General features: G+C 36.2%; 4 protein-coding genes, 1 long non-coding RNA gene and 1 other non-coding gene across 13 annotated transcripts in view; 1 reads left to right on the top strand and 5 right to left on the bottom strand.

The window, feature by feature from the left end:
* Nucleotides 1–40420: 40420 nt before the first annotated feature.
* Nucleotides 40421–40584, bottom strand: LOC129923225 (U1 spliceosomal RNA). The gene has a single exon (XR_008775152.1). It is a non-coding gene; the product is annotated as a U1 spliceosomal RNA (small nuclear RNA).
* An 8825-nt stretch (nucleotides 40585–49409) lies between these two features.
* Nucleotides 49410–52849, bottom strand: LOC106051380 (mid1-interacting protein 1-B-like). The gene has a single exon (XM_013206558.2). It carries the CDS (start codon nucleotides 52528–52530, stop codon nucleotides 52003–52005), a length of 528 nt encoding a protein of 175 aa, XP_013062012.1. The 5' UTR covers nucleotides 52531–52849; the 3' UTR covers nucleotides 49410–52002.
* A 9076-nt stretch (nucleotides 52850–61925) lies between these two features.
* LOC106051373 (LIM and senescent cell antigen-like-containing domain protein 1) lies at nucleotides 61926–99067 on the bottom strand. 8 transcript variants are annotated; one of them, XM_056012003.1, is made up of 13 exons: nucleotides 87408–87599; nucleotides 77350–77748; nucleotides 74050–74157; nucleotides 73463–73508; nucleotides 72200–72266; nucleotides 71847–71967; nucleotides 70616–70687; nucleotides 69506–69583; nucleotides 68922–69072; nucleotides 67418–67510; nucleotides 67188–67236; nucleotides 66983–67058; nucleotides 61926–65571 (listed from the first exon to the last, which is right to left on the bottom strand). In XM_056012003.1, the coding sequence occupies exons 2-13, from the start codon at nucleotides 77499–77501 to the stop codon at nucleotides 65448–65450; spliced, it is 1137 nt and encodes a 378-aa protein (XP_055867978.1). In that variant the 5' UTR covers nucleotides 77502–77748; nucleotides 87408–87599; the 3' UTR covers nucleotides 61926–65447. The 8 variants fall into 8 exon arrangements, with proteins under 8 accessions (XP_055867978.1, XP_055867984.1, XP_055867980.1 ...); XM_056012009.1 differs by having other exon boundaries at nucleotides 77350–77768; XM_056012005.1 differs by having other exon boundaries at nucleotides 87379–87599.
* A 1243-nt stretch (nucleotides 99068–100310) lies between these two features.
* On the top strand, nucleotides 100311–103064 carry LOC129923060 (uncharacterized). Its single transcript, XR_008774980.1, has 2 exons — nucleotides 100311–100606; nucleotides 102303–103064. It is a non-coding gene; the product is annotated as an uncharacterized LOC129923060 (long non-coding RNA).
* A 1102-nt stretch (nucleotides 103065–104166) lies between these two features.
* Nucleotides 104167–113658, bottom strand: LOC106051372 (alpha-L-fucosidase-like). Its single transcript, XM_013206548.2, has 9 exons — nucleotides 113448–113658; nucleotides 110830–111022; nucleotides 110331–110437; nucleotides 109627–109757; nucleotides 108758–108888; nucleotides 108092–108189; nucleotides 106510–106642; nucleotides 105987–106157; nucleotides 104167–104842 (listed from the first exon to the last, which is right to left on the bottom strand). Exons 1-9 carry the CDS (start codon nucleotides 113632–113634, stop codon nucleotides 104596–104598), a joined length of 1398 nt encoding a protein of 465 aa, XP_013062002.2. The 5' UTR covers nucleotides 113635–113658; the 3' UTR covers nucleotides 104167–104595.
* Nucleotides 113659–122077: 8419 nt separating this feature from the next.
* LOC106051381 (autophagy-related protein 16-1-like) overlaps nucleotides 122078–144179 on the bottom strand; it is a 24217-nt gene continuing 2115 nt past the window's right edge. Inside the window, exons 2-18 of the mRNA XM_056012818.1 lie at nucleotides 144163–144179; nucleotides 143234–143321; nucleotides 141681–141754; nucleotides 140627–140747; nucleotides 140152–140282; nucleotides 139893–139961; nucleotides 138564–138639; nucleotides 138226–138331; nucleotides 137270–137340; nucleotides 135112–135183; nucleotides 134014–134131; nucleotides 131793–131972; nucleotides 130248–130332; nucleotides 129513–129560; nucleotides 129208–129306; nucleotides 126972–127069; nucleotides 122078–125972 (exon numbers count right to left, since the gene is read on the bottom strand). The exon at nucleotides 144163–144179 is cut by the window's right edge and continues 98 nt beyond it. Coding sequence (XP_055868793.1) covers nucleotides 126976–127069; nucleotides 129208–129306; nucleotides 129513–129560; nucleotides 130248–130332; nucleotides 131793–131972; nucleotides 134014–134131; nucleotides 135112–135183; nucleotides 137270–137340; nucleotides 138226–138331; nucleotides 138564–138639; nucleotides 139893–139961; nucleotides 140152–140282; nucleotides 140627–140747; nucleotides 141681–141754; nucleotides 143234–143321; nucleotides 144163–144179 — 1449 coding nt within the window. The 3' untranslated portion in view covers nucleotides 122078–125972; nucleotides 126972–126975. The remainder of the gene's footprint in view (nucleotides 125973–126971; nucleotides 127070–129207; nucleotides 129307–129512; nucleotides 129561–130247; nucleotides 130333–131792; nucleotides 131973–134013; nucleotides 134132–135111; nucleotides 135184–137269; nucleotides 137341–138225; nucleotides 138332–138563; nucleotides 138640–139892; nucleotides 139962–140151; nucleotides 140283–140626; nucleotides 140748–141680; nucleotides 141755–143233; nucleotides 143322–144162) is intronic.

Genomic DNA, 144179 nt, shown 5'->3' on the forward strand with positions numbered 1-144179 from the left:
TGTGGTCTACGGTTTACTGGTTTCATCTGGCCAGCACAACGACCAACCATCTTTACTTTTCCACAACTAATGTCAGGTACTCTTTAAAGTTGGGTGGACTCAGGGGCGACCAAAGATCTCGAAATTAAAAATCCCAGTCGTCACTAGGATTCGAACCCGAAAGCCAAGTGCATTACCGCCCAGCCACCGCACCTCGGTCTCATAATAAATGGATGTGTTTAAATGATCATCTAGTTGATGAGAGACCTCCGGACAGACATCCGGACAGAATAGTCGATGAAAAGTCAGTCTCTCATTCCGTGCATATGGGTAAAATCATTCCCTTCGGTCAAGGGTCATAAACTCGACACCTTTGGACATTATACACAGGACTAACGCTCCCACCCTTAAGGTCAGCTATTCCATTGACTCACATGTATATAGACAGATATAGATATAGATATATACATCTATTGAAAATATGTGTAAAAGCTTATCCTTTATTAAAATGCATAAGTTTTGTAACTGAAAACAATTCAGTGAATCTCTTTTCTTTTAAAATCAAGAAAATTACAAGAAACTATAGGTAACTGCTTTAAGGTGCATCTAATGTTTACTGTACTAATACTATATCTACATGTTGTAAAGGATTTTTTTAAAAATACAAACGGATCCGGACTTGGTCGAGTTGGTATGCAACATATCTTTTTTCACCTCGACCCCTATCACGTGTATGGAGTCTAGCACGAGAGAAGGACCGCACCGGGTGCAACGCCGCTGTCTGACACCCTTAGTTTTTGCAAGCCTTAAAAAAAAAAAGCAAAACAAAACATTGTGTTCCGTTGAAGTCAAGATATGGAACTTCTAACATAGTGTCGCTATTTATAGCCTACACACTATTGTTAGGATTGGGCCTTAGTTGAAACAAATCAATAACATTGTCAGGGGAGAAGGTAAAAAAAAAAAAGGTAAAGGTACCCCTTTCAGACTTTGCAATCAATGGGGAAAGTTGATCTTTGACCGATGGTTAACGAGGTTGCTATGTGGCCAGCACAACGATCAACCGCCTTTACTTCCTCAACATACGCCAGGTACCCATTAAAATGTCAGGGGCGTCCTCAAAATTCCGAAGTTTTAATCACAGTCCTCAGCGAGTTTAGTACTCGAGACCCCACCGTTGGGAAGTCAAGCGTTTTACCACTAGGCCACCACGACCTCTTGTCAGGGGAGTAGCTTTTGGGGTGGAGGGATTGTTAAGTTAATTAGTGTGTAACATCTCCTTTCCCCTTTTTTCCATCTTTTTCGTTGTCTTTAAGAAGCTGGATACTTCAGATAACACTAGTCTTATTAACTGTATGGTGTTCGTCAGAAAAGCTTACTGTCAGGGGGAGGTTTGGCGAGAGTGAATATGTTACTTTGATATTTTAGTATGATAGTTATATCTTTTTTTTTAGGTACCCCCAGGCCCAGGTTATGAATGTGAATAGTCTTGCAAGTGTTATGAACTGAATGATTTAGTCTTCCTTGAATGTGCGAGAGAGTGTGTTAGTTAGTGAGGACTTGTCCCCGGTCCAGGAAGGTTGGAAGGTTGCTTCTTGGACTGGTGGTTGATTACTAATATTAATATTTATTGTGTATTATTTGTGCTCTATTGGATATTAAAGTATCATTCATGGAGATCTTGAGTTGGAGTTGAAGCGTGTTTAGTAATAATTGTTATTAATAGTAGTATTTAATTGTAACCCCTAACGAGTCAAGCATAGCAATACAAAGGAACCCGACACTTACCGAATGGTTTTTCTTCTACGGATGAAGGGGTTCATTATCTTGTTCAGGCCACTAAATAAACTATGCAGATTTGAAAGACATATTCATCTTTCCCTGGTGACACTGCAAAAAGGGTTGTGCTTTTAGTTCACAACAACTTGAACATTAAAAACTGTATATAGTGTTTGCGTAACCTCACATGCCTAAATAAATTATACGGATAATAAAAAAAACATGATTGACTCGGGCAGGACAAGGTGTATTTTCAGTTCCGGAACATCTGTTATCTCATTCTGCCGAGTCCTGTTCGAAGGGAAATAACTTCTGGTGTAAATGTTGTTATGAGTAATCTCGTTGTTTTTTCGCCTCCTGCCCCCGCTTTTTTCGTTTCCTGACAATCGCTGACCAGTTTGGTTTTTAAGAGTGGACAAGATCCAGACAATGCCAAGCTTAGCTGCGTGGGGTAGGGGGTAGATGTCCTGGTGACACACCATCTCTTTATCCTTTTTTTTTCATTTTTTTTCATTTCTCTGATAGACTTGCCGGCTTTTAAATATCTCATATTTGCAAAAGCTTCATATCCCTATAATCATCCTCATTATCCAATGCCGGCATTAAGATATCCCTGCTATCCCTATAAAGCGGTGTAACTATATAACACTTTTTAAAATCTTGAAATAAAAAGTATAAGTTTTGTAAAAAGAAACAGTTTTCCTAATTCATATTAAAAATTATATTTTTAAAAAATTGTCTTGGCTTTATGAAGATCAAATTAAGCCGTTGAAATAAGATTTTCAATAGCGCTTTCAGTTTCTGAGTTCAGTACGCGACGGACAGACAGAAAACACAAGACCATTAGAGGCAGACATCTTATTCTTCTTCCTACCCTCCACATTTTTTTTTCCAAGGGCCGCCACCGTCTAATGAGAGATAATACAATTGTAAAGGCCTACATTTCCATAACATGAATCAAGACAGGTAAGCGAGTTGAGAAAATCTTGTCAAGAGCTATCTTTGATAACCAAACCGATTAGCGCAACTGAACATATGCACCGAGGGTCAATGTTCTGCAACTATGGGGAAAAAATAATAAAAAGGAAAAAAAAAAATCTGAAGATATGAACTTCAAAATGTACTATCACCCAGTACCTAGATGACCTTGACATTAACACTTTCTCGTAATGTCGTGAGTTTTGAGGAAAAAAAAAACGTGATTCCTAACAAAAGCATTAAGTCGGCTCTTTTATATGTTGTTTTTTTATGACAATGGACATTGGAAGGTGTGGTGTATGCTAAATGTTGATCAGGAGTTGAAAACTGGAGGGCGTTCACAAGGGAGTCAACACAACTGATACAAAAATACGCTCAATATCGAATCTCTATCCCCCCCCCACACACACACACCATCACACACAATTTTCTCTGAAATTTGGTAACTGTAGTTTTGCTTTAGTTTTTCTTCAAGCCTGAAGTCTTGAAGATTTACTGTTTAAATGGAGTCTAACTAGAGGTAGGAAAAACAGATCAGTGTGTAATTTTTTTTTCTGAGTGGGGAAATTTTTATTTCGGCAGGTTGAATTGGAACCCCCACCTCCTTGGCTTACCCCATGCACTGAAAAGATAATTTTCTAATCATATATTATCTTCTTTTTCATCTAGCCAACATTTTGCCGCTAAGCTTCTTTGCAGTCTGTGGGATGGAAGATGGAATAGTAGCGTGCTGTTTTTCTCAAGCTGTTCCATTCTATCATACAGGATGTAACGTAAAGTACGCGTCAAGGTCACATGGTTTGAATACATACGTTTTTACATTAAATTACTTTCGAGAAATTTCTCACAACACTGTAATATATATGTCATGGTCTCGTAATGTATATAAATATGTTGTTTACAAAAAAACTAACTTTGAGCATTGGGCCTAAATTGCTAAAATTAGACACTGGAATTTCCATATTTCCATTTATTTAAAAATAAATTTCTAGCTAGTTCGATCAATGGGAGAAACGACGATGAGAAAAAGAGTATTTAGGAAAGGGGAGACAATAAGCGGGGGTCGTTGAGTTATTTAAATAAATTTATTGTGTCTACTTCCGTGATTCTACTAGTGAAATCAAACTTTATTGTGTAGTTGTAAATTGTGTTCAATATTTTTGTGATTTCACGTTGAGGAATAAAAATGTTTTATTTTGTATAGAGGATTTCTGCTCTGGTTATTCACTTATATCAGTATCACCAGCAAAACTGTGAAGTGTGGCTCATCAAACATATCAGATAGTGCCACATGATGTGCAGCACCACTATTGGCCATCGTATACCAGCTTACAGCTTATGCTGGGTTGTGGTAATAACAAAAAATGAAGTTTTCCCTTTCAGACCTTTCCATTTCCATCTATAGGGCAAATAATGTTACAGTCATCCGTTTCTTTCGCCAACGGTTAACAAGCAGGATGTCATGTGACCGGCACAAAGACCAATCGCGTTTACTTTTCCCAACTTAAGTCAGGCACCCGATAGAGCTGGGTGGACTCCGGGACGCCCTAAAATTTCCCGAAATTCAAAAATCGCAGTCTTCACCGAGGTTCGAGCCCAGACAAACGCCCAACCACTCAGCCACCGCGCCCCTGTTGTTGTAATACGTTCGAGAAGATTCTCAAACCACTCTAATATATGCGTCAAGGTATCGTTGTCTACAGAAATATGTTGTTTACAAAAATGTACATTTTGTTTTTTCTAGTTACAATGTTTTGTTTGGTGTAATGCACAAATTGTAAGACAAATTTCCATACGGACAATAAAGATTATTATTATTATCAAAGGCTGCAGATATCTCTATAACATTGATAACAGAAAAAAAAGAGTGTTGTAGAGTTTGCCTTACAATATAACAGTAATGGAAATGTAACAATACCGTAACTGAAACTTTAGTACAAAAGAAGAAAAAAGATTATGTACTTTCCTATTTGGATAATTATAAGAATCTTACGCAGGAATTTATAGGCTATTGCAACAGTTGTAGTGATACTGAGTTACGAAACCTAACCAACAGACAACCAGGAGTCAATTGTTTAGATAGGCGCTAGAGGGAGCTCTTGTTCGTTAAGCAGGCCTGGAGTTACAAAGCTATCGGCTTAGCTCTTCCAGAATATTTCAATTGAAATTTAAATTGAACTGTCGTTGCTTCCCTGTTTAAGCTTTTAATTCATCGAAAGAAATAAACTTTGTGTCAGATAAGTCCAAGCAACATAAAATGGAGTCTGGACAATGCACTGCATCTAGTGATTTCATCGGTATAGACTATAGACTATCGAGCATTCAGCTTCAACTGCGAAAATCAATTTGTACTGAGTTATTTTCTTTATGCCAGTGATTCTCAAAACCAAGGCCAGCATGTTACATTCAGCTTGTGATGCGGTGCTATCCAGCTTTTGGAAACTTCTGCGCAACGATTCGTAATGAAGCAGATTTTCGGCTCCATAGAACGCGACAACATTTCTTTGCGCTCATGCTGCCAAAGAAATAAAATATTTTAGCCCCCGCATTGCAAAGGGGTTGGGCAACACCGAGGTAATTCATGATGATTAATAGATCAAAATATGAAAAACATTTTGGCTTCAAGTTTTGTTCCTGAAATGTTCTTTTTTAAAAAAAGATTCTTATTTAAAACAAGATTACAAGAGAGTTTGAGCTAGAAACAAACTCTGAGACGGCCCCGGCGAGTCCCGCGCTTGACGAGGGCCTCGAAATGCGTTGTGGGTATGATAACAGATGAAAAGTTTGTGTGTGTATGTGTTTTTGCTTTCAATCTTTTGTACTCAGATAGCCAATAGGCCCATTCTTTAAATATTAAAGCTATAATGAATCAGCTGCATTATAACGTCTTAGCAACAGCTGGTTTATTGTGAAGTCTAATAGCTTGGTGTGCACATAATGACTTTGGTTAATGCTGTACAATAGTTAGTAGACTTCAAACTATAATGTCGATTGGATCTCAAATCATGTACTGCAAACATTTAAAGCCAAGGGGGCTGTATACATTTCCGATACAAGGGCCGCGTCGAATCCAATGGAACTGGATCTGGACATCTGCGGCTTTATAGCGCACTGTGGCAGTGCGGTTTTAAATATGAAAGGGCCCTTATTCTTCAACTTCACCTATCCCATTGTCTGTTGGACCATTGGGGGCATCACAAAAGATCTGTTAAAGTCTTTCTCCCATTTCTCTCTGTCTATCCAAGACCTTAATACAGCAAACATAGAGCGCGAAGTTCTCTCAAAGGGGGGGGGGGGCTTGACGTCCTGGCATAAAGAGATCCATGTGAGGCGAAACTAGTCTGTTTCAAGGGGCCAAATACAAAGTTGTATTTTCATTGAAGTTATAATAATTATAATAAAAATAATGATAATAATAATAGTAATCTTTATTATCCGTGAGGAAATTTGTTTTACAATTGTGCAATCCTTGAAACACAGCTGGGGTCACAGGTTGGGCATCTGTAATCACCATTTGTAAGCCTCCATGCACTAAGGTTCCCTTACAGCACCGTCCAGGTATCTGGCAGTGTTCTTTCCGTACAGAGTGAGACCCCCGCATGCACCAGTTACAGACGCCGTTGCAGTTTCACCATTTTTTTCTACTTCTGTTGTGTATGGCATCTGCAATCCGGGACTCTTCATTTATGCTCGCTCCCCATGCCACTTTTTCCCAGCTGTTAGTGTCGATTATAAAGAGCTTCACGTCGCGTTTGCATACATCAGTCTACTTTAGAAGTGGACGACCTCCGACTCTCCTGCCTTCTGTTAGATCGCCATACAGAATTTCTTGTGGATGTCGACCTTGTGGCATTCTATTAACGTGGCCAAGCCAGCCAATGCGTATGCTACTGATACAGCGGATGCTTAAGACCTAACAATACATGATTAGAGCTAACAATTTATACGATAGCACACAAAATCTACTTTCACATAGTCTCACTGAAAGTTTGAATGCGAAATTAAGAAAGCAAATTACATTTTGTCCAATGATCTTATTACCAAAAGATACAAAACAAAAGAGTTCTTGTGTTGTTGTTGTTTTCTGGCCAGTGTCTTATATCTCCTTTGTTCTGGTAAAATGTAAAATCCTGAACCAGAGCGTTTTTTGTATACTTAAAATCTTAATAGCTTTTTCGGCAATATGTTTCTCGAATATCTGTTTCAAGAGCGGTTTGTTAGTAAATCCAGGCATCCATCAATACCTATCTCATACACATTCTTATCAGTGGCGTAACTAAGGGGGGGGGGGAGGGGGGGAGAAATTTAAAATCCCCCCGGGCCCCCACCTAGGGGGGGCCTCCAAATGGGTGTCCGAAATTTATTTGTAAATACATAAATTAATATATTTGATTGACAAATAGTGTCAACGGGTGTCTTTTTTTTTCAACATTTATGGATTAAAAATTTATCACAAAGACTAAACCTAGATCTAGGTCTATCAGTACGTTGACTTTGTTGACATTTTAAAAATATTTTTTCCCACAGAGATTAAAGTTTTTTTTAAAGTTAGTTTTACATTTTAAACTTTGTTGCCACGAAATAAAACTGCATGATATACAGCGAATTCCAGGTATCTTGTTACTTTACTAATAATAGATCTAAATGGCGAGTATTTTATGGCTACACTAATTAACCTTGAAGCAAAATGTACAGAATCGAGTATAACAGATCCAAAAGTTATTCTTAATAGTGCAAGAATAGTCCATTATTCGGGTTTGGCGTCTATAATTTCAGAATTAAACTTCACACTCGAGTTATTACCCCTCAATTCATCTTTCATCAATCCAATGGAAACTCTATTTTTATTTCCATCTAATCCTTTTGCTTTCGCACAAAACATGAACAACAAACAATAACGTAATATCATATAATATTAGCACATCCTTCCTTTTGAAGTTATTATCACACCCTTCCTTTTAAAGTTCTTAAGAGTGATATCTACCATTTGGGGGCCCTATGCAAAACTGATCGCGCGGGGCCTAGTCTGGGTAGGGATGAGCATAATGTCAATATTATTTTTTTTGAATTAGAAAATAGGCCTACTTTCGTCTTTGCAATACATTTTTATCAAATGAAAGCTCGAAATGCCACTTTTTATTTATTGGCACCCCAAAATGTCAATTTCGTCTATTCTTAAGGAGATTTGAATAAATAAAAAAAAAAGTTCAGGACTTTATCGTATATTTTGCCTTTTCATGAGATTTCCTGGAGGCCCTGGAAAATCAGGAGGTCACGAAAACCCTGTTATTTTATATACGTTATAATGGTTTAATTTAATAATGTACACTTAGAATTAGCGCGTGTCCTATGAAAGCGCGGGGCCCACTGAGACCGCATAGGCTGCAGTGGCCTAAGGCCGGCCCTGTCTACTAGGAACTTTAACAATTCGTCCACTTCTGGTTGTCTTGACTGGCACAACAAGTTCTCTAGACGTTGGTCTATAACTGTCTGTTTCGTTTGTTCCAACAGTTTGCAGTTCATTGTCTCCATCGGTATCATAGTACCCAGAGATGTCTTCATCGAAACTCTTATTCAAAAAGCGTTGATTTCTTCTGTATGTTTTTCCGTTTGTCTTTAGGATGTAAGATCTGGGTGCTGAATGTTTTTTATGACAACTGCTTTCTGCCATGTTTGACCTAGACGAACTCTCCGACAGAATAATCTTTAGGTAGTCTTGCTTTTGCATTGTATTTCACTTTGCTTTTCATCTGTCGTTCGTTGAGTAATGTCTCTGCATTTTCAGCTACCGATGGTTTCAATAGTTTGGGATCAGTTGGAATGATTCCCTGAGTCTTCTACTCGTCAGCAGTTGTGATGGTGAATACGGCAGTCCACTTATCGGAGTATTTCTATACTCGAGCATAACGAGATATGGATCTTAAGAAATTAGTACCCTTTCATGCTTTCTGCAAAATGATGAGAAACTGACAAAAACCCAATCCATCAAAAAAGCAAAAGAAGGTAGTGAATACTATGGATTTCCTGTAATCCCTGTGGGAAGCGTGGTCGAGATGCTAAGTGCGCTTGAACTTGGCTTGTCTTGGCTACCTAGAAGGGGACTCGAGGTTCGACACCCGACTCGGGCAGAGTTGTGTTTACTGAGCGCCTAAAGGCAGAACGGAAAACCAACTCCTAGATTGGACCAAAGCGCTCTGAGCATGCTATAAGCATGAAAGTAACGCTATATAAAAGCTATAGAAGAAAGAAAAGACTTGATGGGAAGTTGAGTTCTAATGTAGGACTGTCAATAGAACTGCAATTCAAATGTGTTGCGACAGAAGTGCTGGACAGATTTCATATGGAGATGAAGGGCAGATTCCAAAGGCTGGAAAGAAAATGGATACCTTTGGGTTTCTTCTTGAACCAAGACACCTGTTAGATGAAGACCCGCTTATGACAAACTGTGCTACTTTTCCTGTTTGTATGATGTCATTGATGCACGAGCACTTTTCATCAACAAACCAGTAATACAATCACATATTGAGGAAACAGGCTTCATATGGTAATTACGTGTGCTCAAACTTTGCAACCTCCTCCGAATACTGCTAACTCAGGCCACTTACATTACGTCATGTGAGAGATCATTCTCAAAGCTCAAGTTCATCAAAAGCTATCTCAGGAGCACAATGACACAAGAAAGGCTTATTATGGCTTTAATGTCAGTGAAGTCACAAATACTAGAAAGTATCGATGTAGTTGATGTTATAGATGTCTTTGATGCACAGAATGCACGACGTGAAGCGATATCAATTGAGATTTGTCACTTGTGCATTATTTAACTAATAAACAAAGCTTTTATTCATTAAAATAGTCTTGATTACTTTTTGTTAAGTTTACTGATATACTGAACCAATTTGATTTGGGGCTTATATATTTTTGCGTACATTATTCCATGTCATATGTCGAATGTCAAAATGCAAGGTCAATCCCCCCGGGTCCCCAAATCCCTAGTTACGCCCCTGATTCTTTTGAACCACTGGCCAGACAAAGATCTCGAATGAAGAACTGTGGCAATGAACAAAGCAGAAGACTATTGAAGAAGATATCCTTCAGAGACGCTGGAAATGAATAGCCACACCTTTTGCAAGCCTGCTTCCAACATTACAAGACAAGCCCTCACCTGGAACACCAAAGGAAAAAGAGGATGGGCCAGAAAATACAAGGCCCCGCGATTTGGGAAGCAGACGTCAAGCGATAGGAAAGGCGCGGGAACAGTTGGAGAGACTCGGCCAGAACCAAGACGTTTGGAGGAAGGTGAACGTTGGACTATGCCCCAGGCAGAGATAAGATGATGATGATGTTACTAGTAGCATTTGGAATTTTATAAATCCATGTTTGAATTTAACCAAGTCAAATAACAACATTTAACGAAGTTTAACATTTAAATGTTTTAACCATTAGACGTCGTTTCGTTTGTTTTTTTTAAGGACGTAAAATGTATACCGTTTTCCCCGCGTCTTCATCACTATAGACTCTAAAATTTGTTGAAAAAGACATTTCAAAACGTCTCCGCTAACGTGATTCTTCTCGTCTTTTGTGTAACAGAATGGTCGAAAATTTCACAACCAAATGTTGTACATCGTTATGTTGACGACTTTTTAGAGACGACGATCACGCAGACGTGCTATATGTAACTCGAACTGGTCGAAATGCCCTCGTGTAGCAGTACTGGCTTGAGCTCCTTCCTTCAATAGTAGACATAATTTGCTAGGATGAATACGATCCAATGTGGTTACTTACAGCGCTCCACTTGCCCTGTTGCTGCATGAAAACGAAACCTGCTGGATCCTAAATTGAGTTTAATTATTGATGCAAAATAAAACTGGAAAATCGTGTTATAATTATATTCTTTAACATTATTTTTTCACATTCTTTTTACCCTCCAGATCACACTGTTGGAGCCAACAGCACTCCTTCAAGTACCCAGCTGGCTTAAAGCGGCGTGAACAAACATTTTGTTATTTGGGTGAGGGGCACCACCGGTAAAACTTTGAGAAACACTGCCCTTATGTACTTGAGACATGGAGCCTTTAGTAGATCTTTTGAAGTCCAGAAAATATATGTCAGTGCTACATTTTTCTTGGGGGCCGCCAATTATAGCTTGTGTTCCCGTTAAATTCGACCCTTCACTGTGGGCATAAAGGCATAAAGCACCGTATCAAGGGTCGGAAATGGCCCGCGGACCGAAAGTTGTTTTTGTTTTACTCTTCACTTGAAGTCAGCACACCCTTATTAATAAACGTGTATTCCAAACGCGCACACACAGATACACTACAAGGAATTCTCAAACGTTCTTCTGTGTGCATTTTTGTTTGTTTCTAGTCAGTCCAAGTCAATGCAAATAAACACATTCAAGTAATATCAGCAGAAGTAACCTAGAAACAATCATAGCAGAAGTAACATAGAAACAATCATAGCAGAAGTGACCTAGAAACAATCATAGCAGAAGATAGTTTTTGTCCAGACAATTCTCAATGCTGACACACAGTCTTCGGACTGAGCTTTCAAGTTTACTGTTTACTTAAGTGTAATAAATATAGACTGTTGAAGATTATTAATTATTACGCATTCATCAACATAGAAACCTTTTTAATAATTACAAAATAACATATATATTCTAAGGTAACTTAATGTTTTGGTTAGCTAGAGCAGAAGTGACTTTTCTTAAGAAATTTACCACCAAACAAATTTTACGTGATGTATGTACTTCTACTAGATTAACTAAATACATTGATATTATTGATAAATGTCAAATTTCTGTATCCAGTAGAGACAACCAGTACGTGCTGCACTTTGATCTCTATAGCTAGTGTGTAGGTCTAGCTGCGTACAGAAAGTAATTATGTCCCTCAAACATGAAAATGTAAGCCCAGCTCTTGTGTAACACGGAGATTTTTTACAGCACATATAGCTAAAGCTGCAGTTCCCAAATGCCATGTCAGACATGTTTTTGTTTTTATTTAAAAAAACAACAACAAACAATGACTTATCATTTTAATTATTTTGTTTAAAATGATTTATTGGGACATTAAATACTGTTCCAGTCTACCTATGACTCTTAAAATGGAAGATATATTCATGGCTTTATGTGTTGTTTTGAATTGTAAAATTGTGTAAAGATGTGACTAAGAAAAAAAAGTATTAAACCATAGAGGACAGATTTGAATATATAAATATATATGATTTATTCGTCCTGTTAAAATAAATCATGGATCTATTAAACATGTTTTGAGTGATATTTGTTGTAAGTGTAAGTATAGTCTTAGGGAAAAGTAGCAGTTAGATGTTACAGTTTTCACTCTACAACAGTGATTCCCAAAGTGGTCTATATAGACCCCCAGGGGTCTACGAAGACCTCCAGGGGGTCCATGAAAATGAAAAAGTAAATTGTGGTGAATTTCAATTAAAGAAAGTTATAATTTTCACACTCCGTTAATGTAACTATTTCAAGCACGTATAAATAATTGGTAAATTAGTTATAAATATTTGTCCTGCTATTGAAATGTAAAATTGTTGTATTTAATTTCAATACTTATGTAAATAGTTACTTTTGTCTACATGTAACTAATGTTTAACAAAAAGAAATCTAGATTTTACATCATAGATTATTTATTTCCTTGGTTAAATAAGCGGTTGTCTAAGTGCCTTTTTATGACCATATGAAACCAATTACACTGGAGGATTATTTGAGACGATGCTACCCTCGTAAAAAAAATAAACGTGATACAAAATTTCAAAAACTCAAAAATAAAGTTCAGAATAAACCCACACAATCTTTCTTCAACATCATATAGAAAAGATGGTGATTTGTGAGTGTCTTATAAGATCTCTTTACCGATAGCCAAATATGGAAAACACTATAGATAAAACATTGATTTTACCAGCCATTGAAGTAGTTTTAAAAACTGTTTTACATAAACGTAAATCTGTTATTATGCAACAAATTTCTTTAAGAAACACTATAGTTCAAGGGCACATCGGTGGGATGAGCATTAAAGCTGCAAACTGCCTAATGGTCTTCTACTCCATATTTATCCCCAGGGCTGACCCACGAAACCTTTCCCATGTTTGGGTATAGCTGCAAAGCAGCAGATTACTGAATTCAATTTTCCTTTGGCTTGGTGGGCTGCAAGCCAAGGCTAATGAGTCCCTCCTGCCAAAGCTTACTGATTTAGGCACCAGTAACTCATCTTTGACCCTTCTCATGTAAGTGAAAACAGCTCCGCGGGCCCAATATTTGAGCCAGATGTGAAAAATCACACTAGAAACTGCTCTTTTCGAAAACTTTTAAAATGATATTTAAGACAAATTGATTAATTAATTAATATTTAATGTTTGAAGGACTACTTCATAGAACAAAAACGTTTCTATATGAAACATAATAACCGTAATATCAAATGATGAACATGCAAAATAAAATTTAAAAAAATTCTAGTGTGTAAGGTGATTCCAGCAATACATATTTTTTTTTTTTTTTGGTTTAAATTGTATCAGTCAAAAATGAACTCTCTATGTAGCTTTAAATTACTTTTTCACTCTTCGACTCACTGCAGCTAGAAATTAGTTTTAAAAATGAGTTTATGAATCTGCAAAAATTGCAATACAAGTTAAGCAGGGGGTCTACCGAAAACCAGAAAACATGGCAAGGGGTCTACGAGACAAAAAAGTTTGGGAACCACTGCTCTACAATATAAATCTCAATTATGACGACTGCGCCCTTAGAAGTCTTGGTCACATTGTTTTGTTTTGTTTTGTGTATTGATGAAACTACAATATAAACAAGAAATTTTTTTTTTTTAAATCCTTTATTTTATTTTATTTTTTTAAAAGCTTATCTATGGGAAAGAACTCCGCACTTACAGTAATATATCTCAATAATGTAGAAGTTATTTCCCTTATTCGATCTCGCACACAACAATTAATTACCAATAATTTATTGACGAACTGGTGAATTTTGTAACTGACTCATGTTTCGTTAGGCACAATAAATAAATGTTTGAAGTTTCAACTTGACCCGAGAATGAGTGAGGGAGAAATAACGTGTACAGTTGTCTAAGGGGACAAAACCCTGCATATTTAGCATATTTGATGCTCAATGAAAATTCCTTGACGAGGACAAGCGCAGACGACAAAAAAGAGGACTTGGGAACGTGGCTTCGTCTACATCAGTTATACAAAAATATGTAGGTGGAATTTGGGTTTGCGTGATCACATGAAATAAATCTTAAGCTTCGAAATTGAAGACAATGTCTTGCCAGATATCTAGAAGTGAGATCTTATGTATGCACAAGTCTCCAAATAAGTTTTTGTGAATAAAACATTTTTTGAGTATGCATTTGTGAATTTTAAATAAATAAAATAAATAATAAAACTGAAGAAGACACTAAATTAAATTTCAATGTCGCCAACTAACTTCTAGCTACAAACTTCAATATTGTCAGCTAACTTCTAGCTACAAACTTCAATATTGCCAAATAACATCTAGTTACAAACTTCAATGTTGCCAAATAACTTCTAGCTACACACTTCAATGTTGCCAACTAACTTCTAGCTACACACTTCAATGTCGCCAACTAACTTCTAGCTACACACTTCAATGTCGCCAACTAACTTCTAGCTACACACTTCAATGTTGCCAACTAACTTTTAGCTACACACTTCAATGTTGCCAATTAACTTCTAGCTACATACTTCAATGTTGCCAACTAACTTCTAGCTACACACTTCAATGTTGCCAACTTACTTCTAGTCACACACTTCAATGTTGCCAACTAACATCTAGCTACACACTTCAATGTTGCCAACTAACTTCTAGCTACAAACTTCAATATTGCCAACTAACTTTTAGCTACATACTTCAATGTCGCCAACTAACTTTTAGCTACACACTTCAATGTTGCCAACTAACATCTAGCTACACACTTCAATGTTGCCAACTAACTTCTAGCTACAAACTTCAATATTGCCAACTAACTTTTAGCTACACACTTCAATGTCGCCAACTAACTTTTAGCTACACACTTCAATGTTGCCAACTAACTTCTAGCTACACACTTCAATGTTGCCAACTAACTTCTAGCTACACACTTCAATGTTGCCAACTAACTTCTAGCTACACACTTCAATGTTGCCAACTTACATCTAGCTACAAACTTCAATGTTGCCAACTAACTTCTAGTTACACACTTCAATGTTGCCAACTAACATCTAGCTACACACTTCAATGTTGCCAACTAACTTCTAGCTACAAACTTCAATGTCGCCAACTAACATCTAGCTACAAACTTCAATGTCGCCAACTAACATCTAGCTACACACTTCAATGTCGCCAACTAACATCTAGCTACACACTTCGATGTCGCCAACTAACATCTAGCTACAAACTTCAATGTCGCCAACTAACATCTAGCTACACACTTCAATGTCGCCAACTAACATCTAGCTACAAACTTCAATGTCGCCAACTAACATCTAGCTACAAACTTCAATGTCGCCAACTAACATCTAGCTACAAACTTCAATGTCGCCAACTAACATCTAGCTACACACTTCAATGTCGCCAACTAACATCTAGCTACACACTTCAATGTCGCCAACTAACATCTAGCTACACACTTCGATGTCGCCAACTAACATCTAGCTACAAACTTCAATGTCGCCAACTAACATCTAGCTACACACTTCAATGTCGCCAACTAACATCTAGCTACACACGTCAATGTCGCCAACTAACATCTAGCTACACACGTCAATGTCGCCAACTAACATCTAGCTACACACGTCAATGTCGCCAACTAACAACCGGAAGAGGTTAAAAATTATATTCTGCAGTTTCAAAACGTGCACAGAAATATGACTTTAAAAAACACCTAGCTTTACAAAGCTTCCTTTATTCTGTACACCGGATACACCCAAAAGTTTTCTATTTATAGTAGTACCTTCATGTATGAAAATCTGCAATTAAATTAAAGTATTCCATATGATACAAACACTGCGTGGCTGAAAGTTGAATGGTCTATATGTCGGATTTAACTAGTCCCTCACATATGTGCCCATGGCCTACGGTTAACGAGCGTGTCGTGTGGCTAGCACTGCTCTCCCAACCTTTTAAAATTGGTTGAAGTCCTGAAGTCCAAATGACGTCACTGGTATTCGAACGCACGCCCTTGAAAGTCGAGAGACAAGCGTTCTAGAAGAAGGGAAACAAAATGAATCGTAGTCTCCCTTTAACAGTTTGCTTTGAGGAATTCTCTGGTGATGTGGCAGGTCTGCAGCAGTACAGCAGGCAACGAGAATGTGCCTAGGAATGTTACAGGCCTTGAATTTATCTGTGAGGTCAGTTGTCATTACAAAGGGTTATATTGTTAATTTTAGGATAACTTCCATGAATGCTTAATCTCCAAGACTAGGTTCCCATATTTTGTCTGTTTTTCCTTTTCAGTTCTTTTCTTAAATTATAAGACAGTGGTAGCGTTTTTTTTTCTTTGTTATCAATGAACAGCAGATCAGGTCGATTTATTTAAAATCTACCATTTTGTTGGTCAAAATAGGCCTATCCCAGTACAACAGATGATCTTTAGACTCGAGAACATCTTGTGGCGAGTATCTGTAATAAGGAGGAGTATCCTTATTAATCAAAGTATGTGTCAAAGCCCAAGCGCTGTCAGAAGAAAAGCACCAGAGATGAAAAGCAAGGCCAATGACACTAGCTCCAGCTGGAATAACCTGCTCAGTGCGAAGCCGAACATTCCGGGCTCACATAGGCCTCGCCAGCCACACGAGGAGGCACAAAACCCCCATGGCAAATCCCTCAGCCCCCTGAATGACAAAAGTGGTCACCATCAAACCACGATGGACTGGGGGATTTTTAATTTCGGGATCTTCGGGCGCCTCTGAGTCCACCCAGCTCTAATGGGTACCTGACATTAGTTGGGGAAAAGTAAAGGCGGTTGGTCGTTGTGCTGGCCACATGTCACCCTCGTTAACCGTAGGCCAAAGAAACAGATGACCTTTACATCATCTGCCCTATAGACCACAAGGTCTGAAAGGGGAACTTAAATTAATAATTACATCAATACACATTGGGATTTTTACTACATTGTATACTTAAATGTGTTGGGGGGGGGGGGCGCCTTTGTGTTGCGCCCTACTGGGGGGGGGGGGGCGCCATGACAGTAAATGTATTAGTAACATTGCTGCTTTAAGGCCTAGGGCCCTAGGTGATTATGTCATGGTGGTCACGTAAGAGACGGATTCTGTCCTTGTTAACATGTGTACTCAGGGGGCGGTGGGGAGAAGCACTTTCCCATGTTGCAAAAGATAACAATTGGGGTCAAAAGTCAAGGCCAACATTTTAAAGTACACTATTTAGCAGACGGGGTCATGCTTTGTAAATTTATTTTTTTTTTGAACTTTTATTCCACGCTGTCCAAGGGAAGAGATACAGGCGTGGAGAGTACGTGGAAAGTCTAGAAGGTCAAGGTCGGATGAAGTTTTAAAAAGTTGTGCGCGGGTTCAAAGTTTTTATTCGTTTTGCACAGACGACAGTTTCTCCATCACGTGATAGAGGTGTGAAAGCTGAACAACGCTAAAAATCTACTCTGTTTAGTGTTGTAGTATTTTTAAATAATATTTTTAGAATTTCACACCAAATAATTATTGTGGTTATGTTTTTTTTTAATTGCGTGCTTGTCGTTAGCACTTTTTTAGCGGCCCCCGAAAGGGGAAAAGACGCTATTGGTTTTGTATGAAATGTCTGTCTGTCTGTCCGTCCGTCCCGTTTATATCTCGTAAACTTGAAAAGATAGTGAAAATTCGACATCACAATATTTTAGATTTTAGACCATTCAAAGTTCTGATGCAACGGCTACTTTTTTTTTCTGAAAGCGAAAAATCTATTTTTTAAAATCACTTATGCAAGCATTTTTTTAAAAGAGAAAAAGCTATTTAGTATGCATTATAAGTTAGACCTAATTTAAAACTAATAGTAATCTTCTAAATTGCATTTTCTTGTAATTAAAATATAGCGGCAATACCTAGATCTCTGTTTATGAAAATTCGAATAAAAACATAAAAAAAAGCCCACAAAAGAGGCAAAGAAAAGAGGCCCAAGGATTCCTATGATGATAAAGCTAAAACTGAATAGCGCAAATTCTTAGGTTTCCTTTTAAAAAAAAAAAAAATCGAATAAAAATTGAACCTTTTCAAACTAATTACATGAATTATTAGACTTAAGTTAGTTTAGGGGAGGCGCGGTAGCTGAACGGTAAAGCGCTTGGCTTCGAACCGGGGGTCCCGGGTTCGAAGACTGGGATTTTCAACTTCGGAATCTTTGGGCGCCTCCGAGTCCACCCAGCTCTAATGGGTACCTGACATTAGTTAGGGAAAAGTAAAAGCGGTTGGTCGTTGTGCTGGCTAAATGACACCTGTGATGTTGCTTGTTCAGGCTGTCTTGAGGTCAACTATGGATGACTGTTGAATTTCAACCAATTACTCTGCAAGCGTTTGGGTGTTATTGTTCGGGTGTATTCCGTGTAGTTGATCAACAATCCAGACAAAACAAACACATCGATTTTAACTAGTAAAGAGATGTAGTCAACGCTGAAGAACAATGTTACATGTATTTATTCTAAGAAAAGGCCACAGTAAAAGTCTCTGTCACTAAATACGTCGTTACCCTGGAGGATTATATCGCTAACTGATTTTCCGGTCTCTAACCCAACATATCCCAAACGTCACTAGTCCCGTTCAATATGCGGATCTATGGTGCGTCGCTAAATAACTAATCTATAAATAAGGTGTCTAACACACCCTCGTTAATCGTAGGCCACAAAAACAGATGAACTTAACATCATCTGCCTTATAGATCACAAGGTCTGAAAGGGAGCTAGTTAGGCCAGGTTCACATCTAAATTTGCGTTCACTTGCACCTATCCTTTGATCTGCTGGACCGTTGGGGCACTACATAAGATCTGTTAACCTTTTTTCTCCATTCTTCTCTCTCATTTGTCTTTAATATAATTTCATTCGGATGTTCTTTCTGAAAATATTGAAGCCTGCCTGGTGGACCACTTCGGGGGCCAATTTTGAGTTTGTGTTTCCACACAAACTGTCTTTGTAACCTTTTTCTTTTTTAAACAAACGAAGAAAATTCGCATTCTCAATGAAGAGTGGCGGACCAAAAAAAAACAAAAATACATGGCGCCGAGATTTGGAAGCATGGTGCAAGACATGGAAACAGTTTTGGGGACTCGCCCAGAAACGAGAAGCCTGGATGCAGTGGCGTAGCAAGGTACCCGTGGGCCCGGGTTCAAGAATATATTGGTGGGCCCCCTACCCCAATAAGACGAATGTAATGTGTGACAAAATCATCGAGTAATCTGAATGTATCGGTATATTTACCCAAAGACATTCCAATACAACTAGAGTAGAATAATCTTATTACGTTTGAAGCAGAACTCCAACACAATGTTTGAACAGAATGAAACGAATTAATGGTGTTTCAAATGTATACAGAAATGTTTGATGAGATCTAGTTCCCAGTCTAAACATTTAAATTCCTAAAAAACACTGCTAGGTGTAAAACTTTGAAACATTGATACAAACTAGTATCGAGTTCTACGTCCATTATTTAACTGTAAATATATGGAATGTACACCTTCTCAACACAATTGTCATCCCAACTGCAACATAAGCATGTGAGACATGGAAGTCATTTGTCAAAATTGAGAAAAGATTAAATGTGGCTCAACAAAAATGGCTGAGACGGATTTTGGGAGTCAGTTACACAGATCGGGTCTCAAACAAGGAAATTCTTTACCGAACTGGGAGTCGAACACTTAGTGAGGTTGTGACAGAGCGTCGCATGAGGTTTGCGGGACATGTTCTACGACAAAATGAATTACGCACACCAAGAGTTGCGATAACATGGAGGCCAATACGAGGAAAGCGCAAACAGGGACGTCCTCGTATAACTTGGCGCCACACTTTCATGGAGGACCTCAGAACAGTGGACACCAGGTGGGAAAAGGCTTCAGACATTGCCAACGACAGATCTTTATGGAGACAGCTTGCTGCCCAATGCGACGAACGGTGCGGGAGGACCTAAGTCTAAGTAAGATGGAATATTTATTTACTAACATTTTTCTGGCCTTTTAAGTAGCAAAATAAAAAACCAGTGCATCTATTTCTAAATGTCCGAGCTGCTTTTTTTGATGAAACAGTGCCCAAAGGCCATTCTAATATTCTAATATTAGCCTCGAAGTTTATTTAAGAATAAATGGGGATTTTTTATTTACTTGGAACATTTGTTCAGCCAATTATGCAGAGGTCTGGTTCTCACAAATATGGAAACCTAGAAATGACAATCTAATTGCAATTTCTTAAATTTTCTTTGGATGTTCCGTTATCGGAGATCACTAAACAGTATATAAACAAAATAAAACTAATTAGATCAATTTATTTGTCTGAGGGCTGTCATCAATGAAAGAGAAAAATGTTGCAGAATGGATGTCCTATAGTACCGGTATTTTGCCATAACTGCATTGTCCAACGGGTCTATTATTTCATTTTGAATCTGTGGGGTTTTGAGTTCCTGCCAAATGTCAATATTCATAACAATTTTCTGAGGTTTTTGTATAAATATAATTAACTTACTTTAGAGCTATGAACCAAGATTCAACCAAATAGCATGCATTGGTCAGTGAAAGACACGATTCCATTCATTGAGTCCTCTCTCTATCTTCTAGATCTAAATAGAGTTAACTTTCTTTAGAGCTATGAACCAAGTTTCAACCAAATAGCATGCATTGGTTAGTGAAAGACACGATTCCATTCATTTAGTCATCTCTCTATCTTCTAGATCTTTGTTATAAACTTTCGCCCCAAATCAGTATCCTCATTAATTGCAATAGCAGAAACATTTAATTTTAAAGTTTCCTATGTAACACTCTGATGTTTCTCTGGCTTGAGAAATATTTAATGTTATTTTCATTTGTTTTTTTGTTTAGATTTTACCTACTTTTTAGCGGCCCCCGAAAGGGGAAAAGACGCTATTAGTTTTTTTTTTATTTTTTAAATCACTTATGCAAGCAGTTTTTGAAAGAGAAAAATCTATTTAGTATGCATTATAAGTTGGACCTAATTTAAAACAAATAGTAATCTTGTAAACTGCATTATCTTACACATTTTCGTTGATGCCAAAGGGTCATGCATATTATTTTAGAGTATTCGGATAAGGGATAGAACCTTTTCAAAACAATTACATCAATTATAACACTTTACTTAGGCCAGGGGAGGCGCGGCAGCTGAGCGGTATAGCGCTTGGCTTCCGAACCGGGGGTCCCGGGTTCGAATCCTGGTGAAGACTGGGATTTTCAACTTAGGAATCATTGGGCGCCCCTGAGTACACCCAGCTCTCATGGGTACCTGACATTAGTTGGGGAAAAGTAAAGGCGGTTGGTCGTTGTGCTGGCTACATGACACCCTCGTTAACCGTAGGCCATAAAAACAGATGAACTTACATCATCTGCCCTATAGACCACAAGGTCCGAAAGGGGAACTAGTTATGCCAGGTTGACATCTAACCTTGCATTCACTTGCACCTATCCTTTGATCTGCTGGACCAAGATCTGTCAACCTTTTTTCTCCATTCTTATCTCTCATTTGTCTTTGATATAATTTCATTCGGATGTTCTTTCTGAAAATATTGAGGCCTGCCTGGGTGGACCACTTCGAGGGCCGATTTTGTATTTGTGTTTCCACACAAACTGTCTTTGTAAACTTGTTTATTCTGTTCTAATTGCATAAATTTTTTTTACACAATACGGAAGGCAACAATTACAACAAAACAATGTGATGAAGACATCCGCGGACACAGTCGTTCTGCTAGAATGTTCTACACTCTTTTACAGTGTCAACTTGTCGGATTTAATAGTAATGGAAACATTACCATCGTGACAATTCAATGTCTATTGAACATTTTAGTAATACTGTTAAGATCTTTTTTTTTTTTTTTTACTTTTAGAACAAACATTATTTTTATTTTATTTAAATATATGATTTTTTTTTATTTAAAAAAATATATCTAATGGTTTTATATATATAACAAAAAAATCTTATAAACATGTATTTACACACACAGATATAAAAATCAGTGTTGGGATAACATAGACCCAGTATTCTGAAGAGGGGGATTATCGTAAATGTTGGATGGGGTTTTAAAATCAAAATCTTCCTTAACTGTGCTGTTGGAATTTGGGGATTGTTGTTTGCATTTTTTTTTGTTTTGTTTTATAGAAGAGGGGGATTTAACTTCAAAAACCTCTGGTAGGGCGTTTAAAACTCAAAACCCCCTATAGGGGGTTTAAAACTCAAAGCCCCTGGTAGAGGGATTTGTATCTCAAAACCCCCTGATAGGAGATTTTTAAATCTCAAAACCTCTGGTAGGGGGTTTTAAACTCAAAACCCCCTGGTAGAGGGTATTTAACTCAAAACCCCCTCGGCTTTGCTGTGGTAAGTGATGATTTAGTATTAAAATCTCACCTAAAATAAACAAAATGAAAGCAAAAATCAGTCGAATTTCATTTCGGGGGGGTTAGAACCCCAAACCCTCACCCCCTGGCTACGCCCATGTATATATGTATGTATGTATGTATGTATGTATAGACTATATATATAGTTCGTCCATCGTGGTTCGATGATGACCACTTTGTCATCCAGGGGTTGAGGGCTTTGCACTGGGGTTTTATGCCTCCTCATGTGGATGGTGGGACCTATGTGAGCCCGGAATGTTCGGCCGCACATGGGCAGGTTATTCCAGCTGGAGCAAGTGTCGTTTGCCTTGCTTTTCTTCTCTGGCGTTTTTCTTCTGCCAGCGTTGTTCTTCTTTCCTCAGCAACCTGTGCGCCAGTTTTCACAGCGCGACGCCTTGATGCTCTGTCATGCGCCTCTGTCTCCCATGTGCCTGGGTCTATGCTGAACGGAACGCCTTTCAGAAAAGCTTTGAGGGTGTCCCTGAAGCGCTTTCTTTGACCACCTTGTGAGCGCTTTCCTTCTCTTAGTTGGCCATACAAGAGTCGGTTAGGGATGCGGTGGTCTTCCATTCTGCAGACATGCTTACTAATTCTGATGTGTAGACTATATATATTGCAACAGATGCATGTAATATAAAACAAAAATTAAATATAAATCAATGCATTAAAAACTATATTTACATTCCAAACGAAAAATAGTCACAAATGAAACGAAATGAGCCAATAAAAAACAACACAGTAAGACAATCAATGAAACAATGATTGCAGTCTCTGAGAGTTCCTCACCTGTATAGAATTTAAAAAAGCTCTAGCATACAATACAACATGCTTACTAATTCTGATGCTTGGACAAAAAAAAAAGCAAAATCTAAAATAAAATTCAACATAAAAAAAAAATTATTTTAAATATGGCACATACAACAAAAACAAATGTGTGTTCTATGTGTCTTGCATTGTTTCTGACTGTTCCATACCAAAATATCACATGAAAATAAATAAAAGTTTTAAAAATTAGATATAACTATAAAGCATTGCAAATAAAGCGTTGAAAAAAGAAAGAAACCTGATACATAACGTGGGGATGGCCACTCTTGAGGCTGGACAAAGTATTATAAGGAAACATGTGAGAGCATCCATGACTTATAGAGCTTGACTTGTCTTGGAAAAGTATGGAAACAATTTCAGTGGAAACTATTTCACGTTAGAGTAGTTCCCTGGACTACACAATAACACCTCACTTTGAAAATGGTTTGACACAAAGTGTACTTTGATTAGGATTTAAAAACCAGGTTTTAACATTTTAACAAATTTATGACAAGACATACTATTGTATTTTTATTTCCTTTCAAAATGTTTAAATTGATACATTTTTCTTTATTTATTGCGATTTGATTAATTTTTTTTTATTTATTTTTTTTTTTTTTAATGGAAACCTCAGAATTTGCGCTATTCAATTTTAGCTTTATCATCATAGGAATCCTTGGGCCTTAGGCCTCTTTTCTTTGCCTCTTTTTGGGGCTCTATGTGCCTCTTTTATGGGCCATCTTGCCTCTTTTGTGGGCTTTTTTTTTTTTTATTTATTTATTTTATTTTTTTTATGTTTTTATTTGTAAGTTCTCATAATTCACAAGTATTAAATCATAAACAATTGAAAAGTGATTAACCTAAAAATATAATAATAGTAGCAGAAATATTATTTAATATCAAAGACATAGTACCTAACCATCCTAACCATTGAACCCACTAAGATAGAAAAATGATACAAGTATCCTCTACTCCAGAACAATCAACACAATGGCAGATATCCCTGACCCCCAACACCCCATTTCTGGAAAACTACCTGAGCATTGTACAGGTATATGAAAGTCAAACTAGATAATTCTCTACCCTAAAATCCATTATGTTTCTAAATGTCAATTCTAAGTGATTAGGATCAAACACCTTATTATTATGTAGACATTTGAGCCAGCTAGCCCAAACAAGATTCCTGTATTCGGAAACAATAATCAAGTTAAAGTTATGTATCCTTTTATTTTTTAGTTTTGCTTCTAATAAGTCCCTTACAGTACTTCTAACTTGAAGGAATAATGGACATTCCAAATACATGTGTTTCTCATTATCAGCATTTTCAAGATGGCATAACATACATTCACGGTCATTTGCCCGTTTTGTAACCATAGGGGGTCATCCCAAGGATAAGTCTATTCGATTAAAGTTACTTCAACAGAAACAATGTGTGCATTTAAACGACTTGATTCACAATATTTTAAATACAAAACAAAAATAAAAACAGATTAAGTTTGAGAAAATTGAATAATTAGCAGCTGTTTCAAAATTTTAATTCGTGCCTATCAGGACTATCCCTAAAGACCTAAATGTTATTGTCGTCCCCCTCACCCCTTTTTTTTCCATGTACAACACAGTAATATTTTCTTAACCAAACTCTCCCCATCCCCTCTACCCCCCCCCCCCCACCACCACCATACTTGTAAATACTAACAATGTTTTAATGAACATACAGGGAAAAACAAAGAATGTGACGATATGGAAACGCTTATCACTTCAAACGCACTATTAGTGCTAGCCACCATGACAATCAACCTGATGGAAAGTGGTTCCTTACATTAAAGCTTAAAACACTAGTTAATGTTTTATTGACAATAGGATGGCTGCCTGGTCGTGCGGTTTGCCCGCGGGACTGTCGTTCGGATTTATCGACGGTCGAGGGTTCAAACCCTGCCGCTCCCGTCCCCCGTCGTCCTGCGAGAGGTTTGGACTAGGAAGTAAACTATCTTCAACTCTGAAGGAAAATCCGAAACATGTAAAACATTTTACAAACAAACATTTTATTGAAGTTAATATAAATGTTGGTACACCATGCAGAATATTTTGAGGGGGGGGGGGGACACCTCTTTATCGTCGTCCTCTTTGAAGCTCACAAAAGAAGATCGCCTTCGGCATGCGGTCGCCTCCCATGCGGGATAGGTGTCCGAAGAAGCGAAGCTGTCGATTGGTAATTAGTGCTTTAATTAATAATGTTGTATTCGCCTTCGACATTATCATGATGCAATCTGAGCTCAATTTTTGTTGATTGAATTCATGAAAGCAAAGAAACCAGACAACAGCAAAAAATTTTGTTTTTCATATTTTGTTCGGTGCATTGGACAGAAAGCAGTCTCCACAAAGATCTGTCACTTCGCAACGTAGCAAGCCTCTTCCCACCTGGTGTCCACTGCTTTAATGTCCTCCATGAAAGTGTGGCGCCAAATTATACATCCCTGTTTGCGCTTTCCACATAATGGCGTACACGTCATCGCAACTCTTGGTACGCTTACTTCATTTGGTCGTAAGACACGTCCCATAATCCTCAAGCGACGCTCGCACACAATCTCATGAAGAAGTCGAGTCCCAGTTCGGCATTGTATTTACTTTTGTTTGAGGCCCGATCTTTGTGACTGACTCTTAAAATCCGTCTTAGCCATTTTCGCATCATGTATTATTCTACACTTCCAAAATCCTAGATTCTAAATGTAAATCTGAACCAGTTATTGTTCGTGATTGCATAAACTTTTAAATGTCTTTAAATTTTTGTATCCATGGAAATGAGTGAACGACTCCTCTCGGCAGTAGTTACAAAGCTTATATCAACTCTTTTTCTCTGTCTGCCTGTCTGTCTGTCTGTCTGGCCAAACGTTTGTGCATGTTATTTCTACGGCACCCGATTTTGGATCAAGCTAAAATTTTGCACAATTATTTATTTTACCTGACAACACAAGAATCAATAAATAAAAAATTAACCAATTAGTTAATTAATTATTGGTAATAAATAACTTTGTTTTGGTATCTCAAATAAGGGAAAGAAATGCTACTTAACTGAATTTGCGGTATAAGCTGAATTAATCCTTTTCCAAGAGAAAGAAATAGTGCTTGAATGAAGTGTTGGTATAAGCTGAATTAGTCCCCTTTAAAGATTGTCGTCTGAGGCTTATTACCAATTTAATTACATGACTGACACAAACTAATTGATACACTTAATATAAGCTTTGTTTGTTTTTATTAAAGTTTTTTTTTTAATTTTGATTCTTGTTTGTTTCTTTCAGAAGTTTCATACGCTCCTTCAGAATAGAGGCGCAGTGGCTGAATAGTAAAGCATTTGGTTTCCGTCCCGGGTTCAAATCCTGGTAAAGACGTATGGTTTTAAATTTCGGGATCTTTAGGACGCATCTGAGTCCATACAGCTCTAATGGGTACCTGACATTAGCTGTGAAAAGTAAAGGAGGTGGGTTGCTGTGCTGACCACATGACACCATCGATAACCACGGGTCAAGGAAACAGATGACCACTACATCATCGGCCCTGCAGACGGAAAAGTCTGAAGGGAAAAACTTCATTTTACTTCAGATTAATACATCCAAGCCAAAACCTTCTGCAGGACGGCAATGGATGGCAGCTTGCAGACCTCCAACTCAGAACAGACGTGACGACAGTCCAGAGCACATGCCACACAAGTTATCAGGACAATTTATACGGGTGGATTTTTTTAAATATTAATTTGAAAGTGACTCTCGTTAATATCGGGGGCGAGGTTTCGGGTTCTAATCCCGGGAAAAACTGGGATTCTAAATGTCGGGATTTTCAAAGCGCTTCTGAGTTCTCCCAACTCTAAAATGGGTACATGACAATAGATGGAGAAAAGTAAAGGTGGATGGTCGTTGTGCTGGCCACATGACACCCTCGTTAACCGTTACCCAAAGAAACAGATGATCTTTACATCATCTGCCCTATAGATCGCATCATCGCAAGGTCTGAAAGGGGAACTTATTTTTTTGTACTAGTCAATATTATCAATCACTGATCAATGTAGATCATTCCCTTTGTACCTGTAGATTACAGAAGAGTGAAAAAATCCCTGACAAGCGTACTGACACGCATTCATAAGGCCTCAAACAGAAGTAGAGCACTTTGATATCCCGAGTGATGACTTCATGGTGGTACGTGCCACATTCTATTTATAGACTTTGTATCAATACGCCACCCTTATCACAAAGTAGTGACGCACAGTTCCAACAACCTGTGGCCTAGAATTATTTTTTTTATGTCGATTTGTTTCTTTTGAATTATGAAATCGATAAATCTTCGTGTCTAATACGCTGACGCATATAATTGTACTGAATTCGGCCCTTATTTAAAATCTAGGACTTTATGCTTATAAAAGTGTGGAGATCGATATCTCTTTACATTGGACAATCAATATGGTTGTAAGGTGAAGAGCTATATGCATACAACAAAAAAGAGGATAACATAATATAATCCGTGTTCACTGTTTCTTCACTATGACAACTAATAATCACTAAGCCGTTTTAGCTCATTCAGTAGAAATAATTCATTTCGATGTAATGGATGAGGCATCTCTAAGTATTTAGGAGGTGGGATAAAGGAGAGGGAAAGAAAGAGAAATAGAGACGGAAAGAAAGCACATTTTAATCCAGTGGAATATTCAACGACATAAAAACTATGAAGTTTCAAATGCATAATTAAAATAAATGATGGCCTGGCCGACGCAACAAATGTTAACCACCCAAAGCAATACTTGTAATTCCCTGGTTTTTTAGTGGCCCCCGAAAGGGGAAAAGAAGCTATTAGTTTAATGTGGAATGTCTGTCCGTCCGTCCGTCCCGTTTAGATCTCGTAAACTAGAAAAGATAGTAAAAATCCGACATCATAATATTTTAGTCCATTCAAAGTTGTGCAAAGGCTACTTTTTTCTTTTCTAAGAGGGAAAAATCTATTTTTTAAAATCACCTATGCAAGCAGTTTTTTTTCATAAAATTACACCACTTTTACAACTATTTACTATTAATAGTAACAAGCATTAGAGTCTCTTTAGAAGGGGGCTAATCTTTTGTCATATTTATAACACTTTTATGCAAATGGTTTTAGATTTTTGTCAAAAAAATATTTATTTTTTTTACATTTGTATTGCTACGTTATGTAAGTTCTGTCCTACTAACTACCACAATTACCCAAAAATAAATGTTTACTTTTTTTTTTGAAAGAAAAAATCTTTTTAGTATGCATATAAGATGGATGTAATTTAAAACAACAATTTATAAGTAGTTTTTCATAGTATCGCGTGAACTGTCTAGCGGCTAGAAGGTACAAAATACTTAGCTAAAGGAATTATCTTTTTTTACGGAAATTTTTTTTTTCTTTTTTTGAGGATTTGAATAGCAGATTGACCCTTTACAAAACAATTAGATCCATTATAAGACGTCAGTTAGGCCACGTTCACATCTAATTGAACATTCACTTTCACCTATCCTTTGGTTTGTTGGACCGCTGGGACACCACACAAGATCTGTTAACCTTCTTTCTCCATTCTTCTCTGTTATTTGTCTTTGATCGAATTTAATTCTTATTTACTTTCTGAAAATATTGAAACCTGCCTTTTTTGCCTGCCTGGGTGGACCACTTAGGGGGCCGATTTTGAGTTTGTGTTTCCACACAAACTGTCTTTGTAACCTTGGTTGTTGTTTTTTATTTTAGTGATTTATTTCTTACAAAGCTTATATCAACTCACTCTCTCTGTCTGTCTGGAAAAAAAGTTTGTGCGCACTATTTCTCCCACACCCAATCTCGGAACAGCTGAAATTTCGCAGTTATTTTGTTCCACCTAAAAACATACATCAATTTTAATAAACACACTCAATTGGTTAATCAACTATTGATAAATAAATAATTTGTTTGCTATTAAATAAGGGAAAACAACTGTACTTGACTGATGTGTTGGTATAAATTGAATTAGTCCCCTTTGTAGTTTGTCGAAAGCTTTAGAGTTTGAAATTAACAACAGATAATTACAAAACCTTCTATTTTCTATTTTATAAGCTCTTCACTGACACAGTGGTTAGCGCGTTGGGTATTTGGTATTTTCGAATTCTCCCCCCCCTCCCCCCCCCCCATTCTAGCTACTCCACTGCACGTATCGTTTAAGACAGACTTAACATTGCATCACAGTGCAAAACAAAAAGTCTCTTGGAACCGATGAAACAGAGTCGCAGAGCTTTATTATGCCTAGATCCCCGGGTAGCACCGCGTTACGGGCCGGTTATGACCCACAGGTCTTAGGTTGGATATCAAAGCATTGAGTAGAACAGTAGATAAGTAAAATGAACTTATAGATTAAATGTCCTGCAGATTATGGCCTTGAGACGATAGCTACAACACAATAAAAGTATTGAAGTGTCCTTGTAAAAGTAAAACATCAGTAAAATCTTGATCTGTTGGAGTTTTATCAACGGGCGTGACCTTGAATGGGGAGATTACATCACACAACCCTGACTTTTACAAACAAATGCACATTCTAAATACTTTCCTTAAAGTACATTAGTTCCGTTTAAGAAATCTGTAAGGTGTCATTCAGTTGTGACGTCTGTTCAGAGACCTGATCATAAATTGAAAATACTGTATTCAAACATTTTCATGATCTACTTAATATCTGTGCTGCACCTTTTCTAAATCCAATATTGAGATTATATAGTATGGTTTACAGAACACTGATTAATAGGAAATTAACCACATATTAATACAAAATTCACATACACGATGGTGGTGGGGGAATGAGTAGCAAAACGCCTGGCGTCCATTACGAGTGACCCCGGGCTCGCATCCTGGTCAAGACAGGGGTTTCGAATTTTCATGATCGCAAAGGCCCCCCTAGCGCACCCAACCGTAAAGGGCACGTGGGTACGTGACATTAGTTAGGGAAAAGCAAAGGCAGTTGGTCGTTTCCTTTGTAACGCGATACCATAGCCAATAGTGGGCCACAGAAACAGATGACCTTTACATAATCTGCCTTATAGATTGCAAGGTCGGAAAGGGGCACTTTTTTTTTACACATGAACACCCACACAAACTTTAATATCCTTTCATGGTATCCCAACATTCAACTTCCCGTTCTAGTCTCTTACACACTTACGGTCATTTTTTTTTATTCATTGTAACAAACGTATATAGATGTGATGTTGTGGAGACATTCATGGTGAAAGCTAATCTTATCTTATAAACTTCAGATTAGCCTTTACAATAAATAATTACGCCTATCCATCCTTTCTAGTTAATTAGACTTAAACTCTGCTTAATCATCGATTCGTCATTCAGGCAACCCTTCCCGTGATGTAATGGCAACAGGGAAGAGGGATCACTTATAGGAACTTGTCTTAGCATGTGGAGCAAGAAATGTGCCTTTATCTTAATGTCCTTCTGAGTATTTAATTACGTTTTGCTATTGTATTTAATTTTTAAGTTAGGATTCAGTGCTTCATGTATTTTTTGCTACCTGGATCTGCTCTTTCCTTTCACGTTGGTTTTATGTTAATAATAATCTTTATTGTCCTTAAGGAAATTTGTCTTACAATTTGTGCATTACTGATTACACCAAACAAAACATTATAACTATAAATAACCAAACAGTAGACCTACATCCACACCAGACTCACTCATAATTCACACGTGAGACGTTTATATTAGATTTCTATTTAATGAATAAGGTGATTTTTTATTTCTAGAATCTTTTTAGCTTTTTTATGGATGTTTGTCTCAAACAGGTTTGTTAGTTGCCAATGACGCTAACTTTAACAGTAGCATTTAGGATTCTATGAAGTTTATTTTTATTTTTAATGTTCAGAGTGCCAGACAGCAGGGGCGTAGCTAGGGTTGGAGGAGGAGGGACCAAATTCCAAAGTACTACTAGTTTTAAGGGGGACCTCAAACGAGTGTCAAAATTTTTTCTTACGTTCAATATTAAATATAACGCCACAGCTATGTAATCTTGCTATTCATGTTGTTATATAAGTTAGTGACCCTGGTGTGTGTATTCCAAACAGATTAACTCTTTCCGGCGGTGTTACTCTCAGGTAGTAACCTGAGTTCTATATTATTAAGTTATATTCTCATTAAGTACATTATCTCATGTCATGATGTCGAATGTCAAAGTGCAGGGACCCCTAAAGAGGCCAAACCCCCGGGCACACAAATCCCTACCTAAGCCACTGCCAGACAGAGAGACAGAGTGGGTTGTTAAAAGCTTTGTTAAAATGACTTCATGTTCGTCTCGAATCAGACTTTATATTTCGATGTGAAGTCCAAACCTAGAGATCTATTACGTAAATAAAATATTAAAGAAATTATTAATTAATTACTGTCGACAATGGGAAGCGCGGTGGCTGAGCGGTAAAGCGCTTGACTTCCAGGGTCAGGGGTTCAAATCCTGATGAAGACTTGGATTTTTTAATTTCAGGATCTTCGGGCGCCTCTGAGTCCACCCAGCTCTAATGGGTACCTGACATTAGCTGGGGAAAAGTAAAGGCGGTTGGTCGTTGTGCTGGCCACATCACACCCCCGTTAATGGATCAGATGACCTTTACATCATCTGCCATATAAACCACAAGGTCTGAATGGGGAACTTTACTTTTACTGTCGACAAAAGCAACAGATGGCCTTTCAATCATCTGCGCTATAGATCGTGAGCCGAAAGGTCTGAAGGGGAACTTTATTATTTATAAGTTAAAATGTGTGCATTACAAATTATAATCTAACACGCTTGACACATATAACACAATGCATCACAATATCAGCGCTATCATTATATAGTAGCCTAAAGTATTGGCCTTTCTACTTTGGTTTTTATTATTGTAAAAGTGCATTTGATGTAAATTCATTTTTCTTGAGTTTCCGCATGAGAACCGCGTGACATTAGCACGAGGCAGACTTTCTAACCTGACCGTGACCTTCATGTATCTGTTTCTAAACCTGAGATTGTGTAATGCAGTCTGTTAGCACCGCAGCGTGCCTGTGGCTAACCTCAAGCTTGAGATAGTAAAGTATAGATCTATATAGCAATCTTCAGAGGCACGTTTCGGCTGTGGTATGTGGAGGCCAAACTCTAACCCAAACATTCAAAATAACATTTTTAAAATACTTTTTAAAAAAAAACATATAAGGAAAGCACCGCACAATCACTGCCAAATAGCTCATTACTGCAAGGTTCATCTCCCCTTAATTAATTAATTAACACTTCATTAACTAATTGGTGTTAATTATTTTATTAGTTTACGTGTTGTCTATAAACTATTGTGCATAATTTCAACTTGATTAGAATGGGAAATGGAAGAGGGGGAACCCACACAGACAGACAGACAGAATAAGTTGATATAAACTTTGTGGGTATCATGCTAAGAGCTTCACGGTAGTTGACATGGCGTGTCTGAGGTTTTTTTTTAACTCTTGTGTTATGTGGCAGCCTATTTAAGTGTCGGTGTCTGAATGACTTTAAAAATATTGTGTAACAAATCCTTGGTTTGGAGAATTTTTTTCCAATAAATCCAACATTCTATTTTATTTATGGAGAGAGTGGTGGATGAGTGCAGAGCGCCTGGCTTCCGAATCGATGGGTCTCGAGTTTGAATCTCGATGAAGATTGTCATTTTTCATTTCGGGAGTTTTGGGCGCCCCCTGAGTACTTGAGATTAGTTGGGGAAAGTAAAGCGGTTGGTCGTTGTGCTGGCCACGTGACGTCCTAGTTCACCGTCGGCCATAAAAACAGATGACCTTTAGATCATCTGTCCTATAAATTTCATAGATGTTGACCCAACTCTAAAGGGTACTTTACATTAGTTGGGGAAAAGTAAAGGCGGTTGGCCTTTGTGCTGGCCAATGACACCCTAGTTTTCCGTAGGCCATAAAAACAGATTATGTGTCCTATAGGTCTCAAGGTCTGAAAGGAGTTTTTTTTTTGTTTTTTTTTTTATCTTCAACGTATTGGTAGGATACCTTACAGTGCGTAGAGAAGCCGCGAATATTTGTTTACCGAAGAGATGTCTGTTGGTAACAAAAGAATTTTCCAATCGTGTAGTTTCCTGTCCCCCATATTCGAAACTCTCGAAGACAACTTCTGCTACATTTCAACAGTTAACTTTGTCCAACTCAATGGAAAGTCTTCCTAACGCATATCTCTTTTAGGTACAGAAGAATAATTTAACTATTTTACAAAGCTTGTATCAATTCACTCCTTCTGTCTGTTTGTCTGGTAAAAATTGTATACACGTTATTTATCCAACGCCCATTCTCGGATCAAGAAACTTTGAACAATTCTTTATTGACACAGACAAGACACGAATTTTTCAGTAATAAAAAGAAACCAATAAGACAATTAATTACTGGTAATTCATTATTTTGTTTAATAGCAACAAAGGAAACTAATACTTCAGTATTCACAGATGTGGCTAAATTTGTTGGGTTTAGTCCCTTGAAATAATTGTTTACGCTATTTCTGCTTCCCGCATTCTCTGATCCACTTGATACGTTAAACATTTATTGATGGTACCTAATAAAACATGACTCAATAAACAGAAAATACTCAATTAGTCAATTAATTATTGGTTATTATTTTGTTTGATATTGAATAAGGGAAATAACTTGTACATTATTGGTAGATATAGTTTTAAGGACGGAGTTCTTCCCCTTTAGATAAGCTTTGTTGTTTTGTTGTTTTTTTTCAAAATGGAATAGCCTCAGAGTAGTAGGCCTAAGCAGGGAATGAAGTCATACATATTTCTCCTAGTGCATCCAGTCATTGATTTTGCTAAAAAAATGTCATATCTGAAACAGTTGGTCGACAGATCATAAAATCAAGACACTAGGATCAGCTAAGCCTCTACTGCCCTTCTCTGCACCCAAGGACCGATCAAACTTTCGCTTACATCAACAGAATCTATGTCAATGACCTCAACCTTTGATCCAGTTCAGCGACGACAACGTTTGATGTTAAGATCAATTTTATTTTTTAATCCAAAAATCTTTCCGCATTGAGACTATATTCCTAATCTAAAGATAATACGCTTTTTACCAGTGTCTGTTAAGCTATTAAATGCGAAAACATTTTTTTTCAGCGCTATTGAGTATATGCAAACTAGACGAACCATTTTTTTACTTTCAAAAAGTGAAATATATTATCCCCACTTTCAAATATATTTGTTACCAGGTCGCAAAAATGGCAGATAAATTTCACAGCATTCATCCTATACTTTAAAAAATGCTGTACAATTCTCATGTAGTTTTTCAGAAATAGGGTGTTGGGGGTCAGGGATATCTGACATTGTGTTGATTGTTCTGAAGTAGAGTATACTTGTATCATTTTTCTGTCTTTAGGGGGTTCATTTGATATTAAATAATATTTCTATTACTGTTATTATATTTTTAGGTTAATCACTTTTCAATTGTTTATGATTTAATACTTGTGAATTATGATAACTTACAATTAAAACATATTAAAAAAAAAAAAAAAAGCCCACAAAAGAGGCAAGATGGCCCATAAAAGAGGCACATAAAGCCCAAAAAAAGAGGCAAAGAAAAGAGGCCCAAGGCCCAAGGATTCCTATGATGATAAAGCTAAAACTGAATAGCGCAAATTCTGAGGTTTCCTTTTAAAAAAAAAAAATTAAAAAAAATATGCAACAAAATAACTACGCCACCAAGTCTATAACGCTTTGTCATGTTGTCCTTTGTGTTGAGTACAAGAGATCGATGTAACTAAAGACATACTGAATAAAATAAATCATTATGTAATTTCGCAGACACGAATGTATTACGTAGTAGTGGGAACATGGTGATAAGGTTGTAATAAATAAGTTATCCTTTTATTATTATAAATTTAAAAAAATACCGGTGTGTGTTAATTGTGTCTTGCAGGTTGGTATTTAATATAGGCTATAGATGCCCATAGACACAGAATCCCAACTTAGTGAGTCCCAAATACATCCACGAACTACTGTAGAAAATCAATTAACACCTCATTCACACTTCACGATAAACAATACACATAAAAGGCTCGTTCTTGAAAACCAAAGACGTAATTGCCGAAAGGCAGAGCGCTAGGCTTCCAAACTGAGGGACCTCATCCAGGCCAAACTGGGATTTGATCCGGAGCCTCACTTACGTTGGGGAAGCATAGGCGGGTGGCAGTTGTGCTTGCAACACAACACCCTCGTTCACTGTCGGCCATAAAAACAGATTAGCTTTACATCATTTACGGAGGCGCGTTGGCTGAGTGGCAAAGCGCTTGGATTCCGAACCGGGATAGAATCCTGGTGAAGACTGGGGATTTTAACTTTCGGGATCCCTAGGGCGCCTCTAGGTCCACCCAACTCTAATGGGTACCTGACATTAGTTGGGGAAAGTAAATGCGGTTGGTCGTTAATACTGGCCACGAGACATCCTCGTTAACTGTTTGGCCACAGAAACAGATGACATCCATATCATATGCCCCATAGACCGCAGGGTCTGAAAGGGGAACCTTTATACTATTTGCCCCATTGGAAGGATCCAGAGCTTTACAAATAAAGAGAGACTGGAAATTTCTTTGAAAAACCTCACCCCATAAAACTAGGCGTATATATAACACACACCCATACACATATACACTGGTTTTCGGTTCTCGGCGAACCCGATTTTTATCGCGAACCCGATTTTCCAGTGAAAAGTATTGCTATACTTACAATACGCTTCATGTACAGTTTTTTTTTATCGAATAAGGGAAATAGCTTCTACATGATTAATATATATATATATATATATATATATATATATATATATATATATATATACAAAAGAGATACAAGACACCGATAGCATATATATATATCGTTATTGTCCGTATGGAAATTTGTCTTAAAATTTGTGCATTACACCAAACAAAAAACATTATAACTATAAGAAACCAAAGTGTACATTCACACCAGACTCACTCATAATTTACATGTGACAAAGTTTATACCAGATTGTTCTTATTTAATGATTTGATTGCCAGGGGAACAAAAGAGTGTTTGTGTCTGTTTGTCTTTGCTATCGGTGTCTTGTATCTCTTTTGTGATGGTAAAATCACAAAATCCTGACACAAAGGGTGATTTTTTATTAAGTGGATCTTGTTAGCTTTTTATAGATGTTTGTCTCAAACAACTGCCCAAATGGGGTTTGTTTTTTGCCAATGATTTTGCCAGCAGCATTTAGGATTCTATAAAGTTTATTTTATATTTAATGCTCAGATTGCCATACCAGGCAGTGATATTGACACTTAAAGTATTGCAGATATGACAAAACATAGCCAAGGCCTTTTCGCTAACATTAAACGAGGACAGTTTTCTCAGTAATCGTAATCTTTGTTGCCCTTTCTTGCTGATATAATCAGTATTTGCAGCAAAATTTAGTTTATTGTCTAGGATAGTAGCAAGGTATTTAAATGTTTTCACTATTTCAATAGTCTCTCCAGCTACAGAAACAATATCATTCTCCTTTTCCCTACGAAAATCGATTTTCATTTCTTTGGGTTTTTTACATTTAATAATAAAAAATTATCTTTACAGTATTTTTCAATGTGTTCTATTTCTCTGAAATACTCATTTACGTCTGAGCTCTCTGAGCTATACATATAGGCAATGTCTTCGATTCTGGAGATTAAGGGTGCGTGCAGAGCTTCACATGATTACGCAAACCCAGTGAACTATAGATACATTGTAATCAACAATTGATAAACTATATGTATTACAGCGCAACAAACAAACGGGGGGAAAAATAATTTTTTAAATGGGGGGGGGGGTGACACCCTGAGATGACCGCACCGGGTGACACCCACCCTAGTGACGCCACTGTAATCCAATGCTTAGGATATTCACTAAAAACATCTCATAAATCAAGATTGCGAAAAGTGAGTATAGGGCGATTTAACCAGGGGAGATGATGCTAGGGATAGTAATTCTTCCAGAAGAGACAGCTCCGAGACCAAACAACTGCTGCAATGCAAATGATCTTGAATGATCAAAGTTTAACGAGAAAGGAAAGCAGGCTGGCGTTGGGCTCAATGGGCCTCCGTGGTGCATAATACAATGAACACAACCTCGTTCAATGACCATTCTAATAGATGTGGCGTCCTGCCTGTGAAATCCTGCCACGCAGGGAACGGGGCGAAACTCTTTGAGCGAGCTTGTGAAGCCAGAAGCAGTGATCAGAAAGTTCAAACTTCTGGCCAACACTTTACAACTAAAAGTCTAAAAAAAGTCCTTAAATGGAATGCAGATAGGATATCCAAACGAATAATAATAATAGTAATAATAATAATAATAATAACTGAAGGCTTTGTCACAGCAATACAGGACAGAGTAATTAGGACAAAAATTACGAGAAACATATCCTAAAGCTCAATAATGTCGACAAATGCCGAAAATGTGGAAATGTGGGTGAGTCAATTGAACACATAATGGCGGGATGTTCAGTCCTATCGGAATCTGCCTACCTAGGTCGCCATAACCAAATTGCAAAGCTAATACACCAGCACCTGGCTTTGACACACAATTTGATTGGTAAGGAACGCACCCAAAGTGTCGTTGTTAGCGGGACGGAATCAACAAGCTTACTTTTGAAGTACGGAGTACCCCAAGGATCAGTTCTAGGCCCAGTACTGTTCACTATGTACACATATCCACTCAGCGGTGTCATACGGCCAACCGGCATCTTATACCATTTCTTTGCCGATGACTCACAGTTATACGATTCATCAGTACCCTCAGAGGTGTCGCATCTGGCCGAGAAAATCAGTAGTACCGTTGCAAGGGTGAGCGATTGGATGGTTGAAAATAAACTCAAGATGAACGAAGACAAGACAGAAATAATTAAGATTGGCACTAGGAACAATGTCTCAAAAGTTGAAAGCACAGATTCTCTCTTTATCACGAACTGCCATGTTCCTTTTGTCCATGTAGTGCGGAATCTTGGAGTTTTCTTCGACTCAACACTATCTTTCGACCCACACATAAGTCAGCTCTGCAAAGGTCTTTATCTGCAGCTGCGCAGATTAGGCCAGATCCGACCATATTTAACAACGGAGTCAACAAAAACGCTAGCTGTGGCATTTATACTCTCCCGCCTTGACTACTGCAACGCCAAGCTAGCAGGTATACCTGATGACAAAATAGCCAAGCTGCAACGTATACAGAACAACGCCGCTCGAATAGTTCTTAAAAAAACTAGACAAGATTCTGCTACTACGCTCTTGCGCACGCTCCATTGGCTTCCCGTGAAAGCGAGAATCGATTACAAGGTCGCCACACTTTGTCATCAGTGTATATATAACAATGAGATGCCCTTGTACCTTAGCGAACTGATTACTCCATATGTCCCCCAGAGAGCCCTGCGCTCAATGGACTCAACGCTTTTAGTGGTGCCACGTTTCTCCCTCAAAAGCTATGATCTGCAGGCTTTTTCATTGCACGGCCCAAAGGTTTGGAACTCACCAGACAGACATGCTACACCACTTTTAAGAAGAACATTAAGACATATCTGTTTAAAACTTTTTTAGATTAATTGTCCTTTTTAGCACTCGTGTTTGTGTTTGTAATGTTGTTACAGCGCCTTGAGCCTACATTTTGTTTGTTAACAGCGCTTTATAAATAAAATTATTATTATTATTATTATTAAGGATACTCCTCCATATTACGAATACTCACCACAAAAGGTTCTCGAGTCTACGGATCATCTACTGTACTGGGATAGGCCTATTTTGACTGACAAAACGGTAGATTTCAATCGCCCTGATTTGCTGCTCATCGATAAAAAAGAAATGACCGCTTATTGACATCGCCGTACCACTAAATCATAATTAAAAAAAAAAAGTGAACTGGAAAAACAATGAAAATATGGGAACCTTGGCTTGGAGATTAAGCGTTTATGGAAATTATCTAAAATAACAATATACCCCTTTGCCATATCAACCGAGGGAATAATAACAACTGACCTCACAGATACCTTCAAGGCCTTTGGCATTCCTAGGAACATTCTCGATGCCTGTCAGAGGGCGGTACTTCTGCAGACCTGCCACATCACCAGAAAATTCCTCGGAGGAAACTGATAAAGGGACTACGATGAATTTTGTTTCCCTTTAACGAAACTCGACCCTGTCTTCGCCAGAGAATGACTACTCGTTCTTTTATAATAGTAAGGAAGCTCTAAAAATATTTCCACATGAGAAAGAAATAAACGTGCCTAGCTTGTATTTTAGAAACTCAACTGATTAGTGTACAATGTATCAGACAAGACAAAGTACGCAGTCCCAAAGGAGGAATCCTCACTTTTATAAAGAATGACTATCACAAACCGCCTTTATATAGGGTTGCCCTGGCTGGTTGTGAAGGTCGTTGTCTAGTTGTTTGAATTACTGGGGAGCAACTCCAAGCCATTTGATCCATCTTTTGACGACATCGTCTAGCAGTGGAGCATTAACATCATCTCCCAAAGAGACACAACTCAGATTTATAGCTAATAAAATACTTTTCTTAGCTATATAACATATATACACACTAGTCTTCTGAGAGAGACGAACTCCAATTGGTGGCAAGGCTGGAAGGATCAGTTAGGCGTAGTGCCTTTAAGCTCACATACAGGTAACACACTTGTCATCAGATTACTTCAACACAAATACATCGTCCAACATGGACTATCGTTGATAGGGAGAAAAAATTCCTACACTCACAACTCTCGGCTAACTCTAACTATAGTCTCCGACTCTGAAACTATCCTCACTCTCACAGAGTCCAGTCACCAACTAACCTCAAAGTCACACATCTCATCTACCCCTACATACATTCACGTGGACCTGTTGACCAGAATCTCAGCATCTCGTGCAAGCCATGGTAGAGTAAAACTATTTAATACATTTTAGCCCTACCATTACAATCACAAACACAGTTTATAACAATGACACGCAACAGAAAAAATGGGCACAAAGCTCAGTCTTTCAGAAGAAAATCTAAATATCTTGAACTGCTACTGCACACCAGACAAGAAACTTGATCGTACACAAATTATTAACCATGGAAAAATGTCTGGTTATTGGGGATATGAGTAGTCTCTCTCAGAGTTGGAACTACCCAGATCTCTATGCCAGTGGGGAAAAAAACAACAATAGACATTTGTTGACAGGCGCTGAAGAGGAAAATATGACAATCTGCATGTTATTTTCCTCAAGATTATCCCAAGTTCAAACCTTTTATAATTTTATTTCTTTTCAGGGATTTGCGCGAACGCAGATCCCCATACGCAAAAATTACGCACCCGAGTCACCCACATTTGGGGTGATCGCAGGCTTCAGCCCACCCGATGTGCAATGAGTGAGTCTCGACCTGGGGGAACGGCCGCAGTGATCACCGTTTCTCCTATGCCAGGTAAGTATGAAAATGTGTGGGGTGCATCCGGTCGTCTCTAAAAATTTAATGTAACAACCTTAAGCTTTGCAATATTACAAGAGAATACAGGCTGTTTAATAGTAAATATATATTTCTTTTATGCGCAAATATGCTACAGATGGTTAAAATATTTTTTGTGCAGTTACACATTATTTTTCTTATTTAATTGAAACATAATGTTAAATATATTGTTTTTCAAACATATAATAGGGAAAATTAAAAATCTTCAAATAATTGTGTAAAGAGATAGCTAGTTACCTCCCCTAAGCATATTGACATAATATTGTAGTTTAAAAAAAATACACGCTTATGCCACTTGTCTGTTGTCTTTGGCTGCTTCGAAGCGTAGTTGATTTCTCTTGAGAAATAGTTCACTATATTATACAGTTACTCCGATAGCATAATAGACAAAGAAAAATAATTCATTATTTGTCGGAACCTCTGCATCAGTCGTGTAGAGATTTATAGAAAAAAAATCTTCTGCCCAGCACGTCTCCTGGTGGCTGATAGGGGAAGGAACCTTAGATGTAAGGTTTTAGTTGTGAATAAACAGCCGCGGACCAACTGGTTTGCAGTCATGGAGGATGACGTGGGGTATTCCAATGCAGTCGCGTCACTAGGGGGGGGGGGGGTCGGGGGTGCGGTCCGCACCGGGTGACACCTGTTAGGGAGGTGACAATCAAGTAAAAAAATGCACTTTGTGAATAACTGACAATTTTTAAAAAAATGACACTGGCTAAATATTGGAACGTGGTATTCACAATTAATAAGCAAATCAGTCTACTTTTTTTGTTTCATTTCGACTAAACACATTTTAATTTTTTAATGAAATTCTATCAAAAAAGTTTAAAATGCTATATCATACTTAACGTCACAAGGAAAACGCGAAGCCATTTTTTTTTTCAGCTGTATACCAGCTGCATTTATGTCTATGAATACTGCTTTGATTTTAAAAAAAATGTTTTAATCGAATAGATTAAATTTCTAGCTAGCACCGTAATATCAGGATGCCAATCAATAGCCATTGAGATTTCGTATGTTGATGATTTCATTTTTCTGTACAAGAAGCTATAGAATAACGAAATGTTACAAATGTTACACTTGTTATACTTGAATATTTTAGGAAGAATGGTTCTGATTGCTTCCCAATGGGACGATGTAGCCACTAAATAGCAAAATAAACAAACTGTATTCTGTTGTTGTCGACTACTTTCAACTAATTGTAATGAAATGAAAGTAGAAATTTGTAACTGAATTTATTGAGTGGCTAAAATTAGGTCCGACATTGGAATATTAAAAGACGTATGAAGAATTCATCTGGGTTGAAAAATTGGAAAACAAGAACATCCGGCTACAGATACATTTGACAAGGAAGTCGTTGCTATGATTGATATAAAGAAAAAAAAAAAACAATGGAAAGATATATTGAAAGGACTGTTTCTATAAAAAGCAGAATATTTGACATTTCGTGACCACATTAACAACGAGTATTTATTGAATAAAGAATTTCAATGAGATGATGGAAATGATGCAATCATGAAACCCATAGCTGAAAGCACATTGGTAATGTTAAAAAGTTTAGACATGTTTTAGCAAACGACGTAAAGATATTAGTGTCAGAATGACTGTAAGCACCTTTGTATTTTTTTTTGACAACACACCTGACATATCACACCTGACATAGCACACACATATATGAGATTCAGAAGTTATACGATTTTATGGGAGACGAAAAAACAACTGATGAGATCAACTTACTTTCTTATAGTGTCTAGAAAAGGTTGGAGCTCAAAGAAAAGGTTGAAGCTCAAAGAAAAGGTTGGAGCTCAAAGATGAGGTTGGAGCTCAAAGATAAGGTTGGAGCTCAAAGATGAGGTTGGAGCTCAAAGATAAGGTTGGAGCTCAAAGATGAGGTTGGAGCTCAAAGATAAGGTTGGAGCTCAAAGATGAGGTTGGAGCTCAAAGATAAGGTTGGAGCTCAAAGATGAGGTTGGAGCTCAAAGATAAGGTTGGAGCTCAAAGATGAGGTTGAAGCTCAAAGATAAGGTTGGAGCTCAAAGATGAGGTTGAAGCTCAAAGATAAGGTTGGAGCTCAAAGATGAGGTTAGAGCTCAAAGATGAGGTTGGAGCTCAAAGATAAGGTTGGAGCTCAAAGATGAGGTTGGAGCTCAAAGATAAGGTTGGAGCTCAAAGATGAGGTTAGAGCTCAAAGATGAGGTTGGAGCTCAAAGATGAAAAAGCAGCTTCAATGTCTGGAACCTTGGAGGAGTTCAGGAAATGTATTATAAACCAACAGAATAGCTATTTAATAGATGTGTATAACATTCACTTAATTTATGTGGTCAACTTTCTTTTTCAGAAATTAGCGTTTTGCCTAGCATATGTTGATACTATTGAAGTACTTTTTTCGTTCTGAAATTATTACCACTAGAGGAGTAAAGTTAAGATCTTTTATTTTACCTATCTTTTTTTTTTTTTTTTTTTTGGAAGGGAGGTGGAAGATGTACTAGAAGGCCAAAGATACTCAAGACTAGGCCTATCCTTAAACTATTGACAATGTGATGACTAATTAAACCTTTTCTTCAAAATAAGCTTTAAACGTTAGCGCAAAATGTTATAACAAAAAAAAATGCACTTCTAAAAAAAAAAAAGGCACTGTGATTCAGAAGAAAAAAAAATAAAAACAAGAAGAAAATGTCAAGCGAGCAAGATGCCGGACTTACTATTTAAGAAGAGAAAAAGAGGTTCATTCTTATGTGCATTGATCGTTTTTTAACTCTGAGCTTCAAGTCCTGGAAACAATCATTGATGTAGCAGATAAATTTGGAGCAATCCAACCGAAAAATTCTTTAGTTTAAAAACCAGCAAAGTATTGTAGATGTCAATTTCAAAATATTGGCGTATATGATGATTTTCTAAAAGGCGACATTTAAACAGAAATACCATGACCGAGAATGGATCTTCTAAAGCAGGGGTTCTCAACCTGTGGGTCGCGACCCCCTTGGGGGTCGATTGTCCTTTTGCCAGGGGTCGCTTAAGACCATCGAAAATATGGATTGTTATTGCCTACTCTTCTATTGCTGTATGTGTGTGTCGGGGGGGGGGGGTCGCGGCAGAGTGGTGGGGGTTGTAAAAAGGGATCGCCGAGCTTAAAAGGTTGAGAACCGCTGTTCTATAGGCAACAAAAGTTATTCTTAAAGAACATAAACGTTGACAGTGTATGATTCATAGGCCACTAAGACCTTAAAAAATATCTCTAAATCATTAACAAAGCCTTTAACTGTTTCTTACCATCTGCTTATCAGTGGCGTCATGGGAAAAAGGATTTTTACATTAAGAACCGTTTTGAGACAAAGGAACAAACGACACTTTCACAGAAGTGGAATTTTATTAAAAATGAAACCGTTAAAGACATTAACTTTGATAAAGTTTAAAGTTTTTCAAGTTTGAAATCCAGAAAAAAAAGTGTAATTCGCTAATGGTTGCATTGTTGTAAAATTGAACTATAGATTAATGGCAATGTCTTCGATTCTGAAGATTAAGGGTGCGTGCAGAGTTTCACATGACTACGCAAACCCAGTGAACTATAGATACATTGAAATCAACAATTGATAAACTATATGTATTACAGCGCAACAAACAAACGGGGAAAAAAATGATTTTTTAAAAGGGGGGGGGGGCACCCTGAGATGACCGCACCGGGTGACACCCACCCTAGTGACGCCACTGACTCTAGGCACTAGGTACTCGTTCTGAGTTGTCGTTTCATGGTCTCGATGGGATGGTCCAGGGTTCGAACCTTTCCCGCCGTCGTTCCCCGCCGGGAGAGTTGGGCATCACTTGGGATAAGGAGTAATTAACTTCAAATCTAAAGGAATCTCCGAAACTTGTAAAGCTTAGGCCTACTCTAGATTCTAATGACATCAAAGATGTTCAATAATATCCAGATTTTCAATTCAAGTAATGAAGACTTTATAGAAGAATCTTGCATTGTGAGAATGCGCCATTTGTCTTCACTGTCAGTTCTTAATTGCATCATCGCATTAATTAATAATCCCCACGTGATATGGCCACGTGAAGATCTATTTATATATGCCCGCGTGTCATCGTTGGCAACACACTAGAATGTAAGGCCAAGGTTTGGTAACAGCCGACAAGCAGATAAGCTTGTAGTTTTTAAACTGCTTCAACTGTTGTTCACTATAGCTTATACAAAAGCATTAGAAAAAAAAAACATCTCCAAACATACAATCACGCATTCCCTTTTTTTTACATTTGCCTTCATACCGGTACATAAGACCAGGGCCGGTTTTAGGCCGATGTGACCGATTGCTCCAATGGGACCCACGTCTGGCAGGGGCCTCGTACTTTACATGAAGTCATAGGCCTATTAATATCAGTTATGTCTCTTGTCACAGACTTGTAAAGATGCAAGACTTATAGGATTAACATATTTTGTGTAGGTGACGTAACTTTAATTAACCCACAGTGTCCCACAGGCATCTATTGCGCTTGAGTTGCCTTTTATGCCTGTGTTATAACAAATGTTGGTATAATGATCTGATTAATAGTAATAGTTGGTATTGTACAAAAGAAAGAGGGTGGAGCCTAGCAAGTATCCATTAAGTTGGGCCCCACATTTCGTCCAGCCATGCATAGAACATGTTAGCACAGTGCAAATACTGGGTTTAAAGAGCTTTTATTAACTCACTCTGTCTGTCTGTCTGGTAAAAAGTTTGAACATGTTTTTTTTTTCCCCCATTTCCCTTACACGGATCAATTTAAAACTTTAGACAATTATTCATTGAACCAGACAAGACATTAACCAATCAAAAATATTAACCAATTAGTCAATTATTTTTTGGTGATTAAGTTTTATGTTTGAGATCGAAATAAGGGGAATAAATGCTTTTTAATGAGAGATGCGGATGTAAATATAGATTTAATCCCCTAATTACGCTTTCAGAAGTGTTTCCTCCCACTTCTCATTCTCGGATCAAGTTGAAATTTTGCATAATGATTCATAGTCGATGACAATACACGAATCTATCCAAAAATTAACTAATTGGTCAATTATTTAGTAGTAATTAATTAATTGTGTTTTATATAGCAGAAAGGGAGATAAACCTCTTAATTTTCATATAAGTGGCAGTAATTAGCGGTTCTTTTTAAAACCTCGCTTGTATTTATGGAGATTGTATCAATCAATTTGAGTAAATCTTTCTTTCACCGGCTGTTCTGCGTGGCAAGACTCCCGTCTCTAAACCTCTCTGCATTACCATGTCATAAGCCACCCTAAAGAGCTATATGCTTTACAAAGGATATTACATAACGGCTAATTGGGTGTGGGGGCAGTAGGGGGGTGGTAAAATATGTTACAATTTGTTACAAGGGAGGAAGGGGGATCTGAACATTTGTTACGTAACAAAACACACAAAAAATCAAATGAAATAACAGGTGCAGTAGTAGCTAGACTTTCGCGGATGGACAGCGTTTTTAAAAACCTAACCCTATACACTAGCGAATCAAAAATAGAAATAGAAAAATAGAAAGTAAAAAAAGTGGATGACAGTTCCTTCGTTGATGACAACCAGAAATCATAACTCATGTGAAGGTCAAGGTGACCATGGCTCAGTACTGGAGCAACTACTGACCTAGATTCAGAAATTGTTAGCTGCTTAACGATGAGCAATGAGAATAAATGTACAGTACATATAATACACTGGTATCTAAATTTTACGTACCGTAACGAATGTTGTTACAGTAAGTCTGGAGTGGAAATACATTGATGACCAGGGTTGTCCATGGGACATATTTTTCTATCCCATCCCATCCCATCCCATAGTCCCATGGGATGCCAATTACAATATCAATATGAATACAGTTCAAATAAAAACATTAAATTCATGAAAGCTTAGGTATAGTGTGCAACCACAGTTTTAGTTAGATCCTAGAACTCATATTTTTGGTCGGCCATTTTGTTGCACTTACGCAACTGCAAATTGCAACCTAAATTTATTTTTACAATATCAAGTAGGCCTATCGACTACCTTGGGAAATACAAATCTATGCTGCCCCATCCCATGGGACGTTTCCCATGGGATTCCCATGGTAATAACATTCCTATGGACATCACTGTTGATGCCCCTTCCTAGCTAGCTAGAGGGGTTTGGAAATGACGCTTGGCTTTTTTTTTTTCTGAAGCGTCAGGGCGATATCCTGCTTTTTGTTCAAACAAAATTAAATGCAGGTCAAAAATCAAATTTTTATTGATGAATCCCAGCGAGTTCGAGGAAAGCAGATCGACGTATGAAATATTTTATTCAAGGGAAGGGAGTGTTAAACTAAACCATTACCATCGGGGAACGCCCATGAAAAATTGGCTGTAGTTTGCTTTAGTTTGTTTTTTCTCATGCTTTAGCCTGATTTATAAATGGAGACCAGTGACTGTTAGAAAAACAGATTATTGCGTGAAATAATTTATTACTGAGAGAGTTCGCTACAATTTAAGAACAGCCTGAAATACGACTATGCTGCTAGCGTAATTTCGTGTTGGTAACTAAATTAAACTAATTTTTACATAAATAAATTCTTCTCAAAAATTCGATCGGTCAAATGGATCCGCCAGTGAGATAAATAATATGGTCGCCTTCAGTCCAGAAACGACTATGGATCGCCTCGAAGAAATGTTTGGAATTGGCTATGGTTGGTAAGATGTCGCCCACACTGCAATTCCTCCCTGCATCTGATATTTCCGAAGAAACGGCATGTTCCGATAAACTTTAGGAATTTAGCGGCGTCGCAAACGGTACCCCAGGGTGTAGCACTGTGCTGCAAACTACCTAAAGGTCTTATGCTCCTCCAGAGTGAGATAAATAGACAACCGATTTTATCTTATATAAATTACAGACGTTGCTTTAATAAAGAAGATAATTACGTCCTGCGCGTATCCATTGGATAATTTAGTAATGCAAATTAATATGTGAATTTCACTGTGCTGATCCAGACAACCAGTTCCTTGATCTAATGGCACTATGGAAGGAGCAATGGTTTGAATTTTTCCTAAAGTATATGAAATAAGAGATGTGCCTCTTTTTTCTTTGTCACAGTATTTTACGGTTGTTTTTGTAAGTTATTGTTCAGAGTTACGTTTATTAATTTTACTCTAGTTTTTAGCCTCTGTCCTGAAGTGCCTTTTAAGACACCTTAAGGTTATAGATGGACGGACTTACTTTTTTTTATTTTCAGTAGTTGCCCCTTCATGAAAGGTGTTGCCCAGCCCCAGATTGACAGCCTGTATACATATTTAGACGGATTGATTTATTTGGCAGCATCTCTTGGCAGTGCTGTTGGTTCTTGGTAGAAATCTGGCCACAACTTAACAGCTGCTTGAATGGAAGTGTATTTCCTGATACATGTATTCGGTTGTTTGTCGATTAAATCATTCTATGAACGAAGTGCATGGGAGAGCCACTGATTTACTGTTAATAATTTTGTTTTTTTCTTTACTTACATTATCAGCCCTAGAGATCTTTAATTAAACAAGGGGAAGTTTACAAAGTTCAAGTGATGTCCTAAACCTTCATGCTTATATCTTCGTATTGCCAGATTTTTAACAAGACTATTATGAGACCCATTTATTAAATTTAATATGCATAGAACGTACGACCCCCCAAAACATAGAAACATTTTAAAATGACACATTATAGTATCCATAGAAATTGTTGAATTGGAATGTATTTTTAAAACAACGCCACAGGGTAGCTTAAATGTATAGATAATAAAGAACATGTTTAAAACAATATCTAGGATTCAATTGGTCCATGTATTATCCAGTGACGAAACGGTTTCTCCCCACCCAAGAATACATTTGAAGCCACATAAATTAATACAAGAATCAGGGAGGTAAACCAAATCTGCTTTAAGATCCAGCCCAAAACATTTCATCCAATTGATTTCCCAATAAACAAGGGCATTTATTTTAATGTGTGCAGGTTAGAGTAATTGCTCTTGTTGCCCCCCCCCCCTCTCCCCGGTTTTTTGTCTATAACTAGGACAGAGAAAGGTAAAGGTGTGATTTCTTGTATTTCCACTGCTGTCTGTCTAAAATGTTCCATTATAATTCCTAAATGACTGTCAAATGTATGCCATATGTATATATTTAAAACATCATACTGTAATTTGAGTAATCTATTTTTAAGCATCATGAATGACTAAGATACATTTCCTTTACAACAATAGAACTGACCATTATTATTTGCTCCTTGAATTATTTTGATTAATGTATATATATATATATATATAAATATATATATATATAAATATAAATATATATATATATATATATATATATATATATATATATATATAAAACAAGTTTTTAAAAGTTGATTGTTACATTTTCTGTTACCCAGTTTTTTAAAGTTGATTGTTAGACTTAAATAATTTTTTAAAGGTTATCGCTCGATTTTACTTTTTTTTTTAATGTTTTCTAATATATATTATTATTAGTTTAATTAATATATATTAAATTCTAATAAGTTTAATGTTAGATTTTATTTTATCTAAAAGTATTAACCTAACAGAGAAAATGAATCATTCTAATTTTTTTTTCTTCATTTAATTATTGTTTTGCATGTTCTAGCTTTTTTTAATTAATTGTATTATATTTATTTCATATTTTGATTTTTTTTTTAATCAATGAAAATCTTTTTTTTAAACATTTAAATTATATTAAAATAATGTCTAAAAAGTCTGTAATTAATAGATAATGTTCACATTTATAAACAAATATTATATATAGGCTACAACATTTTGACCAAAAAAAATATTTTATTTTACAGATCAATTAGCTCAATACATGTAATATCATACATACAAAACAAAAAAAATGCCATAATCGCTAAACAAAAGTAGAAAACATACATAACTTTTGCATTGTTTAACTTGAAATAACGTAAGATCTTAACATTAGAAATCTGGTCAAGTGCACAATGAATATCTTACCAAGCATTCTGTAACCATTCACTATCTCTTTAATAACCATTCAATAGCATTTAACACTTTTCACAGTTTTATCCCAAGTTTTCAGGTGGTCTTAAATACACTATGAGAGAGTATGAACTGAAATGAAACACACCCAATTAAGTGTGGTACTCGACAGCCAAAACATACCAGGCATACTTCAATAATACTAAGTTCAGACAGCAGCACAGGCATTCTTAATGATTGAGAATGTCATGTCAAATAGAGACAGCCCTTTCATTCCCAACGGAAATGCATTTAGTCAAGTAAATGGGCCAAAGTTTGTTAATCCTCTTAAGCCAATTTTGTTAGCAATTAACAAATTTAATATATATGGCTGCTATGTTGTCTTCTTATGTTGCAGTGTGATACAGCTATAAGGGAAGGTGAAAATCTATGCCAAATTTAATAATATATATATATATTTTTTATACCCTAACAATTTTTTTAAAGAGAGAAATGCGTACATTAAAGAAAAGAGAAAAGAAAAAAATATATATATATGTATGTACAAAGGTGAAATGCTCTTCTAGGGAAAAATATAAACTCAAAATAACCTGATAACACGCCTTAAATGAAGGCATAACTAGTTCACAGTGTCTTTCCTTGTGTCGCCAAACCAGTTTAACAGTAATAATTTAAAAGAGAACATTTGAAATGGCAATATATATGGAGGTAACATCAAACTGCTTACATTATGAGGGCCCCTACAAGTGGGCAAGAGAAGTTGTAACATCTATTTAATTTATTGAAATTCATCATTGTGAGATGATCACTTAAAACTACTTGATACCCTCAAGTATTTATTCTCCCAATACGTTTCATTTATAGAAACAGGAGTTAAAATTTAAAGTCTACTTGATTGAATTTTTTTTCTGCATCAAATGGCAAAAAAAAAGAAAAAGGCTGTCAAGTCTACTTTTATAAAACAGATAAAAGAGAAACTTAAGATAAATGAACTATTTATAACAAAATATATGTTTCTAGTAATTTCAGCATTCAATTTAAATTATTTTTTTCTTTCTTTCTTTTCTTTCTAATAATGTAAAGTCCAATAAATAAATTTCAATGCAATGGTTTAATAAAAAAAAATATATATCTAAAAATTAATTTACACAGCACAATATCATTATCAAGCAGTCACTAGTTTCTAATAAATAAAATGATATGTATAAAGAGTACAATACAGATGGAATTTTTTCAATATGAGTTTTGAAACAAATCCTTGAAACAAAAAAAAAATCTGCCTTTTAAAGTCCTAAGATTTATGGTGACTTTAATTCTATAATTGTAAAATACTTTGAAATGAATATAAAAATCTATGAAACAGAATTCTCATATATAGGTAACTTTGAGTTTAATTAGAAAACAAAACTTTTTTAAATTAGTGAGATGATTAAAACATAACTAAGTAAGGAGTTTGAAATTTTTAAGAACTGTTGGTTTCAAGAAATCAAGCATTTCAACAAAGCTGTGACTACTACTTTCAATATAATTTTTTACTTAGTAGGCCAATTAGTACCATCAATTCCTAAAGTACTAGGTAAGTGAAGCTAAATTAAGCCTACCGGAGCAAAAAAAAAAAAACAGTATAAAAATGTGGCACTAAAGAAAACAAGTTTTGTTCACAATATAACAAAACCATTTTCATTATATTGCACTTGTTGAACTTAACAGTATGCAAATAATTTTGAGTATAGCAGCAAGGCCTGAGGCAGAGAGCAAATAAAAATCAAGAAATTAAATAATTTCTAGTGCATACTATTTACACCAAAAAAATAGAAGCAGAATGTTATATAAAACCTAATAACAAAAGTATAATGAAACTCAAATGAAATAAGTCAAACAAAAACTAAGTATCACTAAGCACTAAAGTTGATTGAATGTGTCCATCATTCCAAGTCTTATTAGGTTTAAAGCCCAACAACAAGTCACAACAATTATTTTGTATTTTTCATTCCTATCAACATTATTTCCATTTTTAGAATAAAAATAATCCATGCCCACACACAATTATTTTTTTTAATCTTGGACTTATCTGGTCAGGAATATAGAGTAGATTAGACTACTCTTTGTTGTATATAGATAGTATTCAGTTTGTGTGTGATCAGGATGTCAAGAATCTGGAAAAAACTCTAGACTAGATTTATACAGATGTCTAGGAAGTAAGTAGACTCTAGACAGTCTAGATCTACTCCTGTTGCGAATATTGTCAATTCCATTTTTTTGTCTAGAAGCTGAAGGGTGTGCTATGATGAAAAATGTTTTGTTATCCTGGAGATGAAACATAGATCTAAACCACAAAGGATAGATCTATAGTAACTTATGACGAAAAAACTAGTCCTATAAATGAAAGACGAATATAAGATCTTTAGCTTGAATCACATATTGAATGAAGAAACTGATGAAATTCCATTATGACATGTCACCTCTCGCTCATACCGATTACTTAAATATTTAGCTGTTTCTGTCATCTGATGTAAGAGTCCAAACAAGCCTCTGAGGTGATATCTGAAAGCTGCGGCTGTCTTTTTGGCATTCTCGCCGATGGGGTCACTTTCATCGACCGAATCGTCTGTGTTATCGCTTTGATCGTCGTCGACGATTGGCAGTGGTCCTGCTATTATTTCCGATCGAATAGCATGTAGCATTGCATAAAAATGGTAAAGATCACCACTCACCGGAATGGCAGGAATGACAGCTTTGTTATTGTTTTCTTCCTGTAAACAAGGTATAGGTATGGACTCTACGGGGATATCCCTCAGGCGGCAAGGAATCATCACTGTGTCGTCCATTAAATCTACAGCCTGTACGAACCGATTGATTGCAGTCATTAGAGATTGCTGTCCGTCGGCTGATGGAGTTGAGCGTCTTCTGTTGATGTTAGCCATGGTTGATTCTTTGTTCATATGATTGTAGATCTAGTAAACAGTTCTTTAGTTTAATAAACAATGCAAACTGATGTATAAATACACATTGGCTAATCAAGAAGCGCTTCTTCTCACACGTTGCCGGTGGATTGTCAATTTAACTATTGCATACACAAGTAGGACCAGTGGATTTCGCCAATGAGGGTAAAATAGACCAGCTCAACAAGGACTTTGTTCGCAAAGTTGTGTAAAATTATATATACGTAAACCGTATAATATTACATAAATAGTATTTAAACTTTGTATGTTAATATTATCCCTTTTAATTTAATTTTTAATTATGTTTATTTTATACTATTAACAACATAAAAGCTAACCACCCCATAACAAAATAGGACAAACCGACACAAAACATACGAGTAATATGGGGGTCAATGATCTTAGCGCTGATTGGCTAGAAAATATCAGCAGCAAAGGGAGTGACTAGCAAGGACTCGCCGCTAGGCGCTGTCGACTCTGTAGTCAAGGCGTCGAAACAAACTAAGAAAGAATGTTATCAATGATATCCTAGGCCTGCCTGTTTTAAAAATATCCAGTCATAGGTCTATCGCCAGTGTGACATAGTGACTGGGAACATTCGGAACTGTTCACGACCAGGCCATCACACGAGCCATAGATAGACCTCTGGGGCTACAACTGAACATTACTGGAATCCAGCGTCGCGTGGAGACGAAGGGAGAAGGTCATGTTTGGGTTCTAAGTAAAGCGGAAGTGATGACGCAATGGTGTCGATAAAAGCAGTGCATATTCTAGATCTAGATCAGGGGTAACCAAACAGCGTCTAGTGAGAGGTCTGTCGCTCTTTTGGAACAGTAATATGATTTTTGTGTAAAAAAAAAATCACTTTAAAAAAACTTAAATCCAATTATTATTATTATTATAAATATTGGGGAATCATTTGACGGTTGGCACCCTGGTCAATGAGGTCAATAGTCTATTCACACAAGGAAGTGATCTTCTAGACATGTAGGCTTAGAGGGTATATCTATATTTGTGAAAATATAGCCACGCCCAGGAAAGCGGATGTCAATATCTCACCAACACGGCTATTTAATATTACTTTGTTATCGCATGGACTATACCAGTGATGCCCAAAATACGGCCCGCGGGCCGGATACATTTTTCAACCTATTCTACTCTTTGTGCAGACGTTTCGGCGGACCGGATTAAACCACATCGCGGGCCGGATCTGATTCATGACTTGTCTATGCCAATGAAAGTAAGAAAAAAGTAAGGTCCTTTTTAGACATTGCGATCTATAGAGCAGATGATGTTAAGGCCATCTGTTTCTTTGGCCAAGGGTGTCATATATGTAGCCAGCACAACGACCAAACGCCTTTACTATTCCCAACTAATTTAAAGTCTGGTACCCATTAGAGCTGGGTGGACTCATGGGCGAACTAAACTCTCAAACTAAACTAAAATGTCAAGGACGCCATATTCAATGTAGATTTCGGGCTGGTAGAAGTACACCGGACAGGATTTTTCGCTTTGCGTCAAATGCAGGGAACATGCAGGGAACAGAACCTGGACTTGAACGCTGCCTGCTTAAATCTCAGCAAAACTTTTGACACGGTGAGTCGCGGTGACCTGTAGATGATCTTATTTCCGCTCGGATGCTCTTCAAGATTGATCGCCTTTCTCCAACAACTACATGAGGGTCGAAAAGGTCAAACCAGGTACAATGGTGACCTATCAGTTCATTTCTATGGAAAATGTTTGTTTTACATGTTTCGGATGCTTCTTTAGAGTTGAAGTTAATTTACTTCCTAGTCCAAAACTTCCGCAGGACGACGGGGGATGGCAGCGGGCACATGATATGATCTCCACTAAAATTTTCTTTTATAGCCTCCGTGTACTTATATCCGCCCCTGAATTAGGAGGTACCTTGAGTTTTTGCACTCTGTTACATGAGATATAACAGCCTACTGACACCTATAGACAGAGGCGGCCTTAGCGGTGCGTGGGTCCCTTGGCCAGTGTCATGTATATCAGGGTCAAGAATATTGTGTACGATTGGCTGACATTGACAAAACGATTCTATTTATCTTGGGCTCCCCCTCCCCATCCCTCGCCCAAGGCGCGGACCTTGGGTGGTTGCCTTATTCGCCACCCCCTATAAGGCCGCTTCTGCCCAGCGGGAGAGTGGGGATTTGCTTTTCCCCACGAGGTGACAGTCTGGACACTTTGCCAAACTATGCCAGTCTGTAATCCAAAGGTAATTTATCGATTTGGGGTTGTCGAATTCGCTTTGCACGGACGCATTGGCGAATAAAATTGACTTTTATGTTGGCATATACTCAAATTACTTCCCTTAATGGGGAAATTTGATATTGCAATAGCATCCATATAAAGGTGTGGTCTGTATTAATGCATTTAGTTAACAACAATCTTTATACGGCTATAATCGTATGAGCATAAATTATGACTTTTTTTTTTGATGATCATTGTATAAAATATAGATTGTTTTATCTGACTTCAATGTGGACATTTGGGCTTACATCTAGATCAAGGGCTACTTGGCTATACAAATGCAAATAGCCATCAATAGAGTAGATTTGGAAATACACGAACTTTGATGACATGGGCAGAGACATGTGTACTAGCATGGGCATAGCTGAGGTGGTGTTGGTTACAACCGCCTGCCCCCTCACCTGAAGTTCAATAATTTATTTATCGACCTGTTTTCCTACCGTTTTCCTATGCGCCACTAATAAAGTAAATCTACAGGAATTCAAGCAATAGCTTGAAAAAAACTGAAGGGTTTGGGGTTCAACTCCTCATCCGACAAAAAAAAAAGAGCAAAGCATAGAAGGGAACAATTTGAGGTTCAGAACTCCACGCCTATTAATGGAGTAAATCTACATGAGTTCAAGACAGCCTGAGAAAAACTAAAGCGAACTACACTGTTCTCAACCATTTATGACATTGTGCGGTGAAAAACTGTACTTTCTTTTTTTATTTTGCTGAGCTTCATGAATAGAAAGTGGTGAATGGCAGGTTGAATATTTGGTATGCACCTATAGACTGCCATACCACACTAGCCCCAGACAGAATCTATGCTAGAGCTAGGGAATAAGAGACTTAACTCCCCACCCCCCCATTTTTTTTTCCAAAAAAAAAAAAAACGTGTAAAGAAAGAAAAAAGAAGAAAATACCCCCTCCCCTTACCCCCCCCTTTTTTTTTTCCAAAAAAAAAAAAAATCCGGGCTACGCCCATGTCCATGTATACTAGGGTAGAAATATGCTGCCTCATTTCTAATTGCTTCAGGCACGCAACATGCTGAAGTTTTGAATCATCACAAGGTTGTTACAATACTGAAAATGTTAAGGTCTACGGTAAATTGACTGTAGTTGCATACACATACGTGTACGTCATGTGGGAATGTAATTTTTGTTTGACCTACTTTCAGCTTTGAAAATCAGAATCGTACGAGATTTGTTTTTTCTTGACGTAGAAAATACATTTTAAAATAAAAGTTAATCAATGCGCAAATGGTTCTAAGTGTGCTAATTTACATTTAGTATCTAGATCAAATCTAGTGTAGACCAAAGTGTCCGGAAGACAACGCTGTCGTTCTAGGTTAGGGTTAGGGTCCGGTTTCGATATTTTTTTCTTCACATTTTTGTCAAAAGTTTGACTTTTTTTTTTTCAGTTATTAGGACTATAGGCCTAATTTTATTTTCTATTTTTTTATTTCAGGCAAAACTAAGAAGCCAGAATACTAGGATCCGCGAGGGAAGTTCTACAATATTTTCAGATATAGGAAAATGGCTGAGGTTCCCGGTGTACTCGGCCTTCGGCCATAAATTCTAGTCCATGCTCCCGGAGTGCCAGATACATCGGAAATAGCAATGCTTTACATAGGCATTGACATAAATTCTAGTCTAGCGCCCGGAGTGCCAGATACATCGGAAATAGCAATGCTTTACATAGGCATTGACTTGGATCTCTTCCAGACAGAACGGTTGGTTCAAGCAGGCTTACACGCCTAGAGCTCGAAGAGCCTTCGGCTCAGCTCTTTTGAAAATCAAACGGTTCTGCCAGGGTGTAGCACTGTGTGCTGCTGCAAACTACCTATGAGTGGCCAGCTTCTGATTTTTCCTCAGGGTTGACTCCCGAAGCCTTTACCATAATTGTGTAAAGCTGCCATGATAGCAAACATTATGCGGTGTTAAAACTAAATCGGTTTGTGTAAATGGAGACAGTTTCAACGCAAATGTGTGAACCAATTAGCTGTATACATTTGCATAATTAGAAGATCTTGTTTTGTATAACATATTTGAAAATATATTGAAGTTTCGACTGCATAATTAACATTTATTCGACCAGCGCTACTCAAATATAACGTTTCATAAGATGACGAATCAGGGAGTTAGTTTTACATAAACTCGGCGGCCCCTGTGGGTATGTGATATGACATCAAATACGAAGCGACCAAGAGTATTTACCAGTAACAGACCTAAGTAAAGAGGATATTTGTCGATATTTGTACAGAGAAAGACGGTTGTCTGATTATGTTTGGTTCCCTTAAGGTCCAACAGATTAACGGACAGGTGAAGGGGAATTTTATTAACAAAAGGGCAGATTTATGATAAACCAAAAGTAGCTATTGATTCTAGAGGTAGAACTGTTTTAGATCTGGCTGAAGTGATCTGCAGGTTATAGGAGACTGAGCTGTCTGGGACTAAGAGACATCCTTCGTACTACCAGTGAACTGTATTGAGGACCTGGAGCGACACTGGGAATTGCTGCGGTCGGTTGTCTGTACTAATGTTTAGGTAGAAAAGGGCTTGTAGAACTGAAGACACCCTGCGATTTGATAGCTGAAGTCCATGTCTCACTCCATTCGATTTTTTAGCTGTAAATAAATAAATAAATACATCGTCTATTGTTCAGACATTGTACATAATTAATGCGTTCCTTTGGTTGTCCTATTTTTTCCGCTCTAGACATGTGACAGTCCTCCTACATCCAACGTGTGCTTACAAGTCCTCCTACATCCCACGTGTGCTTACATCTAGACACATGAAAGTCTTCATGCATTCCACATGTGCTTACATCTAGGCACGTGAAAATCCTCATACATCCCGCATGTGCTTACATCTAGACACGTGAAAGTCTTCATACATCCCCCATGTGCTTACATCTAGACACGTGAAAATCCTCATACATCCCGCATGTGCTTACATCTAGACACGTGAAAATCCTCATACATCCCGCATGTGCTTACATCTAGACACGTGACAGTCTTCATACATCCCCCATGTGCTTACATCTAGGCACGTGAAAATCCTCATACATCCCACATGTGCTTACATCTAGACACGTGACAGTCCTTCTACATCCCACGCGTGCTTACATCTAGACACATGAAAGTCTTCATGCATCCCACATGTGCTTACATCTAGACACATGAAAGTCTTCATACATCCCCCATGTGCTTACATCTAGGCACGTGAAAATCCTCATACATCCCACATGTGCTTACATCTAGACACGTGACAGTCCTTCTACATCCCACACGTGCTTACATCTAGACACATGAAAGTCTTCATGCATCCCACATGTGCTTACATCTAGACACATGAAAGTCTTCATACATCCCACGCGTGCTTACATCTAGACACATGAAAGTCTTCATGCATCCCACATGTGCTTACATCTAAACATGAAAGTCTTCATGCATCCCACATGTGCTTACATCTAGACACATGAAAGTCTTCATACATCCCACATGTGCTTACATCTAGACACATGAAAGTTCTCATACTTCCCACATGAGCTTACATCTAGACACGTGATAGTCCTCATACATCCCACATGAGCTTACATCTAGACACGTGATAGTCTTCATGCATTCAACATGTGCTTACATCTAGACACATGAAAGTCTTCATACATCCCCCATGTGCTTACATCTAGACACATGAAAGTCTTCATACATCCCACATGAGCTTACATCTAGACACGTGATAGTCCTCATACATCCCACATGAGCTTACATCTAGACACGTGATAGTCTTCATGCATCCAACATGTGCTTACATCTAGACACATGAAAGTCCTCCTACATAACACATGTGCTTACATCTAGACACATGAAGGTCCTCCTACATCCCAAATGTGCTTACAACTAGACACATGAAAGTTCTCATACATCCCACATGAGCTTACATCTAGACACGTGATAGTCTTCATACATCCCACATGAGCTTACATCTATACACGTGATAGTCTTCATACATCCCACATGAGCTTAGTGATAGTCTTCATACACCCCACATGAGCTTACATCTAGACACGTGATAGTCTTCATACATCCCACATGAGCTTAGTGATAGTCTTCATACATCCCACATGAGCTTAGTGATAGTCTTCATGCATCCCACATGAGCTTAGTGATAGTCTTCATACATCCCACATGAGCTTACATCTAGACACGTGATAGTCCTCATACATCCCACATGAGCTTACATCTAGACACGTGATAGTCTTCATGCATCCCACATGAGCTTATATCTCATCATCTATGCCTGTGGTCCCTTCTGTGGCATAGTCCCCCAACCAGCTTCCTCCAGGCATCTCGGTTCTGGGCGAGTCTCTCCAACTGTCCCCATGTCTTGCCCATCTGCTTAGCATCTGCTTCCAAATCGCGGCGCCGTGTATTCCTGGGCCGTCCCCTCTTCCTCTTTTCTTTTGGGTTACATGGTTAGGGCTTGCCTTGTTATGTTGGATGCAGTCTTGCGAAGGGTGTGACCTATCCATCTCCAGCGTCTCTGAAGGATATCTACTTCAATGGGCTGCTGCTTTCTTGTTTGCCACAGTTTCTCATTCGAGATCTTGTCTGGCCAGCGGATCATATGTATCATCCTCAGGCAGGTATTGATGAATACCTGGATTTTTTCATGGTGGTGATGGTGGTTCTCCAGGTCTCAGCTCCATAAAGTAGTATCGGCTTAACAATAGTATTAAAGAGCCTGCTCTTGGTGGTGGTGCTTATTTCCCTAGATCCCCAGGTGTTCTTCAGCTGATGGAAGGCTGCTCTAGCTTTACCAATGCGGGCTCTGACATCTGCATATGTTCCTCCATGGTGGTCTAGGATACTGCCGAGATAGGTGAAGCTTTCCACCTCTTCCAGCGCTCACCTTGTCTCACTCCTGTTTGGACTTCAAATGTCTCTCTGTCAGTTGTCTTTCATGCACTATCCTGCAAGCCATCCCCTCGTATGACTTCTTGATGATATTTGTCATTTTGTCAGGCACTCCATAGTGTCTCAAAAGTCTCCAGAGGGTCTGTCTGTCCACCTGTCAAATGCCTTTTCATAGTCTATAAAGCTGACGTAGAGAGGGGAGTTCCATTCCATGGACTGTTCCAAAATTATGCCTAGTGTCGCTATCTGATCTGTGCATGATCTCTCCTTTCGAAAGCCAGCTTGTTGGTCAAGGAGATGTTGATCTACATTCTACAACATCTTTCATTCGGTTTAGAAGAATGTTGTTAAACACTTTTCCAGGAATGGACAGTCGTGTTATTCCTCGATAGTTGGAGCAGGAACTAAGATCGCCTTACATCTCACACGAAACGAAATGCTTGAGCTTGGTGTTTTTGAAGGGTTGCTGTTTTTAATTTCAACATTTCTGTGACACTGTCACAGTCTCTGTTGACATTGCCTGTTAAATGTTCACCTAGGGTTAAGAGGGTGAAAAGACACGTGAAACTCCTGATATAGAAACAGGAAGTAAGGATGACTAAATCGACTTTTAGTCAGTCAAGTAGTAGCCTTTGTTCCAGGGCAGTCGGGTAGTATCTTTTGGTCCGGTCTGGACAGTAGTGACTTAGAGAGTCAAGTAGTAAAAGTATCTTTTGGGCAGTCGAAGCCAGTGGTCACTTGAGATATGTATTTCTAGTAGTTATTATTCTGTACTATTATTGTTGAAGTATCTGTTACCCGCTGTGATGCGGACGTTACTTGATGTCTATTTTGGAGGATTTGACATGTTGGATAAATTTGATATCTCTGTTATGCGGATGTGACTTTGTTTCTTATTGGATCATGTAACTGCCAAGGAGTGCAGTATTAGTATTGTCATCAAATAAACTTTATATTTTGTCTGCCAAAGTGGATTTAAGTCACTCTGTAGTATCTATGTTCGTCACGTGTCACGTGTGACTCCAGGAAGCACGAACCCGGCATTCTACGACATTCGCGACACACTAATAGTAACCAGTCTCATGTGTAATATTATAATACGTCAACACACACTTAACACACAACACACACTTAATACACAACACACACTTAACGTTGTCAGACACATAATACAAAAGATTTTAATGGATGGTGTGCGGTCAATATTCAGTCATAATCAAGACGGAATGAGTTAGTGTCCTGAAGAACTGTGGACTACTACTGGATGATTACTGTATAATTGGTATGCAGTAGGCAGCTTGTACAGTTGGGTGGAGTAAAGGGCGTCCTAACAATCCAAAAGCCTAGAAATCACGGATATTCAAACCCAAGACCCCTCGATCTGAAGCTAAGCGTCTTATCACTCAGCCACCACGCCCCATGCAGTATTTCACGAGGATACCTAGTCCTCTAACTGTGACCTACATTTTTTGCCACATCCCGTTGTCTGCTAGTGGTTGGTTAAAGTTCTCATTTTGCCATCTACACCTGTCTTCGGCAATAGATTTCCTTATGGTATCAAAATGTATCCGGGGGCCATTGTAAGATATCTCCAGCTGTTTCTTTCGGAAGCCTTTTGCTGCCAGGTGCTCTCCACTATGCCAGTTAAAGCAAGCTGGTCTTTTCGTTCAAGCCTTTTCAGGGAGCGCGGCTCTTGCGCCGACAGCTTTAAAATACTGTCGTCCCAAATGTCCCCATACGAGATAAGTCCCTTTCCCGAAGCAGCTGTCAATCAATGAGCAATGCTTTAACACTGTCAGCACCCATACATAGACCACATTTCATTTATTCCTAAAATTGTATAGAGCCTAGAGTCAGTCTAGACCAGCGGTTCTCAACCTTTTAAGCTCGGCTCAACCCCTTTTTACAATCTGCCGCGACCCCCCCCCCCCGACACACACATACAGCAATAGAAGAGTAGACAATAACAATCCTTATTTTCGATGGTCTTAAGCGACCCCTGGCAAATGGTCAATCGACCCCCAAAAGAGTCGCGACCCACAGGTTGAGAACCCCTGGTCTAGACTAATATTTGCAGTTGCTTTTCACAATTTAGGAGACTTGATCAAGCTGTGCAGTTTAAATTTCTGAATTTAGTAATCTAGAATGCTAATGCAACCAAAAAATCCTGAATGTTGGTTCCCCTAATAAGTTTCTTGAAATAATCAAGGGAAGTAATCCTTTTTTTTTTTTACATTTTCTTTATTGAACAACACTAGCCAGCAGGACCCATAGCGAAAGACTATAATATAGTTAAAATAGAAATTGTGGTCCATTTAATGACTCTGGTGAAATGTAATAACTCAAACTAAGGTAATAAAAATTATGTATACATGAAATATAATGGTACAGAGTACAATTATACACTTATAGATATTAGATCCTAATATGTATACAGTTGAAATAAGTATAGATCTATTTATCTCTGGTTGAAAGTACATCTAGATATATGTCGTAAGATTAATTTTCTATTATGAATTCTAATGATTCATACAAAATCTAATTTTTTATTTGTGTATAATAAGGTGCAGAGTTGGCATCAAATACACTTTACATAGAATAACCAAATCTTAGCTACTATTTCACCCCTCAAATTCATGGCTCCAAATCAATGACTCCTTTAGTTTAAAGTCAAGAACAAGGCCAGATTTAGAACTGATAAGACCTTAAGCTTTTTTTTTGAGATTTTGGGCTCCCTGTAATCAGCATCAAAATGATGGAAAATATCCATGGAACTTTTTTTTTTTTTGGCTAAGCTATAGCTTATGTTGGGGGTGCAGTGGCTAAGTGGTTAAGCGCTTGGCTTCCCAACCTGGAGTCCTGGGATCTAATCTCTGTGACGTCTGGGATTTTGAATTTCAAGATTTTTAGGTCGCACCTGAGCCCACCCTATTCTAATGGGTACCTGACATTAATTGGGGAAAGTAAAAGCGGTTGGTCGTAGTGCTGGCCACATGGCATCCTGCTCGTATAACCATTGGCCAAAGAAACAGATGACCTTAACATCATCTGCCCTACTGATCAAAAGGTTTGAAAAGGGAAACTTTCCTTTTTTTTTTTCTTTTCTATAGCTTCTGTTGCTAATAGGTAAATCCGGCACTGGTTCAAGAAAGCCAAGAGGCTCAGCTTATTTAAAAAAAACAAAGACCTTCAGGCAGTAATTTCAATGATCAATCAATACTACATGACTTTATTGTGTGTTGACTACATGGAAGAGAAGCCTCTTCTTACATTGTAAATAGGTGACAATGAAGCATGTCTTATAGGCTGACAATAATAATAAATACAATGCGATAAAGAATCAATACCAACATACTACAATACTGTGATATCTATAAACAATAAACAGAAGCCTGGAATTAAACTAAACTTGTTCCTAAGCTCTAAAACTGAAATAAAATGTGGAGAAAATGTGAACCTCTGAACTATACCATTCTCCTTGTAGTAAAGTTTCTTGATAAATTTTATATAAATCTAATATATAAAGCAGAAAGTAAGGCTGTGTATGTATGTCCCGAATAAAAATCAAAACCGTTTGACCAAATCTTGATAAAACTTGGCAGAAAAGTTTCTTAAATCATGGCGGAGACCGTAGTATATGTTGAATGTCCCTCCCACAACCGGAGGGCCCTAAAAATAGACAAAAAGTACCTAATTTTATCTCTGTTAAGTAGCAACACTTTTTAACAAATTGCCGTTTTCATTGACATTTATATTGGATATGAATATGTCAGCTGAATGGGTAAACCCGTTCTCATACTCTACTTTTATTTTCGTGGTAAAATAAAAAATGTGAAGGGAACATTCTCCAAGTTTGACATAGATCTAAATTCAATCCAGTAGATCAGTAATACCCAAACTAAGGTCTGCAGGCCACGGGTCTTATCCGGTTAGTCTAATATATATAAAAGTAAGAAGCAAAGTTCCCTCTTATCTTATCCTAGGATCCAATGGCAAATGAGGTAGTAGTCTCTTGTTTCTAAAGCCAACGGTTGACAGGTGATTGTGTGGCCAGCACAATGACCATGGTGTAGAGAACTTGTATAGCTGGGCACACTTAGGAAAACCCTTAGACCCTGATGACTATACTAGGACTTGAACCTAAGGTCTCCCATTTATGAGCCAAGTGTTTTATCACTTGGCCAGCCAATTCACTCATATTCTAACATTTGACATTCACCATAAATTGTGTAGAAAATACAGCTAATTTGACGCTACGTTACTATATAAAAAAACAAATATCTTTTTAAAAAAATGTGGTCAGCTTTGCAAAAATTAAACCTAGATTACGAGAGATTGCTTCCTTCGGTGTGTTTATATCCTAAAGCAAAGTAACATTTCCTTTTGTCCACAATTCATAGAGTACATTGCCAGGAAAAAAAAAAGCCAAATAAAATTAAAATAACAAGTAAGGCAGCTCTACTCAACAAAACAAAATATTAGCACCAAGAAAATGTACACAAATACTGCACATAAAAAAAAAAAAGTGACATGTTCCTTCAAGGCAAAGTCAAGAACTGAACTAGGCCTAGAGTGAGTGTCATAATGATACATGGGAAATAATGCATTGGACATTTGTTAGTTCAACAGAAGAGAAGGACTAACAAGAGAGGAAACAACACACTGTCTGGCTCAGATTAACCATGAAAATCAACACAGTCTAGACAGAGCTTTAGTTACAAAACAGTGTGATGTTTCCTTTATTATTATTACATAAAGCAGTCAATACATTAGTATGGTCTCCATACGTAAGTATTTAACTCTTTCTCTCCGTAATTATCTTTCCACGTTTCGATGGAATTCTTCATTTTGCTCATTACTATTTCATAACCATGTTATGATTAAGCTTCAATAGCTTTGTCGTTTGTTACCAGAAAAAAAAAAAAAAGTTTATCAAGTTAAACATTAATTTTATTTAATGAGGAGAGAAAGAGTTAAATTATTTCTTTTTTAAATCTCCAAAAGCTGGCTAGATAATAATAATTTTGCTTCTGTTGTTTCCAAATTGTGTAATAATGATAAGCATAAACTAATCTAATTTTGTGTCAGCCAGATTTTTTGTAAACACTAGGTTTGAACTAAGAATGAGTGATCTGGAAAGATTATCTCCCCTTTCAGTGATTAGAGAGCTATGCATTTTTCAATAAATCATATTTCAACTCATAGATTGTACATATTAGCATAAAAATGTTGTAAATTCTAGACTGCTGATCACTGGTAAACTGATGGACTTGTTACTATAACAATTAGTAATGCCAATACAAAGAAACAGAGGATGAACATCACTATAAGTTAACAAAGACAGGACAACATTTCAAAATACATTAATAGTTATAACTGGGACTTAAATAACAAGTTCACAACCAGCTCTTCCTGTTGACAAGCTAAACACTTGCAGTCATGTGACCAGTTGCAGTCACATGACTGGTCGCAATCATGTGACTGTGTGTACATTTAAATATTATGACAGCTTGGGCATTCCAACTTCAACTCCTGGGATGTGTTTGTCTCAAGGGGCCAGCTCTTCATCAGAGATCATGACAAATATCACAGCCGCAAACCAACGAATCACCAAGCAATTGAAAATCTCTACAGTCTGAACACACTAATTATAGTTATACGCATGCAAGAATATGAAGCCTAGTTGGAGAGTAATTTGTAAAAAAAAAAAGTAACTACGAGATGATTGCCATCTTCTCGGGTTTATATTTTTCCTGCTTTCACAGCTTCATCATAGGCCTTCTTCAATCTTTTCTTGAGTTCCCCGGGAAACTTATCGTAACAGTTCTTGCAGACAGGTTTTTGGTCAAACTCAAAAAACTTTGTTCTGAAAAACAATAATAAAAATAAATGTCTTTATAAAAACAACAATAACAATAAATGTCTTTATAAAAACAACAATAACAATAAATGTCTTTATAAAAACAATAATAAAAATAAATGTCTTAATAAAAACAACAATAATAATAAATGTCTTTAAAGAAATATTTTTTTTTACAACAATAATACTACAACAAATTATTTAACAACAATTTACAAAAAAAGAGGCATAAATGAACGAAACTGTTGAAAATGTAACATATACACAAGTAGGCTCATATAATTCCTGAGTAATATTTCCAAAGTAATATTTCATAAGTAATATACAAAAACTGAAACTGGTATTTCTGTCAACCTAGTTTTGATGCAGTCAGAAAGCTTTATGCTAAAATGTATTTAAAACCATGCTTTTAAAGCAAAACTTGTAAAGAGATTAACGTTTTCCAAGTAAAATGTCATTCTTTTTTATGGAACTAATGTTAAAAACAGACTTATATACTTGCAATGAAAATATGAGTTTAATTGAATTTATTCATGGCAACTGAGCGAACAACACTTATAAAAGTCAATCTACCAGCTCTGAGGGAATAATAATAATAATAAAAATAATAAGGCTTGTCTGCAAGTCCAAAGATTAATGAGGAATGCAGTATTTCCCGTGGCTACGCGGTCCCAGATGCCACCTACAAATTTTGCCACATCCAGCGCAGGCAAAACCATTGTCCACCAATGGTCGATTTAAATTTTCTTTTTGCCGTCAACGTCTGTCCTCAACAGTGGATTTTCTGTTGACCTCAAATGTGTATCCCACGGCTTTTGTAAGTGACCTCTAGCTGTGTGAAGCTGCCTGCAGCCAGGTGCTCCAGGAAAGTTGGCCACTAAGTTGGTCTCTAAAGTGTTTCCGTGAAGCACCTCTGTTATGCTGACCACTATTCAGCTCATCAAAAGACTGCTTTTGGCATACGTTCATCCCATCTGAGACGGGCACGACATGGCCTAAATTGTGCCGATGTGCCTAAACTCAAAAACTCAAAAAACCCCCATCTGAGAGAACACAACACTAATAAAACCAATCTACCAGCTTTTACAAGCTCTAAGAGAAGACTAAATGTATTCAATCTACCAGCCCTGAGAATAATAAGGCTTGGCTTCGAGTTTAGTATTTCACATGGCTTCGCAGTCCCAGCTGCAACCTATATATTTTGCGACACCCAGAGCAGACAAATGTGTGAGAATACAACACCATGTAGTTAAGTCTTTAAGTGGAAAGGATGACAAAATTTAAAAAGTGACTGAAAACAACAGGACAGAAGGGAAATATTTTTGCAACACCTCAGAAGCTACACCGCTAGTGATACTTCGGAGAATAAATTGAGAAAAAGTAAACGACAGAAACACACACACACTATTCGACTTACTTCTGACTCATCTTCTTGTCACATATGGAGCAAGCAAAGTGGTTGACACACCAGGCCTTGTTGAAGGCACTAAACACTGGAAATAGAAAGTCATTGTCAGATAACTTTACAATTTTGAAACTTATAAAATTTCTAACTTGTGCCACAAAAAAAAGCAAACTCAGCATTCCTTATAAGGCTAGACTGTGTATACAACTTGACTTACCATCTCCATTGATGATGTTGTTACAGACAAAACAAATGTTACCAAAAAGCTGAAAGAAAAGAAAAATATATTTATATATATGTTAGGGTTTACATTTTCAGACAAGTGTTTCCCAACTCATGCAAAATTAACATTAAATCAAAAATATTTACAGCTTCCTTATTTTTTAATTTTTGAACAAAAAAAAAATATATATATATAGATGTTTAAGATTGAGAAGGAACACCCACCTGATGATAATGAATCTCACAGTAAGCCAATCCTTTCTTCTCATAATGTCTGGTGCCTAAGAAAGGTTTCTCACACTTGGCACACACAAAGTGCTGGGGAGACAGCATTGGAATTAAAACTTTTACACATGTTTCTTTCAAGTTAATTCAACATGTTCATCATCTCAAAGACAATAGAAAACACTATGTAGACATAGAGCTCGGATTCATTTACAACTTTAAAAAAAATAATTGCATAAATATTAATAAAAAAAAAAAAAATTTTTAGTTCATGTTAGAAAAAACTTACACAGTCAAATAATTAAAAAAAAAATATAATTAAAAAAATGACACACTTATCTATTATATCTGACTTCATTATCTACAATACTTATTTGAATGTACAACTATAATTGGGGGTGCGGTGGCTGGGTGGTTAAGCGGTTGGCCTCCAGACCTGGAATTTTGAATATCTGGATTTTTTAGGGCACTCCCAAGTCCGCCCAACTGTGATGGATACCTGACTTTAGTTGGGGAAAGTAAAGACTGTTGGTCGTTGTGCTGGCCATATGACACCCTGCTCGTTAACCGTTGGCCAAATAAACAGATGACCATAACATCATCTGCCCTATAGATAGCATGGTCTGAAATGGGAGCTTTACTTTACAACTATAATTATCTGAAGTATGAAAAGTTCAAAATGATCCCCTATGGTGCCAATATCTTTTTAATTGAGTGAAACAAAGTTTAGTTGCTCTACATCAGTATGCAATAAATGCTGTTAAGCGTTGGATTATACTAAAGTGACCCTCATGGAGGCAGATCTACAACAGCTTGGGGTTAGGGCGTGGAGACGAAAGGTCCAGGAGGGATCTGAATGGAGGGATGTGTTGAAGCAGGCCAGAGCCCTCCATGGGCTGAAGCGCCTCTGGGATGTATGGATGAATGAACCCTCGTGGAGGATTTGATTTCTTGGTATCCTACAAATATAGTGTTTCTTTTGTTCACTTTTTTCTAGTCCATATTGACAGACTTGATGTTCTTTAGCCATGAACCTTGTTGCATTACATAAGGGATGCCAACTGGTTAACACTTGGCTAATGGAATGGCTTATTTAATGCAAACTAATGTGGTTATGGAGTTACGAGTATTTTTATACAAGTAAAATTTTATCTGATTTGTTCAATCTCTTTATGACGTTTAAATGAACAAATCATTTTTAAAATGAACAGCTAAGTATCACAATATCTATAGTCAATATCAAATGCCTCTGGATTTGTCAGTGAATTCATCCGGTGTATTTAGTTAAGACTCACTAGCTAATGAAATTGACTTGTGTGGCCATAACGATGTTAAGTTGGCAAAACATGAAACTAACTAATGACTTTAAAAGGAAAGTAAAATCACATCTTCCAGCAGAGATAGAAAGCTAGACCTTCAGATAACTTAGAAAATCCACCATGTAACTTTAAAGATACATTCCTTTAAAGCAATGTACTAGTTTAGAAAAGTAAGTGGCTCTAACCTCTACATGCCAGGTTTTGCCCAGGGCATGCACTACTCTCTCTTCAATGGGACGTCTACAAGCACCACATATGGGGATGCCCATCTTGTCATGGCAGCGCAGACAGTAGAGCTCGCCATCCTTCTCACGGGCATCTTCTTTCAACTCAATGCTGATAAACAGAAACAAAAAAAATCATATTTTTATTACCAAATAAAAAAAACAACAACAAAATATCAATTTTTATAAAAGGAATACAAATATTTTTTCCCTTAGCAAATTTTTTCAAGATTTAAACAATGACATATTAACAGGTACAATCACAAACTCTGTTGACAAGTTGGGGAGGTTAAGGATTTTTAGGCACTTGTTTTCATAACTTTTATTACTAAATAAATAACCAACAAAAAAATATCAATTTTTTTTAAAAGGAATACAAATATTATTTCACTTGGCAGTTTTAATCAAGATTCAAACAATGACATATTAACAGGTACAATCACAAACTCTGTTGACAAGTTGGGGATGTTAAGGATTTACAGGCACTTGTATTACTTATACAAGCACAGGATAAGCCGGTCTACAACAATACATCTGTAACTCACCCACAAGAATGGCAGTTGAAATGGTAAGGGTGATAGGCTTCACCTTTCCACTTGAGATGACCCCCATCTATAATAGAGCTGAAACAGACATTATGGAATAAAATAGGTCATGAATTAACAAAGCATAGAGCTAAGGTTAATGCTAATTATTCATCTTTCATGATGAAAAGCATGGACACTGCTATGGGAGTAAACAACAAAAAACTATACTGAAAATTCTGTTGAATCTGCTGTCAAGAGCGGGGGGTGGGGTGTAAGATGTGAGATTGTGAGTGTGTTTGTTTATTTTATTAGTTGGTTTGTGAATTGTTTTTATCACTGGATTTTCAAGGGGGGACAATACTGTTTCCTGTGGTCAGTCTAGCAGTTGGAGAGCTGACCTAATCTGAGTAGGGTGCTTGTGATTGTTTATCAGTTTTTATGCCTAGCATAAGAAGATGTTATATTATTATTCTTGCTATGTGTGTGAACGGATATTTGAGGGTAATACTATGTGTGGCATTGATGGCCTATGTTAATTGAATCTAGTCTAAGCGCCCTGTAGTATTAATTTGGGCACATTTAGTACTTTTAGTTATTGAAGATTATGTATTCAATGTTACATGTGTAACCTATTGTTGGCTGTAAATAAATACAAATTCTATACTCATTCATCGAGTGTATTGTATAATACTTGTACGTTTTAAGGACCAGCATTGGAGAGTCATACCCTTAGTATATCGACGCCCAATGATTCAGAAATTAAAAATCCCAGGATTCAAACCCAGAACACCCCCCCCCCCCCCCTAAAGTTCCCAAAATTAAAAAAGTATCAGTCTACATCAAGATTCCAACCTAAGACCCCGGTTCGGAAGCCAAGCGCTTAACCACTCAGCCACCGCGCCTCCAGGGAACTAAACAAATTCAAATTATCTTGAAACATCTGTAAAATGATGATTTTCAAAACAAAACAATGACTATTACAATGTTAATGAATTGTGAGAAATCTACATCATCGTAATTTCATAATGGCATTCTACAGAACATATTCTCAAATCAATTTCTTAATAATAACATAATCTTACTACAGTTAAGGAAAGTGAAGGCTTTAAAAGGAATGACTCAACTTACTGGCATTTAAAACAGAAATACTTTCCTAAACCTTTGGCCTTTTCCATGGCATTACAATCTTTGCAGAGAGCTCTGGAAATAGAAAAGAAGAAGTAGTGTAAACTAAACAAAAAAAAAATGTTTAAAAAAACAGCTCAATATGCTCAATGATAAACAAATAAATACATGAAATGTTTGGAATGTAGACACACAGAGACAGTAGACAAAAGATTGAGAAAATTTTTTTCCCATTTTTGTTTCTTGTATTTTCTGTTATATTACTATATGCCTATAGTGTAGATTTTGATTTATATAGGACTAATAGAAAGTTCAGGATATCCTCAAAAATAACAGAATCAAACACAACTTGTTACAATGTTACAGTAGTATTCACACTTAAAATTTGCCATTCAGAAAGTGTGTAGTTAGTTAGAGAAGAATTGAGTAAAAAAATTGGAGAAAAAATAAGTGCGGTGATCCCAGAAAAAGGAAAAAGATCAAAATTGGTTGTTTTTAAAGCAAAATTGTCATTTTTTATAAAAGAAAAAAATATTAAGCTATCAAAAGGGGGGATCATCTATGGAACAACAAGATAGACCTGTTAACTACCTCACCCTAGGGGGTCAATGTTAGTCAACAATCACAAAGAGGAGTGGCTCAACCAAAAGGCATCAGGAAACAGGCAGAGCTATGTACAAAGAAATGACCATGCCAAACAAACTGGACAGTATTAACTTCCAATCTAGAATCTTCCAACTAAGAACAGGACCCACATCTCTGTTAAATTAACATCTTAACTAAATAAATTCCACACAACTCCCCCTTTGTAGACACTGTGCCCACCCTTATGAAACCGTAAACCATATCCTCTTTGAACAGCCCTTCCCAATCCCTCTTAGGCAGACCCTACTACCACTCCAGCCCAAAAAAAACAACAGCCTGTAGGGCAGTGCTGAACCACTGAAGAGAACAGCACACTATTTTTCCTTGGCACAGTCTGCAAAAGAGCTCACAGCTCGGCAGATAAAAAAAACTGGCTTGAAAAAGAAGAATATAAAAGAAATATAAATAAATGTAAAGATTCCACTGCTGGGGACATGTTTGTTATGGCCAATAATAGGCACAATAGCAAACACTGGGATTGGCCAGTATATTTCAAGACTTTTGGTTATTTCAACGCCATTGTGCTAGAAAGGGCCATAACTAGCCTGGTCAAAGGAGCATAGTTGTTGTAATACATATCAACAGTTACCTTCCCTGATTCTTGACAAAACCTTCATCAGCCAAGATCTTAGCACAACAGAAGCAGCGGAAACATTCCGGATGCCAGGACGCATTCATGGCCTTGATGACTCTACCACTGATGAATTCACCTAGGGAACAAAATAGCAAAACAATACAGTGAATGAACTCCATCCCCTGCCCCTGCCTTGATGACTCTACCACTGATGAATTCACCTAGAGAACAAAATAGCAAAACAATACAGTGAATGAATCCATCCCCTGCCATCCTGCTGCAGGTTTGGGCTCGGATGTAACTATTTTCATTTCTTCAAAACTTAGCTTCTCAAAACTAAAGAAAACTGAAATGAACAAAACACTGACCACATTTGCCACAGCTTGGAGCAAACAGTACACAGAAGTCATGTTCACAGTACTTCCTGCCTTCAAACTGCAGATAAAGAGAAAATATCAAAGTTAAAATAAATGTTGCAAAGGCCAGGAAGAATAAACATTACAGTCAGATTATGATTTAAAAAAAAAAGATGTCAAAAAAAAAAAATTTGCAGGTACATGTCATTTGTTATTTATTGTCACTGAAAAGTGGCTGTCCTAAAACTAACTAAAAAAATTTGAAGTCAAACTGGGATTTTTTATTTCGGGATCTTTAGGAAACCTCCTCAGTCCACCCAGCTCTAATGGGTACCTGACATTAATTGGGGAAAAGTAAAGGTGGTTAGTCGTTGTGATGGTCACTTGACACCCTTGTTAACCAAAGGCCACAGAAACAGATGGCCTTTACATCATCTGCCCTATAGATTACAAGGTCTGAAAGCGGAACTTTGTTTTTTTTTTACTTCCTAAGTCTAGATATTCCAGTGCTTTAAAGAACTAAGACCAACCATGTTTATCTTGTCAAGAAAAGGACTTCAGAAACAACTCTGTCTGTCTGGGCAGTTCTATTTGGAACCAAAGGGTCTTTTAAAAAGTTATGCTTCCCCTTCCCAAACCTTCACAAAAAAAAACTGTCCAGTGGTTGTCTTTCGGATCATGGGTATTTGTATTATAGTCCCCATAATTCCTGTTTGTGTGATCCACAGTAATTCAAAGCACCACAATGCATTTGATAAGCATTCCATTTCAGTGACAAGAGCTGATAATGTCAAGGCCATTAGGGCTCAAAAAAAAAAAATGGACATGAATTTCAATCCATTTGGTTGTAACACTTTGACCAGGGACCTAATCAAGTCAATCACAAGACAGACTTTCAGTTTAAATGATTAGAGAAGCAAATATTTTTGAAACATTTCCCAGAGTTAAGTCAGAGAACAACTTTTACGATTATTAAGCAAACAAATAATATGACTAAAAAATTGGCTAAACTTAATTAGTGGAAAAGAGCTTCACTGGCTGAGGAATGCAAAGTTTGATTCCAGTACTCTCACCATAGAACAGTTATAAAACTGTTCTACTTGTAAATGAATGAATGCAAACTTCACCTCATAGATCTATGTCTTAAAGAGAAACTTTCACTATGCTGAAACCTATCTTGAGGCATATGATTATTTTAAATATACTTTTCTCTAACAGGTGATGGTATTTTACTTTTAAAAAAAAAAGGCCTACAATAAAAAATGTTGCACCCACCTCAAAAAATCTTCCTTCTGGAAAAGGTTGAAAGCATTGAGCACACCTGAAGTTTAAAAAGATATAAAATAAAATAATTTTAAAATGGCAAGTTTGTGTATAGCCCTAAGATAGAGAGAATCAGAATCATTATCAAATATCTTTACCGAACATTGCAAAAAAACAATCAAAAAACAACAACAACAAAATTAATTAATAGAATATAACTAGTTCGTCATATAATGGGGCATGGTGATGTCATGGTTGAACACTTGACAATGGAAGATCCTCATAGCATAAGAAATTTGTTAAATGGCACCTCCTTGAGTGAAGGAACTTATCATTGAAGAGAACAAAGTAAAGACTTCTTAAATAAAAATGAGATGGAAACAAATAAGAATCATGAATGTCATGTAACCACGTGGTTTATGCCACTCAGCCCACTAACTTGTCTAAACTAACTATGACACAGAATTAGCAATCTGATGCACAAGTAATATTAGGAAGTCACATAAAGATTAAACTGTGCAATCAAAGGTTTTATTTTAACTAGAAACAAAGAGGAGGCTTGTTCTGATTTTTTTAAAAATAAATAGAGAAAGACTTACACAAAGCAGTATGTGTGCCAGAGGCCACTGGAGTTGACGATCTGTTCGTCCATCTTGAACCCATCATTGCAACGCTGGCAGACTGCGTTGCCCAGAGACATTGTGGCACTGAAAGTAAAACAGAAAAATGTCTGTGTTAATAATCGTCTGTGATGCTAATCAACTTCTCCAGGAACAATAGAGTTCATATATGTGGATACAAACAGGACATTCTCAAGAGAGGCAAAATATAGCAGACAAAATGAATCATTTTTGGTTTGGTGTTGTTTTTGTTTAAATCCAGCTTTGACAAATAAGCATGTTTGTTTATTTATTGATTTTTTTTAAATTTAGATTGATGTTTATGCATATGTATTTATACCAAAATTGGCCACTGTGTTTTAGTCAAAGCTAAAATATATTTGATATATATTGGTCAATGGTCAACATGGGTGCTGTATATCCCAACTTTTATTATGCAATGCTAAGTGGACCCAATGACCTCATTTTAGTTTTAAATGAGAAATTTCAGTAGTCATAGAAAATTTGGAGATGAATCATAAAATGCATTGAAGACAATATTTATATTCTAATGAAAGCTACCTTATACTTTTCAAGTTTTAAAATGATTATTTTTCAGCGTGACATAGCAAAGTCAGAGACTGGAATCAACTTTTTATCTTACAAAGCAGAAAAACTGAAGCTCAGATACAGACAAAAATAAAAAATAACTAAAATACTGAGCTTGTACCTGTCTGGAAGTCACTAGCCTAAAAATATAGTTCTTTATGTTGCATATTTGTAACCTACATTTTTATCTTTACTCATGTTTGTCTATAAACAGCCTATCTTTACTCATGTTTGTCTATAAACAGCCTATCTTTACTAATGTTTGTCTATAAACAGCCTATCTTTACTCTATGTTTGTCTATAAACAGCCTATCTTTACTCTATGTTTGTCTATAAACAGCCTATCTTTACTCTATGTTTGTCTATAAACAGCCTATCTTTACTCTATGTTTGTCTATAAACAGCCTATCTTTACTCTATGTTTATATGTAAACAGACTATGTGTCTGTATTTGTAATTGTACACAAGCAGCCTATCAGTACTATGATTGTATATAAGCAGCCTATCTGTACTCTATATTTATAAGTAAACAGCATATGCCTCTGTATTTGTATATGAACAGCGTAGCTGTATCCTTTATTTGTATACATATGTAGCTTTTGTAATAAATTCTGCATGTAGCATATATTTGTTTAAGTAGTCTACTTTAAGCATATAATATATTTACTTCAAATTGTAAAATTGAGATGTGTGTGGTTAGAGTTACAAACTGTTATACAGACGACATCTGTAACAAGTGTAACATATGGCTGTCCCTTGTACCTATGTTAATTACTGCAGTGTGACAGATGAGGTTAGGGAGGTTGCCTACAGGCTCACACTGTAACCTAAAGGTTAAAGGTGGAGGGGGAAGGGAAGCTGGGAGAAACAGCATCAAACCTTAGACATGATGTACATGTGTGTTTTATTGGAAACAAATCCACACATCTTTTCTTAATACAAAACAAACAAAAAAAACACCAATATTTTCAATTGCTGAAGAGCATAATTGCATGTTGTTGTTGTTTTTTCATTTCTATATAATATTCTCCCAAGGAGAGGTATAAGTACAGTACCTCTACAATTTTTTAACTGTTTGATTTCAAGGTAGCTCCAATAGTCTAGGAATCAGATTTTATCGTTAGTCCACACATACCAACTATTTAATTATTATAAGTCTCCAAAACGATGCACATTCAATATGCTTTAATCGAAACTTATTATAAATAGGGAGGTGCGGTGGCTGAGCGGTAAAGCGATTGGCTTCCGAACCGGGGACCGGGGTTTGAATCCAAGTGAAGACTGGGATTTTTAATTTCGAATTCTTTGGGCGCCTCTTGAGTCCACCCAGCTCTAATGGGTACCTGACAATAGTTGGGGAAAAGTAAAGGTGGTTGGTCGTTGTGCTGGCCACATGGCACCCTCATTAACCGTAGGCCACAGAAACAGATGACTTTTACATCATCTGCCCTATAGACCACAAGGTCTGAAAGGGAACATTACTTACTATTATAAAAAGGATATATCATCTAAACACTACAGGTTTTCAAAGAAGTCATGTATAAATATAATTGCAGCCTGCCTTGTAGCACACTCAAGGAGCAGACTCAGTTGAACTGCTAGAGGCTGGAGGCCTAGAGGGATGTGCCTAGGTTAATCCAGCTAGGCATGGTCATAATCAAAGTTTTCTTCCCTTTAAGCCTGAAGTCAATCAGGCAAAGAATATTCAATAAGTTGACTAATTTTTGTGACCCTATGACCAGCACAAGAATCAACTAACAAATTTTTAGTTACCAATAGGAGCAGAATCAAGAAAGAGGTGCCCTAGCAACGAGACTTCACAGAAATCCACAGATTTCAAATTTGAGGGCACATTTAGCCAAACAGCCAGCCAACTTGCATTATTTATCTAGACTGGGTGCATGCCATCAATAAGAAGAAAAGGGTGTGAGGTCATTAAGCTAGCCATTCACCATTATGTGTGATGAGCCCTGCTTCTCTGACCATTAGCTGCAAAGGATAAAGCTACAAATTATCCCACATGACAAGTGTTAGACACTTAGTTTAGTTTAGCTAGGAACGCACTATAATAGACCGACAAGGAACGCACATTTTGTGATGACATAGACGTTGGGGTTAGAGATGAGTGTAGACTTTTAGATCGGTTATTGCTAGGCTCTCAAAGGGATAACATCGTTGTAGCGACTGACTCAACTGTGGCCCATTCTGCATTAAAGATTGTTATTATATTTTCATCTGGAGTGAACTTTGATCCTGTTTGTTAACGTATAGTGTTTTGTGACGGAGTATGTTAGAACTCGCATCTGTATTACACCTTCTTACAAGGTACTCACGCATCTAGAATTATGAAGGTATTTAGAAATACTTCAAATTCAACTTAGTCCCATGCATCCGTTACACGAGACATTATATATATATATATATATATATATATATATATATATATATATATATATATATATATATATATATATATATATATATATATATATATATATATATATATATATATATATGAGTGACATTACAAAGTGTAGCAGTAACAACATTTATATTTATTATAATTAATTAAATATTTTTAGTATAATAGTATAAGACAACAATACTAAATCATAAAGGAAGTTACTTTAAAGTGCGAAATTCAATGTAGTGAACCCCCCCCCCCTCTCTCTCTTTGAACTAAATACCAACCTAAGGTCCTCTTCTAAATGCAGAATGTTAGCCTCATGTCCAGTTTCCTCCCCCACCGCCACCCTCCGCCTCTGAAACAATGGACTGGGCGTGGTGGCGTCCAGGGGCTGGAGGTTAAACAAGTTCCGCCTTGGTCCAGCCGTCGCTGACATGGTCAGCTCAACTATCCAGATAGAAGAAGATCGTTGAAGTTGTAGAAAGCGATTGAATAAGCGACGAATCAATCAGCCAGCCATGCCCTGGTGCTGGGGCCAAGAGTTCAACCCTAATGTTTTGTGTCTATATGTTCACACGCCAATGCCCGCTTTTAAACGCAAGTTTGAGGCATTCGATATAGTGCTGGGCCAAGGAAACACAACTCTCTTCGTAATTAAGTTACCAGTGAGAACAAAGAGTTATCTGCACATACATAAACATTTCTAATTGGCGGACATACATTAACACAAAAAGGGAAAGGGATAATGTGTTTGTGATGTGAGGATGTCTGTGTGGGACACTGTTGGAGGGGGCGATGAGACCACACGTAAAGTCAAGCCATGTTGTTAGTAAACAAAAAAATAAGCCCCCCCCCCTTTTTTTTTTCTCCAAAAATAACGCAATTGAAATTGTTGCCTAAAATAAGACGACCTGATAACACTAGGACCATATTTTGACATTCCTTTCGATGAAACCAAGTCGGTCCCATTAGCCGAGTCTCCTATACGCGCACACTCCATTAGGCGGCAATAAAAACGCTACACTATTACAAGGGTAGTTATTGCCAGATAACGCGGGCAGAGTTTGCCCCGAATCTGGCCGGGCAAAAGTGGACAAATAATTTATGATAGACCTAACCCTAAACAGTTTGGCCTAAAACCTTGTTACCAGACAACCCATTCCAATGACAATGACTTGCACATCTACGAGTTACGACAAACCGGGTCATGAGCACACCCGCCCCTGACTCTTCGCCACAACAACAATCACATAAAGGTGCTACAAGCCCAGGCCCGTTCATCTAAACCCCCGAGATGGAATCAACGCACAGATAGTTAATGGTGTGTTAATCCACTTATGGAGGCCCCATTGTCAAGAGAAGACACATACATTAGGCCCATATAGGATATAGATCATAGACATAAATAAATATAGACTGGCCGATAATAGAGTTTATGAAACGAAAATTTGTGACTTGCATTTCTGTGTACTTTATTTATGTCTAGGAGTTTTGTTTAATCTCTAAGACTGAAGATCATGCAATTTTTCAATTTTTCAGATTTCGGAAATCCGAATACAATAGATATACATGTTTTCAAGTTACATGAAGTTATTTCCTTTTTCCAGTCTATATTTATTTATGTCTATGATATAGATCCAAAGAGAATCAACTCATGCATCCAGAATTTTCGCAGATGTCCAAACTTTCTTCAAATTTTACTATAAATGCACTGAATTATAGAATATTTGTGAAGAAAGTGAGTATGTGTGCGTATAAATAATATCATTTGTAATCATTTCCTTTAACTTGATAAGCAAATTTTGTTTATAAGTACTAGTTCTGTTGTCTGCGCATAGCCCAAAGCACGCTCCACTTATGGAAAAGTCGCACAGCTCTACCTAGGTCTAATAATCACTGGCGCGTGTAGTCATCAGATCTTGGTCTAGAATTCACTGGCATATATATGTAAGGGGAAAAAAAACACATCCCCATAAAATCCACACCAAACGAGATTCCAGTCAAAGGCAGTTCTTGCGTCACTGTGTCTAAACAGAATTGAGACAGATAACTAATAAACAAGTCTATGTAAAAAGGAAATTCAACTCTCAGCTCGCATTTCCCGAATCTAATACAAACTGACGAAAATGTGCACACATCTTTAAAAAGCAATTTTAAAAAATGTGCATTAAAAAAGATTAATGTCTACTTTCGACTTTTTAGTGGCCCTAACCATTTCTTGTCTTGTCCATCCCCCCCCCCACCCTACTTTTCCTCCTACCAAACTCACTTTCCAACGCTTGACTTGCCAAGGCGCCCCCCAAGGCCATTCATTTGACTACGTGTCACACCTGACAACTTTTTCTAAAGCTAGTGTCATGGTGGTGAGAGAAAGAAAGAAAGAAGATTGTAGAAGAAGAATACTACAGAAAGACTTTAAGTTGGCGGGTTGGGGGGGTATGTAGTCCACAAGTTTTATGGGGGTAGGGAGCTGGAAGGAGGCAAATATTTTGTGCTGTTCTAAGAAAGTCTCCAAGTCAACAATCAGATCTACGGGGCCACAAATCTGTTTCTACTCACTCGTCAAATAACATTTTAAAAAAACAAGGGTCTTTGGTAGTGGTCATTCTTTTTTTTTTTTTAAATAAAGTCCGTCTCTCTGATTCTCACACTCGCGTGTACCCCCACAAACCGTAATACAGATCTCGTGACAACTCAAATCATGCATCTATGTCAGTCATTGGGACCACACGGAGAAAACACAAAAATGGCCGGTTGGTTTATGGTAATGGCACTTATTGTCTCTATACAGACCACATCACCACAGTCCCCCCCCCCCAACCATATGTACGTATTCAGACTAATCAATGATACAACTGGCAGCCTGACTTGGAAACATATCAAGAGAAGCAACAAAAAAAAATAATCCGAAAGCGAAGCACTGGGCAGAGTCTAGATGTGTGTAGGGAATTAGATTATTTCTATTGCTATTTGTTGTGGATTTGTCGTCAAACTGTAATCTATCTATATATATATAATTCTCTTCTTCCCTCAAGAGTTTGGACGAGAAGAAGAAGTAAAGGAAAGATCACTCTTTTATTTCTGCGGATAGAGTTATCCCACGAAATTTACGAGCCTTGCGTGTAGCGAAGTCATACAGTATATCATAAAAATTCTATTTCCTACATAGATCACGCTCAACAGCAAGAATAAACAAATGTTTCAATCTATCTACGAGAATTGTTGAACTAAAGTAATTCTTCATTAGTTTGAGGAGCGAGAAGCTTCTTTCACCAGATTCCAAAATTACGGGATAATGCCGTTTTTTTTAAATCGCGCGTAGGATTGGCATTTTCCTTATGGAATGACACCCCAAATGATAATTTTTGTCAATATATATCAGGAGATACGTATGAGGTTTCTAAAGATTTTTAATAATTTCCGGATATTTCCAGAACTTTTTCGTATATTTTGCAATTTGAAGATATTTTCAGGAGCTCCTGGTAAATTAACAGGAGGCCGCGGGAAATCTGTTATAAGTTATACAATGGTTTAATTTAATCATTTATACACCTTGAATTAGCGCAGGTCCTATGAAAGTGTGGGGTAAAATGAATTTCTGTAAGATTTGTAAAGGGGGAGGGGATGAGAAAAGGGCGCCACATTTAGTCCTACTTGTGTTGAAAACATTGTGAATTCCCCCACAGTTGACATCAGGGGTGCTAGAGAGATTGGTGTTAATAACAAAAAAAAAAAAAAAAGAAAGAAGAAACGGGGTGAGAATGGTGTCAGAAGATGTCACACAACACTTGAGATGAGACTAGAATAGAATATTTGTTGACACTGAGCCAGAACCCCCGTGTCCGTTTCTTTTTCTTTTTTTTTTTTTTTTGGGGGGGGGGGGGGAGGGGGAGTGACAAAATAACCCTCGAGAGACAGTTGTTAATAGTATACTAAAGTAGATCCCCATTTATAGCCATGGTAAGGTATTGTGTTGACACGCTTGTTCTTGTTTCGTTGCGTTCCTCGAAAGCATTCCGCTTCAGAAAGAAATTGTTTTTTACTGGTTTAAAAAGCGAGGTAAGGGAGACAGAGAGAGAGAGAGAGAGACGGAGAGAGAGAGAGAGAGAGACAGAGACAGATGTTTCTAAAAGCCTAACATTTATACATAACATTTATTTTAGATCAAACGTTGTCTTTGATACTCTCCATGGAAAAATAAAAGACTTTGCATTGAAACCTCAGAGTCTAAGGCACAAAACATTTGAAAGTAAGAATACTGCCTGGGCCCAGTTTACTTAGCAGAGCAAAAAAACAAATGTAAGGATGCAGTTTAGAATCATTCAACACGAAGAGCGTGCACCAAAACCAGATTTTCTTCTTTAGAGAGGTGAACCTGTGGACTTGACGGGGAAAACTGAAGAGCTTCTCCAGTTGAATCCTACTTCGACTGGGCTGTGCCGGGTATTGTTGTCTCAAAGCTTCCCGTCTTCCTTAGAAATGTTTCCATTTACATTTCCGACACACGAGTCACAAGCAGACCAGACTATGGTCGAGTTGAAGGGAACCCGATCCTCTGTGGCTGCATTATGCAAGAAGGGCAGACGTTTCGAAGAGGCCGGATAGCATTGCCCTACGGGCTGAATAGGGCTCGCGGGCCGTGGTTTGAACATGGATGGTTTATTTGTATCAAAATTACAATCATATAGCCCTCCCATTACCGTGACCTTCGTGGCCCTTGTATAGGTTAGGCCATTGCCTTCCCTACCGCTGTTCTCACTGCTTTATTGAGGTATGTGCTGAAAAAAGATGAGAACCGCAAGATGAATGGTGTAGCTCCTTTCCCCGCCGCTGCCCTCACAGTAAAGTCTCACTGCTTTACTGGGGTATGTGCAGAAACAAAGTTGATAACCGCAGGATGAATGGTGCAGCTCTTTCCCCCACCGCTACTCTCATTACTATGCAGAGCACAAATCTGAGAACCGCGGGTTGGATGGTTAAGCCCACTGACTAGCTCCAGAGTTAAGAATGGTCTTCTCCAACTTAAACGCTGGTTTTGTTAACGCCGAGGAAGCGTGCCGAAACCTAATTGTGCATTCTTAAAACACCTCAAGCCTGTTGGATCTCGTTAAGTCAACAAATCGGATACAGAGTTTCATTAACACTTTTTTTTTTATTATTATTTACCGGCATAACTAACTGCTGAACAGAGGAGTCGCTGTCTGTTAGCGAGTTTGTGTTTAAAACCACACCCTGAACAGAGCGCAATGAATGAGGAACACGTCCGTGTGTACGCAAGATAGCATGCTACGCATTTGGTATGAAAACACATTGAAACAAACACACAGCACTACAGTGTCTAAACACAACCAGATTATAGATTTTGTGTTATAGTCCAGTGCCTAAGTCTAAATTAAACACAACGCTGCCAGTGTGAACACAACTGTGTTTAAGACAACACTTCGGAATGCCTAAACGAGTACATGCCTGTGCCTATTCTAACACACTTTAGTAGATAGGTAACACTTAATAGTGCCTTAACTCAAGCGGTTCAGTCCGTAAACTTAGCCCAGAACGTCTTTAAACGAATAACCTAGAGTGTTCATTAATAGAAATTAATTCAGATAAAAGCTTGTTTGCAAGTAACGTAACCATACATCATACGGTATTTAAGAAGTGAGACACGCACAAAGTAAAGGAATTCACAGCACAACAAACTACGAGCACTGGTGTCAGCAGCCACGCCACTAGATCTCAGAGAGACAGCAGTAATGACACAGCCAAAAGGTCGGAATGGCGACTATATTATATACAAGTGGGCTAGAATAACACCTGTTACCATAGCCTGACAAACTCTGTGGCTACTCAAGGGGTTGGGGTGGCGACAATGATAGTCATGATAGTAAAAATAATAGGGAAAAAAAGGGGGGTCGGGGTGTTCACAAATCTCTGACGCATCATATGATGCGAACCAAGCTGTCTGAAAATTCCTCGAACGGACTGGATCTATAAAACCCGGTACTGTAAGTGTGAGGTGGCGATATATTGTCGCACTATAGGGTAGAAAACAAGACGATGCGGTTATACATGTTGAAAAACCAAGGGCGTGGTCAGGAGTGAAAACAAAGCTATGTAACGAGCTAGATTTATCAACTGGTGGATGATGAACGGGAACACCATTGTTGGGAAGAGTAGGTCTTTGTATAGTCAAGTGAGCTTGTGTTGTGGAGAATATGTCTTTGTCTAGGCGAGTTTGTATAGTCAAGTGAGCTTGTGTAACTTTGCATGGCCAGTTCTGAAGTGAATGACGTCATTTAGTGTCTGACAAATTGAGTGATGAGCATAGACATAAATAAATATAGAGTGGCCCATTAAAGAGTTTTCTGAAACGAAAATTTGTGACTTGCAATTTTGTGTACTTTATTATACAGCATTTATGAGCAGTATAAAAGTTAATGCATTCATATCTATTTCATTCATAACCTTTATAAGTATTACATTATTTTCACTAGTGTTTTTTTTTAATCTCTAAGAATGAAGATCATGCAATTTTTCATAATTCGGAAATCCGAATATAATAGATATACATGTTTTCAAGTTACATGAAGTTACTTCCTTCGGCCAGTCTATATTTATTTATGTCTATGGTGCTGATGTTATCTTTAAGTGTGGCAGAATATAAATGGCGCGTGTACATTTTAAGTATATTATAGTTAAGACAAAGTACTATCCTCTTTTTTAAGTTCGTTTGTCAGAGTGACAGAGAAACACGAGGGAGACTATGGAGACTTGGGATAGGGAAGGAGATAATATTTCATCTGGAATTCAGTCTTCCAAGTTATTGTTCTTTGACGTTTTCAATGAAATACTCTCAAAATAGTCAGTGGAGATTTCAGTTGACTAAATTATTTAACAATCATTTTTTGGTCAACAATGTTTCAGAACAAGGTTGATTAAACAAAGATTCCTTTTTGACATCTAACGGGTAAAACAACTGGTGAAGTTAAATTGTTTATGAAGCGGTGGATTTACGAGGGTGCAGTGTAAACACTACAACGACCAACCGCATTTTATCTTCCCACAAGTGATGTCCGACAGGTATATATTGGAGTTTAGACTAAATGGCTTAAAATTTCGAATACAACAAATGTCAAGCCTTCGCATGGAGTCTCAAGGGTAGGCAATCGAGAGAGTCATCGCCAGACCTACCAGCCCCATTGTTTCCATCCATCCCAGTGGCACTGTAACCCATGGAGGGCCCTGGCCTGCTTGAGCACATCTCTCCATTGTAATCTAGCCTGGGCTTTACGTCTTCAGGCCCGCATTCTAGATCTGCTTCTACGTCATCAAGCCAACGTGCTCGTGGTCTGCCTTTTGGAGCAGTAGGAGCTCGCTAACCTTAGTTGGCTACCCTCCATGGAGAAGCCTTGCGACTAAACCTAAACACGGAAAAGGCTTTGAGAGTCAACCCTGAGAAAAAAAAACAGGAACCATTGACCCTAAGGCAGCTTGTGATACACAGTCATGCACACTGGGATACCGTGCTGACCGTAAACTGTATCGGCCCTTCCTTTGGACTCAACAGCTGCGACAAAGTTCCGACCATAGCCAATGTCCAGGCTCCCATCTCGTCTCCCGGGACATGAGCCATATTCCTCTTACGATTGAAACAGGCTAGCGAGATTGCAAACAAGGCAGCAATAGTTCTAAACCTACTATGTTATTTAAAGGAAAGTTCAAACTCCCCAGCCAAAAGTTAAGAGATCTTGGACCATGAAGAAGAAGATTCAGTTAATGACTGATATACACTAATGTCTCACAACAGACACCGAGCATAGCACTTAGTCTAGGTGCTTCGGCTACGCTTGGCCGACTTTAATAAGGCTATATAGGCAACTTGCTGCTTAAAAAAAACTATCAATCATTCCTCGCAGATAGAATTCAAAAGAGCCGTACGCCACAGTGTAACATTGGTCGCGTGACTTACACATTCACTACCAGGCCCTTCGCTGATAAGCCGGGCCATTAACTATCAACAATAATCACTTTCCAACATGTAGTACTGGTAATCGACAGGAGGTTATCTCCCTGTTCAGATACAGCATTGCACTCCGTATCAGAGAACAAGATGTCAATACACTGTCAACTAGTGATGCCAAATGTACGACCTGCGGGCCATATCCGGCCCCTTAGAAACTTGTACGATCAAAGTTTAATCAAGCCATGCGGGATACGTGTCCGACATAGCGCAGATGTGGAACAGTAAGTAGTGTTTCTATACTGTCTACACCAGCCTCCAGCAGAACATGGTTGTTTGTAAGGTAGTCTTGCCAACGTAAAGTTTCCCTTTCAGACCTTGCGATCTATGGGGCAGATGATGTTAAGGTCATCTGTTTCTATGACCAACGGTTAACAAGCAGGGTGTTATGTGGCCAGCACAACGACCAACCGCCTTTACTTTCCCCAACTTAAGTCAGGTACCCATTAGAGCTGGGTGGACTCAGGGGCGCCCTAAAAATCCCAAAATCCAACTCTTCACCGATATTCGAACTCAGGACCCCAGGTCCTGCGAGCGCTTAACCACTCAGCCACCGTGCCCCACAGTCTTGCCAACGTACTATGCCCAATACGAAGCGGAGGGAGCTTGGTTGTAGCTTTAGATGCCTTCTATTGAGCACCCAGGTCTCAAAGCCATACAAAAGTGTGTTGAGGACCACTGCTTGGTAGACACTGGATTTATAGCTGGGGCGATTTCTTCTGCCACACTCTCGCTTGGAGTAAAAATGCGGGGAACAGAACCTGGACTTGTACGCTGCCTTCCTCAATCTCACCAAAGCATTTTGACACTGTGAGTCGTGATGGTTTATAGAAGATTATGCCCAGGCTCGGATGCCCCCCAAGGCTCCTATCCATTCTCAAGTTGCTTCATTTTGGACAAGAAGGCCAAACTAGACACAATGGTGACCTAATCACTTTCCCATAAAGCATGGCGTAAAGCAGGGCTGTGTGCTTGTTTCTTCTCTGTTAGCTCTCTTCTTTAATTGAGGCAGAGACTGCACGGTGGCATCTACGTCAGGTTCCGCTCAGATGGCGATGTGTTCAACCTTCGGCACCTGCTGTCCCATACTTAAACAAAAGAGATAGTCGCCTCAGAGCTTCTCTATGGCTATGATTGCGCCTTCTTTGCTCAGACAGGACATGGGCTCCAATGACGCATCACTTTCAAGAGAAGTCAATACCGTCTTGCTAAGTCAAGAAGCGCTTTTGGCCCATTAATAGTGAATAGTATGTGGTCTCCGAAAAAGGCTGTGGATCACAGCTGAGACTTAAGACCAACCCAGATCACCCACCAATAAAATGTACGCATTATTTCCAACTGAGAGGTATCGTAAAACGATTGCAGAGTTAGATTTATGTTTATCAATTTAAAGTTCTTAACAGAATAAACTCAGCGAAAAAACTTTTGGGGAAGGGTAGGAGGGGGGTCCGATAATAGGGAAAGTCAGTTAATCCTAGCACAAACATAGTGCATTAAGTCAACAGACCTACATGCCAGTCGTGGAACACCTATCACTGGGGTAGGTCACCTAGACGAGAATTACAATGTATTCAAACTATTTTAATTCTACATTACAATGTGCATCTATTTTGGTAAATTTTTCAGATTGTTTAAAAAAAAATGTCTTCCTTTGTTCTAGCTGTTGTTAAAGCTTCTTTGTAAAACCCTAACCTATACAAGTTAACCTGGTAGTTAAATGAGTAGTTTATTAGAGACACGGGGAGTTTTTAGTCGGTGACTTTCCACATACATACTAAATATATAAATACAGCCAGACAGATGCATAGGTATGTAGGCAGATAGATAGATCATAGATGCAGGCAGATATATAGGTAGATAGTAAGTAGGTAGGTAGGTAGGTAGATAGATAGACCGACAGACATGTAAATAGATAGATAGATAGATAGATAGATAGATAGATAGATAGATAGATAGATAGATAGATAGATAGATAGATAGATAGATAGATAGATAGATAGATAGATAGATAGATAGATAGATAGATAGATAGATAGATAGATAGATAGATAGATAGATAGATAGATAGATAGATAGATAGATAGATAAGAGTCCTAATTCACTTGAGGTAAGTCAATAATTAGAGCTTATCTCGGATTAATTAACGAGTTTAAAAAAAAATTGAAAGTGAACAAGGAGTGGGAGGACAAGTCTAAGGGGACACCACTATCTCGGAAGGAATGCCCCCATAACTATAGAGATCACTGACTGAGCGAGCAAACACATGTAAACGTCTAGGTCTAGAGCACTAACTAACTAGAAGTCCACGGACAGAAGCCCTCATACACTGTTCACACATGTCGAAACTCCGTTTGAAGAAATCCTCGTCTTAGAATGAATATCCAATCCACCGACTTAATACAACACTCGTAGCGAACAACTGCAAAATGGTCCTAACAGCTCAAGAGCCTCTATCTATCCGTGTTTAAACTCCCCTCCAGTGTGAGGTCCACCCCCCTCCTGCCCTCCATGCAGCCACCTGGAAAGTGTACGCTGTACCGAAAGGGGAGGAGGGGGGGGGGGTACCTGGTTTACACAGTCGAGCGCGACGTGAAATCGGAGACACGCGAGTCATCTTTCAGGCGCCGTGATAGATCCATACCCCACCTTACCCCTCTTTTTTAATTTCTATTCACTGAATGAAGAAGAGCGTAGACTGGAGTAAAGAAGGACGGAAGACAATCTCATAAAAAAAACAAGTCTCAAAATACCCAGACTATGTGAAATAGTTGCACAGGGAAATGGAATGTCTTCAATGTAGCGCACACACATATAAGCCTTGTCTTAGAGATTAAAAAGCGCAGTAGTAATATTCGAGTATTATACTACACAGACCTAGCCGTGACCTGCATATTATGCCAGATCCAAGGCAGACAAAGCCATTGTCTCCAAGAGGGGGCAGGGGGTCGATTTAAGTTCTCATTTCGCCGTCTTCACGCGAGAGAGCCAGGGAGAAAGCGTGTATGTGATGAGATAGCTTCTACTGACTGTCACTAAGTACACTATTTATACCGCCGACGGACAACGGCTTTGTGTGTATGAGATGCGGAAAAAATACACAGATCGCAACCGGGTTTGCGACGCCATGTGAAACACTGCATTCATCCTAAGTCTTCGGAATCGAAGACATTGCAGGCTAAGTGCGCTTGAACTTGGCTTGGCTACCTATGAAGGGGGCTCGAGGTTCGACACCCGACTCGGGCAGAGTTGTGTTTACTGAGCGCCTGAAGGCAGCACGGAAAAACCTTCTCCTAGATACCCCCTCCCCCCCCCCAACTGGACCACAACCAAAGCGCTCTTAGCATGCTATAAGCATGAAAGTAGCGCTATATAAAAGCTATAATTTATTTATTTATTTATTATTATTACATTTTTTATGGAGTCGAGGCGCACCTAGCTTCCCTAAGGAGGGAGTAAACGAGTTCGAATCCCGATGCAAGACTTCAGAGGTGGGGTGGGGGAGTAGATTAGAAATTTTGAGGTTCCTTCAGAGTCTGACGGGTACCGGGACATTTGCTGGGGAAGTCAATGATGGCTATTTTGCTGGCAAGGGAATGAAGAGAATGTTTTACATTGTTTGCCAAACGGTTAGGCTTCAAAGAAGAACATACTTTTCAAACAATCTTCTTCAGGCCCAAACTGAACCAATCGAAACTTGATGCTTTCAACAAGGTCTATACTACACGTCTAGGGTTAGATCTCTCAACTCTCCGAGCAAGACAACATCTGTATATTATGGAAACACGCATCAATATCCGCACTAATTTGTTTTTCAAACATGGTATATAATTTGTATACGCATGAAAAACAAAAATCTAAATTGCAGTGAACAAAATGAACCGACAACCTTTTTCCAGCCCACGCCATTTGTCTTTATTTGAAGCCCGGTATAGGTAGAGTTTCATGCAGGTCTATACAATGAAGGATAGTGTTACAAGAACGTTTCGAACTGGTAACTATATCCCACAGCTGCACAGTTGCCAATGTGTCGTAACAAAATGTATTTCTGACACTATTGTGTGACGACCTGAGATGAGGCCATGTAAGACTAAGACATTGACAGGGCCTTCCCCCTCCTTCTCCGCACTCCACTGCCCCCCCCCCCCCAATCAGATATAACTGTATACTTACCCCCCCCCCCCCAAACATTTTAATTTGTGTCCAACAACTAAAAAACTGAGTCGTCGACCCTTTCTGCCTTCCCAGTTGCTTATATCTGTTGAGATTTTGAACCAATGGAAGTGCCTTCTCTTTCAGGGTCTTAAAAAAAAAAAAACTCTACGCCGTTTCTTGTCACTAAGAATGCAGAAATCTCAAGATTCGAATTCCAAGGTGTATTCAAATAATGGGTCAGTGATTGCTATCCGGGAAAGGTTATCTATTACAATGGACTATACAAGAAAGACATTGTTCTTCATTCTTCTTTAGTCTAACTACTTACTTTTCAGTTTAATAATACAGTTAGATAATGTCAGTGTATCCGTAAGTGTACGTATTGTGCCGAGAGATGATATTAGTTCACAAAGTTGGAGATTTTCACGCACGGAGGCTAATTCATTAACCTTCTTGGTGTATCCGGTGAGTATGGAAGCATTAATAAGTGAAGTACAGGCATTTCAATGAACCCAAAAATACTTTTTGTTGCACTTTTTGGCCACGGCAGAATCAAATTTCTAAACTCTTTTCGCTTTTTAATACAAAGTAGTTCCTCAGACCATGCGATCTACAGAGCAGATGGTGTTAAGGTTTATCTGTTTCTTTGGCAAACGGTTAACGAGAGTGTCATGTAGCCAGCATAACGACCAACAGCCTTTACTTTCTCCCAACTAAAGTCGGGTACCCATTAGTGGTAGACTCAGGGGTGCCCTAAAATACCGAAGTTCAAAATCCGAGCCTTAACCAAGATTCGAACACTGGACCAAAGGTTCAGAAACCATCGCGCCCCATTGATAAGAGTTATTATTTCGTTGGCAACGGTGATCTTTCAATATGGCGTCCTTGACATAGCTTATTTTGTCTACTTTTTTTATAACTTATTTCAAAATCTCTCCCAATCTTAACTCTTTCCATTTTCTTACGTTTTTCTTTCGGTTCCATTACATCGCCACCGCATTGCATCATATTGCTTTCTCTTTCTCTGTTTTTTTTTTATTTTTTTATTTTACAGCTTTAAAATCAAAGAGTACAGAAAGAAAGGGCCCATTACTGTAATTAACTTTTTAGTGTGAAAAATTCCTACATAAAGAAATACATGAACCGTCAAAACAAAACGCCAAACAAGTAACAAAGTTCTGTCTCGTCGTAAATTTGAGGTCAATAGCTGAAAGTTTGATTTTACTTCTGATAATGATACACATTCTCTAGATCTAAACTTGGATCGGAAAGTATAAGAAGAGAAGACAGAAGTGTTCGGGGCCAGTTGTATACCAGTATTTTATTTCAGCACTTTCACTGTGGATTGATGTATTCAAAGCATTATTATTTTATAGGCGAAATGTGTGTGTGTGTAGTTATTCAATGTATACCCAAGAGAGTTTGAGTGTGACTAGTTCCAGATCAAGAATCTCCACGGTATCAGGGAGACACACCTACCAACCTAACCCTAACCTAGCCCGTTGGAATGTCTTGTCAGAGAAACATTTATTTTATTTTTACATTACTCGTTGTAGAAGCAATAGACCTACAGATTATAAAGCAGTGATGTCCAAACCTAATCGGACAGGGCATTTTTTTTTTTGGGGGGGGGGGAAAGAGAGAATTTTCGACACACGTTCAAACAACGCAAAAAAAAAAAAAAAAAAATAATAATAATCAAAATCGTCGAATCTTATGGAACCGAGCCTCTGCCGCTTCAGTAGGCTTAGATGACAGAAGTTTCTAGGGGACGGAAAGCACAATGTCACGGGCCGGATGTGGTCCGCGGGTCATAGTTTGGTATCACCGTAACACTGTTATTCAGCATTAGAGACAATAGCAATACACCATAAACCGACACACATACCTAAATACTATTAATCTTCAGCTGGGCACACGTTAGTCTGTTATACTTAATGTAGTCGACTCACTACCTGCCTCCCTTTTCAAATTGCAAGCAGACGACAATGGATAATCTCGGTAGATGGTAGATCGTGGTACGATGTTTGAAGTCCCCAATCCGCGCATGCAGCTCATTAACATTGTCGAGAACTCAACACGAAAAGAATCAACATGCCTGAACGGTTTCGATCACACGGTAGAGCAGCATATCAAGAAGTGATGGACAAGGTAGAGAAGAACTGTCATAGCCGTTTGAAAAAAAGACTTAGTCAAAATGTGGAAGAAAGAAAAAAAAAAAGACCTCCTTGATTTGCGCATAAAAAGTACTACTGTAAAGAGACAACAAATCCATTCACATCCTTACCATCACACGTTTTCCAAGACATAATCAATTACATTCACGAGATCTTTCTTTATCTCTTAGCAGGGCCGGTCTTAGGCAGAGGCAAACTAGGCAGTCGCCTCTGATTGGTTGGGAGGGGTTGTGAGTAGGCCCTCGCGGTTCCACGACAATTCGTTCACTGACATTTCGTTCACCGACAAATCGTTCACGACTTTTCGTTCACGCGACTATTCGTTCACCAGACATTTCGTTCACCCGACAATTCGTTCACGCGACTATTCGCTCACGGACTATTCGCTCACAGACAACTTGTTCACCGACAACTTGTTCACCGACAGTTGGTTCACGACTAATCGTTCACGCGACAAATCGTTCACGCGACTATTCGTTCACGGCACGGACAACTTGTTCACAGACAAATCGTTCACTGGATAGTAACATATTGTTAATTTTATATATTTTCGTCGCGTGTTAAATTTATTTACATTAAAACATTATTTGCAAATGCAAAAAAATTCTAGAGATCAGGTCAATTCCGAGTTTATTTAATTTCGTTGTTGTTGTTGTTGTTAATATTTTGTTAATGAGGACAGTATGTGATACAAATTATACTTAAAATATATTTTAAAAAAATATAAAAAAGAGATCTTACAAGCTAGCTGAAAAATGTAAACGGGCCCTCACTTTACTATAGGTAACATTTTTACTTTCACCTTTAATATACCTTTACACCCCCCTCTTTTTTTTTTTCATCTACCGGGAATCTACCCATTCATCTGGATACTCTAGTTAACACCTAGTGGAGTGCTAGACAGACTGGCTCCTCTGGAAGTCATACAACTTTATTGGACATTGCCTATACACATGTTCAATCTGTTAACATTGAAAATATAATCTACTAGACACGAGTATAGTAATTTCCATCAAGTTTAAAAGAAGTTTTGTTTTATTTTTATTTTAGTTAACTTGTTTCTATATGTGACCACCCATTGGTAGACTAATTTGATTGCTTGGACTTCAATAACAAATTTATTGAAACAATTTTATTTTGTTGTATTGCGATAAATTATAATTTTTTGATAGGGAACCAAAATATTTTCCTAGTGTTCTATATGTAATTAGTTTTTTTTTCTTAGATGTCTTAATTGATAAGTATTAACCTTAGATCTGTATCTAGTATGTGACGTTCAGAGTTAAACAGTGAAACCATATATTGTACCAAATCTAGTACCATTGTTAAAAATCTAAATTATCTCTCGTAAAAACACTGAAAGGATTGTGTAAAAAATACTAGTGTGTCTGAGCTAGACAGGAAGACCAGTGACTTGGCAGAATGCATGACGCGTAGGACGTAATCATCTTCTTTTTTGAAGAAACGTCTGTATTATATAAGATAAAATTTGTTTTTGTTAATAAGATATCAATAAAATGGGTATGTTAATTAAACATCTGGACCGCTATTAAGAAGATAAGCAAATACGGGTAGGTCGAACAAGACTACATGAGTGTAAAAGAAGGCCTACATATTGAAAGTAAACATGTTACCTATAATAAAGTGAGGTCCCATTTAAATGTTTCAGCTTGCTTGTAAGATCTCTTTTTTCTTTTCTGTATAATTTTTTATCACATACTGTCCTCGTTAACAAAATATTAACAACAAACAAACACAAGTTTACAAAGAATTTCGGATCAGGCCCGATCTCTAGCATTTTTTTTGTTTTTGGAAATATCCAGTGAACGATTTGTCTGTGAACAATTTGTCTGTGAACGAATTGTTAGTGAACGATTAGTCGCGTGAACGAATTGTTGGGTGAACGAAATGTCTGGTGAACGAATAGTCGCGTGAACGAAAAGTCGTGAACGATTTGTCGGTGAACGAAATGTCAGTGAACGAATTGTCGTGTCCCCGGCCCTCGCACAGGACGCAAAAAGAAAATTATTTGTTAGAGAAGAACTAGCAAAGCTTGTGCCCAGTGTTAATGTTGGAGTATACCTGGTTTTCAATGAATTGCGTCATTTTATTTCTTCGCTGTTTAACTTCAAGTTTTCTATTTCATTTGGGCCCCCACCAAATTCACTTCGCCTAGGGCTTCTAATTACCCAAAGCCGGCCCTGCTCTTAGTGAATGTTGTGTGCTTGTTGCCTTGACCTATTTATTTCAAAAAAACAACACTTGGCTGATTTTGACCGTTGAAATATACGCATAGCAACCATTTTGTATACTTGAATATTGAATTAAACAATTCTCTGAAGAGATCGAAATTCGTTTTCAGGGAAATATAATTCAATAGAGCTTCTCCCCAACCTTTGTTGTTGTTTTAATTATCCATTGATGAATTTTAGAATGATGTGGCAGATCTGACGGGTAACAACAACATTCCCCAGGTAGGCCTGTATTCAGGATGTCAGTTGTTCCTCACCCTTAGGCTGATGTCACACTAGGCGTGACTAGGGGATATTGTGATTTTAGTCAACTTGGGGTTCGTTTTGGTTGTTGTTGTTTTTGTTTGTTTGTTAACTCTTTCTCCCCGTAATTATTTATCACATTCTGGTGGAATCAACGTTGGTATCGTCGGTTAGGAGAGAAAGAGTTAACATTTTGAAGATAGCGGTACTGCTAATTTGTCATGTTTGAAAGAAATGCCTTTTAAAACATTACAATCTACCAACGAGCCTATCCCAGATAGGAAGTAGAGTCAGATAGTTTCAACTCGAGTATATCTCGTGTCAAGTATTTGTAGTAAGGAGAAGTATTTTTATCGATCTACCTATCTATCTACTGGTACTATTGACGAGTCCTACCTGTCACAATACACGACAACGCTAGAATTGTCTGAAACGGCATCGTCACCTGACTTCATTTCTGTTTGTGCTGAATTCTGGTTCGCCAAACAACCACAAGACCTTCCAACATGAAATCAACGGGATTAACTATTGCTGCTTTAAAAACGAGACTCCGAACTATTAGGCGAGAGATGCTCACGTTTAGCCTCGTTCCACTTGAAATCAGTATTTTGTAAAGTAGCTCAGTCTGTCTTACTGTAAGTACTTTATTTTACAAGCTGATTTAATTACATAAGATTAACTTTCAATTTAAATACACAACATTCAAAGAAGGCGATGAGAAACGGTAAGAGCTCCAAAGAAAGATTAAATATTGACGTCTGGCTCATTCTGCGATTATGCAAAAGAGTAGCTTCCCTTTAAAAAAAAAACAAAGGCACTAACGTAGTTGAAGATTAAAGCTAGTCTCAGTCCAATACTTATAGTGGATGTCATGTAGCAAGCACGACAGTCTCCCCAGTATTAGATATTAGCATGGTGAGCGTTGGAGTGGGCTCCTGGGTTCGAATCCTGGGAATTTAATTTTAGGATCTTTAGGGCGCCCCTGAGTCTGCCCAGCTCTACTGGATACCTGACATTAGTTGGAGGAAAGTAAAGGCGGTTGGTCATTGGGCTGGCCACATGACACCCTCGTTAACCGTGGGCCACAGAAACGGATGACATTTAAATCATCTGCCATATAGATCACAAGGTCTGAAAATGGGGAACTTTACTGTTTCTCTTTTTTAAATCCAGAGTAAAAGGTCTCTACTAGAACTTACAGGACAAACTGCCAGGTATCTAGATCCTAACCAGTCAAACGAAATGCCCCATAATTTTTGGTTGTAATGTTTAAATGTTAAGAAACTATTTAAATTGACTGAAATATATCCAATTATTGTAAAAAAAGAAAGCACACATTTAAAAAAAAGGGTGAAAATCAAAATCAAACTAATTCAGTCTTGAAGCCAAAAAGTTGCTTTGGAATAACAATCTCAATTCAACTTTCAAATAAAAGTGCATCATGTCAAATGAGTTTTACAGTAGATGACAGCCACAAGGAAACCAACAACCACAGAGACACCGGATGCAAGAGGAGGAAGAGAAGACTTCAAATGGGCCAATGAAAAAAAAATGTCCAAGTCCTATGGATAGTGGAAGAATGTTATCTAGAAAAAAAAAATTTTTGTCCAACTAAAGACACAACATTCAACGCAGTGAGTACACATTTTTAACAAATTTAATTAGCTAATTTAAATTTAAGCATCTTTCTTTAGAATCTAGATCTAGCATTAGAATAGAGCTTTATAGGGAAGTTGAAATAAAACTCATTAAGAACAATACATATAATGGCATCAAGCATACAAGCTGAGTGGGAAAAATCTGGCCTTATTAACAGCTACTCTGTATACTAAATCCCATGTATAAATGCTGGTCATATGGTATACACACTGGATATAATCAATTCCTGCAGTTTATTTTTTTCTAATTCATAAACAACTTCTATGCATGCAGTGATAAACCATTTTCATATAATAAATTATTACAATTTTTTTTTTATTTTTTTTTTTAAAGAATGAAAAGGTTCCACCATTGCAATGCAGATCTGAATCAATAATTATTCATGAGAATAAACATATATACATATATTTAATATAAAATTCTTGGTCCTGACCACTCATTCATTCATTCACTCATAACCACTACTAATTCGTTCATATATACAAAAACGATAAAATCAAATAAATAGCCCCTTTTCCCCACTTTTGAATTATAGCCTGTCAATTTTAAAGATGTAATTTAACTAGATTTCTAAAAGTTTGAAGCTTTTCATTTACCTACAGGCTTAAAAAAAAAAACAAACAACATATTTAGCTATTTAAAAAAAAAAAGTTTTAGCTATAAAGGGAAGCAACTAAGAATTTGTATTAACAGTATTAAAAGAATTTATGTCCCTTTAATTAGCTACTGCTCTGACAAGTAGGCAATACAGAACAGTTCAAGAAATAACAATTAGGTGTTTTAAATTGAATTGTCATTTAATTATTTTAATTATATTACAATCCTTTATTATTTTTTTTATACATTTTTTTTAATTTTAAATTCTTCCATGTATTAAGAAGAATAGGATTAATAAAATTGACCATGTGAGTTGTGTCCATGTCATAGATTATGAAGTTTTTCATCAGTCTATCAAGCAAAAAGGTTTTAAAAAGACACATCAGATGCAATTATTTGACTAATTAGGGACCAAACAGACTAAATTCTACAAACATCTAAGAACTGAATTAAGAAATTTTAAGAACCTTTACTAAACCATGTTGCTAAACATACAATCATTTCTTATCTGAGGTAGAATGACAGGACAGCATAATGATCATGCTGTAAAAATACATCGATACAGCAATAGTTAGAAAAGCTCTCATCTTTTTATTTTCTTGTAATTTAAATATATGCATAGTTTTGAATGGCAATTAATTATGATTATTAATATGTTTCAGATGTTGTTTCAGAAAGATTATTATCTCTAAACATCCAAACATAATGAATGACATGTGATGATGGTGAGAGGGCAATGAGAAAAAAAAAACATATTGACAGCCTGTTGCTTACACTACTAAAAACGAATCAAACATCTAAGCTAAGGAAAATATCAAGAAAGAAAATAAGACATTCATAAAACAGTGCATGTAATTAGTAATAAATCTAAATAGAGCTAGATCAAAAAGATTGATAGATCTAATCTAGATACTATTCTATATAGACACAGAATCTAGAACTAGACTGATCTAGAATCTAGTCTACTTTTGTTAGACATGTCACTGTATAGAGTCTTGATCCTGAACTACTATATAGAGTCACTCTATATAAAAAGTGAAAATAATAGTAGAGTTACCTTTTCAGACCTTGTGAGCTATAGAGCAGATGATGTTAAGGTCATCTGTTTCTTTGGCCAATGGTTAACAAGCAGGGTGCCATGTTGCCAGCACAACAACCGACCGCCCTTAATTTCCCCAACTAATGTCAGATTGGGTGGACTCAGAGGCGCCCTTAAAATCCTGAAATTCAAAATCCCAGTCTTTACTGAGATTTATGAACCCATGACCAAAGATTCAGAAGCCAAGCGCTTAACCACTCAGCCAACGCAGCCCCTCTCTCTATATGGTTTACATAACCCAATTATTAAACATTCTAGACCATAGACATGATCTAGATAATAGATCTTAGTTTACTATATATATATATAATGAAAATCTAGCCCTAGAAGTCCCAGATTGGCTAGATTATGTCAGCTTAGCACAAATACCACTAGGCAGCTATAAAACTGGTTGTATTTACTTAATTTACTGAGTGATTCCTTTCTTTTAAAGATCCACCCTTCCAATTTCCTTCAACCCATTGCCTATCTCAAAGTTGAATGTACCACTATGAATATGATGAACATGAGCTTTTACTTTTGATCTAGATTTAGATCTTGAAATTACTTGAATCTAGATCTTCACCTATTTATCTAGATCTAGTCCTAGGATTTAGACTGAGAATACTGAGAGTGAAAGTAGTGTAGTGAAAGTGTTAGTATAGCTTTAGCCTGATCCAGACTCAGAACATTATGTAGACTATAAAAAGTAGAATCTAGATTTCTTGATCTCTGGAATCTAGAGTAGAGTCAGTAGAGAGATAGTAGAGGTCTAGAATCTAGATTACTCTAGAGATCTAGATCTATATTATATATATATATATATATATATATATATATATATATATGTAATTAGTATAGAATAATATCTAATAGATCTAGAGTCTAGACTAGTGACTTAGTACTAGACTAGTAATACTCACTCAACTCATTCACTTAGTGACTAGTCAGAATCTAGTCTAGCACTCTAGGCTAGGTCAGTAGAGTCTAGTCACTGTATTTAAATAATTTAATTAGTCATAGACAACTCTAATTACTAATTAGTGTGTTATCACTGTTAGTGTTATGTATAGTAATAGTAATAGATGATGTGATGGTAAGAATCTTTAAAGGTATTTTTAGATCTACTGAAACTACTATTCTAGATCTAGGGCAATCTAGGGGCACTAGGACTAGGGCATCTAGGCCTACCTACAGTAGGCTACACAGTTAGTAACTGAGTTACTAATAATTACTAATTCATTATGTCTAGTTAGTAGGCCTACTCAGACACTCAGTTACACTAGTTACAGTGGCTACAGACTAGTTTTTAAAAAGTCTATGAACTCAGTCTAGATCTACTACTCTACTCTAGTTCTTGTCACTAGTGTAGTGTCTACTAGTGTTAGTAGTGTGTTACTGTGTATTCTGTCTATTAGTTACTGTCTCAACTCAAACTCTCAGCTCACTCATTCTCAGTCACTCACTTTCTCACGCTCACTGTCTGACTAGTCACTAGCAGATTCTCAAGGGACTTAAGCCGACTCAGTAACTCTGACTGAGACTGAGACAGTCACTCAACTGACTCTCACTGAGGGCAGTGAGGGCTGAAGTCGTGTCACTCACTGACTGACTGAGAGTCACTGTCAGTCGTGAAGAGAGTGACAGTGACAGTCAGTTGAGTCAGAATCAGTGAGACAAGAGTGGATCTATTACTTATTACTAGAGATTAGGCTCGACCCTCGCCTAGATCTAGAGATCTAGAATCAGGGTGGGTCGAGAATTAGATCTAGAATCTAGATCTAGACTAACTATTCTCATAACTTACCTTCCCGTCATATATCGAAGGACAGTTATTAATTTGTTATAGAAAATCGAAATCGGCCATTAATGCCGGAAGTTTTGTTACTCATTTCAAAGTATTTCCGGTTTACAAATTTGGCAATCTCAGAAGTAGAATTTTTTAAAAGGTCAAAGGTGATCCGATTTTAGACGAATGGAACTCACAAGTAGGTCAGTGTGAGTCTTTGACTCACATTCTTCGCGTGCGAACAGCGCCCCGCTCATTATTAACTCTTAGAAGAAACTAGTACTATCCACCTGGTTTAAACTAATGGGACTGTGGTAAAACTAGATTGATTTATTTAAAATAGAAATCTAGCGTTTACCGGTATAACTATCTATTTTTCGATTTTATATTCGAAATTAAATGTCATAGAAGGATGAATTATTGAATTCGAAGTATTTCTAAGTCACCCGTTGCGTAAAGATGATTTTGTTTTTGTAGTATGTATGTCCGTCTGTTACGTTGATATGTCAAATATTAAAAGTGCTTACGAAAATCCGATTTCAAAATTGCCATAGAGTTCTAAATAGGTGCAACTGTAGTAACGGCTACTTTTGGTCGTCGAATGAAATAAAAATAATTGGTACATTTTCTTTACTCAGCTTGTAAATTCTACATGGGGTCAAAAGACAAGTAACAATAAAAAGTGTATTGTTGATGTTTTAATAGACTTGTCCTCCCTTTATGAAGCTGATCATGTTTCGTACGAGTGATTATTTTACTCTTAATATCCAATGAATGATTGATTTTTTTTTTAATTTACCCTGCCCCTATTTCCCCTCCCCACGAAAACAAAATTTCTGGTTAAGCGAATGTAGGCCTATAAATCTACTCAGACTCTGAGTAGGACTATATAACATTCTAATGATATGCCTATAGAGTCTATTTATTTATTTAACTCTTTAATGTTTGATGAGCCAGATATTTTTCTTTTTGCACGCTTTCCTTCCTAAGCACACTAGCAAATTTCTAGGAAAATTGTTAGAGCTATTTTCGAGATCCGTGTCCAAGTTTTTCCCACCAATTTCGGTGAATTTGCAAGCTGATCGGAGCAACTGAAATAATAATTAGTTTCTTGCAACATACATACTAGATTCTTGTAGAAGCTATGACACAAGCAAAAAACAAAAAAAAAAAAACAACAACAAAAGAAAATGGATACTTTGTAAAAAAAAATAATTTAAAAAAAAACTTATCTAACGGAAAGAACCGCTAATTACTGCCAGTTATCTCAAGATGGTTAAGCTCTCTTTCTGTTATATAAAACAAAATAAATAATTAATACTAGTTGATTAACTAATTGATTAATTTTGAGATTGATTCGTGTATTGCAATCGACTATGAATAATTATGCAGAATTTTAACTTGATCCAAGAATAGGAAGTGAGAGAGAGAACGTGACAAAACGTAATAAGGGGATTAAATCCATAATTACATCATTATCTCACATTAAGTAGCATTTATTCCCCTTATTATGATATCACTCAAAATAATTAATTACCTGCAATTGGCTATTTTTTGTGTGCTTCATGCTTTGTCAGGTACAGTGAATAATTAGGCAAAGTTTCAACTTGATCTAAGAATGGGAAGTGGGAGAAAAAAAACTGTTTAAACTTTTTATTAGACAGATAGAGTGAGCTTTGTAAAAAATAAAAAAAAAAATATAAAAAACACTTGAGTCGTAAATGGGTCATTCTTAGGACTGTCCAATTGATTTGATGAATAATGAGTTCTAAGTTGTAACAGTGGCGTCACTAGTTGGGTGTGAGGAGTGCAGACCGCATTCTAAACATTCTGTATTAGGGATGATAGCAGAGGGATAAAAGATCAGGGACAAAGAATTTAAAAAAAAAATGAATCTTCGCATATATTTTACAATTTGTGTACCGGTCAAAAAATTAACTCTTTGCCGTAATATTTTTCAACAACAACATATTTCATAGGAAATCTATTCTTTTTTTTTTCGGGGGGGGGGGCGGGAGGGGGTACCAGTGGCACAAACCTCTTTGGAAGTTAGTACTTGTACTGTAGGTTTAGGCTATATTGATAATAGGCTAATTAGTATAGTCCCCGTTGTTAGAATTAATTAAATATGTTCCTAAGAAATGTGTTGTTTTAACACCCGACAGTGAGAGATGGAAGTTTTCACTCTATGCTAATGCCCGTCTACAAACTATGCCCTCAACATGTTTAGTCTAAAAAGACACATCCTAGGTGAAATATGTAATACATATGTCTTCGATTCCGCAGATTAAAGATGAGTGCAGTGTTTCACATGACAGTGCAAACCCCTTTGCGACCTACATATTTTTCTTATCTAGTGCAGTCAAACCCGTTGTCTGCCGGCGGTCTAATTAAGTATTTCTTTCCGTCTCCAAATTTTATTGTAAATGGACACACTTATTAGTATGATATGAGTGATATCCATGATGTCCTACTTTTGATTTATCTTTATCTTGTCCAAACTGCATTGATAATGGTTTTCACCAATGCTGCTCACTGCTCAAGTGATTTGATGACCACTTGACCCAATCCTGTTTGTACGCTTTCTTTATATGTACACTTGTTGTAAGACTTGATGATTAATTGATAATGTATTACTTTTTGTTTTGTTCTTGTAGTGTACTTGGTATTGTGTTTTATTTTGTACTGTCCTTTTGATTGTGTGGACAATTCTTTTCATTTTAACTACACGTGTTTTTTTTTTTACAAAGGTTATATCAACTATTATCAACTCACTGTGTTTGGCAACAAGTTTGCACACGTTATTTCTCCCACATCCATTCTGAGATCAAGTTGAGACTTTGCACAATTATTCATCAGCCTAGACAAGGCACGATACATTAAAAAAAAAAAAAAACAATTAGTCAATTAACTAGTTGTAATTAATTATTTTGTTTGATACCAACTAAGGAAATAAATCCTCCTGTATTCATGGATACGGCTAAATATGAAGGGTTTCGTCCCCTTATAATATTCAACACATTATTTCTCCCACACCCATTCTCGGATTAAATTGAAACTGTAAACAATTATTTATTGCACCTAACAAAACATACATGAATTTAAAATTAACCAATTAGTCAATTATTTTGTTAGATATGGAATAAGGGAAATAACTTCTAAAGTATTGAGAGATATGGTTTAACCTTTGGAGCTATTTCCCTTAGATAAGCTTTGTTGTTGTTTTTTAGATTTATTTTTTTTTACTTTTTTTTTTTGTTTCTCGACATCCAGTGACCTAGTTGGTATTTCGTGCTTGCTATATTCTTCAACATCAACTGCCTGGTCATATGTTGCACTCTTCAAACTGTCGTCAAGGTTTTCCCCGAGTTCTAACACTGCTCGCTTCCATCCTGCAGGATGGTTTAGACTGAACAAACTATGAACTAATGTTCATTTCTGATGAGAAGTCTTTACAACTCTGTAGTAGTTTTTAAAGCTGTTAACATTGTGTTTGTTGTCAATAGAATTGTTTCCCCTTGGCAAGGGAGTTAATGTTTGACATGATGAGTTTCTGCGTAAATAAAATTCACTCAGGAATCCAAAAAGTTTATTATAACTATAATTATCATAGGGTGGACCAAAAGCTGACCAAAAAAGGTTTGGTTTGAGTTCAACTTTTCTTTTTTTTTCCCCACTATCATTGGTGAATGCCTGACAAGAAATGCATTTTGAAAAAAAAAAACTGGCCCAGGGGCAATAAAAAAAAAATTACTTTTGAGAAATGCATCAAATATGAAAGCTACTAAATTTTTAAGAGATTGAGATAGAAAACATACAAATTAAAACATACAAAGACAGTGTTGACAATGCCATTTTATTTATTTTTTTTCAATATCCTATAGGTAAATACAAAATACAATTCGTAAACGTAATTACAAACATTAGAACAATAATATATATGTGTAATGTAGGCTATGTTATATTGTTTTGTGGCAGTTAACAGAGTATATTCATTGTGTATATTAATATGTATAGTGGATGTAGACTGATGTAGAATTATATAAGAAAAATAATGTACTCAGAAAACATTCCTCACTAAGAGAAATACATATGATTTTACTTTCTTTTAACAACTGAACTGACTGTTGGCAATACAAAATAAAAATAGGAACCAAAAAAGGAAGTAAATGGATAATTTAAGGAAACAAAAAATGATAAAATAATAGTCTATCACAGAAGTTTGGTAATATAAAATGATGATTAAAATATTTGTATGGCAACTTAAAAAAAAATAAATAAGGTTTATAATAATACTGTTTTAAGTCATATTTCGCAATTATAAACTAAAACTTTAAAAAAAAAAAAAAAGGATTTTGGTGAATGCAATTTTTTTAAATTTATAAATTCAAGACTTATTAATATTGTTTTGTAAAATGTTTCGGATGTTCCTTCAGAGTTGAAGATAGTTTACTTCCTAGTCCAAACCTCCCGCAGGACGACGGGGGATGGGAGCGGGCAGGGTTTGAACCCTCGACCGTCGATAAATCCGAACGACAGTCCAGCGCGCAAACCGCACGGCCAGGCAGCCATCCGTATTGACTTAAAACATTATTTTTATTTTTGTTAAAGAAAATGTTGAGTAATAGTAATGTTTTTCAAAAGTCAGATTTACATAAAAAGTAAAATAATATACATTATATACAAGATTCCTTCATATTTATAGGGGATAACGTAATAAACATACTAAAAATATTAATTAAATGCAAGTATCATTAAGGAAGCTTTGGTTGTAATCACACTTAAAAAGTGGGAAAAAAATTATCTTCATTGTTGCCTACTACATTTGAAAGTAATTCTTGAAGACATATAATACTCAAGTTTTGAAACAAAAAATTAAATGTTAAAACTAGAAAAAAAATAACAAGCCTAAAATAGAAAAAACAATTTTGGAATGTAAAATGACTGCACTTTACAAAGAAATGACTTTACTTAAATGTGTAAACTTCCTTTTTCACCATGCAGTATTCATAAGAATTAAAGTATATATAGACTAAATTACTGTTCTCAACTTTATCACATTTAAGCACATATTATACAATTACCCTAATAAATATTTTCAAAGAAAAAAAATAAAAATTGCCTTATTATTCTGAAGAAAAAAAAAAGAGACTAGTGGACAACCATAAATCTGTTGAAAATCAGACCAAAAGATATTCATGGCAATTTAGGTTATTGAAGTTTTGTGCCAAGTTGGCTCTTCATAATTTTTAAAAATGTCAAAGCCTTGATTAATGAACATCTAAATATATTGACAAAAAAAAAAGTAAAGAATATAACAAAATGAAAGCCGAAAATGATTTTGCTTACGTATATTTCAAACATAAACAAACATCAAATCGAAAGATTGCAACTCGCTAAATGCACTAGATTGTCAGTCATGATAAAAAACATAAGCTATACACTATGTGCAATTATATTATAAAGAAACATTCTGTAAAAAAAAGACTCAATGAAATGTTTCTCCTTAGAAAGACTTTGTAACAACAAATTCTAAAGTTAAAAAAAAAAACAACTTTGAATTTCATTACTCCAAGTTTGTAAGTTTAAACACCCATAACCACTCGCACGGCATCTGGTTAAAGGGAATAGTGGGAATGTTAATGTTAAAGCTTTGTCCTGGCTCATAAGTATATGTGAAAGCCTGGTTGTATGACCCCAGAAGTGTTACTTGTGTTTGCGAGGTGGGGACAGGAGCTCCAAGTTTAAGTACTCCTTCAGGCCAGTCATAAACAAAAGCATAAACTGCATTGAATTCTTTTCTTTGTGTGTACCTGAAGAAAAAAAAAAGGTTGAAAAAATTTCAAATGTTATTTATTTTAATCTAAAACATTCAAATGAGATGTTAAGTGAATATAATTTAATATTTTTTGTAGTTAGACGCTACTCTAAATGAAGGATTGGAAAGGAAAATGAAGAGGTTTTAACTTTTAGTTCAATACTAATGTGCTAGAAAGTTCCCCTTATGTTATAAGATATTTCTTATGAGTATAGTCAACAGAATTGAAGGAATTGGTAGGCATTATTTGGAGCAACTTGAAGTGATATGCAGATTCTGATTTGATTATGAAAAAAAAAAGGAAACATTATAAATTTAGATCTATAATTATAATTTCCTAGAAGATGCATGAATAAAATTTGGTTTTCAAAAATTCAACCCTAAATTTTTCTAGTCCTTTTATTATCTAATTCTATTACACATTATAGCTTCAGATTCCTCAAAAGGGGAAAGAACTAAAAGCAATAACAACAAAACTTATAAATTAGTTGAAATATGAAAAAAAAAAATTCTTTCAACAAACTTAATGAAGTTCAATTACAATTAAACAATTGAGAACTGGATGAAAGTATGTGTGTGCAGCAGCATTGGATACACAGATAAACACAGAAACTGTTCTTTATTCCCTAATGAAAAAATTAATTAAGATAGGCTAGGATTTTAATTCAAGACTTTCAGCTGGACAATGAAGTACTCAATTCATCAGCCGCCATGACCCAAGTTTTTAATGGTGTTTTTGTTGGCTAATTGAAGACAAAGGAACAAAATAGTTTGGTTTTCATTTTAAATTTTTCAGGATGTAGTGTACTTTACTTTGTCATACATCAGATACAACCGATTAATGTTTCAGGATGTAGTGTACTTTACTTTGTCATACATCAGATATCAACTATTAATGGTTCAGGATGTAGTGTACTTTACTTTGTCACACATCAGATTATCAACTATTAATGGTTCAGGATGTAGTGTACTTTACTTTGTCACACATCAGATATCACAGATTAATGGTTCAGGATGTAGTGTACTTTACTTTGTCACACATCAGATATCAACTATTAATGGTTCAGGATGTAGTGTACTTTACTTTGTCACACATCAGATATCAACTATTAACGGAAGTCAGACATGGATAAACTCACCACACTCCAGGTGTTAGAGTGTCATTTTGATGCACCCAAGGTCTTGAGTAATAGACCGCCTCTCCATTGACCTGAAGCCATGAGCCCATCTGTCTTAGCCTCTCCTCAAAAATTGGTGGTATAGTTCCTTCTTTTGTTGGTCCCACATTAATTAGAATGTTGCCATTGCAGCTGAAAGAGACGAGGTATCAAACCAGTTCAATTTAACATTTATCACAAGAGAAGACACTATGGTACTAAAAATGATCAATTTTAGCAAAAAAAAAAAAAAAAGGTTTAGGTTGGGCAGAGAATACTGTGGAAAAAAAAAACAGAAATATTTTAAAAGAAATTCATTAAAAAATGTAGTAAAGGTATCCTGACCTATAAAAATGTGAAGATAATGCAATTAAAATTCAACTTAAGCTTCTGAAATGAAGTGTGTTGCCTCTTTTTATAAGTACAATCTCTTAACATTCAACTATGTCTTTAAGGACACTATAAATAATTTAAAAATTGTAATAAAAAATATAAGTACCGGTACCTGATAGTTTTGACAACTGTCTGAAGCAATTTCTCTATAGATATGGTGAACTTTAAATTCAGGTCTCTGCGATAGCCCCAAGATGACGCGTCTAGTTTCATCGCATTTTCAAATTTACGAGTGCTTAGTTTTCCTGTTTAAAAAGAAAATTAGATAGATCTTTAAAACACTGACAACTTTTATTTTTCTCTTCTAGCAAGAAGAAGGTAAAAAAATAGTATGACAAGGTACACATAAGCTCTGACAAGGAATAGAACACCATGTAACTCAGATATGGAAACTTTAACACAGTTAGCAAGTCAATATATGACTTGACCATCAATGTCACATACGTTTCAATTTCCACTTATTAATATTTTAGTTAAATTGCAATTGCTACCACCTCTGAGGCCATATATTATGTTAATGTATTTATGTTGTATATTAGATGAGAGTGTTGCAATATAAGTAGGGTACCTGTCTTTGGAAGAGGTCACAGTGTCCATTATGTGTTGACCCTATTGTGAAACAGAAGGTGGAGGAATGTGGGCAGGCTTTCAGCATGTCATATACCTAAGTGTGTGTGAGTGTAGGGCCTAGATGTTGCTGCTAGACAATTTTACCTAGTCAAGAGGTCTGTGGTTCAAGTCCTAATCAAAGTGTACCCAAATAACAATATAACTAGAAAAACATTTATAAATAATAATAAACTGGAGGCATCAGTGGGTTTCAAATAAGTTGTTATCCTATGACAAATGGGGGAGGGGGGGGATATGGTAGCAGAGCAGTAAAGCAATTGGCTTCCTGGATTTGAATCTCAGTGGAGACTGTGGTTCTGAATTTCAGGATTTTTAGGATGCCCCTGATCTGACCCAACTCTAATGGGTATCTGACATAAGTTGGAAAAATTAAAGGCGGTTGCTGGACACATGACACACTCGTCAACCATCTGCCAAAGAAACAGATGACCTTTACATCGCAAGATCTAAAAGGGTACTCTACATATATAAGACCAGGGGCAGACTGGCTATATGGGCATTTGGGCTAATTCCCGGTAGGCCGGTACCTAAATGTTGTATAATATTCTCTTATAAAAGTGGCCGTCTCTTTACATTGTTATACTAATTTGATCTAACAAAATGTTTTCGAAATAATGTAATAACCTACAACCGTAGGTGGTGCTACTCGTAGGCTTCGTCCTTTTATGGCCTACACACTCAGCGATTAAAAATCAACATAAGGCGTATATTTTTTTTTTAAAAATATATAGCTCACTGGATGTGTACAGTTATCAGTGCTCAAACACCACATACAGATTTTGAGGATAGGTAGGCCTAGAATTGAATGCCCATCATATGATATGCAATTTATGGGCCTGATTGTATAAAAATGCCCGGGCCTATTTTGACACCCAGTCCACACCTGTATAAGACTAACAGTTCTTAGATTGAGGGAAAGAGAAAAGAGAAGGAATGTTAAAAAGTAGACAGGGATGGAGGAGAGAGTTTATAATAAACTTTGCATGAGATGTCACGCTAACCATTGCTAAAAGGAATTTTCACTGTCAATACCCTAAAAACTGTTATGTTTCTGTTCAACTAACCTGGATTGTAACCATCAGAGCAAGTCAAGAAACCTCCATGTTTACATATGCAGTTTCCACCCCACCTGTCATTGGTCACTACAGTATCCTTGACTGGGCTGAAGAACAATCAACAACAGCTTTCAAAAGTATATAATTACAGCCAGAACACAACTACTTTTATTTCAGGTTTTATGCAAGCTAAAAAAAAGTTAAAATTGGTTTTAAAAAAATAAGCCTAATATTTTCTTCTGAACACACAAAAAAAACAACATCAAAAAATACTTTTAAAAAACAAAATCAAAGCTTATAAAGGCTTATATTAAGTATAATTGTATAAATTAGTTTGGATCAGTTTTGTCATTAAATTTGTAATAGATCTAGATTTACAAAGTCATGCTTTTAGCTTTCTCAATGTGCTAAAATCCTATAACTTGTCTGGAACAGTTGGGAAAGAAGGGGGCATCAGAGTGAATGTTACCATGACCATTTTTTTTAAAAGTTGTATGACTTATTATCTATCTGAACACCTAACATTGACAGACAGTTACAAAGTAAAGAAGGTAACAAATTATAAGGTGAAGATTAAACTTCCTTTTATTCCTAAGGTGTAAATATCTATTTGCATTATTTATATGTTAAATTATCAAATTAATGTAGACAAAGAAAGATATATAGCAATGGTACCTTTCATTGTAAAGCCAAGCAAGAAAGTATGTACTGTTCCAGTAGGCATCAGTACTTGGACAGCCATCAGACCAGACAATATCAGGTTTGTAAGTATTGACCAGCTCATAAAGCTCAGGCAGAGTTTTAGTCTGTACAATGCAGTTCACATAATCAGAAAAATACTAATCAACCAAACATTCATACCTAATTATTGATTCAAATTAAATATAACAAGATTTAGTCGAATGAAATTTTATGTAATGACCTATAAGAAATTTTATGTAATGACCTATGTGAAGTTTTATGTAATGACCCAATGCCAACTAAATCCAAACATCTGCAAACATGATATACTGATGCCTGCCCACTGCCTACCTCTCTCCAATGTACATTTAGGTGATGGCATAAAGATGTAAAACAATAATAGATGTGAGGCCAGATCTATGTCATCTACGATGAATAGATGTTAGCATCAAAGTAACCTTTTCATTTCATCATCAGTTTATTGACTTGTGTCCAAGGGGTGGTGTGATAGTTCATGCAACCAAATCAGCCATTCCTACACATTGTCTAATTAGCTACATCCACTGTACATTGAAGCATGTTTTTATACACTGTCATGTCTTACAATATTACCCTTTAGTTTTGGATGATAGAAGTGAATATACCAAAATAAAATTATCTTTTTTTTATATAGTTTCATGTGGCCAGCACAACAGCTTTTTACACTCCCAAACAGATAGAGATACTCTTTAGAGTTCATATTTTCAAATCCTAAATTAAAAATCTGCACCTCCAAGGTTTGATGGCCAAGTGCTTATCCCTCAGCCACCAGTCCCCCCTAACAATGAGTACGAAGAGCTAGTTTATTAAAATTGAATTCTTACAAATGGAAACTCTTGTGTCTTGTACTCATTAGCTGCATCCTGTAGGTAGAGAGGATTGAACCATTCAAATAATGAGTGGTACACACCATACCTCAAATTAGGGTACTTCCGGACAGCAGTGGAAATGTCAGCTGTTAATGGAAAAAAAAAGACATTTATATATAACTGTGTGAATGTTATGTGACGCCATATTTCAAAACAAACTTATAGAAACAAAAATTTAATATATATATATATATATATATATATATATATATATATATATATATATATATATATATATATATATATATATATATATATATATATATATATATATATATATATATATATATATCTTATCTTATATAATACAGACGTTACTTCAAAAAAGATGATTACGTCCTACGTGTCATGCATATTAACCAACTACTTAAATTCTGCCAAGTCACTGGTTTTCCTGGCTAGCTCAGGCAACCCATTCTATGCTCTAATAGCACTAGGGAAGAAGGAGCATTTGTACAAATTTGTCCTAGCATTTGGGATGAGGAATGCACCTTTATCTTTGTGTCTTTCTGAATATTTTATTAATTTTTTTTTGTATTTGAAGATTATGGTTCAGTGTTTTATGTATGATTGCTACTTTACTTTTGAGTCTTCTGTCCTGAAGGCTTTCTAAATTTAGTGATTTTACTAAAGGTGTTACTCTAGTCAAATATAATTACCAACAAGATCCCTTTTAGGTCCAACATCCATTGAGTTCCAATTAAAAGAATGTTTAGATGGCCAGCTGGTGAAACCTTCGTGGTGTTTTGTGACTTGAACAACATACCTGGCAACATAAGCATAACATACATTTGTCATGAAAACATAATCTACAGCTTGCTGTGTTCATGTTGGCTTAAACGTATCAGAATATTTACCATCCAGAATTCGCAAGTGTTAAAAACACATTAGATGAATACTAAAAGTAACCAGTTCACTCATCCAAATAGTAACTACAAATATCATACTACATATTATATATTATCACATATATCACTTCATTTAAAGTATTTCTCTCAGCAAGGAGATTTTTTTTTTTAGCAAACTATTCCATTCTTTCTTTTCTGTGCATGAATAATACGGATAATAAAGATTATTATTATTATTACGAAATTTAAAAAAAATGTAATCATAAACTATTCAACAGGTTCAAATTTCAAATAAAACAAAATGCCATACCTTGCCCCAGAAGCATTAAAAATATCTGCCCAGTGGTCAGGGTCATAAAGTCCTGCAGGAGTATCAAATTGTTCAGCAAAATCAGCATAAGTCCAGTCCGGCGGGTAGTTTGCGGCCATAAAATTTTGAATAGCTGGCCATTTCTGAGGACCTTGCCAGTGATACCAAAACCATTCACTGCTAAAACTTGGAACTGTTGAGTAAGAAGAAAGAAAACAAATTACATGAAACTAGTTGAATATTAATAATAATAATTGAATTTATAGAGCATTATTAACAAACATGATGTAAGCTTAAATGACAAACTAATCTAAAAAAAAGTTTTGGAATAAATTAAAATAAATCTATTTATGAATCCTTAAATTTTTATGGTTTTAGATGAAAAACAAAATATTTTTTTTTTACACCTGCCAGTGTATAAAATACTGTGGTCTTTATTTAGACCTCCACAATTTGGCATGCTAAATAAAGGCATGTATTTCAATATACTGTCTGTCTGTATTAAAACCTCCACTACTGGCATGCTACATAATGTAGAGAAAGACAGGAGGAGAAAATCTTTGATAATAAACTTTGATCCAAGCTGCAAGATGAGTGTACTATGATGTCCCAAGACATGCTTTTCTTAAATGATCTAAGTTAAAACTTAGTATAGTATACAAAGAGTATAAAAGTATGGTCTCAGCGAACCAGTCAGACTTTGAAATCATGAGACTAAACTGTCTCACAACTCAGTGCTTATTCTGTCTCACAAATCAAGTTACCCCTCTCAGTGCTCAGGCAGTGACTAAGTATACTCAGATTCAGTCTGACTCACTGTCATGGGACAAGTAAAATATATTGTTCAGGGTCATTTGACTGTGTCCTGTGACTTGAGCATTTGAGTTAATGCCACACTGTACTCACATGACATGCGTGTATGTATCCTAGTTACTAGAGTACCTCGACTAGAATTCTAAGTTAGTAAGTAGTAGTAGAATTATATAAATCATTTCATTATATTATAATTACTAATTATGATTAATATAATCTACTTATATTATACTTTACTAAGTAATCTCTCTACTTAGCATAACTCAGTAGTCGTAGAGTCTCTAGTACCTTTAATAACCTAGTCCTAAACTAGTCAGTTGTACTATTATTATAGCTTTTATATAACGCTACTTTCATGCTTATAGCATGCTCAGAGCGCTTTGGTCCAATCTCATTTGTGGACCGGTGGGGGGGAGGGGGTATCTAGGAGATGGTTTTCCGTGCTGCCTTTAGGCACTCAGTAAACGCAACTCTGCTCGAGTCGGGTGTCGAACCTCGAGCCCCTTTCTAGGTAGCCGAGACAAGCCAAGTTCAAGCCCACTTAGCCTCAAGACCACGCTTCCCATTTAGTACTAGTAGCTAAGTTATACTTGTTACGACTTGTATTATGTATATATTATAGTAAGTTATAGTTATAAAATCATCATTAATTTCATTAATAAGCCATGGCATGATTAGGTACTTCGATAAAAATTTCAAAATGATCACAATGCAGTGGAACCTATTTAGTTAGATAGAGCTTGAGAAATGCTTTCCAATGATACCAATTTTATATTGCTGAGTTAATTGTGAGGGAAGTTATTAAATTTTTAGTGGCCAAAAATCAGCCTTCTTTAGCCTTTGTAAAAAAAAATAAAATCTGTGACCGAAACAACTGACAGTTGAACTTAAATTAACTGTATTATAAAAAGTCATAAAGATATGGGGTTGAAACTTCACACTCTTTTACATTAACCAGTATTCTGTTAAAATAAATTGAAAAAATATAAGACCAAGCAATAAAATCTTTGAAAAAAAGTTAATTAATATATAAAAAGCCTTCGACAAAAAATAAAAATATATGTGATTTTATCATCATATGCGCTCAAAAATCACAAATAAAACAAATCAGAGATCTGTATTGTGTTTTATTTTGTTTAATTATAATTCTAATGTATTTAAATAGCTATTTATATGCATCAGATAGATAATTCTTATAAATTATAAATGAAAATAGCACTGCGCAGAAAAATATTTCCTAAAATGTAATGACTATAAGTTTCATAAACTTCATAAAAAAACAGTTTTAACCTTTTTGTAGAGCACTGGCAATTAATAATTTTAAAATGCCTTAATTTAAATGCTTTAAAAATTAGATTGTAAATGAAAAATTTCTTGCTTCGGACAATAAAATAAAAAAGAAACCTTGCGATTTTTTTTAGAAGTTATTATAAGATTTTTTACTTGAATTTTTGTGCAATAATAGCTCATCATTTTAAAAATATAATGTACTCATTTATTAACTATTAATTTACATGTATATTAATAGAAAAAAAACAACACACAGAAAAAAAAATTAATTATTAGTTCGCTGAGCTAAAAATTTGAAAAAAAAATTGATTCCCATGATGTTTAATGCTAGATCTATATAAATATATTAAGTTATAACTACTATAATTATAATTTGTTATAACTAATTATCTAATACTATAAATAGTATAAGTAAGTATAACTATAAACTATAATAAACTGTATAAACTTATTTATTACTTATTTAACTTATTAAATTTAAAACTATTTTTACTAGGCTGCGTAGGCTAACGAACCTGAAAATACTCCCCAGTGGATAAAAATTCCAATTTTTCCTTGATCATACCAATCTGGCAGCGGTCGAGAATCTAATGAGTCCCAATTTGGTTCATATTTAAAATTTCTTGACGCAGCTAAATCTAAATGAAATGATAAAACAAAAGCGATTAAGGCTAGTATGTACGGTGTTTTAATAACCGCCATTTTGTTTTATCACATGACTTTTCTAAAACTTGTCTCTATATATAGGCTTCAGATTGGGATTTACCGATAATCACACCACCTGATTATCAGTCTTTTCGTTTTTTAAGTTAATTATTATTATTAAGTATTTAGTGTTATCACATGTCTACCAGTAGCGTAGCTAGGGTGGGGGGAGAATTTGAAGAACCCCGGGCCCCCACTTGAGGGGGGCACCCAAATGAGTGTCCGAAATTTGTTTTTAAATAACTTAAATATTACGTCACTGTCATGTAATCTTGCTTTTCACGTTCTTATATAAGTTAGTGATCCTGTTGCATGTATTCCGCACAGATTATTAACACTTTCTGAGCCGGGTTACTCTCAATTTCAAGGAATAGCGCTGACTAGGGCCTGTTACTCTCAGGAAGTATTAGTTTAGGGTAGGTTATTTCATCATCCTTATCATTTAAGAAGAAACCTGATAAGAGCACTGAAAACAAAAGAGACCTTGAGCGTGTCGAAGATGATTCATACAAAGATACAGCAGCTGAAGAAGTGAAAATGTCTCTTGATGCGAAAAGTAGTGCTGAAGAGACTCCATGGGAATACATTTTACCACAGTCAGAGAAAACATCTGAAGTAAGTGATGATGAGTCAAGTGATGGTCTTTCAAAACCACTTTCTCCAGAAGTGGAAGAAGCTGTAATTAAGTGCAAAGACTTCCAATATATCCAGCCTGGAATTTTATCTGAGGAACTGCGAGCAAAGATTGTGTTAAAGGGTAGCTTATATTAAACAAAGATGAACGGTATCTTTTTCAGTAGAGTTTACCAAAAATAAATCACGACGCTAGACATCATCATGGTTCAATAGAAAGCTTCCAACAAGAGAAATATACAATCTTGGCTCCTCTTCTCTCCACACTTGAGATGTATGTTTTATTTCAGAAAAGACATCTGGTGCATTAATCAAACCTGGAGTTGGTTTCACCAAATGGAAGAAACCCGAGAGACTGAAAGAACATGAAGAAGGATTCCACCACAGACTGGCACAGACAAGCTCTTTTGAAGAGAAAGCTAGAAGAAGAAAAGCTTAAGGCGTAACCAGATGAACTGTCACATATGTTTCATGCGCAAATTTTGAAAAATTAGCAGTATTGGAGAGATATTCTGTACCGTGTAGCAGCAGCTATTGGAGAGATATTCTGTACCGTGTAGCAGCAGCTATTGGAGAGATATTCTGTACCGTGTAGCAGCAGCTATTGGAGAGATATTCTGTACCGTGTAGCAGCAGCTATTGGAGAGATATTCTGTACCGTGTAGCAGCAGCTATTGGAGAGATATTCTGTACCGTGTAGCAGCAGCTATTGGAGAGATATTCTGTACCGTGTAGCAGCAGCTATTGGAGAGATATTCTGTACCGTGTAGCAGCAGCTATTGGAGAGATATTCTGTACCGTGTAGCAGCAGCTATTGGAGAGATATTCTGTACCGTGTAGCAGCAGCTATTGGAGAGATATTCTGTACCGTGTAGCAGCAGCTATTGGAGAGATATTCTGTACCGTGTAGCAGCAGCTATTGGAGAGATATTCTGTACCGTGTAGCAGCAGCTATTAAGCAAAAAACAAACTCAAGCTTACGAGGTCACAACGAAAAACTGAATTCACCCAATTCTGGGAACTTCCTAGCATCTTTAAACTTTCTTGCAGAATTTGATGAAGTTACGAAACACCACTTACATAGGATCGAATATGGGAAGACACATTATTGGTCATCAGAAATTCAAAATGAGTTTATAAACATGATGGGCAATAAAGTTAGGGAATGAATTGTTGGGAAAGTCAAGCAAGTGTGTTATTTTTCTCTGATGCTTGATTCCAGCACAGATGTTTCTCATCAAGAACAGGTATCCTTAATAGTTCGTTACTTGGATGTTGATGATTTCGACATAAAAGAGTCATTCATTGGTTACTTTGAAATTTTGAAACCTGATTAACAACAATATGAAGAACTTGTTGTTAAAACTCTTAAAGACATTGGATTGAACTTTGATCTGTGCAGAGATCAAACCTATATTGACGCAGCCACAATGAGTGGCCGTCTGTTTCGCCTGCAGAAACGTCTCTTAGACATAAATCCAAAGGCAACATTTCTGAACTGTGATAATCACTCTATCAACCTGGCAGCTCTTCATTCTGCTGAGATCCAGCAATTGTCTCCTTTTTTTTTTTTTAACTGTACATGAATTGTTCAACTTTTTTGTCAATTCACCCAACAGATGGGCCAAACTGAAAGAAGATAGAGTCTGGAGTTTTAAAAAGGAGAGTAATACAAGATGGTCCGCTAAAGAAGAAGCTACGTTGGCAGTTTCCTTGAATCTCAACAAAATCATCAAGCTGTTGGAGAAATTTTCTGAATCAACAACTGAAAGAATGGACACTAGAAGCAGTGCACAGAATCTTCCTCATAAAGTGGAAAATTATGAATATTTTGCTTATCTGGAATTTTGGTCAAATCTCCTGCGCCAAATTAATATAGTTCAGAAGAAACAATAAAATTCAGGACTGCACATAGAGGAAGCTGCTAAAGAAATTAAAACCCTTTCATGCTTTCTGCAAAATGATGAAAAACGGACGAAACTGATCACCCAATCCATCGAAAAAGCATAATAAGGCAGTGAATGCTATGGATTCCCTGTAATCAAAATAACCAGAAGAAATAAAAGACTTGATGGGGAGATGAGTTCTGATGTAGGACTGTCAATAGAACTGCAATTCAAACGTGTTGCGACAAAAGTGCTGAATAGACTTCATATGGATATAAAGGACAGATTCCAAAGGTTGGAAAACCATATGAGCACCTTTGCGTTTCTTCTTGACATGCTGATGAAAAACTGTGTTACTTTTCTTGTTTGATGAAATGCATGCAAATCGATTGTTCAATGTCATTGATGCATGAGCAATTTTCATTAACAAACCATTGCCACAATCACCAATCAACATATTGAGGAAGCTGGCTTCATATGGCAATGATGTGTGCTCAAACCTTGCAATACTGCTAACTCAGGCCACTTCCACTGTGTCATGCGAGAGATCTCATTATCAAAGCTTAAGTTAATCAAAAACCATCTCAGGAGCACAATGACGCAAAAAAGGCTTAGCATGGCTTCAATGTCAGTGGAGTCACTAATACTAGACACTATCGATGTAGATGATGTTAAAGATGCCTTTGGTGCACATAATGCACGACTTGAAGCGATATGAATTGAGATTTGTCACTTGTGCATTATTTCACCAATAAACAATGGTATTCATTAAAAGATTCTTAATGATAATTTCTTGTTAATTTTACTGATATTCTTTACCAGTTAGAATGTTGGCTTATATATTTATTTAGTACATTATCTAATGTCATGATGTCGAATGTCAAAATGCAAGGGGCCCCCAAAGAGGTCAATCTCCCCGGGCCCCCAAATATCTAGCTACGCCACTTATCTTATCTTATATAATACAGACGTTACTTCAAAAAAGAAGATGATTACGTCCTACGCGTCATGCATTTAGTCATGCATATTAACCAATGACTTAAATTCTGCCAAGTCACTGGTTTTCCTGGCTAGCTCAGGCAACCCATTCCATGCCCTAATAGCACTAGGGAAGAAGGAGCTTTTGTACACATTTGTCCTAGCATATGGGATGAGGAATGTGCCTTTATCTTTGTGTCTTTCAGAGTATTTTATTAGATTTTGTTTTTGTATTTGAAGATTGTGGTTCAGTGTTTTATGTATAATTGCTACTTTACTTTTGAGTCTTCTGTCCTGAAGGCTTTCTAAATTTAGTGATTTTACTAAAGGTGTTACTCTAGTCAAATGTGAATATTCGTTTGTTATGAATCTCACTGCTCTATTTTGTGTCTGTTCCAGTTTCTTAATGTTTTCTTGAGTTGAGGGGTCCCAAACGGAGGATGCATATTCTATTATTGGCCTAACCAAGGTTAAATAACATTTTAGTTTTATGTTCTTTTTGATTTATAGAAATTTCTTTTAATAAACCCTAATGCTTTGTTGGATTTTTTTTTATAGTTTCATCAATATGTGGATTCCATGACAGTTTTTCATTTATTATAACACCTAGGTATTTTGCGTTATTAGTCTGTGTTACTGGTTTGCCACTGATGTCTACATGTAGCCTATGTGTCTGTTTGCATGGGGTCTTTAACTATATTGTTTAGAACCTAAACTATTTTGCCGATGAGTCAACCTATTGACAATTCGTGAATTAATAAGATTTAGGCTAAAATAAAATTATCCACTATTATTAATTGTTTGTATCTTATTTTATTGCACATTTTAGAATCGGTCATAAATCTCAATTGTCACAGCTGAGTCAGCTAAGCCACTTTCCTTCAACCCTATGACTACCGAAGACAATGACTTAATCTACTGGATCTAGTTCTAAATCTACACTATTTTCTACACATGGACCTGTAAAACCTAGGTGTGCAGATGCCAACAAAATAGTCTCTTGATTCTAATGCTGTTTGCTGCATGCTGCGCGTAAATAGGTGGAGTAGTCAAGCTCATGGACTTTGTGGGCTTTGTTTGTCATAGCGCCTTTATTGGTCAAGTTTGCTGTTGTACATCTTTGAAAGTAGAAGTTTTTGATGTGATCCTTTTACAGCTGGCATTCGGTATTTCAGTATCGTTACCACTTCTAAGGATAGGTACATAGTCTATTTCTAATCTACATTTTTGAGGGTAGTGCATTAGAGTATTTCTAATCTACATTTTTGAGGGTAGTGCATTAGAGTATTTCTAATCTACATTTTTGAGGGTAGTGCATTAGAGTATTTCTAATCTACATTTTTGAGGGTAGTGCATTAGAGTATTTCTAATCTACATTTTTGAGGGTAGTGCATTAGAGTATTTCTAATCTACATTTTTGAGGGTAGTGCATTAGAGTATTTCTAATCTACATTTTTGAGGGTAGTGCATTAGAGTATTTCTAATCTACATTTTTGAGGGTAGTGCATTAGAGTATTTCTAATCTACATTTTTGAGGGTAGTGTATTAGAGTATTTCTAATCTACATTTTTGAGGGTAGTGCATTAGAGTATTTCTAATCTACATTTTTGAGGGTAGTGCATTAGAGTAGGACAATTATTTTTTTATTTGGGGGGGGGGATACTTTTAGAAGCTTTTGTGTGACTCTGAGACCTAGAAGTGCATGGAGGCATCCATATAAGGCGTCTCTGATGATTCTATCAAAGATGCCTTCGCTCCATAATGGGCATATGCTGGCAACACTATATCACAAATAACTAAGCTCTGCTAGAGGTTGGTGTGGACAGTATAGAAGCACTACTTACCATTCCACAGCTGCGCTTGGTTGGACACCTATTCCTTATGGGGGATGACCACATGCCAAAGGTGATCTTCATTTATTTTTTTATTTTTTGGGGGGCGAACTTTAGGAAAAAGAGTTGCCCTCACTGGCTGGTAGTAGATGGCCTCTGAATGAGACAGCTGGAGAGCTCCCACAAAGGTCGCATGAAACTTATGTCAAATGGTAAGTAGTGCTTCAATACTGTGCACACCGACCTCCAGCAGAACACAGTTCTGCCATAGACATAAATAAATATAGAGTGGCCGATTAAAGAGTTTTATGAAACGAAAATTTGTGACTTGCAATTTTGTGTACTTTATTATACAGCATTTATGAGCAGTATATTTCAGCCTCACACCTCTATATATTGTAAATAAGGAGGCAGTGTAGTTTTGCTATGAGTTTTCTTTAATCTCTAAGAATGAAGATCATGCAATTTTTCATAATTCGGAAATCCGAATACAATAGATATACATGTTTTCAAGTTACATGAAGTTACTTCCTTCGACCAGTCTATATTTATTTATGTCTATGAGTTCTGCACATTGAAGGTGCAACACAAACGAATTGGGACATGACTACAAACGCTTGATTCAGGTTTATGTAATTATAGAGAAATGTTTCGCTGCTTCTGTATTAATGAGTTCAATAAACTATTTCTGTCTCCTAAACATCTTCAACTTGGCTTTCATTGGAGTTCTGGCAAGTGCAAATGGAATGTTATGTAAATTTGGAAAGTGTGATGTGTTAGCAAATGTTCTTTCACAAAATTATCAATTGCAGTTGAAAGTTGCAGTGACTTTTTTCATTGCTTTTTGTAATTTTAGTAGCATTGTCCTCGTTATAAATATTCAACGATGAACCACAGAGTTCCGATGACTTTTGGTGACTCATTCTGTTGAAATTCAGACCAACATACTCCAATACTTGGACCATCTGTCCAGACACCACTAATATTTTTCAAAAATATTTTACACTTTTCCAAAATGAACTAATTTTCTTTAACACATTCACATAATTTCGTGGATAGCTAAAAATCTTTAAATGGCCAACATCTATATGCCTGACCATTCCTCTAAACTCTGGGTATCCATGACAACAAAGTTCGGATGCTAGCTATCGAAATGACATTACAGTTATTTCGTCTCTACAGACTTAAAGAACTTCGTTACAGTTGACATCCGGGAGTTCTTCAATTTCTGCTTAAACTAATGGGGGCAGGCAGAGGAAACAGTGTTGCATGTCTTACGAGAGTGTCCAAGAGCTGAGGGGAGACAACTGAAGTGCCACTTGAATTGTATGGGAGCTATGAGGCACTACGTTCAACAACAAAGTTTCTTACTAGAGCACTACCATGCTTTCCTCCCCTGCTACCACGAGGAGTTCATCCATTTTCATGTTGTCCTATTCGTTATGTATTTCTATACAAAATTTTGTATTTTAAAATAAAAATATTATGGATGCGTTGTTCAACCTTTCTCAAAACATACACATTTTAGCTCATATAGTACAGATTTAAAAGTTTGGTTGTTTTTTGGATGCTAATAGGTTTATAATACGGGCGGACCTTATATTTCACTACTATTTAGATTAATTAGTGACTATTCATAGTACTCCTGCCCTTACAGACTAGAGTGCAGAGCTGCACAACACGACCAGACGTAACGAAACATTATGCATTAATGCAAACTATTAAAAATATTTCTGCTGCGATAATTAAAATATTTGAAATCAATTCTGATTCAGTTGTCTGCAACATCTAACAATAAAATAGTAAATTTCAATGAAAAAAAAACAACTTTGTATGTGTCAAGTCTTACATGTTAGAATTGACCCAAAAACTCCACATTTCAATGGTCTTAAGCGACCCCTGACAAAGCATCAATCGACCCTCTAGAGGGGTCGCGACCCACAGGTAAAGAACCCTGGTATAAATACAAGGGAAGAAAAAAGTCAATAGGTTTCAAACCTCATGTTAAGTCTACTTTTTGTGAAAGGCATAAAGTTTTATTGTATATTAATAGTGTGTTCAATATTTAAATTTTAATTTCTACCTAAAGGAGTAATCTTTTATATTGCATAAAGAGGAATTTCTCCACCTAAACCACAATTCCGGTATATAAATTGGATGTAGGGTCATCAGATTTAACTGAAAATGCAAACACATATTCACCATCCAGTCTGCAAAAGAGCTTACAGCTCAGCTGCATAAGAAAGCTGGCTAGAAGAAGAAGACTATGTAAGCATGGCTACAATGATGTACTATTTTGTTGCTGTTGTTGGTAATAAGGCATATTTACTGAAAATTTTTGCCTGGATACCACCCAGCACAAGTTTCAAGTTTAAAGTAATAAAGGTGAGTTACCTTTTTTTTTATTAAATGAAAGTGAACACTATAAATATAATACTATTTCTATATCCAAGAAGAATATATTATTTTTTTTAGCTGTATTATGTATTGGGTTCCGAGTAACTGGCGCCTTAACCAGCAAGCCTTCCAGCTATACCCAATCATTGGAATGGCTTCGGGAGTCAACCCTGAGGAAAAATCAGGAGCTGGCGACCCTAAGGCAGTTTGTAGCACCCAGTGTTACACCTTGGCAGGACCTGTGAAGCCGCTGACCCCAAACTGTATCGGCACTGCCGTTCCTTAGGATACATCAGCTGCAAGATGTGTGGGCGACATCGTTGCGACCACAGCTAATGCCCAGGCATTCATCTCATTTCCATGAGATGATCCTTAGTCGCTTCGCGACTGAAGGAGGCCATAGAGATTATATATTGAAGAATTGGGTGTATAAATAATTTGATAGTTTTCTTACATGTATGTCATAAAAGAAATTTATCATTACAGTATTATCATTTCCATAGTTTTTAGACTTGACATGACATTTTTTGTAGCATTCATGGTATCTAAAAGATAATTTTTAAATATTTAAAGTAATTCTCTTGGCTAAAAAAAAACCCACAAGCTAGATAATAAGTTAAAAAATTATTCTTAGCTTTTGGAATAGAATTTTTTTTTAAAAAGAGAAAGTTCATATTTGTCTTCATTAAAAGACACAAAACAACAATGCGGAGATGAAATTGGCAATAATTTATTTCAGTGTCTAAAAAGAAAGCATAAAAAAAATATTGCACATTTATGTCACAAACACGACAAAACAAATGAGAACCAAAGTTTCATTTACCCTTTTCAAAAAAAAAAAAAAAGACATAAAAGCAGGCATTCTACCTGGCAATTCAGTTATTCAAATGCTGAAATTGGTTTATTGAAAAGTTACTACAGACTATGCAGTAGGATATGTTGTTACTTTAGAGACTACAGCAAAAAGTAGTTAAATTAAAAACTTAGTTTGGACATAAAAAAAAACCTTGAATGTCCCTTCATGCTAAATGAATGAGAGTTGATCTTCCTACAATTACTTAGCCTACATGTTAGTGTGGGCATGACAGTGTAAGTAACCTTATCAAACCTTCATATCTATAAGGCAAGTGTTTCTGAAATCAACTTTTAATGAGGGTGATAGGAGACCAGTACAATGTCCAAACATTTTTACGTCCCCCCAAGAAAAATGTAGGTGCCTATAAAAAAAACAAGAATAGAGTTGAGTGGACAGAAAAGGCAGGAAGTGGATGGATAACAAACCTATTTGTAGCAACCATGTTCATGTAACAGAATAATAATATAAATAATAATAATATATTGTAAAACAAACATAAACAGTCAGGGCCAGCCTTAGGCCACTGCAGTCTATGCGGTTGCAGTGGGCCCCGCGCTTATTCTAAGTGTACATTATTAAATTAAACCATTATAACGGATACAAATTAACAGGGTTTTCGCGACATCCTGATTTTCCAGGGCCTCCAGGAAATCTCATGAAAAGGCAAAATATACGATAAAGTGGTGAACTTTTTATTTATTCAAATAGACGAAATTGACATTTTGGGGTGCCAATAAATAAAAAAGTGGCATTGCGAGCTTTCATTTGATAAAAATTTATTGCAAAGACGAAAGTAGGCCTATTTTCTCATTCAAAAAAAAATAATTTTGACATTATGCTTATCCCTACCCAGACTAGGCCCCGCGCGATCCGTTTCGCATAGGGCCCCACAAATGCTAGGGTCGGCCCTGTAAACAGTGAGAATAGATAGAAGTATTACCGATACACAATAAATCTTTATATTTAAACCAGGGCGACAATAAATTGGAATGAAATGTTAATATAACAAATGACATACATAACAACATATGAGAATATTATCACAAACATAAGTTTTAATAAGGACTCATACTAATTCATCTTATATGATACATGCACCCATCAACAATTCAAAGACTTAATAAAAATCAAATTAAACCAAGAACTATAAACGGAACAAAACACAGAAAGCAAAAAAAAAACAGCAAAGCATCAGTAAATTCAATATGATAAGACTCCATTACATAATGTTTCACAAACATAAGAAAATAAATACTGCCTGGTATTTGATGTACAGCTTAATATGTTTTGACTTCATGGTGATATGCAAACAAGTTATACTCTAACTACTTTTGTTATGTCCATCCAACGACTTACCACCAAGAAATGGTACTACACCAAACGGTTAAAAAGGTTTCAGCACCAACAGATGTTAACCACAAGATTTGAATAGAACACCTTTCTTCACCACCTATGTGAACTAAAGGGTCCTCTAGCAACACAGATGTATTGATGATCAGTATTGACAATGATTACAAGAAAAGGGTTGAGCTAGTCACACAAGCTTCTACTATATCATGGCTCTACTAAAAGTGGAGCTCTTATATGTAGACTTTTAAGGTAGACTGATGTACGCAAACACGACATGAAGCTCTTCAAAAATCGACACTAACAGTTGGGAAAAAGAGGCACTGGAAAGATCCGCATGGAAAGTAAGTCCTGGATTGCAGATGGCATACACAATAGAAGTAGAAAGAAGGGTGAAAGTGCAACAGAGCCTGGTTTGATTCAAAATGCCTTTCAATGAGTTAAACAATCTGTGTTGCAAGTAACAGAAATACTGTTTACTTTTTATGAAAATACGTATTGAAATCAAAATATACCATTAGGAAGTTAAAAAAAATAACAACAAAGTAAAAAAAAAATGAATGATGAAGTCGTCGTAACAAAAGTTAAGTTAAAATTTAAAAAAAACAACATAAAATAAAATTCAACATTGGCACTCTCATAACACACAACATTCAGCATTAAAAAATATGATTCAGTCATCATCAGGTATCTGAGGCTAATGGTCTTGATACACAATAAAACAGAAGATACTAAAGTCAACAATAATTCTAGGGGCGAGACATCTAGTGTATTTCTGATATTGAAGATAGTGATGTCTCTTTGCTATTATTTTAATCTCACTCAAGTCAACAGTTACATTAACAAACAATTCATAATACTTTCAATAGAATAACATACAGCCGTTATGTTTGAATAACATACAGCCGTTATGTTTGTGTAAAACAAAAAAAAAGAAAGCTGTTGATAGCATTATCCATTCTTCAGCGTTTAAAACCACAAATCTATATTAACGTGATTTATACATGACATCTGAGCTTTAGGTACAACATTGCCTGGAGCTATCTTTAATCTTGATTTCTGACTGATCTATTTGTTTTCTTATCTGTAAATAAAATGTCTAGGTAGCTATTTGTGCCTGCTGCGTACTCATTATAATGAGAGATGACTTAACATCATTGTTAAGCCGATACTACTTTATGGAGCAGAGACCCGGAGAGCCACCATCACCGGCCTGAAAAAATCCAGGTATTCATCAATACCTGCATGAGGCAAATTCTTCTGATCTGCTGGCCATGCAAGATCTCGAATGAGGAACTGTGGCAAAGAAGAAAGCAGCAGCCCATTGAAGTAGATATCCTTTAGAGACGCTAGAGATGGATAGGTTCTAAGCCAGCATCCAACATAACAAGCAAGCCCTAACCTGGAACTCCCAAAGAAAAAAGAAAGAATGGACAGCCCAGGAATACATGACACCGCAATTTGGAAGCAGATGCCAAGCAGATGGGCAGGACGTGGGGATAGTTGGAGAGACTAGCCCAGAACCGAAATGCCTGGAGGAAGCTGGTTGGTGGCCTAAGCCCCAGAAGGGACCAAAGGCAGAGATGACAAGCCAAGCTAAAAGAATCTTGCAATGTCAAGTACCAGGAGTAAAGACAAAAAAAAAAAAGGTCATCTTCTTGCCTAGCTTATTGTATATGCACTTGTATATACAATGAAATAAGTGTGTAGCACTAAGCAATCATTTGTATAATTATAAACAGGCTATAATAAGACCATATTGAGCAAATAAATAGATCTAAATGTTTGTTAAAACTATTGTACACAAACTTACAAAGAAAATGACAAAGGAACAAACTAAATATTTAACTAGCATTCCTCATGATTCACTGGAATGTTTGTTCAGACTATTTCTAAGCTGTTTGTTCAGACTATTTCTAAGCTGTTTGATCAGACTATTTCTAAGCTGTTTTCTTAAGTCTTCTTCAATGAAATCTTTTTTTTTTCAAACACAAGATTTCAATTCAAATACTTCAATGACTATTCGTTGTTTTATAATTATGTTGAAATATGATGGGAAGAATTTTAAGGATAGAAATACAGATACTTTAAGTATATGCATATTTGTGCAACCTTCCGCAGAACTTTAAAATATCTGCCAGTCATATGTGACAAAGAATCAAAGAATGAAATAAAAGGTTGGAAGTACAATATTTGTTTAAAAAGATTCATAAATAATAAAAAACAATTAAAACAACAATAACAAAAATATTTGTTAAAAAGTTTGAGAGTCACTGACTGGTAACTTTGGAAACTTAAAGCAAGATTACTTGGCACAGCAAAGATGACATATGGGCCTCATCCTACACAAGCAGACCATATCATACTTAGCTATCACAGGTATTTACTTCTATTGGATAGACTCATCTGAAACAAAGAGATTTAAATTCAAATGTGATGTGGATATTTTGTGGATATTCAAATATGATGTAGTTATTAAAGGTCTTCATATGTGATGTAGTTACTTTAAAATGTGATGCTGTTTTTTTTTGGGTCTCATGTTTCAATGTAAGTTTCCCCCCCCCCCCCTCCCTTAGGTACCTAAGAAAGGGTTTCCTTACATCTCATCATACGAGACATTTCATCATTGCAACATTTCATCACCCTAATATTTCATTATTGCATAAAGTGCATTTTGCAAACATAAGTACATGTAGGTGTCATTTAGTAATTAACATACTGAGCAAGCTAACCCTAACTCTATCATTAACCCTAACCCTAAATGATGAATAGCTATAATGATGAAATGTTGCAATGATGAAATGTCTCGTATGATGAGGTGTCTGGTCACCCTAAGAAAGATAGACATGTCAAATTGAATTCATCAATTTGTAAGATGGTCTTATGGCCAGCACAACGACATACTGCTTTTACTTTCTTCAGCAGTTCTTAAGTATTCACTATAACATAAGAAAGATGGTAGACTTTAGTCACAAGGCACTGGTGGATAGTTAATTATCAATCTAGTTGATCTTAAGTTTTAACTTGGAGTGATACCTGTACTGTATTATTTTTAACTAGCCCTATGCCAATATTTTACAAATTCTAATGTGAATCAAATAGTGACTGGTACTCTAACTCTATTCCAATCACATTTAGTATTCAAACACTTTTGAACAATGGCATCAAGTCGTCTTTCCACTTTGTTTCCAGGTGCTGTTATCCATCAAGCTTGGTGAAACAGCACCCACCCTCAACCCCCCCCCCCCATCTCCCCCTGACTAGTAGAAATTTTGGTATTCAATATTTAAAAAACATTAACCTCAAACTGCTTTTAAACAGCATTTAAATATTTTTTTAAACTTTTTAAAAATTAAAATTGTTTAAAATATAAAAAAGAACGAAATGACAGAGAAGCTTACTCACCTGATCAAAAGTCAGACCACAAAACAACTTTTTTCCCTTTCTCACAGCTAACTAAAGACACACCGGATGGATTCCAGGAACAGGCTACCACTGCATGACTGAAATGTAAAAAAAAAAATGTTTTCCTTTCAGACCTTGTTATCAATGACAGATGATAAAAGGTTTATCCATTATGGAGAGTGTGTGTGTGTGTGTTTCTATGGTGATGGTGAGAAGAAATTAGCAATTGGTTCTGAATGATACAAGATAGGTGGCATTGTCATCAGCTGTCTTAGTTAGGACAGACGACTCCTGAATGTGACACTGCAAAGAAGTGTTACTGTACTGAGCTTACCATTTATACCCTACCTACATATATTGTATTTCATATCATGTTGATTTTGTCTAGATTTGAATACAATTTACACTTAGTATAGTTCACAAGGAAGTTATTCAAATTATTTGAAGTTTTATTAGTTTGTCTACCAGAAGTTTGGTGCTACAAGTCAAGGATTTAGATATTTGGCACATCTGCACAATTTAGGCCATGTCGTGCCCATAATCCCTCAAAAATTTTGTCCCCTATATAGGTGAAGAGCTACACAACTGAGGTATTAAAAAAAGGTCCACTCGCAACTAAATTAGTGTAAAAATGTAAATAATCTAATAAAATGTAGCAACAACCGTCAACAACATATAGCTGATTATTATGAGGGTGTCACATTGCCCACACAGGGCACTCTCTAACTAATGTCAAGTATCCATAAGAGTTGAGTGGACTCAGGGATGTCCTAAAAATCATGAAGTTCAAAATCCCACTATTCAAATTGTTTACCTCTTGTCTGGAAGACAAGGGCTTAACCACTTAAATTCCACCCCTGCATGTCAATACACCTATAAAACCAAACTTTTGAAATTAAATTTAACATAGAAACTTAAAGTAACAAAAATAATTTTAAAAATGTAATGTTTTCTTTAAAGAATCCTACATCCTGGCAGTGCTGGAGAATGTCTATTAGCTTGTGTTTTGAATAATAATAATTGTCATAGTGCCTTTAAAAAATACAGGTCGTAAAATAGGACAATTGGACCCCACGATGACCTGCTAACCACTGTCACAAAATGCAAGCTTAAACTCTATGGCCACATCAAAAGGTCCTGAGAGCTCGCAAAGACTTTCCTTCAGGGAACAGCACCAGGAAAAAGAAAGCAAGGGGAAAACATAAAAGAATGGACAGGCCTGTCATTAGTGAAATTCTATCCAAGACATATGAAAGAGGAATAGAGAAAGATGGTCAAGAGATCAACAGTTTAACAGACTAAGGTATAGGTGGAGGTCAAGATAGGAGAAACAGTTTAAAATTATATATTTGTTAGTTGTATGCATCGAGAGAAATGAACGGGGAAGAGACAAAAAATAATGATTGCAACCAATGAACTTTTAAAAAAATATTAAACAAAAGTATGCATTAAAATTAGAAACAAACTGCTCAGTTGATATCTGATAAGATAACCCCAGAGACTCATTTAACCCATAAATAGGTTATTAAAATGGACCTTGGTATTCACAACAGCATTTTTCTTTCCCCTTTAAGTAAACAATCAAGTACTTGACATAGACTTCAAAGTCAAAGATAAAGCATAAAGATAATTGAACAGATAAAACCTAGCTTTCTAGATCAAAGAGTTCAGATAAAACCTAGCTTTAGGTCAAAGAACCCTAAGATAAACTTTAGATTTAAAAAATAGTATATGTTTAACAAAAAAAAAAAAATATGTGTACATGGAGCATACATTACAAAAGATCAACTCTTTCTGGTGTATTGTTTTAGAACACATTAAAATAACATAACTCTAATAAGACAGTACATTTTCAGTAGGCCCCATTTTTTACGATGTCATCTTTTAGCATGTCTTTTAGTATTCGATGCAGAAAGGGGTTTGATTTGTCTAATATACAGTGTTGGCAATCACTCAGAACTAGCAGGTGTGAGAGTTATATAGAAAGTAAACGTTCCTCACTAAGACTTTGATGCTTTGGATGATGTTAACACAGATGCCATGTGTATAGCACAATGACAAACTTCAATTTACTCAAGATGAGCTCCAGGTCTTCAGTGGGATTCAAACTCATGACCCCATAGGTTTCAAAGTCAAATGCTGTACCATTAAGCCACACACCATGTGCTAAGAATGAGGAGGGGTGGAAAGGTTAAAATAAAATTTGATGTTGTTTTTTTTGGTTTGCAAAGGTTACCTGTGTTCTTTTAATATTTTTTCCACTTTGGCTTTGCTTACATTCCACACAAACAAATGACCATCTCCTGAACCAGCAGCAGCATATTCTCTGTCTGGACTGAGACCAGGGAACAAAAAAAATTTTTACAAATATAAAATACAAGTTTCATTTTTTTTTCTTGTAGAGAAAAACAACAACATAGAACAAAATAATGCAACATTAATATTAGATATCAAAACATTATCTTTAGACTCTAGTTAAAACAGTGAAGCCCTTGAAAAAATAAATATGTCAACTAAGATAATGAAGTGCAAACAACTGACCTAAATACCGCTCTGGACCAATCACAGCCAACCTTGAATCCATCTGCACTGTAGATAATATAGAACAGATGGAAGAATTTTAACCCATTAGCTTTTAGTCTACTTCCAGCCTTAAATTCCAACTTATAATTTCTTAACAAAGGGAAAATACTTTTTAATATATTATAGATCAATTATATATTTCTGCTTTTTTTAAAGATTAAATAAACAGATATATTCAACCATTAATGGTAATAATTTCTAGAACACAGAATACTTTTATTCACAGTAAAGTTTTATTGGATAGCACATTTTACTTCCACAGTGTAGAAGTTACCTTTAATAAATATGGTCCACAAAGATATAGGCAAAAATGTAGGAAATAATTTTGCTTTAGTTGTACATGATTAACCCATACAAAGAACATTTTTTTTATACAAAAACTTTGATAAAAGTGATAGTTAATTGTAAAACCACATTCTACTGCATAAGAAGTTAATAAGTTTGGACTTTATTTACTTTATTATTTATAGAAAGTGTCTAGTCCACTCAGTTTCAGTAGTGAAGTGGTCATTGACAGTAGGTGAAACTCAATTTTTAAATTAGCCCAATTTCACTTCTAAATAGAAACATCCTATACCTCTGGGATTAGTGGCAGACAAAATACACAAAGGGAAACTGTTACCTAGTGTCTGACATTCTAGATTTCTAATTTTTAAAAGCAAATATTCAATTTCAGTAGGGCTAAAAACTTACGTTAATGTACAGGACACTTGGTTCATTCTCAGGTCTATAATTTTTAAACAATCATCTCTAGTACAGCAGAGGAGTTGATTCTTATCTTAATAAGTACAAAAAGAAATTTAAAAAAAAAAACATAAATTATTCCAAAATAAAGATTAAAAACTGCACATGTTAGGAATAATATTTTTAAAAAGCAATTTTGAAGAAAAAGAACAAACACAGCACTTCTCAATGGAAGGTGCTAGCACAGCACTTCTCAATGGAAGGTGCTAACACAGCACTTCTCAATGGAAGGTGCTAACACAGCACTTCTCAATGGAAGGTGCTAACACAGCACTTCTCAATGGAAGGTGCTAACACAGCACTTCTCAATGGAAGTTGCTAACAAAGCACTTCTCAATGGAAGGTGCTAACACAGCACTTCTCAATGGAAGGTGCTAACACAGCACTTCTCAATGGAAGGTGCTAACACAGCACTTCTCAATAGAAGGTGCTAACACAGCACTTCTCAATGGAAGGTGCTAACAAAGCACTTATCAATGGAAGGTGCTAACAAAGCACTTATCAATAGAAGGAACAAATACACAAAAAAAGAAAAGTTCCAATGAAGCACCAGACAATGAAGAATCAAATGAGCCAGTAGACTATGACCAACAAACACAAGAGATTGTCAATGGTACCTCACACCAAAACGTGACTGACTATATATGGCTCCTATATCCACTATTCAATTCTACATTTAACCCTTAAATTCCTGCAAAGCCATACTATATAACAATCATATCCATTTACCAGCTTTATATTCTATTGGATAATGAAGTAGTTTGCTTGCCAGTTTTTAACCAGTTTTACAAAGCTTTTATCAACACACTCTATCTGGTAAAATCTGGGTACACGTTATTTCTCCCACACTCATTCTCGGGTCAAGTTAAAACTTCTGCACAATTATTCATTGGCATAGCCAAGACATGAGTCAATAAAATAAAAAGTAACCAAGTAGTCAATTAATCACTGGTAATTAATCATTTTATTTAATACTAACAAGGGAAACTAATTCTTCAGTATTCACAGATGGCTAAATTTGTTGGTTTTAGTGCCCTTGACAAAAAATGAATCTTAAAAGAAAAAATGCCGAATTTGTCAATTAATAATGGGTAATTAATTATTTTGTTTGATATTAAATAAGGGAAACAGCTTGTACATTATTGATATTTTTATGGCAGAGTTCTTCCCCTTTAAATAAGCTTTGTTATTTTTTTGAAGGTTTTTTTTTTTATTTAGCTTGTTTAGTGTTACAGAGTAGGAGGACTATTCATTCTTTATTGTCACTCATGTTTACATTGTTGCTTAGTCATCCATCTTCCTTTTTCCTGGAACTTAGTCTTGCAGGAAGACTTACCCACACACATAGTCATACCACACTCCCCCCCCCCCCCCCCCAAAAAAAAATATTATATTGTGTGTAAAGTATAGTTCTTTATCTATATAGGTAAAAATGAAAATAATACTTAAAAAAAAACAACAACTCAAACACTCTGTAAGACAAATGTGGTTTACCTGAAGCTAAAGCTAAGGAGGTCAGCCTGCCCTGAAGAAGAATCTCGTTGATGCTACTGTCTGCAGGACCCCTGGTGTCCCAGAATCTGATTCTTTTGTCAAAATGCCCACTTATAATACTGGCACCATAGAGTGTGACAAGATCATTACAGCTGCTCCCAGCAAATATAGTTTTTACACCTGGGGGAAATCAATCATATCTTAAATGATCAGACTTTCTAAGAAAACTAAAATGGACTAATTGGTGGCTCATTAAGGCTGGTAGATGAGTCCTTATATGGTTGGTAGAACAACAGTTTTAGAATTTCTGAGGAAAATACAATGGGACATGAACAAGTCTTGTTTGTTTGTAAAATGTTTTACATGTTTCGGATGTTCCTTCAGAGTTGAAGATAAATTACTTTCTAGTCCGTACCTCCCCTAGGACGACGGGGGATGGCAGTCCAGCATGCATATCGCTTGACAAGATAGCCAGTCTTAATATGGCTAGTAGCCTAATTGTAAACCTTGACTTTGCAGTTTGAACTCACTGACAGCTTGTTATCAATGGTTACAAAACCATTGTAGACTAAGATTAAACCTAGAATTCACAAAGTATAATCTGTTCTTGTCACATTTTCTTCATTACTGAATAAAAGCAAACTTTCTGATGTAAACTTCACAGTGTAAAGTTTGAATGACACTGTCGTATGAAAGTACATTTCATTGAGTTGCTTTGTTCTATGTAATGCACAGACAACTTAAGTCAAGTGTAGTAAAAACATATTATTGTAATTAAAAGTTCCACATTTCAGACCTTGAGCTCTAAAGGCCAGATGATGTAAAGGTCATCTGTTTCTGTTGCCCATGGTTAGTGAGCGTCATGTGGCCAACACAATGACCAAACTCTTTTACTTTTCCACAAATAATGTCTGGTACCCATTAGAGCTGGGTGGACTCAAGGGTGCCCAAAGATCCTGAAATAAAAAATCTCAGTCTTCACCAGGATTTAAACCTCAGACCGCTGGTTTGGAACCCAAGCGCATTACTGCTGCACCTCCATTATTGTAATTAATTACAATAATACAGCTCACAGAAGAATGGAAACATTAGTACTTTTATTTGTTTATCAGAGGGAGGCAGATGAAGGAGTGGTTAACCACTGACTTAACTGATAACAGGAAACAGTTTTCTTATGGAGATGTGAAATAGAATGGTGAAAAGAATCCTTAAGTCAAACATCCTTAAGATAATGGAATCCTATTATGGCTAGACTCAGTACAAAAGAATATGGAGATCCACAATTTTATCTTCCATATGCAACAAACTAACTTAATTTTTGCACGTAATGGAGTATTATGATATCCTGGGCATTAGAGCTGCATTTACTCCAAGCTTGCTGGTCAAACCAATGTGGAGATATCATTGTCAAAACATTTAAAATACTTTCTTGTTATGCTAAACATAGTAAACACTATCTCATTATGCCAAAAATGTTTCCTCGTATTTTCCCAAAATTTAGGTTAATGCATTTTCCTTTGAGTGTAGAGTTCGTGGCATATACTTCCACTATGCTGAGGGAATATGAGGTAAAAATTAGTAGAATTTATTAAAAAATATTGACTTCTTATCTTACATAATACAGACGTTACTTCAAAAAAGAAGATGATTACGTCCTACACGTCATGCATTTAGTCATGCATATTAACCAATGACTTAAATTATGCTAAGTCACTGGTTTTCCTGGCTAGCTCAGGCAACCCATTCCATGCTCTAATAGCACTAGGGAAGAAGGAGTATTTGTACAAATTTGTCCTAGCATATGGGACGAGGAATGCACCTTTATCTTTGTGTCTTTCTAAGTATTTTATTAGATTTTGTTTTTGTATTTGAAGATTATGGTTCAGTGTTTTATGTATAGTTGCTACTTTACTTTTAAGTCTTCTGTCCTGAAGGCTTTCTAAATTTAGTGATTTTACTAATGGTGTTACTCTGGTTAAGTGTGAATATTCGTTTGTTATGAATCTCACTGCTCTATTTTGTGTCTGTTCCAGTTTCTTAATGTTTTCTTGAGTTGAGGGGTCCCAAATTAGAAATATTAGAAATAACAACTTCCAACATTACAAGATACAAAGAAATCTGTAACAGATCATCTTGGTGACCTTTTACATTTACATAATGGGCAAGACTCTTCCATATGGAGGAAATATTTAAAGAAAAAGTAAAAAAAAGTAAAGCTTACAAGATTTGCTGACTAGATCCCATATTTTAAGTGTCCTGTCATGGCTGCCAGACACCACTTTGCCTTCAGTCAGAAACTTGGCTGACAACACTTTGCCACTGTGTCCAGTCAAGGTGTGCTGTGAACATAACAAAAGTACAAACTTAATCAAACTAATTTGACAGATACATTTATGAATAAATAAGAGTATGTACCAGCTTAATAAACTTATCAGATACATTGATGAATAGAATACTAAAGTTAACTAAGATTTTCCACAGGGAAAATTTTGAGTCACTATGGCCAAAAAAAAAAGAAAAAACAATATTAGTTGTGATCTATAAAAAAAAAAGTTCCCTTTTCAGACCTTGTGGTCTATCGGGCAGATGATGTAAAGGTCATCTGTTTCTGTGGCCTACGGTTAACAAGGGTGTCATGTGGCCAGCACAACGACCAACCGCTTTACTTTTTCCTAACTAATGTCAGGTACCCATTAGAGCTGGGTGGAGTCAGAGGCGCCCGAAGATCCCTAAATTAAAAATCCCAGTCTTCACCAGGAATCAAACCCCGGTCCCCGGTTCGGAAGCCAAGCGCTTTACCGCTCAGTCACCACGCCTTTGTGATCTATGGCCAATAGTTATCAAGGGTGTCATGTGGCCAGCACAATGACTAGCTTCCCATTAATTTCCCCAACTAAGGTCAGGTACCCATTAGAATTAGGTGAACTAGAGGTATCCTAAAAAATCCAGAAATTCAAAATCTCAGTCTTCACAGAGATTCAAACTGGAACCCATAGGTTAAGTCAGCTATCACCTCTCCCCTAAAAAAAAAACCATTTTAAATCCAATAGTGCAATAAGTGCTTTAAGAATAAAACCTCAAGCTACACTGATAATTTAATTCAAAGACCAATTAGTTCTCTGAAAAAATTACAGTATCATCAAGTTGACATTTACTTTCCCAAGCCCAAGCAGGTCTCAGCTAAGAGCTTGGGTTTTCTCAAGGCACTTTCTTAAACCCAAAAATTATAATTGATGAGTAAACATTTTTTGTGCGTGCTAATTCTTGTAAACTTTTGCAATTTTAAAATCACTATATTCCTAGAGACACAGACAAATACCCGCAATCTTTGATCAACAACTGTCCATATTCTACTAGCAAAGTCATTGGAGGCACCAAGTAACATTGAATCCTGAAATAAAAACAAAAAAAAACACACATCTTTACAGGATGAAGGAAAAGGAAGATTTAATTATATTTGAGGAATGTGATTTTTTTTATGAATTTTAAACATATTTAGCTCAATCACAGCATGATTATTCATTAACTTAATCAGTGTGGCGTTACTCTCAGGGAAGTAACTTCGCTTGCGCTGGTGAGTGTGGTGTTACTCTCAGCTAGTAACTTGGTATATAATATTTATTTCGCTATCTTTTTAAATATTAAACTTTTTATTTCTCTATTTTTTTTTCCGAATGCGAAAGTGATTGTTCTTAGTTTTGGTTGTAAATTGGATGCAGGACCAACACTTTTGCTTATAAAACAAACAAAATTGTGTTAGTGGTTCCTCTTTTTTTTTAGTTTATTTTGCAGGACCCAAAAAAATGTCAATAATACAACTTCTTTGTGCATTTGTTCATCTTTTATGAAATTTGAAGTAATAGAGTATGTGTTTTGTGATTTTTCAAAATTTATGGGACTAAATCTATGATTAAAAGATTAAATTGGTTTATCATTTTTCTTTTATTAATTTTTTTTATAAATTTCCTTATTTCATACTCACTTTAAACTTAATTAAAAAAATAATTTCTTGAATACGTTTTTTTTATATTTATTACACTTTTGTAGCCAATTCCTTTTTTCATTAAAAAAATAAACATTTTTAGATTATATAATAAAATAAAAAGTTACATTAGAAAACTCCAAACTATTCCCACTGAAAGAATTAAAGTATGTTAATTATCTTTGACAAATAATGAAACTATTACATAAATGCTGCCATACATCAGACTAAATTTTAATTTGTATGTCACACATGGTCATAATGTAGACAAAATGTGACAAGAAAAATCAGGTCAAAACCTTGACCGTATAAGATTGACCAGAGAAAACAAAATCTTCTATAAAAGGTTCCAATATCAAAATAACTTCTAGAAAACTCTATTTAAAAAGCTATAAAAAGGAAAAGAGTGCACTTCTTAAAGCAAGTTGCTCTATTGATCAGGCATGGAAAGATTCATTGCATTTGATGACATGGAATTGTTCAGATCTACTGTGGATATTTAGTCAATTGAGTTTAAAGACATGAACATTCAATTACCAAGTTATCTCTGTGTCCACATCCCAGACAATCGCCTTCACAAATGACCTTTTTAGGGGAGCTGTGTGCAGGAAAGTGCTTCCAGGGGGTCAATACAAATGCTAAAAAGACACCCATATATGAGCTCCTCCAAGAAGTGTGATATTGACATTCACAGCTGGGAAGCACCATCTCTCGATCGCTCCTCATGGCGTCAGAGTTACGAAATATGAAGAAAGGAGAGTAACCAGCATGAAAGAGCATCGAACCAACAAAAGCTGAGAGAAGAAGCAGACCTATCTGCTATTGATCAAACCTACCCATGCCATGCATGCGGCCGGCTTCTTAAAGCGAAGATTCAACTTAAGTCATTTTCATAGGAAATGAGAAATGTGCTCATCTTCGACCATGAAGGAGGAGCTAAATATATATATATATATATATATATATATATATACTTCTGTGTGTACTTCAGTGCATACAAACTCATTAGCTGCTGTTCAGTTGAGACTATAAACCATAAAAATCATCAACTCTCATGTTAACATCTAACGTAATATAAAAGTTATCGTCTGTTCATATAAATTACAGATTTTCCTTCAAACAAGAAGATAATTGTGCCCTACACATATTCATGTGTTAATCTAGTTGTACATGTTAATTAGAGACTTAAACTCTGATAAGTTATTGTTTTTTTCCTGGCTGATTCAGGCAACCCAATCCATGCTCTAATGGCCCTAGGGAACTGGCTCCCCATTTATCTCAGACAAACAACATGCTTCACTAAATTCAAGAACATAAAGATCTGTTCAAATCTTGATTTTATTAATGTGTCAATTTATTTCTTGTATTTTTGTCAGTTAAGTTATTATAGTGCCTTGTGTTTGTTAACTGCGCTATATAAATTTATTATTATTGTACAAATTTATCCTAGCATATGGAATAAGAAAGTAAATGGATGAGACACATTTTTACTTACATCTTGACTATAGTCCAAGGATGTGATACCAGCATTGCTGCCAACTAGAGTTCCTCTTGATTCACACACACCTGAGTTACAAAATATTCAAACATTATATAGCACAAAATAGCTAGTAAGTGATGTTAAGTTTGGCCATTTCTGTTAGCTCAATATGTAAGTGATGTTAAGTTTGGCCATTTCTGTTATCTCAAAGAGTAAGTGATGTTAAGTTTGGCCATTTCTGTTATCTCAATAAATAAGTGATGTTAAGTTTGGCCATTTCTGTTATCTCAATAAGTAAGTGATGTTAAGTTTGGCCATTTCTGCTATCTCAATAAGTAAGTGATGTTAAGTTTGGCCATTTCTGTTATCTCAATAAGTAAGTGATGTTAAGTTTGGCCATTTCTGCTATCTCAATAAGTAAGTGATGTTAAGTTTGGCCATTTCTGTTATCTCAATAAATAAGTGATGTTAAGTTTGGCCATTTCTGTTATCTCAATAAGTAAGTGATGTTAAGTTTGGCCATTTCTGCTATCTCAATAAATAAGTGATGTTAAGTTTGGCCATTTCTGCTATCTCAATAAGTAAGTGATGTTAAGTTTGGCCATTTCTGCTATCTCAATAAGTAAGTGATGTTAAGTTTGGCCATTTCTGTTATCTCAATAAGTAAGTGATGTTAAGTTTGGCCATTTCTGCTATCTCAATAAGTAAGTGATGTTAAGTTTGGCCATTTCTGCTATCTCAATAAGTAAGTGATGTTAAGTTTGGCCATTTCTGCCAATATAAAATCAGCATAACAAACAACTGGCAGACTTCCCAGGGATAAATCAGATTATCAATATAATGATTGTTATTTTACTATAACCTTTGGTTGCAAAATGAAATAAATATTTCCACTGATGGTTGTCTTACACATCAAAAAAAAAACATAACAAAATAAAATCATAAAACACAAAACTATAATCAAAGCCTACCATTATGGTATTCCCATAACTTAATCTTTCTGTCAGCACCACCAGATGCAAAAAAGCTGCCCATGGCATTCCACTGGACAGAGTAGACCTCGCCTTCATGGGCATCCTTGAACAAAAATTTAGATGCACCATCAATATCAGAGCAAAATTAGCACAACCAATCATAGAACAAAAAATAGAATATACAAGTTTCACTCCTTCATTACAAATGTTCTGATTATATAGTGCAGTACAGTGAATATGATTTCATGAACATGTAATGCGAGATCTCATTGTGTAAAGAAAGCATAGTACTCATTTGCACAGAGACTGACAAAAAAACAACAACAATTACTTACAAACACACACTGAGCTCTTGAAGGCACTGAAGCCATCACACATACAGCAGGAATGTAACCATCCACAGGCCCTTTACTGAGACAGAAAGAATTCATTGTAACGATAGTCAGAATATTTCAAAGCTATGTGCTATTTATAAGTAATGTGTTGCTGAAAGAACAGAATAAAAAAAAGTTATTTAAAGACAAATAATGACAAGGCTATTCTTTGCTAACTTTAAGTACATTGTGGTCTAGTGCTACTATGATACATCTACTATGTTACAGCCACTATGATACTACTATGTTACAGCCACTATGATACTACTATGTTACAGCCACTATGTTACAGCCACTATGATACTACTATGTTACAGCCACTATGATACAGCCATCTTTGTTCTAAATGAGACTGTCCTTATCTTTGCTTGTCATGGAGGAGGCACTTTAAAATAATTGAAAGCTCAATTAAAACAAACTACAGCTTGAGCATACAGTTGTGACCTAATGAAGCTAACTCTATGTGACCAAGTGATTCTAAATATTTGTGACAAAATAAATATCTTGAACTAAATGATTACACAACTTTGTGACAAAATAAACATCTAAGACTAAATGATTTCACAGCTTTGTGACAGAATAAACATCTAGGACTAAATGATTTCACAGCTTTGTGACAGAATAAACATCCATCTTGGACTAAATAATTCCACAGCTTTGTGACAGAATATACATCCATCTTGGACTAAATGATTCCACAGCTTTGTGACAAAATAAACATCCATTTTGGACTAAATGATTCTACAGCTTTGTGACAAAAAAAAATCTTGGACTAAATGATTACACAGCTTTGTAGCAATAAATATCTTCGACTAAATAAAATGATTCCAAATCTTTGTGACCAGATAATCCTACATTCTTAAAATATATAAATATTAGTCTTTAAGACATTCTTTATATTTTAAAGTTAAGATAGAACATAGAACATATTTCTGTATTGTATCAAACATTTATTCCCAAGGAAAATGACAACAAAAAAAAAAAAAAAAAACCCAGAGCAACAACAACTCATAAACCAAAACATAGAAAGAAAAGCTTGAGTTTATTTTAAAATTATTGCAAGATCTTCGGTGAAAAATAAAAAAATTAATAATAAAAAAAAAAAATTCAAGTTTGATAATGCAAATCTCAGATCAAAGCAAACAATCTGAATCAATGAAAAAAAAAAAAAGTAACATTTGAACCCAAACAACTCCATAGAATGACCAGAGAGAAGTTGTTCAATCTCTTTTATTGTCACAATGTCGACCAATCAACTAAAAAAAAAACATTGCATGTCAGTGCACTCACTCTAAGTCAACAGGAACCTGTTCTTTAGCTGCTTCTTCTAAATCTTTGGCTAATCTTTGCTGTCTAGCTCTGAAAATAATAGTAAAAGAATGTTTAATGGATTTTCCAGTAAGATAATGATATGTTCTTATAACAGATTTCCTTTTTCTCCAATGCAGAATGAGTTTATATTTTTTTTTCTGCTCTGTTAACTCAGGGTGAAGAGCTGAATTAGACTTTTTAAACTATTTTATCGCTGTCATGAATGTTTTGAACCTACTTGATGAAATCAGCATTCTCAGCATTCATTCTGTCAGCATCTTTGGCCTTCTGTTCCATCCAACGCTGTATAAGATCACTATTGTCCTCTTGGGTTTTCCTGTAGCGTTCTTCTAAGGCTGTGAAGGCCATCTAACCAGTGATGAAAACCAAAAAAAATTCAGTTCAGTTCACAGCAACAATTTTAATGACTATACTTATTAGACTGATGTTATTATTAATGATAATAAAAGCAAAATGGAATCTTTTCACAGTTTGATAACTACGACAACTCTTTCGTTTTCTATTTATTTCTAATTTTGTTTTTAAAATTTAAATATCTGACTATTATTGTTCTTTCTATTAGGTGGTAAATTTGAAATATTTCTTTAACACTTTACATAGATATATACACATTTGTAATTTTGTCAATAATGTACATCAAATATAAAGAGAATAAAAATTGTAGAGATTTTGAAAAAAAAAAAAAGACATACTTGTAGAGCCTGATGCTCATCTTTCAACATTTGATTAGTGGCTTCTAGTTCAGCTATAGAGAATTCTAAAGCTTTTTTGGACTGTTTAAGTGTTACGTTGGTTTCAACCATACTTGAGATCCTGTAATTAAAACAAAGTTACATATAAGATTCATTCCCTTTAAAGCATACACAGACGTGTCAATGAAAAGATAGCTTAAATTTATATGAACAAATTTTCTGAGAGGTTAAAGTGTCAAACAAAATATGGTCACTTTCAAAAGAAGAGGAGGTGAGGTAGCTGAGTGGTAAAGCAATTGGCTTCTGAGCCTAGAGGTCCTGGGTTCACATTCTGGCGAAGACTGGGGGTTTTAAATCGCTCAAATCTTTAGGGCACCTCTGAGTCGAATGAGTACCTGACATTGTTTGAGAGTCTGAACATTAAGGAGGAGTACCTACATATTTTGTCACATCTGATGCAGATGAAGCAGAGGCATAATAATGTGGAGTAGAGACTAAATTGGGTTTTGGTGAGTTTCTAAACAGAAAGCCTTAATGTCTGAACTCTGATAAAGGCTTGGATTGTGTTCAATTTAGGATTCTAATGATCACCCCTTATAAAATGGAGACATTCATAAGGGCAAGTCAAAATAACTGATTGTTGTACTAACAAGTAAACAAATTATCATAGAAACTCAAGAACTTGACATCATCTGTACCAAACACTTCACAAGCCAAAGTCTTAAAGGAAACTTAACATTCAGACTACACCAGGGTCAATAAAATAATATCAAGTTAACTCTTTCTCTCCGTAATTATTTTCCATGACCCAATGGAATTATTCTCATTAGTAGTTCACTTTCCAGTTATGATTAAACTTCATAACTTTGTTATCAGAAATATTTTATTTGGTATAAAATTTAAAAGTGAATGCATGTTCTTTTTTTTTATAAAAACACAGATTAGTGTTTATAAACCAAAAATTAATTTAATGAGGCCAAATCAACGATGGTATCATCAAATAGGAGAGAAAGAGTTAACACAGATAATGCAATTACATTATATGATTACTTACATGGTATCTTTGTGTTGTATTTCTTTTTCCTTCTCTTGTAATAAGGCATTCAAGTCAATAATTTGTTGAGCATTCTGTATTAAGAAAAAACAAAATAAACACTCAATATTATCTCATTAACTTAGAAAGTTGAACATTATTTAACTTCAAGAAATCAAAATGGTAGCTAGGGTAGAAGCCTAGCTATTAAGGATAGTAAAGTTTTTAAAAATTACAAAAATGTATACGTTCTTCAAGCGATCCAAAGTGCTTTAAAAACAAATGTGCTAATAAATTTCTCAGAAAAAAATTAATAATTAAAAAAAAGGCAATTTTTATTGATGGAGAAAATAATTGCATAATTTTCATTAAAAAAAATGTATTGCTTTCAAAACTTAATACCAACTTTATCTTCATAACAAAAAGTTTAAATAAATAAATTCTGGAAATACTTAAAAATATAACTTCACAAATATTATCTAATCCACTAATTTTTGTTTCAAAAACCAGTTTAACATGTGAAAGCTTTCTCTGGTGTAATAATTGTTTTACTTATAATGCAGCTTATACATAAAAGCAAAATATTTTTTAATTGGTTTTCCACATCAAACAGAGGTTAGTCTCAACAGGGAATCTTAAAAAGACAGAAGACATTTGAACCCATGATCTGTAAAGAAAGACTTGCTGATTATCAGCACTGAAAGAGACTATGAAAGACTGTCAGAGTATTCCAATAAGAACTGACTGCACAATGTAATCTTTGGCATCTAATTAACTAAATCATCACTTTATATCACTGTATCTTAAAAAAATGTCATGCAGTGTGCACTCCAATGTGTTGTTATGACGGTACTGGTTCAAACCCTGCCATTCTGCATCTAGAAGGTAATAATGTTCAATTCTGAAAGATTGTTTGACATGTACAAATCAAAACTAACTTTCTTCTTCAAAAAAGAAAATAAATAAATAAAAGACCATTTAGTAGTATAACTAGACAAGAGTTACTTGAATTCTAATTAACTATATCTCCTCCTTCGTGATTGATGATTAGCAAATTTCTCATATCCTATGAACTCAATGATGACTGTGAAGTCCAATCCTCACTTTACAAAGCTAGCCATTTGCAGCAAATTTCTCATATCCTATGAACTCAATGATGACTGTGAAGTCCAATCCTCACTTTACAAAGCTAGCCACATACGTGGCATGGGTAGGTTTGGTCAGTTGCACATAGATAGGCTTGCTTCTTCTCACTTTTTGTTTCTTCTGCTTTCTTTCACGCTGGCCACTCTTCTTGCTTCATATCTCGTGACTTCGACACTCACAGCTGCACGTCATGAGGAGCGATCTAGGGCTAGTGCTTCCCAGCCATGAATATCAATTTTACAATCCTTGAAGGAGCTCTTAAGGGTTTTTATATAACATTTTATATATGTCTTTACAATTAACTATTATAGAACTGAAGCTGTCATGGTTTCCTGCATACAAAGTGTAACTACCCAGTACCATATTTTTTTATTTCAAGCCATTTTAAAGTCTATATTACAAAAATAAAACAGTGGTATATTACAAACCTCTCCCCTTTTTTTGTGCATTTCTGTCAGTTCTTCCTGAAGTTTAAACAACTTCTGTTCTAACTGATGAGTGGTGGCAATACTTACTCTACAAAAAAGATAGGTACTATTAAAGAGTTGATAAATACTTTCCAGAGTTCAAATTAGACAAACATTCTCATAACATAATCAATTTAAAAAACAAAAAAACATGTTAAGAATCTAAAGAAAGTTGCTTTGATAATCAAATAAAGAAAATTTAAACAATTCTCTAGAATATAAGTGGTTATTTATAACAATATATTGGGGGAGGTTATTTACAATTACATTATATATCTTATACTATCTTCCTTTGTATAGTGGAGGGAATTGAAAATCCTTTTAATACTGAAAAATAAAAAAAAATAAAATGCATAAAAAAAAAACAATTTAAGCTCTAGTTGTTTTCTATATAAAAAACAAACAAAAACACTTAATTTCGAAACAGGAGTTTAAAACTATGCATAACCACATGGGAAAAAACACAATAGTTTAATATTTAACATTTTTATGGGCTCTGGACTGTCATTCCGAAGTCTCAGAGATCCTGGATTTGAACCATGCCCGCTTCTATCCCCTGTCGTGCTGTGGGAGGTTTGGGGTAAAATCATAAACATGAAACATTTTTAGTCTTTCTCAAAAGTAGAAGAATACAAGTTTTATTGTCATCCTACATCAACTGTTGATTACCTTCCACCTTTGCAGTCTTTTTTTTTAATGCAGAGATCAAATGATTTTTTTTTGTGGAATGGAAAGAAAGGAGCAAAAGAAAGGTAATCAATGATGACTGCCTGGAAGTGTGGTATATACATGTGGAAACCCTTTCTCAACCAAAAGATACTCCGATGAATTGGGATATAAAATGGCCCTGTATTTCACAGATTGAAATACAACGGTAGCAATGGACTTACACTCCGTCTCCCCTGAC

This window comes from Biomphalaria glabrata, chromosome 15, assembly GCF_947242115.1.
Source record: "Biomphalaria glabrata chromosome 15, xgBioGlab47.1, whole genome shotgun sequence".
Lineage (NCBI taxonomy): Eukaryota > Metazoa > Mollusca > Gastropoda > Planorbidae > Biomphalaria > Biomphalaria glabrata.

Coding starts and splice junctions, on each gene's coding strand:
- LOC106051380 (XM_013206558.2), bottom strand. CDS start 52,530: ATGAACAAAGAATCAACCATGGCTAACATCAACAGAAGACGCTCAACT.
- LOC106051372 (XM_013206548.2), bottom strand. CDS start 113,634: ATGGCGGTTATTAAAACACCGTACATACTAGCCTTAATCGCTTTTGTT. Junction 110,438..110,829: donor TTTAATGCTTCTGGGGCAAG/GTATGGCATTTT, acceptor TTATGTTGCCAG/GTATGTTGTTCAAGTCACAA. Junction 108,889..109,626: donor AGACACAAGAGTTTCCATTT/GTAAGAATTCAA, acceptor TGCATTGTACAG/ACTAAAACTCTGCCTGAGCT.
- LOC106051373 (XM_056012003.1), bottom strand. CDS start 77,501: ATGTCAGCGACGGCTGGACCAAGGCGGAACTTGTTTAACCTCCAGCCC. Junction 69,073..69,505: donor TTCAACTGCCATTCTTGTGG/GTGAGTTACAGA, acceptor TCTGTTTATCAG/CATTGAGTTGAAAGAAGATG. Junction 67,059..67,187: donor CAACATCATCAATGGAGATG/GTAAGTCAAGTT, acceptor TTCTATTTCCAG/TGTTTAGTGCCTTCAACAAG.